The sequence below is a fragment of the Apus apus genome, chromosome 5 (genome assembly GCF_020740795.1).
Source record: "Apus apus isolate bApuApu2 chromosome 5, bApuApu2.pri.cur, whole genome shotgun sequence".
NCBI lineage: Eukaryota > Metazoa > Chordata > Aves > Apodiformes > Apodidae > Apus > Apus apus.
The window spans coordinates 9,300,293-9,444,471 of NC_067286.1; the positions used below are offsets into that span (position 1 = coordinate 9,300,293).

The following is a 144,179-nucleotide window of genomic DNA, read 5'->3' on the forward strand; positions in this document are numbered from 1 at the left end:
GGTAAACAGTGCAATTCTAATTTGACCTGTGTATTTTTTCACATGTCAGCTTTTTAAAGTATCATGTTTACCCATCTTTCTTTGACATTTTATGTACAACCTATTTAGTACCTTTGAATTAAAATGACAATGAATAAGAATCCCTATTTCAGAGCTGTCTTAAAGACTAGATTTGCAGCAAATAAGCCAGTTAAACTACGGCTTGTTGAAGGACATCTGTAAAAATTTAATATGTGTTGTCTGAAGTGAATTAAGTATTTTCAATTAGAACATCATATTCTGGTGTTTGTCTCAGATGTATTCAAAGCTCCAGCCTGGGGTCTCTTCTAGATTTATGTGTGTGTGATGCAAAAGTAATGTTGGCAATTCAAGTCTGCTAGCATTCGTTTTGCAATTGTTACTAATGACTTATTGCAAATTTTTGCTATCAGTTATTGTCACTTTATGTACAAGAAGGATTTTTTTATATACAGACACTAGATTTTCTAATGCTTGTCCTTTATGTAAGGCTTTGCTGCCATATGCTTGAAGTTCCATGTGAATTCCAGGCCTCTCTAAAAGTACTTCCTTCGTGTTAAATGTTTTGCATATGTTTATTATGGTAACATCTAAAAAACGGAACCTTTCATTATCAACTGTGTAGAGATTTTTTCATATCTTTTCCTGGCACGTCATGTCCATTGTACATTTTTAGCCAGTAGAGGGTTCAGGTTAGTACCCATAGTGGTCACATCAGATACAAATATCCTAAGAACATGTATCACCCCCATAAACCTCTGAAGCAGCATTTTGTGTAGGAAAAATATCTTGCAGCCAAAAATACTCTTTCTTCATATGTATGGGAAAGTATTGTATTTTAACAACTTTTCATTAAAAACATGATCCTGTCTCATCTTGGGGCTTCTGCTCCTCTCCAGTATATTCTTTCACAAAGAAACCTAATATCTGACCTGAAGTTACTACTCGCCTTTCCCACAAGTATTATAGATGTTAGCTTGACAATGTTTTCTTTTAATCTTGCATTTGTAGATCACTAACCTCACTGTCTAATATAAGTTTTACCTGGCTGCATTTAACAACACAAAGTTTTATTTGTAAATCCTTCCAACAGCTTCAGAGATCATGTTATCTTGGGCACAAATCTCTGAGTAACAGGGAATCTGAATTTAAAAGTCAAACTTCTTCACAACTACCCAGGACACTTTATTTTTGCTGAGACCTTTCTTTTCCCTGTAAATGCCAAATTAACAAAAGCATCTGAGGGTGGGCACGTGAGGGTCAAGAGGGTGTGTGTTGAGAGTGACATCAACTGAGACAATAAAAGGGCTTCTAAGTTACTTAGAAGCTCTTAAGGGGTCCACTAAACCAATTCAGTAGTCTTTAAATATACTTGACATCAAGAGACAGTCATCTGTGACATACCCACACCAGAAATCTGTTTAAGATACTATCTGGTAAGTATACTCTATTTTATTTCCAAGTTCTCTAGAAGACTTTCTTAGAAAGTTTTATTGTCGATTCTTTGTTAACTTTTATATTGCTCCTTTTCAGACTATCTTAAAAATAAACTGAATACTGGTAAGATCAAACTGTTTTATTATCTGAACCAAATTTGTGAAATGAAAAAATCTGAGACAGTGACTGAGAAATATCTTGTGAATCTAACTCCTGAATTTGTAATATTGGGTTAGATGGACTGCTGGGACCATATTCAGACTAATGTGTACGATATCATGTAATAAATGCTTTTTTGAACTAGAGTAAAGCTGCAGAAAATACTGCAAAAATGGCATTGTGGAATTTTTATATTTCTGAAGTTTCAGTTTCTCTATATCAAATTTCTTAAGCTATAACAAAAAGATGCCTTTTCTGGCTGTCAATACTGAAAATACATACTGGAAACTGATACTTAGACTGTCATTTCTGCCTGTTGCAGCATCATCAGTAATAAATATTTTTCAAATATATCCCCAGTGGCAGTTTTGCTGATGGCGTACAAAGCAGAGTGGGATTCATAGCGGAAATGCAGGATTATCACTGAAAATATAAAATAAAATAGGGGAGCAATTCTCATTTCTCCTTTATCATTAAATGGGGACTAACATAACTCAGTAGAGTTGTGCCTCTATGCAAAACTGTCAAGAAAAATGTCAGCCTCTTCATTCTACAGAATATACAAAACAAAATTGATAAAAGAACAACTCTTTTCACTTGCATAGCTACATACAAGTATTTCAACATACTTGGAGCATGCAAATAATAATGATAATGATAATGATAATGATAACGATGATAATAATAATAATAATAATAATAATAATAATAATAATAATAATAATAATAATAATGATGATGATGGAAGAAAATGGTGCTCTTCACCCAGTTATCTAAGAGACGTCTACCTAGATGATAATGATGCAGGGCAAGTTCTTAGATTTGCCTGTGAAGTAACAGAAAGTTGCTCACAAAATTAGTATTAGAACTAAATTCTCCATTTGCATCCCTTGATCTACACCATTTCACACAAAAACTATTTTTCAACATCACTTCTCTGATGTCTTTCTTCAACTTCTTTCTAATGTAAATTTCTTTGGAATTAACTTGAAATACAGATTTATACATGTATTCATTTCTATCTTTGTAGACAAAATGACTTCTATAAAAAATCTGGCCAGGATTGCCATCATTTTATATGCCATATGCTTTTTTACAAACTCTGATGGAAGACCAATGATGTAAGTACAATATTATATGCTTCCAAAGTTTGGAGGATGACTTTAGCTGTTCTTAAGAACACGACTGGGTTGTCTGTATGTAGGTTTATGTGTCTTTGTTAGTCTTTCTATCCCTGCTTTTGAACACTTCGACCAAACTGTCACAATTCTGTCCTCTAGATACAGCTGTAAAGATCTCAGATACTCTGAGTTCTTACACATTTTTTTTAAATAGGCAGCTGAGTAGAGGGAGAAAAATCATATAAGTGCTTTCTTAGCAGTATTATTGGGTAGGCTGCATCTCTTAGACATTTGCGGGGGGTCTACACAAGAGAGCATCTTTTTACTGTGCAAGGATCTAGCTGGAACTTGCTCTAGGACACTAACAACATTCAGCATTGAGACACAAATCCAGAGGAAATCATGTTTCCTTAGCTCTAATGTTCACAGAAAACTACTGCTGAATAGATGCCATAGTTGTATTAATCAGTTACCTGTTATGGTATAAGCCCTAAGATCATCTACAGCAACTAAAATCAATGATATAGTCAAACAATAGAGTCACAAAACTGGATGACTTCTTATTTTTTATGCCATCTAACTAATATTTCCATTATCAATAAAAAATCACCACCCACCCTTTTCTTCTCCAGATGTCATTCTGGAAAGCTAGGTTCTACAGCTCTGTATCGTGATACCTCATGAAAGTTCCCAGGCCTGGGTTTTTGAGTGAAGATCTAGAATTCAAGAAGGGCTACTGTGAGACTCTTTCTTTGCTTTTCATGCAGGAAAAGATCAGTGAGTGAGATGCAATTAATGCATAACCTTGGAGAGCATCGACACACTGTGGAGAGACAGGACTGGCTTCAGATGAAACTGCAGGATGTGCACAGTGCCCTGGAGGATGCCAGGACCCAGAGGCCTCGCAACAAGGATGACATTGTCCTGGGTGAGATAAGAAGTCGGAGGCTGCTCCCCGAGCATTTGCGGGCAGCAGTCCAGAAGAAATCCATGGATCTGGACAACACTTACATGGATGTACTCTTTAAGACAAAGCCATAATGAAAAAAGCCAGAGCATTATATATGTCTAAGTAAGCATGTGTCTGTATATCATTGATCAAGTAGGGCATTTTATTATTATTATTTATTCAAACTGCAATAAGGATTAAAGGCTCCATTCAAGACTGTAGCCCCATTGAGTTAGACATTTCACAACCAAATAATAAAATGTATTTACAGTTCACCCATGAACTGCCAATTTCTGGGTATCTTTGGAATAGCTAATGTATCTTAGAAATTTCCAGCAAAAAAAGGAAAAAAAAAAAAAAAGAAAAAAAGAAAAAAGAAAAAAAAAAGAAGAAGAAAAATAAACCCAAACCAGTGAGTAAGTTGAAAAATAATTTCAGACTAGTTCTCCTACTCTTACATGCACAGCATACGAGGCCTACTGGTACTGGTAACCAACAATGAATAAATGCAGTAGAAACTGTCTCCAGAGTAGAGCATCATTTTGCCTAGGATTACATTTTGCTTAACTATGCACTAATGAAAATATGTAAACTTAAATCCACATTTATTTTCAGAAGAAGGCCTAAAATCAGATGAACATTAATTACAGAGCAAATGCTGCATGATAATAATTTAGGATTAAAGAGTGCAAACATTTAAAATTTAAGTAGGAAGGCGAAGCTTAAGATGAAAGTACAATAGGATAAAATTAAAACAAATGCTGCATGAAATAGAAGAATGAAGTTTTGCAAAATACTGAAATGAAGGTAAGGTTTGATCACCTTCCCCTCCTCCAAAAGATGATAACCTATAATTAACTGCAGAAGCAGTGGGAACAGAGATGGTAGCACATATCTAAGTATGGCCCTAACTGTAGAACTGGGAAACGATCCTATACCAGACAATTACAATTGAAACAAAAATCTTGTCATCCATTTTTCTTGCCTTGCATTTTCTCTGCAAACTATCTAACTCTGAATTTCTGTATATTGTGTTAGGCCTCATGTGTAAGTATTTTTTGTTTGTGAGAACAGTGGCTCTCATAAACAAAATTGCTCATTTTCATATGCATTTTTTGGTAGAACTGAGATCACAGTTTGCCTAATCCCCAAAAATCAGGATCATTAGCATGCAGAAACCAACCCAGGAAAGATTAGCTGTAACATGTTCAAACTCTAAGCAGGACTCAAAAAAATTGGACATAAATATGGATGGGAAAAAATAAATTGTGAAAGCAATCATTTCAAAAAGCAGGAGATACAAAATTATTTTGAATGGTGCATGCACATATGTGCTTACGACTCTCAATCATTTCTGACTAATAAGAACATTTTCTCAGCAGGAATAATGGTGGTTGCCTCCACAGTTGTCATTGCCAGAGCTCAAATCTAGATTAATTGCTGCTCTAACCCAAAATGTCCATATGTATGTTCCCACATTTCTTCTTATTTGTTTGTTTGATGTCTAGCACACCTTGGGGCACCTGGTACAAAACTCCTAAATCCTTACAAATATAAATGCAATCTGCTGGAGGCTAGAAAGGTACTTGCAACTAGTGAACTGCAGCTCATCATCTTGGCTACACTTTCAGTCATGAAAAGGTCCTGAAGCTGCAAGCAGATGGCGTGCCTGTGCACCTCGGTGCCCCCCACACCAGCAAGGGCTCCATACCGCTTGCAGAATCGTGGCCTTAAAGTGCACTTTCTATTTATTCTTTTATCAGACATCTGTGCTAACTTGAAGGAATAAAATTGCATTTTTGTACCTATGTCTCACTTATGTATTGCCAAATAAAGTGGACCAAAAGCTCTTGGACATTATTTTAAAGTATAATAACTGACAGACCTGTAACTCTTCTGATACAATTTAGCATTTGGGGCAAGACTATTAAGCCATTTAATTTTATTACAGTCATATAAATATAAAAATGGTTATGAAAGCAATTTTTATTTTTCCTTTTGTCTTCCCTGCACACAAAATCATCTTGATGGTTCAACAAAAGGTATTTACCTAGCACAAACCTATTTATGTCCCCTTACAACAATGACACACATGCACAAACTATATAATCATAAAATGCCAAATTAATAAGCTGTTTCATTTTGATCTAAACAAAGGATCCCAATATCTAAGCAACTTCTTTCTAATCTGAAGCAATCTAGTAGATGAAAGATGCTTACATAAATATTTAAACTCTCTGCGCATTGCAAAAAATACTTGTTGCTTACCAGGGGCTTCAGGGTCAGAGACAGACAATGCACCACTGAACATCATTTGGCTAGAAATGTGGCCACAGACAAACTATGCTCGGCACTGTCCCATTTATGGCTAAAATCATGTTTGCTTTGCCCAGTGACAGTGTGACTCTTCAGAGGGACTAAAGGCAACACAGTAGCAGATGAATTACTGCTAGGTGATGCCTACTAGAAAAAAAGATGGAATTTGGATGAAATTACTTACTTATTTAGAAAAAACAGATTAGTTACATCTTCTCAGGTTACACCTCTGGTCAGTGCAGCAGCAGTCAAAACAGCAAAATGCTCAGAGTAGGGCAGAGGATACTATTAAAATATTTTAACACTATGATATATTGCAAAGATTCATCTTCACCTGGAATAACAGGTGCAATTTTGGTCATCTCTCTTTCACAGATTAAGGGGCCTAGAAAGGGGATGGTAAGAAATAACAGGGCCACTGAACCCCTTATATATGATAATAAATGGTAAAAACAGCAGCCAGAAAATAAATCAAAAGACTCATGATAATGCTATGATGAATGAACAGTGCACAGTGACAAATGGTATTGCCTGTCTAGCTTTTTAAGAGAACATGGAAAGAGAGGCCAAAAATTGAGCTTGCACACATCTGAATATGAAGGTTTTAACTAATATGAGCCAAAATCTCATATCCAGCCAATGTCACTGGAGGAGACAGTAACATGACTCTTGGGTATGCTTGAGTTCTTTTATCACACATGGACTGGAACATACCTTAAGTCTATGCCATGTTGCGTAGTTGCAGGTAAATAAGGTAAACATAAGTGAGCCTGCACTTCACAACAGACTCAGACATGCATGTGGTTGCCAGAGGAGACTTCCTATGTTCCCTGTTACAGTTGAGATAAAGTTAGCACAGTATTAAGTCTGCATTCCTTCTCATCCATAGCATTAGCCTTCCAAAGATGGGGTGTCTCTAGAAAGCCTCTTTCCTCCTTGAAGAATGTGGTTTCTATGCAGATACTTCCTTTCAAGGCAGAAAAACCTTGCTTTATGATTTGACAAGGGCTTTTTACTAAGACCTGTGTCCTTGAAGACCTATACTGTGCAGATGGATATTTATTGTATACACCTGTTTTTTTACAAAATTCTCAGTGAGAAGAAATATAATCAGGTCTCTCACTCATGACTCAACGAAACAAGAAGCCTAATATCAATATCAATCCTCAGGGGAAGTAAAAATGTAGCCTGTGAAAAAAACCAAACCCAACGAATAATTAACAAAGCCAAAATCACAAGAATTAATAAAAAGTAGATAAATTGTAAGACCTATAGATAAAGGCTACTGTTGGTGGTTTAACTGCTAGTGATCTGGCTTTCTTAGCTGCTTCTAACTTTGCCTGTTGTCAATAGTGCTGCTCAGAGTTGCTCCGCTCGCTGTTGAGCGGCAGGAACATCTGACTCCTTGCCTAGTTAGCACATTCTGACAGCTTTTGTGCAGGCTGCTTGGCCATCGTTGTTCTACTGCTGCATTTCTAGAACTGTGTAGTTTATCTCTCTAGCTATTGTTAAAGGATTAAAAAAAAATTCATTTAACAGATCCGTGTTTTGCTGTATATTGTAGCAAAGCTTCTGTCTTTTATGGGGCATTTTGGTGCAGCAAAGACACAAACCCTTGCTCTCTTGCCCCCTCTTTCCCTCTTCTCCCCAGCGTGCATAATAACTTGGACAACTTGCCTACCCAATACCCTCACCCCCAGATCAGTCAGATCTGCTAATGTATCAGGCAAGCCCAGAGGTGTACACTCAGTGAATCTTTACATTAGCACTTAGGTGTCCCTGGAAGAGAAGGATGCTCTGTAAGGTACGTAAGAAGCACACAAGAGGCACTGGCTGTACAGTTCCAGTCTCTGGAATCTGACAGCAAATTTATCAACTTCCTCCACCAGAGGTTAAATCAGAACCCCTCCTCAAAATGAATATATATTAAACAGTAGGATATAGATTCGTGTTCCCTCTTACCTGCATGTTTTCCCTGTGAGGTCTGGTCCAACAGGGGCTTAGAATAGCATTTTGTGAGACTCTGAGAAGTCCCCATACATGGTGGCTGACCGTCCCAATGGGACTGCCTCAAAATATCCACTGTGCAATGAGACTGGTTTCCCAGAGTGCATAAAGGAGGACAGATAAACATTCAAGAGTCTGGGCAGAGATTTGCTGCTTCTCTTCCTCCTCCCAAACTCTCCACTAATTCAAATTTGCTTCAAGGTACATATTGTCTGGAGTTCTACAGCCCTCTCATCTGAAACAGAAGTCAAGCTCTGCCTGTATTTAATAACGATGCTATAGAGAATATCTTAACAAAGAAACTGAGGGTGTCTTTAGATCTGAGTACAGCTGGGGCTTGGTATCAGTTTATTATCCCCTCATGAGGAGTGCAAAGGGCTTAGTGTCAACTTAACAGCTGGGACACTTCAGCACACCGAAGCTGCCTGCAGTGTGGGACACGACAGTTCTGCCGGGGTATTCGCCAACGAAAGCCACATCCACTAATTACGTTCCTAAGTAGACTCCAGATCACACAGACTCTATATAATAATCTACAGGGATGTGCAAACCTAAAAATCATAGCTGCAATTTAAGTCAGAACTCGATTTTAGGATGAAGGTTGAGACAGCAGAGGTGTCAGCTGGTCTAGTCACACTGTACTGTGTCCTTCTTCGGCTTCTTCTGGGACAGACAGGGACAGGCGGGCGCTGCTGCCACAGCACGGCGGGGCAGGACCCGAGGCCGGCTCCTCCAGCGGGAAGGCAGCGGCCCAGCTGCCCTCCCCCAGGGCAGCCCTACCCGGGAGCGCCCGGCCCACCCGCCTCACCTCTGCCCGCGCCCTCCAGGCCGCTCTTCCCGCCGGCGGGCGGCGCTCGCTCTCCAGCCCGCGCCTCAGGCCCTCACACCGGCAGCCTCCGCTCTCTCGGCTCTCCCTGGTAGCCCGCACGCCCTGCAGCGGCCACCTGGAGCGGTCGCCCCTCCCCCGGCCCCCGTCCCGCTGCCCCCGGCGCGGCGGGCCCCGCGGAGCGGCAGCGGCGGGAGGCGGCCCCGGGCCCTTAGCAACGGCGTCTCCGCGCGCCGCGCCGGCCCCGCCCCCGCCGCTCAGCTCTCGAGAGACCTCGGCCCCGCCGCCTCCGCTCCGGCTGCGCGCGGGCGGCTCTCGCGAGAGGCGGCGGTTGCCGGGCCTGGCGGCGGCGGCGGCGGCGGCGGGGGACGGGGGCTCGGCCGCGGTGAGTGGCGGCCGGGGGGCTGGGTGTTGGGGCTGGGTGCCGGGGCTACGTGCCGCCCCACGTGCCGCCCCACGGCGTCAGGGCCGTTGCCGCTGCGGCGGAGAGTGCGGGCGGCGGCGTGCCCCCCCACCCCCCGCCCCCGGCCCGGCTCCCGGGCGCGGCTCCGGGGCTGTGCCCCTCGGGGCTAGCGGGAGGCCAGCCCGTCGGTGTCTCTGCCGGGCTGGGGGAGGCGGGGCGGCCCCGGCCCTGCGAGGGGCCGGAGCGGTGCTGCTGCTGCCGCCGCCGCCCGCGGGCGTGCGGGGCGCGTGAGGCGGCCTCGCGCCGGGCCGCGCTTCGGGCTTCCCAGCGCCGGAGAGCGGCGGCGTGCTGGGGCTTGGGCTTCAGCTCCTCCGTCAGGTCGCCGTGTCTGGACGTGTAGTGCCGTGAGGAGGCTCGGCACGACTGAAATGGCTAGTTTGGATCGTGCGGTGTTCGCGGGCAGAGCCTGCAGTTGCTGTGAGGGGTGCAGGGAGGTGGTGTTGGCCGGGACTGGCCGGCAGCGATCGTCTGGTTCCTGAGCGTACTTGTTTTACTTAATCCTTGGGCACTGATTTGCCTACTTAAACGATTTCATGATGAGTTCAATACCTGTAAAGCTTTTTTCCACATAACCCTCTTTTATTTGCAGAAAATATGAATTCCTTGTGTGACGAATCTGTCATAGTACAATTAGGTATTGCAGTTGCCTGTCGCTGCCGTTTTTCTTTGCACTTACTGTTGTTTCTAGCTTTTGCTTCTGCACCTTTTTCCTTTTTTGTCTCTGATCCCATCAAACGTGTCATTTTAGATCTCTTTCAGAATTTGGATCCAGCTCCATCCTAGACCTTTTTGCAGATTTGTTTCTGTCACTTGTCTGGCTTCTTTGTCCAAAGTAGTGGCTGAGCATTTTATCTTTTTGTTCTTTACTGTTGGCTGCTTCTTACAAATTCGAGTATGTGCTTAAAACCTGGCTTCTAGGTAGCCTTTTGGTTGTCATGTCTGTTCTTATTTTTGTTTGCCTTTTTTCTTCAGTGACTAATTTGAAAATTACTTATCTTAGTTGTTGCTTCATCTTAGGTGATCCTTTCCCTGGAAGACCCTCCCTTTCTCTTCTCAATTTGCTGTTGAATTAGGTGATGCAGAAATACAATTCCAGTTATCAACTTCACACTATTCACAGATCGTCACCTGATAATTCACACTTGTTTTCTTTTATCTGAACCAAAAAATCTCTGCTGCATCTTGTGTAGGTTACCTTTAATGAATATAGCTTGAATACAAGTACAGGCAAAAGGAACTGGCTGATTTATTTTTTATTTTCTTTTAACCGTTTCTCTGTAGTTAATGAAAGATGTTCCACTGTATTTGTTTTGCAGGTCTGTCAGTGTGGTTTTGTCTTTGACTAGGTCTCTTTCTTGCTGAACTTCACAGAGAATTTATTTTCTGTTAAGACACACCAGTCTCTTACCAAAAGCCTTTGCATATTACCTCCAGATTTGTCCCATTTCTATCTCAAAAACTCATTATAGTCTGTTACATCCTGCCTGTGGTTGGTCATCATTGCCTTCTAGTGATGATGCTGTCTGAGTTTTTTCAGCACATGTTTGTATTAGTGTTTTTGCCCAGTGTGTTAATGGCAGGGAAACCGAGGGGTTAAGAAAGACAAGTTAAAACAGCTCTTGTAGCACACACTGAATTCCTTCTTGAAGCCCAGTTTTCATTTTAGGCCCAAATGCATTTGAAAATGGTAAATGGTTGATGTGTGGATGACACTGCTTATTAAATTAGTTACAAGTATCATCACTATTGGTTGTTCTGCCACTTTTTATATCCTGCATGATTCTGTAGGTTGTGTAGTTGAGGCTGGAGCTGTTTTGTCCTGTATGCATACACAAAAATTAAATTTCATTATATGCTAATTTCTTTCAGCACAGCTTTCCTTTGGCAGTGTTGTTTAAATCTTGGCCTGGTGCTGTTCCTTCTCAATAAAACTGTGTATCTCTTTAAAAAAAAAAACCCCACATACAAAATAAAAAATAAAAGTCTAATTTAGAATTTATTTTAAATGTGAAAAATCGGTATTTTCTTACTCACTGAAATGTATTGTTACTGCTGGGTACAACCATGGGTATAGGACCTTGCTTGTGTCTTCAATAAATCTGCCTGATGCTCTGTTCCATGCTATTCATCTTGTCACTGCTTCTGCCTGTTAGGAAGCCTGGTGTCTGTCTGCTTCCTGTTTTATGTTGGTGGGCCACATGCAATGGGGCTGGTAGTAGCAGCAAGTAGTTAGGTTCTGCTCCTTTTTCCTGCAATGATAAACATAATTCTATGTGGGAGAAGTTGCTCAATCCACTGAAGTTTCTACAGTCAGACCTTAGGCTGGTTTTACACAATAAATGCAAATACAGAGGGGGAGTTTGGAATCATCTGCCTCTTGCTTTTTAGGCTTCTGATATCAGATAGGTGTTTTAACATCATGTTCCTTTTAGGTATTACAAAATTAAAGCTGGATATCTGTTGCTCATGGTGCCACAGAAATAGGTGCCATAGAAATAGGAATATCATCCGCTTCATGTGACTTTTTTTTTTACTTCTTACTCATCCAGAGAAGCTTCAGTCCTGACATTACTATGTTAATGTTGAGTCTATTGCAAAGGGTGGTTATTAGCTATGCTTTAATCAGCATCAGTTTGATAACATTTCAATGATGATAATTTATAGAGCTACTTCATGTGGCTGAATTGTGGCTGATGTCTGCACTTGTTTGCAGGAAACTCACTTGGCAGGTATGGATTTCCATGATATATGGTGTTTTCATTATGAGCATGTGTACTTTGAACTGTATTTCTTAATTAGGATGTAATGTCACCATACTTGCATTCCCAGTAAATCCTACCTGTAAGTTAGTTTTTGTTGTTGCTGCTTTTGTGCTTTGATGACTAGAGGCAATGAACAGCAGACTGTCACCCCTTAGAGAGAGTCTAAATAAATCTGAATCTTGGAGTTTCTGTGTAACTACTAATGCCAGGTTTTGTCCTAGCTGGTTACTTGTCTGTTGGATCTTTCTGATTATCCTGGTTCACCTTTAGAGTGTATTTCACTGGTAAAGCAAATTAAAGCAGATGAGCTTCTGAAACCAGTCCTACTCTAGGAAGTGCTTCTGTCCAAGGCTTAAAGCTGAGTAGCTACCTGGAATATTACTTGTTATCTGAATGTTGTCTTCTGTACTGACAGCTGGAGGAATCAGTTCTTCATTCCATATGATGAGCTAGTACCCAGACATCTTGGGCCTCTACCTCAAAACTTCAGGCTATTTTAATAATCATTTTTAGGGAGACTCCAGAACTTTGCAGCCTGACAAGTATTCTCAATAAATAGTGTGGCTGGCTGGCTTGAAATGTACTGATATTGGTTGAGATTAGCTTTAGATCTTTCCTGAAAGCTTTCCAAATAACTTTTTTCCCCCCACCTGCAGTACCTTGAAAAGTGCACATTCTGCATCTCACAAAGCTATCTGTCTAGCATCTGATTTTTGTCTAAATCTTGTTTAATCAGCTGTGCATCTTTCATGTGTTGTACATTTTGTGCATCTTGTCATGGCACAGAACTGAAGATGCTTTATGTATTATTTAAAAGAATTGTTCTACAGCTATCACAAGTTAGTATATGATACATCCTTTCACGAGTAATGGTGTAAAACATTAATTACTATTTGCAGTGTCTGGGGTGGCTCTGCCACATTGACTATTAGCTTCCCGACTCACTGAGTGTATGTCTTTACAATTCCCTTGTATTCCAATAATCTACAGCTTGCAAAAGTAGTGATGATTCTGGCTTTAAGTCAGTGTTAGCAAGTTCAAAGTGTTCTAGCTGTCTGTCTTGAAAGCTCTGAAAATTAAAGTCTGCTTCCTGATTTCCTATTGTACACAATTATTACCTGTGAGAATTCTCCGGAGTATTAACTTTCTGCAGAGGGATAAGCAATAGTTCTTTACACCTTGAGAATGGCTTATTATCTAGATAGAATGGCAACAATTTTGGTAGTTTTTTGTGATCTACAAAGGATATTTGGATTTTATTTTATTTTTTTTTAATATCATGTGCTCCCAATGCCTTTTTGTGTTTACTGACATTTCAGATGCAGTTACTTTATTTCACAGGAGGTGATGAATTGTATCTGGGGCCGTGTTCTCTTGAAGTGTTGTTTTGTTGTGTTTTTTTTTCACACACAAGGCCAGAATGTTCTTCAAAAAATAGTTTCTCTATTGCCCACAATGTGAATCCGTGAAAAATAAAACAAACCCAAAATAACCCCAACAACAAAAAACCAAATGAAACCACGCTTGAAATGTTCTTTTCTATTTCAGAAAAAAGTGGATTTGTAGAATTGTTTAAAAATTAAGCAGGAGACTGGTTAGTTACTTTATAGCATTTGCTAATTGAAAATCTCTAGTTTCAGTAGAGAAAAGCAACAAAAAGTTTTCTTCATGATCTTCCAGGTTTCAGGTTAAAACCTGAAATACAAATTAGAAATATGTTTGTTTATAATTGCCCAAAAGCACAATCAACAATAGTCAAGAAGAAAAATATTAGCTGTGTTCCACTAGACCGTTTCTTAGTGCAGTGTTAATTTAAGATCATTCTTTCTTCTTCACAAGTTCATATTGTGACATTCTTGGAACTCTGTTCGAAGTTTCACAAGATATGGCGGCTTTGGACACTTAAAGATTTTTTTGTCTTTTCATAACTGAGCTCTAGTTCTGAGTTGTGTGCCAGTCAGGGACTTAATCAGGGACACTGCTGAGGTGCCTCTTAGGCTTTGAGCTGGGAAGAGACAATATTGTTCATGACGAGCAATCCCATTTGTTTCTGTCCTTCTGTGTCATCTGTTGTTTGTAATGGCTTAAGTGAATAGCTGAATAGCAAAGCAGATTGAGGAACTGGTCCTAGCAGATTGAGAAATTTATCATGCTTTAAAAAATCTTTGAAGTGTATGTGAACCTATACCCTTGTGTTGAATTTGTCACTTTCATTGAATGAAAGATGGGGAGAAGGCAAAAAAGTGTGGAAAAAAATTTAAGCAGGTGACTTTAAATTGTCCTTTCAGCTGTGGTTCTCATAAAAACAGCCTCTTCTACATGTCTTTTCAGTGAGAAAGCTAAATTCAAGTATTGATGTGTCATTTTAATGAAATGTGTAAGAACTGGCGGCTGGATCAGCCTTTTTCTGATAAAGTATCTGCTTTGGTCCATACCTGAGAGGGTGAGGTGTTTATAATCCTTTCAGATGGTTTTAAAGGGAAGAAATAATTTGTGGCAACAAAGAAGAGCCAGAAGAGAAATGCATGGTGCTGAAGGAGCCTGTCACTGCTGTGCAAATACAGGAGTCGAAGCAGGACCCTGCAGCAGTCAGTAGCTAGAAGTGCAGAATGGGAGCTGTGTTGTTACACTGGCAGATTGCTGGTCTTTGCTTTTTGTTCTACACTGTGTTGTTGCCACAGGTAGTAAGACCTGTTGTGTATCTTGCTTGAGTGACTCAATTTAATGAACACAGTTGGCTTCAATTCAGGATAAAAAGTGTCTTCATTTTTGTATTGCTTGTATATGCAAATGGTACATCATATTGCACCTAAGTAGTGAATGACTACTGCTGAAGTAACCCGTGACTGGATTTATAAACCAGCCCTCCTTCCCCTTCTCTACTTAATAATGCTTACTCTGTTGTGAAACAGGTTGTAGGTTTCTCCTTTTTAAGCATCTAAACACACCTGATAAACCTGTGTAAATCCTATAACCTTCTATGTTTGTGTAGTATTGTCATACCTTGATCATGCTTTGATAACCTGAATTTCCAGGTAATACATGATTAAATGTTTATTTGGGCTTTTTGCCTTTTTTCTTTTCTTTCTTCTTCCTTTTTTTTGCACGAGAAATTGAAGTATTTTCTATATTTTTTTAATAAAATTGTTTTTTCCTTTCCTGACTCTATATGAACACCTGACCAAACAAGTCTTCCAATCAAAGTGTGTTTAATTATAGAAACTCTAACAGGAAAAACCCAACCCCATGGTGGAGATTGTATACTTAGTATAAAATCTGTTTTCTTTGTTAGAACTGAACGTGAAGGAAAAACTCATATGCAGCTAACATTTTTAAGAAGCTTGTTCTCTACCACTCCCCTGTAATAAAAACTTTTGGGTCTAAATATAGCTAAGAGAATCTAAATTTGTCAGAAGAGCTTTTCCATTTACCATTACTGGAGGGATATTTTATTTGAGAAGCTATCTTGTTTTAAAGAAGTCTCAATTCTATTGGGACTCACTTCCAAAAAGGGTAAGTTTTATTGAATGTAATAGAATATAATAAAGGGGAGGTGGAGATACAAAGTTTCTAAAACACTTAAAGAGAAACACAGTAGGCTTATCTTCCCATTATTTAATAGGCTTATCTATCTGTAATTCCATTTTTTTTCCAGATGCTGTACAATCATCAGCTGTTCACTTGTGGCTACCTTTTTGTTTTTCTAACCAGGTCATTCTGAACTGTGCAACTCACTTGTCCCAGGTGTCACTTATAGGTATGACTTGAACACCAATCATTTAAGATTGGCTATCTTTATTGACAGACAAGGTTATTTTACCTATGAGTGCATTTTAAGAGAGTTGAACATAATATGGGATCCCAGTCAAGGAAGGGTAGGCTTATGATGTCTATTTTTCTGTTAAATTTTTGTTACTTTTCTGCAAAAGTCAATGAAGCTGGACTACATAGATTGTTTTTAAGGATTTCTGTTAATTCCACTGTGGAGTAAGGACTCAGATATGACTATTAATCTTAATTCTGTTTTCTTCTTGGGCAGCCATTGAAATTGTGAAACTGTTGGTCTCTTTTACAGTTGAGATCTTTCTTTGAATTAGATTTAGACATGTGAAAGAAAATTATGATGTGTTTGCCTTGTGTTTTATATCCAGAGACTTTTCTGTTTGGACAGAGTGAAATTAATGGTGGCGAAATTGAAGTTTTCTTCTGGCATTTATAGTACTAATATTTCTTATAACGAAATAATAGTGCAATATCAGCAAGATGTATAGAAGATTACACTCCTGCAACTTAGAAGTTGTGCTTCAGTGTATTCTATCTTCTTTAATCTTTATTTTAAAATACCAAAACCTAACAACACAAAATTCTGCATGTCTAATATTTTTTTCTGTGTGGCATTATTTAAGGGTAAACACTGCTCTCTTAATGTAGGTTGTGAGTGCTGCATGTGTGCTTTTCAGAGCAGTAGTGTGAGGAAGCTGTCAGTGGAATGGCAGGACGGCCTCATCCTTATGACAGTAACTCCAGTGATCCAGAGAATTGGGATCGGAAATTGCATAATAGACCTCGTAAACTTTGTAAACATTCAAGGTAGGTGCTATGTACCATCTATTGCATCTCAAAAACTAAGAGAAAAATCCATTCTAAAGACTGCTGTATCTAGTTGTGGCACGCCCTGTCATAAATATTGTAGCTGTATTTTATAAGGAATGCTTCTTAATTTTAAAAGATATTTTCTCGGCTAACTCATTTGTCAGCTTCCGTAATCTGTGCTTAGATTTGTGGGATTTTAGTCTTTTTAAAAAATGTAAATGCCTTGTGTGCATTATCAAGACACCAGCCAAGTGGCTCAATGTATCATTTTTTTTCCAGGGGGTACTTTAGAGTTCCTTCCTTTTCAGTTGTTGGTGCTCTCTATTACATAGCATACTTATTTTAAGTGCAACTAATGCACAGTGATAACTAATAATTGCTTGCATGCAAGTATGACACTATAGCACTTTCTTTGTGAAGCTGTGTGTCAGCTCTTGCTTTTGCCTGCATCCTTCGCCGTAAACATGTTTAAGTGCTTCTTGATTTGAAGACATTCTAAAGTTAATTAGTGTTTTTCCAGCGTATACAGTTCAAAAATGAACTAAGCAAAGCAGTTAGTCACCTAGCAAATGTATGTGAAGAAGCATGTTCCTAGAAATGTACATAAGCATCCAAATAAGTCTGTATCTTCCAAATACTTTGCCCTTTTGGAAATGCTAAATATAACTAAAACATTTCTGTTAGTTAGCTGAAATTCTAATGATTTAGGCTTTCCCACTTGCAATATGATGTGAAAAGAGCTAACGAGCGCATTCAGTAGCAGCAACTTAATTCACGTTTCTATTGCATAGGTTCAGATAAACCAGACTCAAGCGTTGCCCTAAGTATTCTATGGGCAATTACTAATGTGGGTTATTTTCCTGTCATTAACTCTTGGATAATTGTGAGACATCCAAGAGGGCAGGAAAAAAGAGTGCAGCAACAATTAAAAGGCTCGCATGGAGACCCATATAATTATAGGCCTGTCTGTGGTGTGAGTAATGGAAGGTTAACACAGAACTAAAGAAGGTGGCTGGAGCTGCTAGTCATTATAGGCTCATGGACTATTATAGCTTTGTACAGTTGATGTTTTTATTAAGATGATGGTGTTTGGTAAGTGGTTGGTCTGTGCTTCTTATTTAGGACCAAAATGTGGTGCAGTATCAGGCAATGAACAATGTGGCTATAATAAGGCATTGGATGTGAGTGGAGGACTGTTCATTGTCAGATCTTGGAGTGTGATTGTAAATAAGTGATTCATTGCTGAGCCCAGTTCATGTAGTTCATCTCTGATCCTGTGCTACCTCCCATGACGAGTGATCTGGAATAAAACCTAAAACTGATATTGATGCAGATGAGCCATTATGGGGACTGTTAAATAATGAAAAGGACTCATTATTAGCATGTGATCTGAGTGGTTTGATGAACTGGGTGCAAATAACCATTCTGTCTTCCTGTAGAATCATAGAATGTGCTGAGTTGGAAGGCACCCATCAGGATCATCGAGTCCAACTTCTGTCCCTGTGTAGGGCAGCCCAAATGACTAAATACAAAATTAAACATTTAGGAACAAAGAATGTAGGCCATTTTTGTAGACTACATCAACTCACAATCACTGGTAGTGCTGAAGCAGTAAAGCTTCTCCACAGTGAAGCACCATAAAGAGCACTGGCTCAATGGATAGTCAATTGAACATATATTTCCAGTAACATCGTGTGGTCAAAGGGGCTGATGCAGCTGTTGGGTGTGTAGTTGAGTTATTGGCACTCTCCTATCAACAGTTCAAGGAAGATTTTGATTAGAGGGGATTCTGAAGACCTAGAAGTTAGTAAACATCTTTTGAGACAGGAAAAACTCAAAGTTTTAATAATGACATTTTGATCAGTCTCTAAAGATCCTTGCAGAAACAGCATGATGATGATGATCTTTAGTCAGTATTTTGTAATAAAATGCAGTATCTGGAAGCTGAACCTGGGCAAATCCAATCCAGAGAAACAGAGCATGTCTTACCATGTGTGGTCTGGTTTGGATCATCTGTTCTGGGCAGATGTTTAAATAAAAAGCTGTGCAGCTTTCTGAAAAAGATGATTTGATGCAGAAAGGAGATAGCTCAAGGAAGTGTATGGCCTACACCTTTCGGAAGGGCTGCTGGTGATCACTTTATATGATCTGAGTTTAAGGAGGCATGAAATCTGTGCCTCTAAAATAGCCACAGCAAGGTTGGGTGTGTATCAGATAAAACACAAGTTGTTTCCAATAACATGCTGAACAGCCAGTGTTTTATGGAAGCTTCTAGTGTGTATGGTAGGGATATAGTATTCAAGCTAGCATCTTTTTTCTTTTCCCCCAAATAATGTAGACCATTTTGGAAATCTTTGAGAATGTAACTAATAGTTTGAGATTTTAATAGAGTAAGGAATAAAGGAGAAATATTTTGTTGCCTTGTTCCTTTGAGATACTTGATTACTTCAGATAATTCAATTATTGGAAAATAGTGTACTTTATTCAAAAGCCTAAACAAAATAATTGGATTTTGCAAGACTAAGTATAGACATTACTGTAATTTCTGACTTAATTGACTCTCTTTCTCCAGACAAGTGGAAGTCTGTTTGAAAAATGCAGTGAAAGGAAAATGCTTCTGAAGACTTAAGTTTTAATAATATAACTTAAACTCAACTACTGTGTTAAAAGATTTGAGTATTGCAGTTTTATTTGCCTTACACTTTCAAAATGTGCCTTGTTATCATAAAGAAAAAAACACTGCAGATTAGAGAAGTGCAACAGAGGAATAAGAACTTCATAATAAATCTCAACAAGGGAGTAATATTTAAGATAGACGCTTAGCTTGTCACTTGGTGCTTTGGAGTGTTTAATCCTCCAGCCTTAACATTCTTAAAATAGCTTAGATAATTTTCTAGACCCTTAGAAAACATAATCTAGGACTGTGAGCTGTCCTTCCATGTGCAAGGCTTATGTGGCAGCGTGGATAGCCACTGGATTTGGCTCCCTTCACTGAGCTGTCTCTGATGCAAAGGATGTCTGGCAAGACTGTCTAGAGGGTGTATGTACTAAACAATTACACAGTTTAGCATTATATCTTTTATTAGTTTGGTGACTGTCCAATTTTTGAAACCTCTGGGAAGAAGACCGTTGTCTTCTATCCTCCTTTTTATTACTGGTTCTGAGATGGGTGTTGTAATGGAAAACTCAGAGATTCAGGAAAAAACGACCAAAAATATAATGCATATGATCCTGGTGTAAATCTAAAGAGCCTGACAGGATGAAATTATATGGTGTTAAAGCTGGCTGTAACTAATTATCCAGTCAGTCTTGTTTGTCCAAGCTATTACAAAAATATTTTGAGAAATTTTTTATTTAATTACCCAAATAAGATGGAATAAAACTTTCAGGAACCATATGTTGACTAAGCAGTAGCTAAGATTCAAGGAAATGGTCTCTGGATTCATATTTTCATTATGTATTGCTGGTTTGTATTTCTCTTTAATTTTTTATTTATCGTTAGCTTACCACGTGTAATTTCTATATAGTGCTGTAGTTTCTGTTGTTGGAAGACTGTAATTCGAATTCCGTTGTACTAATTGCTTTCTCTGGAGTTGTGGTGAAGAACCTGTGGCTTAAACTTGCCTCTTGCTTAAGATTTGTCCTGGATTTCATTTTCTAAATCTGCTTCTTTTTTAGTCCCATTGGATAGTTCCTTGTTTGGTCATTCTATGTAGATAGTTTCAGCGTCCTGCTTGCCCTTCTACGTTAATGAACAAAATATGGCTGTGCTGTGATTCTCTTGTCATGACTCTTGAATCTTTGAAAATCTTCAACTTCTTCGAAGAATTTTCTATAGATGACAAGTTATTTTGCAGATGCTGCATGCAGATAATTTTTTCCGTAGTGTTATTTTTGCATGCTGCAAGGATGCATTCATGGGTTGTGAATGGAAGTACCGCTTGCCTCAGCATTTTGTGAGTACATGAAGCATCCCCAGAAGGGTTCTTTTCTCATCTCTGGGATGATATCAGAGTGCATAATATGTTTTCCACTGCAGGACATGTTTTATTTCTCTTTGTGTAAATTGGATTTCTGCAGTTGTACACTTTATAGCATGGACCAGGCCTACATGAAAATAATTAAGTCTACTTTTGCCATAGGCTCAAGTCATAGTCTGTGAATTACTGTGCATCATCTGCTGTAAGTTAACTACAAATAGGCCTGCTCTGAATTGCAAGGTGGTGTTGGCTAATCAAGATATCTTGATCTAAATTTTATTTAAGCCAGGGTGTAAAACCCTCAGAAGAAACTGGGATGGGGTGTTCCTGGGATCTAGAAAAATCGCTGCTCTCAGTGATGGCTTTCAGACACATCAGTCTACCAATCTTTTGTAAAGTGTCTAAGGTATTGCTGGGTTTAAACAGTTGGATTGCTTTTTTTTTTTCTTTCTTTTTGACATCCTTCATTTCTGAAATGGCAGCTTGTGAACACTGCTGAGAAGGAAAACTTAGTGACTTTCTATGTGAAAGCACACATTAAATCCTCCTCAACTTCTCCAGCACACAAATGACCTTTTCCAAATACCATCAGACACCATTTGTGGTGGACTTTGGCATTGTGCAAAACTTGATCAGACTTGGGCTTTTAATTAAGATGCAAAACACTTTAGAGATTAAGTGATTATCCTTAGAATTATTATGTCCTAGGGTTTGTATGGACAGCTCTTCTTCATTGCTGTCCTTTCTGCACTGAGAGTAGAAACTGTAATGGCTAGATAGAGATTCAGTAACTGCTTAGACCCAGTTCTTTGGAATTTGAACTTCTGAAGTTGATTTTTAATAAGTGGAATTACTTCCAGTTCCAAGGAGAATATGCTTCAGAGTTTTCTAAACTTCAGTTTATACCTAACATCCCATTTTGAAAATGGAGGAGGAATTGGTATATAAATCAAGGCAACTAGTATTCTTGTGGAGGTCATATATTTGGGTCTCTTGACAGAAGTCATAAGGTGTGAATGTGTACCTTCCTAAAGGTTAATTTCTTGCTGAAAAATCCCTTTAGTAGTAGAACACTTGTGGGATTTTTTTCATGGTTTCCTTTGTGAAATTGAACTGAAATACTAAGAAATAAATTACTCATGGTTGAAAGAGCCCACTGGAGACCAAAATTATGTATTTCAGAACTTTGGAGCAGGAAAGTGTTCACACAGTTGCCATGTGGGGCTGAGGGAAGATCCTGTAGCATTTCCCAAATAAAACAGAGAATTCTTTCCAAGGGCTTCCCAACTGGAGGTGGAGCCCAAGTTGCATGTGATTGCTGGTCTGTGCTTCTGCAAGATTTTGGTGGATGCATGTCCTTGCCTGAGGAGTAGTTTTGTGGGAATGAAAAGCTAATCCATCCATGGCATGTTGTCTCCATGTGAAATAGGAGTAAAGGAGAACAAAACATGTTAGTTCTGCTAGGAAGAAAAGACACTGTAGAGGGGCCAGTGCTGAAAGAACCTGGATGCACTTGCACTTTTTCTTGCTGTTGGAGGACAAAAAAGGCCTGAGGAAGAACATTTCTCCAATGTGCTTTCTACATAACTTGTTACAGCCATGTCTTCCATGGCTTATTTTGAAGGGAAGAAGGGGCTTAGGAAACTGTGATTAATATTCTACCCCTGGGGCATGGGGAGGGTGGTTGTGTTAACATTCACAAGACTCTAAACCCAGAGAAAATTCATGGACTCAAGTAATTGTAATTGTGTGAGCAGAAATTTTTCTTCCGTGTCTAAAGAGCTGAGTCCTCAGTCTAGAATGCTGATGCTCTCCTGCCTTTCTAATCACAAATCCCATTTTTCTTACCGACTTTTTATAACAGCAATCTTTTGCTGAACAGTCCCCTTTATTCCTTCAGTTTTCATCATATTTTAATTTCCACTCTACTGCTTATGACATCTTGATCTTTATTTATTGTAAGACTTGCTTTTAAACTATTCCTCTGGTAAATGGTGGCTCCTTAAAACAGCCTACAGACATTCTAAAAAGAGTAATTTAAAAAAGCTGTAGCATAACGCTTACTTATCCTCCCCCAAAGGAAAAAAAAACCTTTAGAAAGTTTTATTCTGACACATACACTAATTTCATTTTTGCTTTTTGTGTGTGGTGGGCTTGACTTGTTTTGATGTAAAGATGCACGACATCAGCTCTTGGTGAACTGATTTTGGATCAGTAAACTTGCTGATTAGTATGATCATTTACTAATATTTTAATTGTCACAAAGCATGGAACATTTTTTACTGGCTTAGACTTGCTGTAAAAGGGATGTTTGTAGTTAAAAAATTGAGGCTGTTTTGCCTTGTTCTCACAAGGCTATTGCTGTACCTGCTTTTGAACTCAGTGAAAGGGGAATTCATTTTAAGTATTGATGCAGGCAGACTTTACCGGAGCGGATTAACCATCCCTTGAAACTTGCATGGATTTGTCTATCTCGAGTGATCATGAACACAGATGAGAGCTGTGACAAGAGAAAGTTAGCAATAACCTTTTCAGATGTGGTGTGTGTGTGCTGAAGCCCGACAAGCTGGCAAGACTAGAAATAGCTTCGCAGATGGTACTTGGCACGGTCCCGAGCAGCTCTCCTCTCGCACGCTCCCCACCCTGCCTGTCAGTCGCAGTACCCAATGGCTGCCTGGAGCTGAGGAGCCAGCAAGTATGAATTCAGCTCACAGGAGGCTGCGAGGTCAGACGTCAGTGTTGCACTACGCATGGCTGAGTCAGTGACTGTGAGAAATTGAATTAATATCTGGAGGGGTTTGCGTCTTAGAACACTTAATGGACTGTATAGCTGCGATCTCCAATCCTTGAGGGGAAGATGATGGAGGAAAAAGTAAGGCTCGCTGATGGTGCAGTGAACTACTGAAGAAATGATGGAAATAGCAAATATGCTGAGCTTAACAAGTAATGCCAAAGGATGCTGATCTGGCTTTCAAAACTGCCTTTTTGGAAGGAGCAGAATTCCTTTGTGTTCTGATTTCAAAATTATTTCCATGCTTTTGTGTTTCCTCCCTGATAGATACAAGAGGAAGGTGCGTATGTGTTAACAGGAATAATCTGTGGGCATTATTTGGAGAAGAATGAGGAAAGGGAAAAGTACTGTCCTTTGTGTGCACTGGTCATTTGAAATGTCTGCTGACAAAGAGCAGACTTCAGGGGGAGGAAGGGGGGCATAAGCATTGTCATTGTTTAAGTCCTAGCAATATGAGCAGAACACATTTATTCTAAAGCCTTATAGCATTGTATCTGTAACTTTGTGTATAGATAAAGCTCTATATCCTTGTTCTACAAGTGTTGATTATGTAAATCATCCTAGGAAAGGATTGGATCTAAGTTTATATTTTAAGAGGAATTAATACAAATTTTAGAAGATGAAGGGAGGGGGAGAAAGGGCAAAAAGCTTGGTAAATGTTCCACTGCTGCATTCTTTTAATTTAGGTAAGGTTTTAGGTTGGCTTTGAAAGTAATAAGTATATTGGTTTAGCATCATAATTCTGTGTAGACAAGTGTTCAGCAGGATGCACATGAAGTTTTTTGTGTTGGAATACATGCTAATTGTTTTGGCAGTAGAAGTAATTCAGTTTAATGACTTCATTTAATAATTAGTAATATATTCAGAGCAATATGTTGTTACATATGAAGGCAAGCTGAAGCTGTCCTTTCACAGATGACTCCAGAGCATCATTAAATTGAAGAGCATTTACATTTACAAAAAAAACAGATCTTCCCTTACTGCAAAAATAGGAAGCATACCAGTATGACAAGTGTGCCATTTTGGTGGTACTCCTTTTCCTCCTTCACATCATATTAAATAGGCTTGCTTAAATAAAGCCTTCAGCATACTTGGTTTTCTTTGTGAGGCATCTGCTTTTAAAGAAAAATGCCGCTTCCCTTTACAGAAGCAGAACTGCCTTGATCCCTGATTGAGGGGAGTGCAGTGCTAGTGTCCCAACGTTGCTTTGGAGCAAGGAAAAATTATATATAGAATTTGTGAAGATTGTCTAACTACAGCAAGACTCATAGGATTGGGATTTGTTTGGGGTTTTTTTCCCCTGTAGGAAAGTAATTGATAAAGCAAGATTCTCTTCCCTGTCCTTTATAAACTTTTGGGCACTAGATAGTCTATATATAGGGCTTTTTCAGGCTTTAGTGAATGAAGAAATGAGGCTGTGGGTTTAAAACTTTTTTTTTTTCTCTTACAGTTTTAATTGAAAAGCAATATATCATTAAGCACACAGGAGAAAATTTTGCTGTTAGGCAGTGTTGTGCCTCAGTCATTGCCCATGGCTTCCACAGCACAGTGTGTAGCTGGTGGTTGTCGGCTGGGAGATGATCTGAAAGTTGACATTGCACATACTTATTTTCTGAGTGAAATAGAGATAGGAAACTATAATTACATTCTTGGAGGCTTGAAGTAATGCACCATGCAGAGCACCACTGACTGCTGCTGTAGGCTGAAATTACAGATTAATAGAGTAAGGTAGCCAGGTGCTGCATGAGACCAGTGGCTTCCTGGCACTTTAGTTGTCGGTGGTTCACTGCTATTTGAGAAGTACTAGTGTTTTATTTGGTCTGCATAATGCTTCTGTGAACTGTACTTTCTAACAGTTTTCTTGTTCTTGCAAATGGGGCAGCTCTGCTTTTAGCAGTCATTTTTCATTTGGTGTAGGTAGGTAGCTGCATTGACACAACTGTGGAACTAACTGGTGAGTGCCAGTTTGGCTCACCAGCATCGCTGGGGACAGGTTTGTAGTTAAAAGTTGCACACATTGCTGGTGTGGATCAAAGGGCTTTGGCATTTCCCTGCAGAAACATCCTCCTGCCCCCAATGGCTTTGTTAGAGGGGAAAAAATGCTATGATTAACAAGTTCTTCTGTTAAAAAAAAATACCAAAATTGTTTGGTAGTTTTGATGTTGTTTTTTTTTGGACACTTACAACTTCTTCTAAAGCCTCTATACAGGAAAATACAAGCCACAGATCTTCTTTCATGTGTACTGGCCAGAGATGTAGCTCCTTATCCAGACAAACTCATAGAACAGCTCAGTGACACAGTTTTCCTAGTCAAATATTGCAGGGTAAAGCCAGTGACTGTCTCTTATGACATGCTAGATTCCACCTCCTTTATTTTCTCTTTGTCCAGATTTAAGTAATTTTAGTTGTCTTGTTTATTGTAGAGCAAAGTTGTATTTCAGTGTTAATATTTACCTGAGTATGCATGCTGTCAAACAAGAGGAACTTCAGATTTTCTCACACATAGATCTAACAGAATAAAGAAATAAATCTTTGGTGTGTACTGTGACTCAACGGTGACGAAATTTAAGATTGGCATTTTAGATGGCTGCTGGTGACATGGGTGAAGATTCATGATTCAGATGGTGCTGTCCCAAGACAAATAGCTTGAATTTTCAGACATTTTGGTGTGCATCTGGCCAAAAGATACTGTGCTAGTCTCACAGTATTAATCTGTACTTTAAAGGAAGGGAAGTACAACACAGAAGCAAGCAAATTAATGGTGTGTCCACCTGCAAAGAGCTCTTGAAAACTCTTTACTAATCTATCTGTTTCAGAAACAATTTAATATTCAGGGATCCTGTCCTCCAGCTGGCAGCCTCTGCGTCTTTTGTAGTGCAGTGTGTGCCACTGAGGGCTTGTGTGTCCATGCTCTGAAGGGACAGACGTGGCTGGCAGCAGTGGGCATGTTCATCTATGCACACTGCTCTGATCTTCCCAGCTGTGCTGGGAGGAAAGCAGACGTAGCCCGTTCGGATGCTGGGAAGGTGAAGCTCAAGCCGTTGTGCCCAGTACTGGGAAGGTGAAGCTGAAGCAGTCATGTCTGGCGTGTTTAGTGCTTTATTCAGAGGTGACTAAAGAGGAAGTGTGTTGCCAGCTGAGTCAGTGTTACTTCCTGTAGCACCTGTTTTTCTCAACTTCTGTAAAGAGATTATTAACTAGGGTTTGCCCTACTTCATTGTGAACTCTGAATCACTGCTTAGAGGCTAATGTGGCTTTAGATGGTTTTCTGGATTAAGAATCACATTTTAATTGCCTTCTCTGTTAAAGGGTAATTCATGTCTGCTCTGCCAAAATGCGTGATAAGCCTGTGTATCCTTAGGGTGGGTCAGTTTAATTTTCTAGTATGTTTCCCCTATTTGAAGTTAACTGGAGTGCTTTTAGCTATTGAGAAATACTGAGTGATACATTTTGGTACTATGAAGTGTGGCACCTGCAAAATTATTATTTCTCACAGCATGGTTAGAAATGTTATCAGGGCTAGGATCAAAGCACTGCTTTAACAAAGGCCTGATCACATGGAGCTTGATTAGGATTTGCTGAGATTTTGTCACAGGACTGCTATGTATGTGTTTGAGCACTTCACATGCATTTGCCCATACACCTTTCCCCCCTCCCTTTGTGGGTTAGTTGGTTATACCATGATGAGCAGATGAGGTAGAGATTTGATTTCTTTTGAAGTTTGACCCATTTTGTGGGAAGTTTAGCTGTAGCAGTAATGAATATAATGTATAAACAGGAGTCAGACTTTGGTTTCAAGTTAGATTTTAATTATAGATTGCAATCCACATTTCTGATAATTTGTGGGCGTATTTTATACCTATTAAAATGATTATGTTTTATATGCATATGTATGGAAGAAAAGGTACGAAGTTTTTCCTAAATTGGTGATGTTCTTGAAAGGGGAGTTTGCAGATCTCACTCTTGCAAACTTTTGGACATTTCACTTTCATAATACAGAACTTACCTTTCTCTGATAGAGAAGTAAAACAAGTGCAGAGACACAGTAGCTCTGCTGAAATGCTAAACACCTTAATGTGTTCAGTATTGCATTGGAAGTCCTGAGGAAAATTGTTTCCTTGTAACGGAAGTGGTTGGATCGTCTTTATTCTTAGACTCTAAATGTGAGCATTTGCAGCCATAAGCAAGGCTTGCAGTTCTTCTGCCTTATTCAATAGACCTTTGGCTGACTTCACATCCTAAAGATGCCTGTCTTATTGCAGCATATCTTAAGCTTGGCAGGAAACAGTGTTGCAGTAGATTCTCTCTGCACCAAACTTCTGCTTTATGGGATACAAGATCCTTCCCTCATCCAAAAGCAATGGGAGAAGCTTGTGTTCCTTAGCTGAGAGGTGTATTTCTTCTTTGCATTGTGCTAGTACTCATTTTATGCCAGTGTAAACTGTATAAGATCAATCATAGCCTTTATGTTCTGATTTAAGCTTCTCTTCTTATTGGTCACTGAAACCTGAAGCTGAAACATGTCATGCTAGATGTTCACTGTTCTAAATAGTCTTGAGTATTTTTTTTTTCCCCATTACTTCTAAGCAACTTTAAAAAGAGGACATTCTGCTCCACTTGCTTGTACAGATCATGCTTTGAAAAATGGTTGTGCTTTTCTTAGCTATTATTCTTACCTCTTTGTGCTCTTGAATCCTACAGCATTCCTAGCTGTAATATTTAAGGTCTTTTAGTAGAATTTGTGGGATTTGCAGGCTGTGAGAAGTGGGGCATTGAGGCTCCTGTGGGAAATTATGCCCCTCCTTTGCCTGTCAGACTTCGTAGCTGTGCAGACGTCCATCTCACTTATCTGGTACCTGAGACTTTTGGAATGTTCTTTGGGAAAAATCATAAATAAGGAGTGTTGTCATGCTCACCCATGAAAGGCAAATAGCAAGTGAACTAATTTAGGAATTCCAGTAGGATGCAAGGCCACAGATAAGTCTGTGCTGTCCTGATACAAAAATGTCTGTTTTGAAGAGTTACAAATAAAAGTCATGAGTATTTTTGGTAAAATTCAATAATAGCTGTTGCAAGTTGATACTCAGTTTTCAGACTGTTTCTGAGAGCAGTGAATCTTGAAGCTGCCTGTGTTTTTTGCTAGGTTTAGTGGTTAACTGCAATATATAATCAATATCTTAATTTAAGGAATGTAATATAATTTAATCACAATCTAAAAAAAGTCTTAAACAGTTACATTTAAGAATTGCTAGTTTAGAGCTGATGTCCTACTTGCTACTGACAGGACTGTAGGTCTTACTGTAAGGATGAAAAGAGTGCGCAGTTGTGTTTGACTTACCTGTTCTGGAGGGGATTTCTGTGAATACAGGTTCACAGAGAGGCTCAACTGATTAGGCAGTGTCTCTGTACATCACACAGCAATAAACAAGTGATTCTTGCTGTCTACTTCATGTTCCAAATAATTGTTTATGTTTGTAAATATAAACATAAGTACAACAAAGAAAGTAGAGGGGGTAATCTTCAAAAATGTATGTGGAGTGAATGGCTTTACAAGCCAACATGTATAATGTTTCTGAAGTTTTGAAATGCTGAACGTTTTTCTTAATTGTGTTTTCAGCACCTCATCCCGTATTGCTAAAGGAATAGACTACACAAAAATGAGCCTCCATGGTGCAAGTGGTGGACATGAGAGATCAAGGGACAGACGCAGATCAAGTGACAGATCTCGTGACTCATCCCATGAAAGAGCAGAATCTCAGCTGACTCCATGCATCAGGAATGTTACTTCACCAACAAGACAGTATCATTATGGTGTGTTCAGATCTATAGCATTTCAGGATTAAAATTCTTATACTTAACTACTATTTCATTAAAAGAATACAACAGAAAGCATTATTTGTTGATGCCACAAATATACAGGTTTCTTACATGTGTCATGGGCTGGGAGTACCCTTTTTTTGGTATGTCATAACTTTTTCTTCTACAGTATGTATTCCTACATGATGCTCTTACTTCAGATCACAAGAACAATGTAATTTTTATTAGAAGATAATTGCTTGAACACTTCCCCTTTACATGGTGGGGTTTAGATATTTAGAAAGAGAGGAAACAGTTCTTTTTTTTGGTGACAAAACCTCCTTTGTTCCTTTTGAACTACAGCACTGAACAGCAGCTGTGATCCATAGCTTCTGTAGTATGCTGAGTTGCTTTCTCAGTACTAGAATGGTAAATTTTTCTTGTAAAAAGGACGTGAGGTGCCTTTGATTTTTAAGTGGTAGAAACTTCAGGATGTCATATAGGTATTTTTGGAAGTTACTTTAACTGTAATAGATTTAATTGAAATAATATTGTACTTAACCAAGTTGTCATGGTTTGTGCCTGGAAAGACAAACTGTATAGAACTCATGTAAATCTATAATTCCTTTTCCTGTTTTTTCTCCTTTCACCTTGTCCGCACTTAAGATCGAGAAAAGGATCACAGTTCGTCTCGACCAAGCAGCCCTCGTCCTCAGAAGTCTTCTCCTAACGGTTCTGTTGTTAGCATGGGAAACAGCAGCAGAAACAGTAGCCAGTCAAGTTCAGATGGGAGCTGCAAGGCTGGTGGGGAAATGGTATTTGTTTATGAAAATGGAAAAGAGGGAGCTCGGAATGTAAGAACTTCTGAACGAGTAACACTCATAGTGGATAATACGAGATTTGTTGTAGATCCTTCTATCTTCACTGCACAACCTAATACAATGTTGGGCAGGTTTGTATCTTTTTTTTCTTTGCCTCGGTCTGTAACTGTGAAGATAGCCAGAAATGCTTTGTAGATATTCAAACTGTTTAAATAGCTGCTGAATTCATATTGCTGCAGCCGATCTGCTGATGCTTAATATCGGTTTGCAAAGGTCTTTAAGTAAAAATCAGATGCAATTTCTCTGTATTGGCAGAGATGCAAATAGATGTTTATTTACCTAGGGATGAAAGAGGAGGAAAACCTTGAAGGAATTAATTTTGCTTAATGAGCAGATTTTATCTTCTGAAGTGCTTTTTGGCCAGGGGAATGTCAAATAAATAGTCAGTATAACAGATCAGAGCCTCTCAGCAGAGACCTGACATTCAAAATGGTCAATAGTTGTATGAAAGTCCACAACGTGTGTGAAATTTTCTGTAGAAAGTATAATAAGCAACATATTTAACATGTTTACTTGGTGGGAAAAGATTCTGTGCTTCACTTGTGTGAACACTGGCTGGTTTTGCATTGTCCAGAAGTATAGAGCACAGCTTACAAACTTGTGGCAAGAAGGAAATGAAGGTCTGTGTCTCATAAGACCCATAAAAATATAATTGTATTTAAAATACATACCTATAAAGATGTTTGCCAAGGTACAGGTAATAAATATGATTAAACAATTTCTGCTTTGTTTAAGTCACCACTGTGTGGGACAAATTGTACCTTGGTTCCCTACTTTGTGAAAAGTGGGGGAAGAGTTACAGAGAACGCAAAAAATCCTTCTCTATGAAAACTGTTAAGGGAAACAAATAGAAGTAATAGAATTAAATCATTGATATAAGGGATTTTATATGTATAATACATGTATGCATGTAAATATTGAGACTAAAGAACTGGGAGTGTATCAGTGTGAAGTTATGCTTTGAAATAGTTTCCTTTTCCATGCTCAGCCTCAGACTAAGTGGGGCTGGCTAATGCACTCGATTTTTTTTGTGTGTGTGTTGCTGAGTTATTCTCCCTTTGGGATTGGTTCAAGGAATGAGCTTATTTTATCTTCTGCTAATTCTAAAGTAGGTTAATAAAGATACGGAAATACTGCTCTAAAAAGTGAATTATTTATAAACCTACTTTCCCCCAATGTCAGCTCACAGGACACTAAACAGGAACAGCTTAGCTAGTGTGTTTTGGGAAGTTAAAGTAACTATAATAAGAATGTATTATTTGCCTTAAGCCTACATCCTGTTAGGCTGCCTTTTTCCAAATATTATTTCTTGCCTTGAAGAGTGGTCAGAAAACATGTGTGAAATCATGAAGTGAAAAAAGGTACTTTGTTCTCCATTATAAATGCACGCAGCAAGCCAGCTCTGTGTCTTTGTATTGTGTGTAAGAAAGCAAAGCTTTGCCATCTGGGTGTGTTTGTAAATAAAATAAAGAGTAGATGGCAATATTTTTTTGTATCATAGGATGTAATTCTGTAGTAGAGATGTGTTTTAAATTAAAAATCGGATACTGTTTAGGAAATGTAGTTTTCTCAGTGTAACTTTCCTTGCACCCTAAAGGGAGAAATATGCATTACATCCTACCCTTAAGTATGGGTATCTTCTATCAGAATGTTCCTTTGACTTTTGAATTAACTAACAGTTTTAAATGAAATTGAGGTGAGTTGCATGTACTTGAACACTGAATTCTGTTTCTTAAACTACTACAAATGTCTTTAATGAAAATTCCTCAACAAAACGTCTTCTGCTATGTTATATCACAAGTGCCTAAGAAGACTTGTTTTAGGTTCCCCTCCCCTTTGGCATGGGCAGGAAACGGCCTGGTCTAACTTTTGTTTTGATCAAAGGATATTGGCAGGTTAAGATTGAAGAATAAACCCAGACTTCTCTGAGTTATATTACCCTGCTTTCTATTTTCTAGCAGTCTTGCTAACCATAAACTGAACAGTGTACGTACAAATGAGACAATATGCCATTTGAATACAGTTTTTCGCATTTTAATTTTCAGATTAAAAAAAAATCATAGTAAGGAATTCTAACCAAATTACTTCCATTCTTGAGCAGGATGTTTGGATCAGGCAGAGAACATAACTTTACACGTCCTAATGAAAAAGGAGAGTATGAAGTTGCTGAAGGAATTGGTTCCACTGTTTTTCGTGCTATTCTGGTGAGTTTTCAGGGGCAAATACTGTTAGAACAGGCACTATGAGTATTAAGAGGCATAACTTCCTGATTTAGGCTTAGTTGCATACGTGGACTTTGTAAGTGGAATTAGTACTGTTCTTCTGTATTGTCCTCTAGAGGGGAAAAAATGCTTTATGTGAAAGCAGTGCTGGGTTGTCTAGACGTGCATGTGACAGCCAGGGAAAGAAAGAGCACTCCTGAAATGAAAATGAATGAAAAATCTACTGCCTGACACAAATTAGTTCACCACCTTCTGTGCACCGAGTCCTCCTAATTTAGATATATTCAGCCCATCTTGTGCTGAAATTAGATGAAACGAAGTGCTCAAAGATAACTTACTGCAGGTAACAGGAGAAAAGCAAACTTCAGTCTGAGAAGAAAATGGCCACTTATGTGTTTCATATCTACACAAAGCAGTACAGCTGCCATACTGCTTTGTCAGCAGATTCAGAGTAGGAAAAGCTGAGTGAAGTACAGGCAAATGACAGTATACACACACTAAAATGATCAGGGTTAATAGTTGTCACTTCAGTAACAATTTTAACCAGAGCTTACTGCTCTGAAAGCAGTTCAGAAAATTGATAATTTGAGGACAGTAAAATTTACAAAGTTTAACATACATTGCTCTTTAACAGTTGAGGGGGCTTGCTTGTGAAGAAAGTATCATAAATGAAAAGATGAAATGTTTCCATCAGTGAATGTAGAAGTGCCTTGTGATTTTTGTTTGCTGCCTTCCTGTAGGATTACTACAAGACGGGAGTGATACGCTGTCCTGATGGGATTTCTATTCCTGAATTGAGAGAAGCGTGTGACTATCTCTGTATCTCTTTTGAATATAGTACTATTAAATGCAGAGATCTCAGTAAGTACAGAATTCATGAAAATAATTTGGATTATACAGACTAACTTAAATAAATGGGGGGATTAATTCCAAATTGTATCCTTTATTGATGTAAGGAGCATGGCTGACACCACACGATCAAAATCCATCCTTTTTTCTCTCTTATGTAATGAAGTCCCAAAGACAATGGATGTGTGCCTTTTGAAAAATAATGTTTTTAATATTCAGATATTTTTCTGCTGTGGTCAGTTCTGTGGAATACTTAAACTCTATTGATGTGTTTGCAGTACAGATAATGTAACACTAAGTAGTATATTTTTATTTTGCAGAGGACAGGGAGTTATTAGCAAAGCTGTGTTGCTAGCAAAATTATCATGGCTTTGCTGGTGGTGAAGGTTGTATCGTGGTTCCCAGTGTGTAGTGTCTCTTCAGCTCCTTCCTCTCCTGAGCACAGCAAAAGTTTTGGCTAATGTTTAGATGACCTGCATTGTATCTGGCTCCTGTGTTTGGTGATCTCATGGTGTCTGTGCAGTGCAGAGCCTGGCACAGTGCCCAGCTGTGGCATTCCAGCTGTGAGATCCAAAGGGGCCCCTGTGCCTTCATGGGCAGTGCTGCAGCCTCATGGTGTGTCACCTGCTGAGTCACACTCTGGGTGCACTTTGTCCTTAGCAGAAGGATTTAGCAGCTCATGCTGTGAGGGTTCTGAGAGGCTTTGTTTTTAAGCTGCTGCTTATGAAAAGTGGGTTGCATGCTCTACGCTTTGAGCACCTGGCTTAAATAATGTTTCTTTTGGGAAGCCCAAGAGGAGTCTTACACACAATTATCAAATGTTTAGCAATAGTAAAACATGAAGGAGGTCTCCTCATAGTCATTCTGTCTGTCAAATATTGTGTTAATATCTGCAGGACAGTCCTGTTAGTTTGAACTTCTGGTGTGGTTCCAGTCGTATACAGACTAATAGACTAAGTGTCTTTACAGCTGTTTGCAATAAATACTACAAAATAGACAGAACTGCTGTGTTTCTTATCCATACCTTCATTTTTTTTTATCAAGCTTTCAAATGTACCTATGCTTAAAATTTTGTTCCAGGTGCTCTCATGCATGAACTGTCAAATGATGGTGCTCGCAAACAGTTTGAGTTTTATCTAGAAGAAATGATTCTCCCATTAATGGTGGCCAGTGCCCAAAGTGGTGAGAGGGAGTGCCACGTTGTTGTGCTGACAGATGATGACGTTGTTGACTGGGATGAGGAGTATCCTCCACAAATGGGAGAGGAGTATTCACAAAGTAAGTTTATTTTCAGTATTTCCACCAATATGTTTATTTAACTTCTTTGTACATAAGTGCTGTAAGCCACGTCTTTACAACATCCCTAATGCCTCACAAAAAACCTCTTAGTTTTGGAAGTTCTGCTTCATATTTTGCTTCACAGAAGCATATGTTGTTACATGTTACATTCAAATCTAATTATAACAAGCTAATTTTTTTAAGGTCTTGTCAGACAATGAGGGGGAAGGGAATAATTTTTTGAGAAAGAGCTCAATGAGGAAAATGGATAGGAGGCATGTTTACTGTGGGAGAACAATTAGAGGTTTTTTGGGGGAAGAAAAAGTCTGTTAGTATTTTGGAAGTAGAACAGCTTGGTGTATAGATGTGAATGGAGTTCCCTTCCTTGCATCAGTGCTGTCCTTGTAACTGGAAGTGTTCCTTGAAACACAGGGTTCTTGGGGGGCATGTAGGAGCTTGAGATACTCTTTGTACTCCAGAAGTATGAAATCTTCTAAGAAGTTTCTTAAAATTACTAGTTTTGTTTGATTTTTGTTGTTTCATTTTTAAATAAAAAAACAAAACATCAACATTAAAAAAAAGAACAAACCCTTATATTTTTGGAGGATGCAAACCTGCAGCTCTTTATAAAGAAGGGAGGCTTGATATGAATACAGATCAAATTTGGCTGTTCTAGTGTAGTAACACACTTGGCTCAGATTTCTAGGAGCTTTATGTATCAAAGTTGTAAATTAAAAATACCCCCTACCATAAGTAATTAGTTAAGCACACACTTGCCTTTTACATTTATCATTTTCATTACTATTAGGTTCAGATGTCTGCACCTGTATGGGATTGATTGTCCCATTCCCTTCTTTTAAAGTGCTATAATCTAAATTTCAAAGGTGTCCCTCTTGCTCTGCTTCACAAGTCTGGGTTTTCTGAAATTGATTTGCACATCTCTCTTATGGAGTGGTGAGCAGAATGGAAAAAATCTTTGGGTCTGCAGGAATTCTATCAAAAAGGGAAAAATATGTGTATGTGGTTTTTTTTTTTGTAGAGGTGGGGTTGAAAATATAATATGGTTTGGTCTGTGAATTGTCCTGTTGCATTCAAAATCCAACAAAAAAACACCCAACCTTAAATGTATAAAACAGACTAAATGGTAGGGAAAAAGACACACGCAAGCAACCCATTTCACAGTGCCCAAAGTAATATTTCTCAATGGTTCTTGAGTCTCTCCCCCTGTTCTGAAACAGAAATGCTAGAGTAAAGCAAAGCAGTGAAAAAGAAATCTTTAAGACTAGAAGTTTAGTCTTTGAATACAATTTTTCCTCATTAAAATGTATTTTTAGTTATTTACAGCACGAAGTTGTATAGATTCTTCAAATACATTGAAAATCGAGATGTGGCCAAATCAGTTCTGAAGGAAAGGGGGCTCAAGAAGATCCGACTGGGGATTGAAGGTAAGAGAAGCATTGCTTTTGCACATTAACTCTTTGGGGAAGAAGGTCTGCTGCACTACTCTGCTTGATGATTGTCTCTGCAGTTGAAAAAATAAGGGCTGGTACTGTCTTTCATAGTGAGGTTAGATGAAAAAAATGGCCTGAGGGAGAGTGGTACCAAACAAGTGGTCCAGCCAGAAAGCCCGATTACAGGCTCTTGACTGGTCTGCAAGTTGTATGTAGCTGCTAGAGAGTTTGCAGAGTAACTGAGGTGGTTTCTATTGACTTAGGACTGGCATCTCGTGCCGTTCACCCTTTAGTTTGCATGCAAAATCTTCTCTGTGCTTTATTTGAAGTCCTGATGCATTTTCACAGCTTTGTATATTCCATTCTTGGTCTGGTGCCCTTTTCAGGGCTTGAAATGAAAAATTTTCTGTTAAGTGGCAGGTAAATATTTTCTTTCAGGACATACAAAGCTATCCAATGGATCACTGAAGTGCAAAGAAATATTAATCTGAAATAAACACTGTGTGAGCTAGGAGGCTGCTCTGTAAAATCTCAGCTCTGGCTTTGAAAAAGACCACATTAAGTAGTCTTAGATTTTTATCGACAGTGTAACAACTGGGTTTCTTTGCACTTCATTTTCTTTCTCGTTCTTGACCCAAATATATGAAAATCCAGTCTTCATAATTTTCAGGTTTTTGGTAATTTACTCACAAAGTTGTCATAGTTGCTTCTGGTTAATGAATGACAAACAAATGCTTTTTAACTGCTTGTGATCTCCTAAAATAAGTAAATTCAGCTGAACAGGGTGTGAGCCTTCAGACTGACATGCTGTTTGACTAAACAGGAGCTGGTTTTGCATGTAGTGCTGGCTAATGTCAGATTATTGCTGCTGGTATTTCTTGTTTTAGACAGGAACAGCTGTTTGACTAACCTTGAATGCTAATGCCCCATAATACATTACTTTCTAGTAACAAACGTGATTGCTTGGGCAGGGCGGAGATGACTTGAACACAACAGAATTGATAATTGGTCTAAAATGATGGATTTTCATCATCTGGGGGAGCTGGAGAGGAATGTGCAAGGATTCCCTAGGGAACTTAAACCAGCAGTACTGTTCTCTACTTTTCCTGCTTTCCAGATCATAGTGTTGTAGGAACAGCCAGCTGCTTTTGGCTCAAGGAAGGGGCAACTAGCTTTGCCTTCCAAGTTTGGAAGAGCTGTCTGGTGCAATGTGTCCATCACCAATAGCACTGTAGCCTTTTCCCTTACAATCTGGTTGATGGTTCAAGTGCTGTTCCTTGCACAGATAACATTAAGAACAACATCTTTTTCAGTTCAGGATGTTGATGGTGACAAGGGCTGATCTCACTGTGGTTCCACAGCTGCCTTTTTGTAAAAGAAAACCCCGAACTGAAGAGTGCAGGAGATACTACCTTGTGCTGCTCTCTGTTTCTCAGGTTACCCTACATACAAAGAGAAGGTGAAAAAGCGACTGGGCGGAAGGCCGGAGGTGATTTACAACTATGTCCAAAGACCATTTATTCGAATGTCATGGGAGAAGGAGGAAGGAAAAAGTCGGCATGTTGACTTTCAGTGTGTGAAAAGCAAATCTATTACAAATTTAGCAGCAGCAGCAGCAGATATTCCCCAGGACCAGCTTGTGGTAATGCATCCTACCCCCCAAGTAGACGAGCTGGATATTCTGCCTATTCATCCTCCACCTAATAACAGTGAGATGGATATGGAGGGACAGAACCCACCACTCTGATCGAGACTCTTTACTAAAAACAAAAGCATGCTCCTATAAACTGACTCTGTACTCAACTCATACTACACTGCAAGTCCAGTTTTTCCATTGTGTAACAGTGTTTAGGATGTTGCAGTTTGGACCTCTGAAAAGACCACAGGGAGTACCGGGTTGTTTTTGAAAGAGTACAGGTCAAACATCCTGGGGTTACAGTTACATCCATCTATGTGTTTACCAGTAGGTTTGTGACATTGGTGATTTGTATGCTGGACTGTCCTTGCTCTTTAAGCCCATCAAAAACAATGGGATGCTGGTGGCTAGTGTACCTCAGTGTTGTTACACAGGGGTTAGAATGCAGATTTGGAATTGATAGCAGCACTTTATAAATGGTTGATAAATGGAACTTGAAGCCATTTTTTATAAATGTATTGCACAATACTAACAAAGTGCTTCTATCAAAAGTATTAACTGTAAATAGTTTTGCTCTGAATAGATTGACCCTTTTAAAGTTATTGTATATGTTTGAGCACAAAACTACTTACTACTGGGTTTTTGGATTGAGGACATGATTCAATTACCCATGTAACATCTTGTTAAAATCAAAGTTCTTTAGTGAATTTTTTCACTTGTTTGCAGCGTGAGCCATGTTTAAAATTGTGAACAATGGATAGGGGCTTTATCTTAAATTTTGCCTTACCTTAAGCTGTTCACAAATATTTATTTAATACATTTTTCATAAGTGTCAAGAAACAGGAAAATGCAAATGGTTCATTCTTCATTAATGATTGTAAACAAGTTTTTCATGCAAATAAAGTTTCCATTATTTTAATGGGTTTGAATTATCTGTGCATGAGACTAGACAGATGAATTTTGAAAGTAGTTGCCTTTCCTTAGGGAAGGATGTTAGTAAGTGAAAAACAAGTATATCTTAAAGAGAAATCTGGTAATGTCAGACTATCTTAACCTACCTTCCTGTTGTTGGTTTCCTAGTATTAAATTGAATCTAGGAGTGCACAGTAATAGCTTCTCTAGAAATTTACCATACTGACAAAATCTTAGGTGTATGTAAGGCATTGTTTTTCCTCCAAGGCTGAAGAAATGATAAATAGGCAACTACTTCGAGCATGCACATTCAGCAGGGTTTTATCAAATTTATTTATCAAAGTAAATGCTCCATCTTAGAACAAGGGAAACATTTATTTTAAAAATATTTAACTGTCTAATACATTACACTTTAACAATATTTATAGTAAAGGATTCTTACAAGAAAGAATAAACAGCTTTATGGTACAATTAGTATAAGAAATATCCACATGGGGACTGTTTTGCAGTGTAAAAACACACCATACATCTGAAATGGTCGTTTGCATATAAAAGCTACCACTGATGCCAGTGAGTTGCACAGTGATTTAAAAAAAAAAATTTCAAACAACAGAATCCAAAATATACAAGTATTGCAAGCTATACACAGCTAACCAAATCAACACAGAACACTGTAGCAGGTTATTCCACTTTGTCTGAAGTTACACATGGTAGGATGAGTTGCATTCTGATACAGCTTTTATGAAATTCATACATAAAAGCTTCAGTCCAACAAATTTCACAGACTGTAGAACTCCACCAGTAAATGCACTTTGATATTTGGATGTTGAAGTCAGGTGCATCATTTACAAGGGCCATGGTAAATCACTGAAGTCTACAGGGCCACCAAGACCTGCATCTGCTTCAAGAAGGCTCATTATTACTGCCATTGCTGCTTCATCGTTGCTGGGGCTGCTTGATCCTTGATCGTTGTCAATCATGTCAATGCCTATATGAGAGTTCTCCCCTGTAAGCATAAAACCAGGAAGTTGTGAGAAGTTGAGTTCTCTTTTGTTCACTTTACTTGCTGTGGGCATTTGCCATAGGATTTGGTAGAATATCTGAAGAGGCTGAATTATTTTCGGACTATTAGCCTGTTTGATAACCAGTTTGCCAGTTTCAGGGATACCACTGATACCTGAGTGTTAGAGGATAAAGGTTGGGTCACTCCTCAGAAATTACCAGTATGCCTAACCTAAGAAGGATGACCTAGTGTGCTATATTTCAAAAACAAGTCTTGATCAAGATCTAGGAGTCCAGCCAAGCCCGTTTCTTCCTAGCTTCAGTTGTTTAAAAGCATTCCCAAAAAGCAGGTGAGGAGTTCAGCTATTTCACACTGATTCAGCATGAGAAGGGAGGCTTCCAAGTAGTATCTGAAAAAACCTTACAATATAAAGTAAGATAGCAAAATAGACCACCAGGCTACTCTGTAGGCAAACAGAGAAGTAGGTTGTGGGTTTCATGCCTCAGCAAGAGCCTACAGATGGTGAAAGCAAGTTATTGCTAAAAAACAGGCATCTTGTTAGAGTTGATCATGTGTGTTTAGCTAGTATTGAGGCATGTTAGTGTGTGACTTGACTTACCAAGAATAGAGGAGTTGTCAGAATATGGGTAACCAGAGTTATCTTGGATTTGCCCAGTTAGTAATCCAGCTGAAGAAATGTCTGGAGTGCCACCATTCAAGATCTTGGGGAAAAAAAAAAAATAAAAGCCATATAGCAGCACAAAATTTTGCATTAAGTCTTAAATTGTTGTGTATTGGGATTTTTTTATATAGGGAAGATAGGCTTCCTGAGAAAACCAAACAGCTGTAAACTTTTGCTGTATTATGCCCATCAAGCAGACATCAGATGGACAGTGTATCACCACCAAAAGAGAGACCAAGTGAGTACTATCTGCTCAACTTCTGAAAAGCTACAAGAAAAAGCCCTCAGGGAATTTCTGAGGGTAATCTTTGTAAATGTTCCATCTGCAAGTGATAGTAATTACAGTATGTTTTTGAATTTACAAATGCAGTATATGTAAAATACTGTCAACTGAGATCCTTAATTTTAGGAGTGTAATTCTCCCAGGTAGAGACAGACAGCTGGAGGTGAGCATTGCTCCTGGATCATAGGTCTAACCATTTCTCAGTACAGAGCAGCACAGCAATACGATGTGCACCAGAGCTCATCAGACGTGGAAGAACCTTTCCATGGATTCTTAAATCACAAGGGAATAGCTGAACTGGAACCATAGTTTGGAACTGCTCAGATGTGTGTAGGCTGCAAGGTAAGTACTTGTGAGCTCACTTCTGAGGGCACCATCAGCTGGAACGTGTGTTATTTCTAGCAGATGTAGTCTTAATCACTAAGGAGAAGTACTGAGTGGGTACCCTATAAGAAATGGCCAATTCTCCATGTGTGTTTTCTTTTATTCTGCTATAGTAGCCCCTACTATATCTAGGTGTTGAATTATTGCAGGGCAGAAGGAGGAAGAATAAACCATTCCTGGAATTAAAACTCAGTTTGTTCCAACTTCAGGTTTTCAAGAATGAAGGGAGCCAGGAATAGGCAGAAATATTTACTGTCAGCTACATGCTCCAGTACAAGCAATTTTTATGATAGTCATCATTATTTCTGGGGAAAACAGTAAGTCCAAGGCAGTGTTTGAATGTACAGAGGAAGGATTTGGGTAAGTGCTCTTCTTGCCTTGAATATAACTACCATAAACAGCAATTTACTAGATTACTTTAATGCAGCCAGTCTCAGTGTTGAGTTAGTTAAGTGTTGGTAATGGTATGTTAGTGCTACTCAAGCAATCTTAGAACAAGACATGGTACATGGTATTGATTTAAAAATAAACTGTCAGTGCACAGTAAAAGATCTAATTGTATTTTCTGCTACAGCAGTACAGTTAAACTTGTGATTCACTGGAGCACAGTCAGTGCTCAAACGATAACACTTCCAGCGCTCACCAGTGTGTGGTGTTAAAGAGTTTTTGGAGTATGAAGAGCTGTTTCTTGCAGCTCTTAAAAAAAAAAAAAAGAAAGTTAAAATCTAAAGAGCAGATGGATTTCAAAAGCTGCCAGTGATTAAGAACTACAGGTCTCTGCATTTTAGGGACTACTGTAAAGGGATTTTGGCCAGCAGAATACCTGACTTGCTGTCAGGCTTTTTCAGCCAAGCAGCCAGGAGGAGGTTCAACATCACATGTAATTTCATAAACATGATCTCATGTTGTTTGCCACTTTTTGATACAAGACTGGTTGTAAAGTTTGTTCTTACCTTCTTGCCTCCTGGGGAGGATGTGTCAGGTGGTGGTGTGCTGGTAATATTCAGTGGACTTGAACCACAGCTAGAAGGTGATGATCCTCTTATCCTAAAATATGGATAAGACAGGGAATGAATCTATCAGCAACAGACTCAGGTGCCAGAGACTTGGAGTTTCAAATATTGACTGATGCTTTCAAATGCATCAGGTGGTGTAAGTTGTTATAGACATTACATTTTTGTAATTTCCTCACTCTTAGGGTTACTCAATTCAGCAGGAGCAATGTTTTTATTTGCAGCTAGGGAAATGGTTGTGTGTAAATTGTCCATGTCCTCAGTCTGCAAGCTTTGCCTCCTCCCCTGCTTGCTTTGTTCCTGTACAGCCTTCAGAGTCAGAAGAAAAAGGTCCTGGGTACTGAGGAAACCCTCACTTTTTGTATTTACTTCAATTTAGATGAGCTAAGAATTCAAGCTGCCTCAGTCACAGTAACCTAGACTCTTAGGTGAGCTACTGTACAGAAGCACACTGGACATTTGATATAGGTTTTTAAAAACTGTCCAAAGCAGCATTTCTCACTTCAATTTTCCATAGTGATCAAATATACATATATATATTTTTTAATATTGTATGAACTGTAGAACCAACAAATCTCTGGACTAAAGTGAGGAGGGGTAGTTACAGAGAAAAGCAAACAAAATGGGAATCTTATCCTTGGCAGAGTTCCCCTGGGAAAACTGAACAGAAGGCAGCTTTGGAAAATAGTAACAGCTGTTGAAAAAGGACTGGAACTAATCCAGGGTCTTGAAATTAGATGAAAACACAGGTGGTAAGCTACACTACTACAGTCACTGAGGCTAATTAAGTGTTTTACAGCTATTAAAAGGGATGGTTAAGTTTCAAAGTATTGGTTCAGCCTTGGTATGGCTGCTTCTTTTCTTTTTTCCCCCCACCTTCTTCCTATTCTTACAGACAGGAAAGAAGCTTTGTATGATAGCTCTGCTGTTCCCTTTAACAATGATGTAAGCAGTCTCTGGCCTGCAGCAGAAACACAACTGGGAAACTGACAACTTTTTTCCTGAATTGCAGGTCAGTATGGTTCAATTACTGCCACTAACAATCTGCTGAATTAGACCACTTTTGTAGGAAAGGGAACAATTCTCAAGAGGAAATTCATTAAGAACAGGGATTGTTAGCCAGCAGAAATTAAGCAATACCCACTGAATGTAGCAGCTCACACGTGAGAGAGATGAGATGGCTGTTCTGAGAACCAGCTCTGTATTACCACGGTCCCTTACAGAAGTGCTCCACAAGACTTCTCGTTTAAACGAGAGACCTACCTCTTGACTTTTAGACAAATGGGAAGGCAGAACTAGCTGAATCATTGTGTACTTGCTCAAAGAGCTGTGAACTGCACAGGCTGAACTTGCTTAGAGCTGAACAAAGAGGATCACGTGAAAACAATCATTGCTTTTTTGGCATGTAGTCAGTAGCTTTGGCATTTGGAGGTTGTGCCACTAACACCCTTAAGTCAATGGAAAAAGGGCTGGAAAGGAATTTGCTTCTAGTTAGCTGTTCTTTTTAACTACTGTTTCCAGTAAACAGGTAATTACCACCATTACAAAAAGAGTTCCAGTATTGGTCTTTCACAGGAGAAACCTGAGAGGCTGGAACTTTTCCATTCTTTCACTATGGGCTTTGACTGCTTATAAGATACAATTGTATCATTCTATATTCAGCTTGAGGAAGGGCTTCCTTAATTTCCTCCTAGAAGAAAATCAGCATTGTTCTCTAACTTCATACCATTTTCTCTCACCTGTGAATCTCCATGATTTCTTCAGCAATCATTCTCCCTATTTTACCTGCCCCAGCTCTGGTTCCACCTGGAATTCCAGGCACAGTAGGATGGGCCCTTTTTGGGCCACCTGAAATGAGTAGATATCTTAAGGTCAGATAAAAGCTTGCATATCTTTTCCAAAAAGCAATACAATGTTGAGGCATGTTTTGACAAGCTGCAGGGCCTTCTGAACTGTATTTATTTACAATACAACCAACTGGTGAGTGCCTTCTAATATATGGAGAGCTCTGACATGCACTCAGCTATGCTCTATATCTCTTAGACATCCCACTGTGCCTATCTAACTCATCAATAAATCTGGCTGTGTCAAGCATCTGGTAGTACTGCTCACCCAGACTTGGTGAACAACTTGTCAGACCTGCTTTATTCTGTGTCTGAATAGGCTCACCTCCAAAGATGTTTGTTCTTTGCTTTGTGAAGAACTGCCAGTGCATATTCCATTCAACAGGGATAAGCCCAAGCTATCTGATGTAAATAAACACCCTGTAGGTAACTGCAAGTATCTAAAATCAGAGGGAAAAGTGAGGTCTGAACAGTGAGCAGCTCACTGTTATTTTAATGTGACTTGACACTTGCACAATACATGAGGTAGTTGGGAAGAGGAGTCTGATACACTCCAAGGCATCATGAAAAGATCACACACTGAAAGGGCAAGAAAGCCTTTAGCATTGCTTATGCATAATAGATAATTGCCTTCTTTTACAAGTTCATACTTAGCAGTAGCAATCCTCAGTTTCTATGGCTCAGACCTATCAGGAGGTGAGAAGGTTCACCTAAAAGGTCATCAAATCCTTAACAGAGCCAGAACCATTTGAAATTAATAGAATGAAGTTTAACTTTCTTTTCTGGGGACAAGAACTGTCAGTATGACAGTATCTGGTTTCTTTTCAAAGGCTATGTTGTGGTAAGACTAAACTTATGCTCCTATGGGCAGTTTCTTCTATTATTCTTTTCCATTTTCAGAAGGCTCAATTCTCAGTTACAGCTGTTACTCCACCTTCATTTACTGATCATTATGCCTATGTGGCAGCTTCTCTTCTTACCACTGTCAGTTGTCCCATGCTTTGCCACCCTTCCTCCTCCATAGTTTCACTTGCTGAACCTCATGCTTCAGAACAGAGATTACTGAAAAGCACAGCTTTGCTGGAGTCTTGCATTGTTCTCCTAAGTGTATTGTGTAAACCTGACAAAATCTTTCCAAGCACATCAAATATCTTTGCTCTACAGCTATAAAGGCATGGCTTATCAAATAGTATCTAGTAAACAGGGTCTCTAAAAGGAACAGTTTCCACCTCTTTGGAAACAATGTCAGTACTATCACTGCCTTTCATCCACAGGCTGTGATTACATCCTTCAATTCTGCCTCACTTCCACCCTGTTCCAGTAAAGCTTTGTTAGTAAATCAAGCTCTGCTCCACATTATGCTGCATGTCACCTGACATAAAAGATGGTTCAGAGATCTGCAGCACTCATAACGAGCCCATGATGAGTACCAGAGGTCAATCTCTTCATGTTTTAACAAAAAAGGCAAATTAAGGGTAGGTGAGGGTCAGTAAGCCAAATGGCAAAACTGTGTTTGTGATCCCCTGACCCCCTGAGCAGTCATTCTGCACTGACCACAGAACTTGGAAGTCACTCTGGGATGATCTACAAATAGCACCATCCATGAAGGCAAACATTTCTCCTCTATGTTACTCCTCCAACACAATTGATACTTGTTTCTTTTAACTGGCTCATTCACTTCTCTTTGACCAGCTTATATCCAATGTTGGTATTTTAAGTTCAACAGGGCAAGAACTACATGAGCACTTTTTTGCACTAGAACTTATTTTTTTAGGATATTAGCAAATTCTCAATGCAAAAGTGCAGCAAATTTGTGCATGTAGGATTAGACTGCCAGTAATTTCCTCACAGTACAGTAGTTACCTTCTCCAGCCTGAAGCACACTGTCCATGCTGTGTGGAGAAGCTGCAAGCTGTGGAAAGGCTGCATCTCCACTATCAAGTACGTTGGTGCTGTGGAATTCAAGAATTGGAAAAATCAGTGATGGAAAACTCTGCACAACAGTCCCTGTCCCTGGGTCAGAATGGAATGCTCCCATTTGTGAGTCACTGTCACCTCTGTGAAAGGAGCACTGTGACTGACACAAAGACTTAAAACAACAGAAACAAACCACTGTGTTACCACTGCAAGTGTGCAGTGCAGAGCAGAACCCAAGCAGCTTCTCTCATAAGAGAATTCTCCAGCATTAATGCTACTTGTGAAGTCACTGCACCTGTACAGAACCCTCAAGGAAGAAGAAAAAGGAAGGGAAGTGCCTACAAAAGGAAAGAAATGCATCTCCCAAAAGTGCCTACAAAAGCTGGAGACCCACCCCCCCCTTTTTTTTTTTTTCCAAAGAAAGAAATTCTTTCTGCAGCCTTTAATAAACATTTATTAAACTACTGCAATCACTGCACCAATTGCCCTCTCCCCAGGTATGCAGCTCTGGGTGTTATCTGGAGAAGACCCCTGTTGTCATATAGATGATGTCCATGTATTTAGGTCAAATCTCATCTGAAAACTGGCCAAAACAATTAGCATTTACATGCATCTGCTAAGGGAAAATACTTACGAAACGACTGTGTTTGTTGAGACAATGTATTCTACTTCTTTGGTCCAAGGGTTCATGAAACTGAACCAGCGACTCCGCAATGTAATAAAAGAGCCATCTTTTATTTTAAACTTGTAGCAGTTAGTTGTAATTTTTTCTCTTGTCTGCAAAACTAATGACAGGCAGAAAGTAAGTAACAGTGTGTCCAACAGGCACCACCACTAAATTCCTTTTCAGGAAAAAAACCCAGCTAATTCCTCCCTTCACCCCTGAAGAAAATGCTATTTCTGCAGTCATTTCCCCTCACTCAACCCAAACCTCAAATATTTACTAAAAATCTATGGAAGTCTGAGATAATTGTATTGTTCCTCACATGCAGCACAATGTTCTTGACTAAACATTTGCAAACTGAGAGCCAAATCTTTACAAGTTTGTTTTTTTTCAATACACAGTTGTTCCCAGTATTTTTTAAAATCTACTGAATTATTAATAATCATACCTTGTCTATGACATTCTGCAAGATGTCCTATATCATCTTGATGAAAATATTCATAACATGAAGTACCTAGAAGTTCCTGGGGCAAGTATGCCAGAATGGCTGTTGCTCTTGGGGAAAGGAAGTAGAGGGGAAAAAAAAGAAAAATTAATTTCAAGTTTAAGCATTAGTGACAGATTATTAAAACTCACACTGAAGCTGGGTAAGGCTCAAGTAATGCAGAAAGGGATTTTCAGCTTAGCAGGTACAAAAAATGCATTAGGAATACTCTTTTTAATTCTCAGGTAATTTTAAAAAGCACATAACACCAAGAGCCTTCAGGTGTTCTATTTGACCTGTTGCCACTGCAGGGGATGGAAGACTTTCTAAATAGCTTTGGTGGTACATTATAGTTTTGAGAATTTAAACCTGAATAAAACTGCCCTGTAGCAGCCACAAGATAATACAAAGCTTTCTGCATAAGGTGCCATTGAAAAATAAGACATCAAAGGTTCAAAGAACTGCCGTGTTCCTTCGTGTACCCATGGTGCTGCTGCAGCACAGAGGCCAAACTGTACTGTAACAACTTGCAGAATTTTCTCTCCTTAAGTAACAAGCCTTAAGAGTGGGACAAAAAAACCCCAACAACCTACTAAACCCTGCACCCGCATCCATGAAAAAGGATGGTTATCAAATAGAAGTTTCCTGAATAAACACTAAGAGACCTACGGTGTGTGTGTCTACTTTAAACTGGACAGTAGCACGAGGCAAATAAAACAACTTTGTTTAATCAGAACCAGCCATGAAGTCAACTAATTTTCTTCCTCCTAACACTAGGACAAAATATACCTGTGATCTGCACCACAGGAAAGACATGAATTCTTGATCTGATCTCAGGTGTAGTGTTCAAGGAGTTGTTGGCAAGGATAGAGGACATCTCAAGAAATCAGGAAAAAAAAAAAAAAAAGACTGTGCATCAACTTGGTAACCCAAGCTTTAAACTAAGTTCAAGAGGAAGAAGGCAAAGCAACACTGCAGGTAAGTGGCAATGAGCTACAACAGCCTAACACAAGGTGACAGGGTCGTTCTTGACAAGGAAGAAGCTAGAGTGGGCCAGCATGCTGACCACCCTAGAGATCTCAGTGTTAAAACAAGCCAAGAATTTTTTCTGGAGTTGTTAATGATTTAGAAGCTGTAACAACTTCATTAGGGTAAGTCATCTAACTCAAAATACCAATATGAAAAATAACAGATGGGGGGAGGAGGGTGCAGAAGAGAACTGATCTTTATTAGGGATGAGTACATGCTCCTCCAGCTCCTAGAAGGTAGCATAAGAGACTTTTGAGGGTATATGGGGAGGGACCATGCACCATGGTAGCAGTGGTACCCAGCCACCACTTGGGGGAATCATTCTAAGACTTCCTTGTTAATGAAGAAACAGTTGAGAAGGGAACAAAACAAGCCATCCAGGAAGACCGTGAAATGTAAACTATTTAATTTAGAAGACAGAGAACATGGTCAGAATCAAATCTGCAGGAGCCCGAGGGAAACTGCTCAAGAATATAAAAAAAAATAATAATTACTCCAGGGTAAGAGTTTGAGTTCCACCCTAGAAGAATGGAGAGCAAAAAAAAATGTACTTAACTACAGGAAAATTCAGTTTTGCACATTTCTTGGAAGAAAATTTACTGAAGGAAAAATTATAGTTCTTTGAAGAAATGAGTGTAAGAGTAACAATTCCAAACTATTCCAATACAAATTAAAGAGAAAGGTTAATAAGGAACAAACCTAGGTAGATCATCAGCTCTTCTGCTGCTTCAAAAAAGCCCAAATTAAATCTTACAAAAGGTAGAAAATAACACATATTAATAACTATGAATAAGAACAGCAAGAAAAGCATTGAAGCACAAACCCCATAATACTTAAATGCAGGGCATTTTTGTATTTTCCCCAGACACACTAAAAGCACTCAGCACCAATCAAGTGGCTCACATCTGAAGTCCTCATTGACAGCTCTAAGACCTCAGCTTTGGAGAAGGAAATGTACAAGTATTCACACAAGAGACATTTTCAGACTGGCTTTTGTCTGGTGAACTTTATCCCAGGACATTTAAACTGCTGACAGCTCAAAGACTGCTTTGATGAATTATATCTGAGAGCCTGGGTGAAACCATGAAGCAGCAAAATGTAGAGCCTCTTTAAACAGGAAGAGTTAGGAACCAGGTTAACCTTATTCCAATATTTTTCCAAGAACTTTAGTAACCAAGGCCACTGCAGTGATGGAAAACCTAACATAGATGGCTAAGAACCAATAAGGGTATCAGTAAGCAACTTGTCAATCCTTTTACATTTACTTTCATAGCAGGATAAACAGGCTTATTGGAAAGGAGAAGATAGACCAAATTACAGATGTCAAAAGGCTTTGCGAATTCAATATCTGACCATGTTCTATTAAGCTAGGAAGGAAATTGTTCTTGTCCTTCTTGAATTTCATCCTTGATTTACTTTTTTTCATAGATTGCTTCTCCAAGTTAACAAGGCAGCTTTGAATTCTGAGTTGCATACGATGTCATCTGCATATATAAAAAATTTAATTTTACTCTCAAGTTCACTGTCCAGACTCATTAAAAGTACTGAAGAAGTAAGAGGTGGGAAGGTTCTCTTTATAACTGCTCAGAGTAGCCTGCCATTTTGATGATGAAGTGTTAAGGAGCTTTCTGACTGTGATAACTCAGCTAGTTAGTACCTAATCTATGGCTGTTCTTCTCCAGGGACCATGCAATCCACGAGGACAAAAAGAGTCACAGAGTTTAAGAAGATCCCCTTGGACTAATGACAAAGGAACAGTGCAAGTGTATATGAACAAAAAAACCCCAACACCAAAATAATTTTATAGTTTTCAGCTTTTACAAGTGCCTAAATATTCTCCAGTGGAAGCAGAGATCATAGGATGCCAAGTTGAAGCCTACAGATCAGTCTTTCTTCTAAAAAAATTCCTTTTCAAAGAGCCCTTTGAAGCATTCCAAGGACTGTAAACAACAGCTGGAAAACAAATAAGAGCATATGTGTTTAAATCTAACGGGTCAACATTTTCTGTGCCTCATTATTTTAGGAAGATTTCAAAATTATACACCAGGGGAATATGTCTGATCTTTTGAGAATAAAGCTCCTTTATAAGCTCCCACATTTGGCATGACAGAGTGGCACGCTTCCTGAGCAACAGAAAAGCCACCAATGCTCTCATAGCTCCCAGAGTGATCACCAGCTCTAAGTACTGCTGCTGAAAAGCTGCTATTTCAGAAAGCTTTCTATCAAATGAAAAAAAACCAACCCCAACCAACACAACAAAAAAAACCAAACCAACAAAACACAAACCCAAACCCAAACCAAAAAACCCAACCACTCCAACCAGATAGACAACACACACCAAAGGAAGTTTTTCATTACTGCACTTCCTCTCAAGACCACCAGCTCTATTTCCTCTCAAAGTCCACTAAAAATCAGCTGACACCAGACACACTCCTGAAACAAATTCGAGCAGGCAAATTCTGGCAGAATTTGAAGTCTGGGCTTTTTTATATTGTAAGCAACTGAGCCTGAGCCACAGGCAACCTAAAACAGCCTCATCTGGGCAGTCTTAATCCATCTTAACAAGGAAAGGAACCAAACACCAAACATCCAACCAACCCAACATAAACCCTCAATCAACATCCTTCATCCACCTTTCTTCCCTTGACAATGCCAGTTACTTTAAAGGAACACCCAGGTCATTTCTCTCTGCTGCTTAAGAAAATTAAAACAATTTCTTTTGAAAAGAATTAAGTCTTTTAGACAATAAATAAAATTGATGTTTGAAAGAAGATACTAAGCTAGTACAAGTTCTCAAACCTTTTCCAAGAAGTAAAGCTTATGAAAAGCTTGCTTTCTTATAAATAGATCACATCCAGAAGTATTAATTCAGCAGAATGTGTCCAAGTATATAATTAAATAAATGTATATGCTACCAAAGCTTAGTGCAGCCTGTGCAATATTACTATGTAGTGTTTGCAACAGTGTTCAAACAGAGAGGTAGGAATTACAAAGTCTAGTTTCAAAACTGGACAGCATATTCTTCTAAGATTATATATATATTCCCTTAACAAATGGGCAGAAATGATCCCTGGATCATTCTGTCTAGTCAAGCCATATTTTTGGAGGTTTGTGGTTGATTTTTTTTGTTGTTTGGGGTTTGTTTTTTGTTGGTTGGTTGGTTGGGTTTCTTTTTTGTTAATTTAATCAGCAATACTGAATAAATACACAGTAATAGCTTTGAGTTGGGTCTTAAAAACCAAAATAATTTGCAGTCCGGATTTAGTAAAAAGCTGAAGAGTCTTTTCTTTTTCAATAGAATTTAGGCCCCTTTAAGTCAAGCTGTCAATAAAGCAGTGACTTATTGTGGTAGTTCTTACAAGGATTCTTACCTCTGATCTACAAAAACAAATTTCCCATCGATTGCATGTCGAGAGACGTATTCTGTAGGTTTCACCCTGATCTCCCCGTTGACTGGCTGTGGTACTACATGAGGATGCAGCCGTCCAATGGCAACCAGACAGCTTAAATTACACCCCTCGTTATCTGGTTCATTATCTTCATCTAGTCCCATTTTTGTTGGTGGCCAGCTTTTTAAATATCCTGTACTATGAATAGTGCAAAAGCTTTTGCGGTCTGCTGTAAAAAGAAAACCAAACAGAACAAAACAACAAACACAACAACAACAACAAAACAAACAAAAAAAAGCAGTTAGGTCACGGATATTGCTTTGGGAACTTCATCTCAGTTTTGCTAATAATACATCTCTCTTATCCAGGAAATTTGGGATACCGTTCATTAAGGGATTTTTCCAACACTCCTGCTTCAATGCAGTTAATCCAAGACAATTTAATAAACAATTTCTCTCTGCAAAACTGTTGTTTATACTGAAACAGCATGTTGTTCAGACCAAGGTTGCTTTTGATAAATCTTTAAGAAGAAATTACAACACATTATTTCAGCAAAGGATGCATATAATCTAAAGGATTGCTCAAAGAAATTAGTATATTAAATAAAATTCCTTTTTCAACTCAACATGAGGCTCCTACAACAGCCAGGGAGGACTTGTTTGGCAGAATGTACATTGTTTGGGATGTATAGGGGATGGCTGTACATGGGGGTAAGGATGAATATTCACAATGACAAGTATCACAGCCAGTATCAAAAGGAGAACTCCCATGCCTCCACACCTAGCAGGCCTTAAAAGTGCAAGGAAGATAACTTTCATAGAAGGGTAGAGTAAAAGGCTTATGCCCAACTGCACAAACTGGTTTCCTCAGGGATGAGCACTAAAGCATGATCCAGGATTGAAGCTGCATCTGAACCTAGCACGAAGTACTTGGGACAGCATCACACCCACAAACAGAACACTGTAATTGCCTTCTGTTCTCTAGTTGACACTTCATACTTTAACTAATACCAAATGTATTACTCAAAGTACTCAAAGAAGAAACTTCTAAATTTGGGCTAAATATATATTCCAACATGTCTAGAACAATACCCTGCAGAGCAAAAAGTATTACTCACTTCCAACAGTGTTATGATCAAATACTTCTGGTACAGAAATGCTATGTTTCCAGTACCAGAATGTACCAAAACCAGAATAAAATCTTTTTTTTCAGGTTGGATATCCATGCAGATATTATTTGTCAAATATGGAGCAGAGAAACAGAATGGGTAACAGCTTCCCTTTGTCAGAGGCAATGGCTAGAAGGTCATTACTGAATGTGATACTATCAATGTCTGAAGAAGATGGAATAACCACATCAGAACTGTCAGCACAACTTCCTGCAAAAAGTTAAAGAAAGCAGAGAGGAGAATTTGGCTTTATATGCTAATACAATATGTAAGAGCTAATGGGACCAGGGGAAAGAAATATGAAAAACTAACAGACCTAGACATAGCTCGGTATCTTATTAAGAAACATTGACAGTGTTCAAGAAAAGTAAAAAATTTAACCACTGCAAATAAGCAACTGTATAAAAAAAGGTGACAGCCATTACATTTGGTAATAAAATATAGAATTGCTACCTTTCTTCTTTGAACAGGTTGAAGGAAAATCCTTGTCTTCTACTTTCACTGACGGTCTATTGCACTTCATCCTACAAAAGAAGGACCGTCTTGCTCCAGAACAGAGTCGTGATGGCCCAGGTGTTATATCAGTTTTAACTGGGAGTCCAGCTGCAGCAAACAGAGGAAGTGAGGAAGCCACCTTTTTCAGGTAAAAAGTTAACCACACACATGATTACATCACACAGCCCAACTGTACCATGTTTCAGTTTTGCTGGGACTTGCACATAAGACCTTTTATATCCTTCTTCAGAAGCAGAAGTCCTATTTTGGAGTTCTTCATGTAAGTGAATATGTGCAGGACTCAACTGAGCACACCAATATTGGAATTTCTGCTTAGACTTTCTAGCATGAAAATATTGATGGAAGCTTGAGAACACAGGGTTCTAAATGCAAAGATGAACAAAAGACTGTACAAATCCACACAAATTTTGCAATAAATGTTGTAGTTTCTTTGAACACTAATTAACTGATTAAAAATAGATTATTTACCCACAACCAGAGTAGTACTACTCATATATAGTCACTCAGTTGGCCCACCACCCTTAAAACTGGAACACTTCCCTATCACAACACCTACCCAGAGAGCACACCTACATGTACAGAGAAGAGGCCCATCTCTACTGGTGTGTTTCTAGACATCAGATTTTTTCATTTTTCTGATGGAAGGAGGTAAAAAGGTAGCAGTGACCTACACAGGGACTGCAAATCCCCCAGACCTCCAGTTAGTATAAAAAGTCTCTCTAGTCTTACAGAGATAGCTGCATATGAACATGCCCAAATAAATCCTGACTTCAATCATGCTCCTTCAGGAAATTCTTAGATTCTTTTTTGTGGGAAGTAACTGGAGAAACACAGTACCAAAACACACATCAGCTCTGGGAGGCACCAGCAGAGTGCTGGTGCAAAGAGAGCTCCAGGAAGATGCCTGGCATGCATCAGGAGCACAAGTATCCACCTGTGATGCAGCTGGAGCTCCAGGGGACAGTGCTCCAAGAGCTGTTTGGAGGATTTCTATCATACAGCAACTTTTCCACAGCTTGCCATCCACTTCAACCATGGCCAAATGGGGATATGAATAAACAAACAACATAAAAACTTCTAGGGCTCTAGGCTTTTAAGATAAGGAGGAAAACAATGATGCCAATGTTTTAGTGTGAAGTGTGCTCCCTTAGAATTAGAACTGAGTGAGGTCACCTGAAGGAGGTCAGACTGTCCTGCACCACATGCACTCGGAACTGCTGTTCAGTGGTGAGCATACCAGTTGTGCTTGAGTCACTCATGCAAACATAAAAATACAAATATCCATACTAGTACTCTTAAGAACATGAGTTCTTGAAATTCTACCAATCAGTCTATCATAGCAGATGGGAAGACTGTAATTCATAGTATTTATTTTTGCCCTAACTTTGTCAGAGGCATATAGAAATTGAGCTAGCACTGGATATACGTGCTTGACAACCAGACAAAATCAGGAGCCAGAAAAACTTCAGCTGATGCAGCTGGAGCCTCTAGGCTCACTGCCCTGGAATGATCTCTCTCAGCTTCAGTTTCTGAAGCTGGTGGCTTCTTTGAGATGAGATGCTAGAGATTTCTGCTCCTGACAAGCATGAGACTTAGTGACCTGGAAATCTGCAGTTGTAAGATACCACCTTCTACTTAAGCAATGCAGACTCCTGTTACAAGATTGAATTAAACACCCCCTCACCTCAAAAGCAGCAGAGATACAGAGCTACTTTAAAATACCAGAGTAGAATAGATCTAAGAGACATAGTAGGAAATTATTTCAAGGACCAGGTTAAAAACATTTAAGAGAAAGGTTAGGTCATTGATGCAAGTGGCGAAGAGTAACAATTAATTAATTAGAATCCTCTATCTTGACTGACAGCTACCTGACTGACAGGTTTATCAAAATAATACTGCCTGTATTCTGACCATTGAGAATGACAACTTAGAACAAATACTTCATATGTTTTCATAGGAAAAATTAAAACCTTGATGCCTCACAGGTGAAGCTATTTAAATCTAATGCTCCTATATTGCAGTGCATGCCAAACCTACAAGCTTCTATACTCAAGTATCTGTTTTATACTTTTTTTTCCTGCCTCCTATATTCAAGCTAAAACTTCCTTGGCACAATCCAAACAGCACCTCATACACACACTTTTGACATTAGAAAAATATTCAAATATTCAAATATTCAGAAGTACTGACTGTCAAAAGGTGGCAATACTTACTTTTTGCATCTATAAGCCTTTCTCGTGGTGCAGTGTCAGACGAAGAGAGCTGCTCCTTCACTTTGGCAATATCTTTAGGATGAAGGTAATCAAATAAACTTTGTCCAATTAAATCATTCTGTAGAGATGGAATATCCAGTCAGAAATGAAAATAATTGTTCAGTATATTTTCCCAATTTTAGTATCTATTATAAACAATCCTTTTAGGTATATATCTAACCAACCTAAGTCAAACATCTGAGATCCAGGATTTAAAGAAAAGGTATGTTTTATATATATATTTATGACTACATTAAATAGTAATTTACTTCATTATTTTTAGTTTGAATTTTAGAGACATAGAATGCTCAATACACCATGAACAATATTCTGGTTTCTCTTCAGTCTTGCTTCACATGCTACACATTTGAAGGAAAAAAACCAATCAGAACTGCAAATGTTCACTTTCAGTATTTCCATGATGAGCAGACACTTAGCATATACCTAAATAAAGGCTGCCTGAGGAAAACTTCTGAAGCTCATACATTTTTTGTATTTGGTAAGGAGGGCAGATGACAGCAAAAATGAAGATATTATTAACACAATATATGATGCAAATTAAATTTCACATTAAGTACATAATAAAAACCTGGCTTTGGTATAATTGCTTCCCAGTTTCCATCAGTAAGTGTGCTAGGAAAACCAGGACAGAAAGAAAACCAAGTTTAACAATCCATACAAAGCTACTGGAAGAACCTCAGACCGATCTTCCAGTATTTGCTTATGCTCCCAAACAGACAGTGTTTTTAAAAGCCTGAGGGTAAATCCCTGATCAAAATTCATCAGTCAGTGAGGTAAGTTTAGCTCCTTTTCATGTCCTTAATTTGAATCGAAACTAGGATCTAATTATATAGCAGAGAAAAACTTCCTTTGCAATAGATTCTGGCTTTCAAGACAGACTTTTCACAGAAATACCCCTCCATGTAGTCTCATAATAAAAAAAAAGCTTTCAAATCTTTTAAGGCCTAAAATTACTTAAAATGGAAAAAGCATACCTGACTGTAGTTGAGGATCTTGAAGACAGATTCTGAAACAAATAGTATCTTCCCTCTGTCACAGCCCACAACAAAAAGAAATCCATCTGCTGCCTAATTAGGAAAAAGAAAAAAAAATGCATTACTAAGTTATACATCCTCACTGCATCACTATAACCTTTAAAACCACTTTGTATACAGTAGAATTTCTACACTAGGAGAGCTGTCTTAGCATTTAGAGATAACTGAGTCAATAGGCAAGATATGAAGCTACAATAAAATAATTCTTTTGCATCTTTAAACATTTTCAGCATCATTCTGGGCATCATGCCCAGAATGTGAAAATCACTTTTAGTGGAAGGAAGAAGCCACATCTTGTCGAATAATATGATTATGTTTAATAATGCCTTCAAATGGAAATACTACTTTAACTGTATTTATTCCATAGCTCCTCTTTTAGAAACTAAACATAACCTGGGTATTCATATGCCTGTAGGCAAGTAATTCCCACTTCAGTAGCCCTCTTTGTCAGTCACATACAAACATGCAGGATTAGGCTCTAATTTTATAGCTTTAGAGTCACAATGCTGCAGAAATTAAATTCTGCATATGCTGCATCTGGACACTGCAGTGCTTCACAAATTACACAAGCTACTAGAAGAGCTTGAGTATTGAGAGATGATATATACTCTGCAGACTATAAAAGAAGTATATAGCAAGCAGCCAAACATACTAATGTTAGATCAGTGACCTCAAAAAGAGGTGTTCATTTTAACATTGTACATTGAAAATCACGTCAGGGTAGCCCATGGCAGAAAGTCAGCAAGGCAACAATGTCTGTAATTTTAGTTCATTCCATGGAATAACTGAAGATTCTGATGATTACCATCAAAATACCAGGTTCCCCTCAGATCTCCTTCTTAAATCTTTCTCCTTAAATTGAGATGCTAGTCATCATTAAAACTCATTGATTTTATGGAGTAGTCTTGCAGATTTCTTCAATATCCTCCATAATCAGAACACTCTAAAGCTGAGATACAAGGCAGAAAAAACCTGGTGTTTTGCTTTGGGAGAGTTATATTCACAGTCACTGGTATATCTTAATTAAAAGTTGAAACATACCCTGAGAATAAGATGTTTTAATTCATCATCTGATAGAAAAGCAGGCTTATAGTTTGCTTCTGTATATGGATTTGTAGCACCTAAAGAAAAGAAAGAAACAATCCCCATGTCACAAACTTAACAATAAACACTTAAATGAGCAATTTTGCTTTGGGTCCTTCTTATACTGCTATTCATTGCAGGTGTTCTTTAAAATGAAGGCTGCTTTTTGGTTTTACTTTACTATCAACATGAGATCTGTTGGTATTAACTTTAAGAACGATGAAGCTTTTTTGCTAAAACACAAACACAGCATAATGTAGCAATGGAAATGAAATGCCTTCTTAGATACAAAAGTGTTCCTTGACATATTTTTGTAACCCAAAGGCTGTCCTTGGATTCACAATCTAGTCTCAGAAATTGAAAACAAGAGATTAAAGAATAAACCCTTCAAACTATTTCTTCTCTTTAGAACTTAGTAAAACATGACAAGGTCATGTAAACAGATTGTCACTTAGGAACTTACAAACCAGTTCTCTCATTCCATGCCAATGACAAAAAACAGCATTACCATGACATCATCTCACAATGTCAAAAGCCCAAAATTAGTAACAAATGAGGCAGCTATTTATTAAAGAGCAATTCTTCTCATTCTATTCCCTTCATAAAGATAAAAGAGTCAAATTAGTACCAACTGAAGTGCTGGGAAGCACTAACCTAGTCAAATGACAGTGGCAGAAAAAGTTAAACCTTTCAAAAACACTACGACAAATGAGATTGGAAGACACCAGGTCTCCTAGAAACTAGAATGGTGACTCTTTCTTTAAATAAGCTGCATCCCTATCTTTTTGCAGGGCTGTACTTCTTGAAGGCTTAAGATTTCAACATCGATTTACCCCTCTCAGGGAACACATACAGAAATTTGGACAAACCCAAACTCTTAAAAATCTGCATGTTTCCCTTCAGGTGCGTGTAACAGAATCTGGCTAAAAAGACTAAACCAGATTTTTCAAAGTACTCTCCATTATTTCATGCAGAGCTAAAGGTATGAACAAAAAACCTCAGAAGTCCTGTAGGAACATGACTTACACCTAAAATCTAACCTCTCTATCCAACAAGTTTTGCACACTGCTTGAAAGCTTAGTGCTACACAAGATTCAACTGTGCACTCCCACTTTGTTCCCTCACCTGCCTCAGCTGCATCACTTTTGTTCACTCTAGTGATCAATCAGGTCATATGATAGAAAATTCCTCTTTTCTCATCCACACATTGCTCATGGATCAGGATATTGGGCTATGAATCAGTAAGTTATAAATGAACGAGCAGCACCGCATACTAAGAGGAGAAGTCCTCCCAAAGTGTATTAACCTACTCTCCCTTGGCAATAGGACAAGAAAGGGAGAGACAAAGCGTGGCTTTGGGGAAACCCCATTTTGCCATCTTCCTCCAGCCCTGTCCCATCCCCACCCCTCCACCCTCAATCAACTTACCACGTAATGTTTTCATGTGCTGGACAGCCATCCTCAGCACGGTGAGTTTATCCAGCTTTCGAGACATAGCGTTGCACGTTGGCACCAAAGATGCCAGTTCATCTATAAAACTGTTCATTTTATCTCTACGCCTTTTTTCAATTTGGCTATGAGCCTCCCTAAACAAGCACAGTGGTGAGAAAAAAAACAGAAAAGCGTGAAAAAATAAATAAAATTAACCCAAATCCAATATAACAAAAACACAAGAATAACCCCGTCCTGATAACTAAGATACCCTCTCATTCTCGAGAAGAGGACATCCAGATACAGAATTCTTCAGACATTTTATGTTCATTATTTGGGTGAGTAACAGTTATAAGCAACAGGCAAGGCTGCAGCACATGGCTCTAGTTTATCAGAAAAGGCACGCCATGCTGGCTGTATGGGACACTGAATCCTCAGTTCTGAAACAATTCACTAAGCAGAACAAACTTATCTAGAGATTTCTACTGCTGTACAACACTGTGTGATTTGCATGTACACTGAAACATAACTGGAATCACAGAGGTCACAGATAAGCAAATTCCAGTGTAGATAAATACTGAATAAAGCATTAAATGAAGAATTTGCAATCAGTGTACTATAAGAATGTACTAAATATTCAAAACTGCATTTTGCTGTGGCAAGATAAGTCTTCTACTTATCCTATAGCTTTCTGCTTGAAGTCTTCGAGATACATTCAAACTAAATCTTCCTAATCAGGACAAATAATTATAAACACTTCATTATTTAAATTTTTGTTTTATATTTTCCCATATTAAAGTCACTGTTAACACTTTTACAACCAAATACTGAGTTTCAAAGAACTAAAATAAAGCACGTAACATTATCAGAAACATATAGAATTAAATTTCATTGTTCAAAAAGTAACTAAAACCAAGTTATCTACCAAATTAGTGTTTTCACACAAAACTACATGCAGTTTATACATGAAAAATGTCAACAGTGCAAAGATACAGAAAAATAAGAGGTCAAAGCTAGGAAAAAAAAAGTTTTCAGGGTAAGAAACACTTGTAAATATTTCATATCATAGAATAGTTTGGGGTGGAAGGGACCTTAAAGATCATCTAGCTCCAACCCCCCTGCATGGGCAGGGACACCTCCCACTAGACCAGGTTGCTCAAAGCCCCATCCAACCTGGCCTAGAAGACTTCTAGTGATGGGGCATGAACAGCTTCTCTGGGCAACCTGTTCCAGTGTCTCACCCCCCTCATTGTGAAGAATTTCTTCCTAATGTCTAACCTAAATTTCCCCTCTTCCAATTCATTACCCCTTGTCCTATCACTACATGCCCTTGTAAAACGTCCCTCCCAAGCTTTCTGGTAGGCCCCTTCAGGCACTGGAAGGCTGCTATGGCAAAAAGCAAGAGAGAATTCTTTTCAATATACTTGTTTAGAGTATTACCTTGCATTTTTTATTCTACCTTGTTGGTCTGTATACTCCAATCTGTTGAGAAATTATATCACAAAGTTAGTGTCGAAAACACTAAAACAAATTCTTTTAATGCATCTTACCTACAGATCCTCATTAAAATAAGTTTTTTTAAAGATTCAAGTATTTCTTTAACCTTTCTTCAGAAAATATTGTTATTTATAACACTGTGGCTCAAAGTGTTGGGGTTTTTTTATTTGTCTTAATTTTTTCAACAATTTTCAGTCCCAACAAAGAAACCATTTGGGACTTGACCACAGTGACACTGTAAAAAGGTATCTACACACAGGACCCTATGTCAGTACTGTGAAAATAACATTTTAGTGACTGTATCAACAGTACCTTCCATGTTGGTCATCTTTATCTGTATCCATACCTTCCCTGCAGAAACAGAATAAAGCAATATATCACAAACTAAGCAAAAATGTTATCAAGCTATCATAAAATTAGAATGAAGTATTCCAGTCATCTTTAAATCCTCAATGCAAAAAAATAAGAATATAGAAGTGAGAACCTGGAAGGACTTTAAGTTGTGTGGGTTTTGTAATATTAAAACATTTTCTTAAATTAGTTGTGTCTCCTTCAGAGCTAACAAAATGGCACAGTTTGATGTGTTTGACAGAAAGACATGCTGCAGTTCAAAGATATCATCTGTTATAAAAATGTTTTTCAGTTAACTAGAGGGGAAAAAAGGACATCTCAAAGCAGATATTTTTCATGCCTTCACCAGAAATAAGGCTAACTTGCATTTACTATCATTAAAAAAAAATTACCACGAAATAAATTCACAAATTGCCACGAATTACTGTGTGCAGACACACCTGTGTGTTCTGCACTTCAGTCTGCCTTATGGTAGCTGATGTTGGGGTAGAATATGGTAATAATCTTGACCCACAAACCACTGAAAATGGCCAAATACCTGGACAGGATGAGAGACTATGAAACTAACCCAGCACATTTTAAATTAATACAACTTTCAGTGTAGGTACATGGCTTAATTTTGCCTCAACATTAAAAAAAATGTAAGGAAGGAGGCATGAAGACTAAAAAGGAACCCCCTTGTTACATTTTACTATTGTAACCGTATGTACAGAAGTAAGGAGAGTGTAAGTTTTCATAGCTGTATCTGGTAAAAAAAGTTGAATGCCTAAGACTACAGCAAAGTTAGACAAAAGAATTAAGAAGAGACCGTTCTGCTACATATAAATCTATTCAACTGTGCTTAAATGGACAGTTTAAGCCTGGCTTGTTCTGGTTTAATTTTTACCTGCACATTTTAGGTAAGGGGAAGGGATAGGCAAGGACAAACACCAAGCATATTTTTCAAGTGAAATACGTTATTAAAATATTTATACTTACTCAAAAGGAAAGCCATCAAGTCTGAAAAGAAAGAAAAATAAAGTACACCATATGAAGGGAATAAGAATAATGTCTTACATTTTCTGTTGCAATTCTAAAGCTAATTTATATTCTATTTGAAACAAAAAGCACAATGAAAATAGGATAATAGCAGTGAATGTATTCTAAGGTGACAAGCTTCTTCAAATTAATCTACTTTCTGCAAGAATAATTCTGCTTTTTAAGAAAAGAAAGCATAGTTCATTACACTTAATGTCAAAAACTAGTAAAACAACTAACCTAAATTATGTTATGCAAATAATGTAGATATTGTTTCATCTTCAGAAATGAAAGATCTGAAATATCTGTGCTTTCTGCCCTTGTGGTTAGATAAATGGGATTTCAGAAAACACCAAAGTTGGGGCAAGAGGGAAGGATTCCATGTTTCTCTTTTTTTTTATTCTGCTCAGCAGGACAGATGAACATGTTCTTTCACTCAGTACTAAAGTTGTAATTCTGATCTTTACACAAACTTGTCATAAGGAAATGAAACAGAATTTCTACATGCAAGCCAACAGCTGGCATCACTTTTAGACTGTAAAGTGATCTGAAATACCACTGAGCTTTAAAATGTTTAAAGAGGCTACGTTTTATAAGACTATTCTGAAAAGTCTTCTCATATTAGCCATTAAGCTATCAGTTATTCCTGTTCAACACTGGACAACAGCCTTCTTAAATAAATATGATAGTCTTTAATATATTACTCACTGCACTTTAGAACCCATTATCTTTGCAATCAGTTTTTAAAAGAAGTTTGAATAATGCTAAAGGTTTTCTTCATCTCAGTTTGCACATTTGAGTTACTGTCTTAGTCAATGGTTCAGAGCACTTCTGATGCTCACAAGGAAACAGCATGCAGGCCTAGAACAGTACTTGGAAACAGAAACAAGGCAGCAGTTTTCCACTTGTGATGCCACCCTTAGCTACTGGATGCTCCTTGTGGCAAAATTCATTTTAGCCTTAGAAATACCCAAAAAGCAAAATCTAAAAGAGGTACAAGGTAGTTAAAAATGCTTCAGAGTAGTTTGTTTTCTTATTGTGTATTATTTCAACTGACAACACTACTCCCAAGAAAAGAAATTAAGCATTCATAGACCTGTGCATGAAGTCTTGGATCCCAGTATCTGACTAAAACAGACTGTAGCAGAGAACAGACAACCTTTGCTGAAGTGACAGGAATTTTCCTGGAGGAGTGGCAGGAGAAAGAATTGAAAAGAAGCTGGTGTGGAAATCTGGAAAGCGCAGCTGATCAATATGCTTGCTTGTACTTCAGAGGTGAATGAAGAAGCACACTAAAACAGTCAGGTTCTGTCTTCCTTAATCCCTGACATTGGTAAGGGAAGCATGAAACTGGACACTTATTGATATAAAAAAATAAATTGTTAAGAGGCAGCATGTCTGAACAACATTTACCAATACATACATATAGAAGGAGAGATCAAGGAAGTCTACACCTTCGGTTCTATTTTAAAATAGGAATATTTACTAGCCACAATTTCCTCTGCAACACAACATGACCAGTGACACAATGACAGCTGTTGTGAACTTATTTTACTTAGGATTCATGGAAACAGTGTTTTCATAAATTTAATAAAATGCACACACAACCTACAGGGCAGAATTATAACTTACAAGAGCAAGCTGTCTTTTGGAAAAGAGGACTTGAGCAATGCTTCCTACCCAGAAGAATAAAGATGGAGAAATCCTTTATAGAGAAGAGGAAGTTGGTAAGATTAAGGCTTTTCACTAAATTTTGTGGTAGTCAATTCAACTAGGAATCATCCACTTTTCAGGAAGACTAAATGCCTATTAGAGAAGGTATGTATGCCCTATGTTTGTGATCTTTAAACAGTACATTCTGTAAGTTGTTCTAAAAAGAAGTCCTATGCACAGGGAACCTAATTCTTAATTGTCATACTTGGCATGGGCTAAAAATTCTACCCCTCCCTGGGAAGATAACTGTCAACAATCCAAAGGACCACAATGATAAAATTTGTGCTAAGTTACATAAAAATTTACTATGTAACCCTATTAATAGTGGATGGGACCCATTTACAAGTTACCCTGCAGCTAGACTTTGTAAAGTTAAAATACATGAGGTCTGCCCAATGACTTGGAGGAAGTAGGTTGATGTTGGATTACCTGGTGAAGAAGATATTACACATTTGGAAATTCGACAAACTTTAGCACAACCTATTCTAAAGCAGAGTTGGTGTGATTTCTATTTCAAACACTTGCCCCAGTAAAGAAGCTATGGTTTTCACAGTGCTGCTGAGCACTGTTATTAGCAAGCTTCCCTTAAAGAGAAGAAGCTTTCTTGAAAAAAGCACCTTCAAACACTGATTCAGAAGAGACCAAGCTTTCATTTTGTCAGGAATAACAGCCTACAGTCAAGGACCAACACAAGATTAGATCGGTTGATTAGAGGAAAGGCAGATCTACTGTCACACACCAGAGACCACTCAGCTTCACATTCAACTGGGAGACCGAAACAGCTGCATCAGGCAGAGACTGGTCACACACTGATAGGAAGTGACTAAATAGGCAAAAATAGATGAAGAAAAGGAACTATTCTGAGTTTTGCTTCTGCTTTTTAATAAATTTATTATCTTCTCTCCCACTAGTAAGTTATTCTGCTTCCTACGTAAATGGCCAATATTGTCAACCTTCACACTGTATATTCATCAGTATTAATTTTTCCACCCCCTCTCATCAGCCAAAGACTTCTTCCCTCAACCTTACTCCAGTTGATAGCTCTCAATTCTAGCTGCACTGAGATTAAGGCTTCATTTTTATTATTAATAATGAACTTTTCTCTTAGTGCATAGTAGCTTTTTTCTTTACTGAAACCCTTATGCCAGATTGTCAAGAAAAGGTTATTTTAGAATTACTATAAATACATCTTTTGTCTCCCCCACTGTATTGTTATGTTACAACTTCTTTTTAACAGTGTTAAATCAAGAGAAATTGAACTTACTGATAATCAGTAGAACTTCCCTTTCTTTTCCTATTAGAATCCATTCCTGAAGTGCTAAGGGAACTGGAGATCAAGTCAGCAGGGTCTGGTGACATAAAGTCACTAATTGTAGAAGATATGTCCATCCTTTGGTCTGCCATTGGATTAGCTAATATTGACCCAAAAAAACAAAAGGAAACAAAACAAACACCAAAAACCCACTGCATTAATAGAAGCAGAAACTTACATATTTTTAACAAAAAATACCCTCAAATCTCAAACTTAGTATTCTTTGAAGCTGCAAGAATAGACTTTTATTACTTCCTTTTGCTGTAAAGCAGGTAATAATCAATTTCTCCTTTTCCAGCTACTGGTGTATTTAATATTGCATACAAACCACAGCTGTCCTCAATACTTAACACAATTGTTGTGAAGAATTGTCAGCCTCATCTTAAACGATGCCAGGTTTACTCTTATGTTAACTGGCCAGCTAACGGCTTCTACCTAAGTAAAGCTTTGTCTGCCTTTCACTGACTGGTAACACTAGTTTTAGTGTGTTTCTCCATTTGAAGATTGTATTACCAAAGCTGACAAGCTTTGAGATTCTAACTCTACTGAATTTCATGGAACAGAATTTAGAAGATTTCCAAGAAAATCAGATTGAATAAACACCTCCACCACAGCAGACCCCACCAAAAAAAAAAAAACCCACACCAAAACCTTAATAGCCCAGTGATGGTCTAAGACTTTAAAGGTACAAATAAATCTAAATAGCTTTTCCATCAGAGACATACATGTTTTAATCCTCTAGACTGCAAATATTTATATTATTGGAAGAAACCCTGTGAAAAGATTATTTAATACTAAATGGCATCAACAGTGAAATAGTACAGTTTTTACCTGAAAGCCTGTCTGGGAAGCCTAGATCAACCTGGTGAAAGATGACAATGCTCAGCTTGAAGCAGTTGATCACCTTAAAACTCTTCCATGCCTCATATTCTTAGTCAAGTAGTTTCAAAAACCTGAATATGAAGAAAACCAGCAAGCTTAAAAACCACTTTCAAAACAAGTTTGTTCAGAACAATAATTTTAGACAGTTCATAACAGCAAGTACATTTTTTTCTACTCAAGGATTGAATTTTCATTTCCTTATAAAGTGTAGAAGCTTTATCCACCATCAAAAGGGATGTGCCTCTCCAGTGGATCAAGCTTTGGCACAGAAGGAATCTCTTCAGCATCAATTCCTTTTGGGCCTTGCCTACCATTCTTTGCTCTGCATAAAACCCATCCTCTTGCAAACAATGATCAGGTCTGAACACATTTGTTGTCAGATGCTAGCAGAATGACTCAAACTGCTGTCACAGTGCAAAAGACAGACCTGCCTTTCACTCCTGGCTACCTCCTGTTTAAAGTGGCCATAGCAGTAAGACACTTTGGGCTTGGCTTACTATTTTACTTCCCCTTTTAACAGCAGTTGGCATTTTCAAAGGGAAGGGGTTAAAATATTGATCTGTTCTGTATGCTTCAAGTTTTAAATAAAATCCACACCCCATACCATAACTCAAGTCCTCAACACTGTAAACTTAGTGTCTGCTCTGCAGATGAAGGTCTGAAGGGAAGTCCTTCCCTTCCAGATTTCTGTCACAGAACAAGTTTTTTTCAGCAAAATTTACTACACAAGACGTAAAAACTGTGCTAAGTCTGCCTCCTGCAAAATCTTTGAAAGTCTTTTGGATACATTGTTTTCTGTTTAATGCATCTGTGAACATCATGACTGCCTTTCCAACCTGTGAAGACAGCAGAACTTCCCAATTCTGTGGATCATCAAGCCCCTATGGCACTCAGAAAGTCGGGTGTCAAACAACCAGTATTCTATCAACATTGACCACATTACAACCAATTCTCCTAAATTACTTATAGACATATTGAGAGTTACAAGCCAACAGAAACCTCACAAAATCCAAAGTAAATGGTATCAATGCCGTCAGCTCTGCCAGAATAGCAAACTCAGATTTTATTTCAGAAGTTTAAATTATCTAAATTGCTGGTCATGTTACAGTAATAATAGTCAGGATCACAGCTCTTAAATCTAAGGTCAGGCAAGTCATTGCCTTAATACCACCAACTTTTGAGCAAAGGATCATTGTCATTCTAAAAGCTGCTGAGGGCTCATTGTCCATCTAACCCGACAATTTCTCTCTGGTCCTTTCTCAAAAATGAAAAAGGAGTCATGTATTTCCAAATGTGTGCACATACTGCTAACAGGCAAGTCAAGAGGCCGGCTGACACCAAAAGGTCCCTGACAAAAGCTGAATCAGTATAAATTTAATTATAACCTGCTACTGAATCCATAATGACAGTTTATTTTACATGGCTTTCATTCACTCTAATACAGTTACTTGTAGATCAGGCCTTACTTTCTTCCCATATAATATTTTTCCTAGTTGTCTGCTCTGTCTCTCTTACTCAAAGTAGCCCAACAACTATAAACTAGATTATGTTATTGTGGTTTATGAGATTACTGCAGCTTAATTTATAAGCCACCAGTTAAAACCAGTTACTGACCATTTCTTTCTGCTTGGGTCAGATGTAAAAACATTACCTTCAACCTCAGATGATGTGTAGAAGTCAATTATAGCTGAACTTAATGTGGTCTGTGACTAAGCCCTGTGAATCCAGTGATAAAAGCACTGTCACACCAAATGTCACTTTTTTACGCTGCCCAATTACTGTACATCCATGATCCAGTCTTGGAACCTAATATATAACCCAAGCTCTGTATAAAGCACATACTAGAAGTAAATAGCTTCCAAAATTTCTGGCCCAACCACCCACAATTAACTGTCAGAAGTTCCTGAACACCTCTATATGTGAGTGCACTTGAACTCACATTTTACTGCTCAATATAATTTTATGGACCACTTATGATGACCTCATACAGAAGCCTAGGATGAGCTGGAATGAAAAAAACAAAAAGGGAAAAAAAAGGGGTTGGAAGTTGAACACAATCCTTTCCCTTTAAGAATGCTTGCAACAGCCAGTATTTTAGCTTAATATTCAGAACACTGCACAAGTCACTGGTATGCTTTAATGAAAAAAAAAAAAAGGCTTTGTTGTTCATCTCGAAACAAAAACTTCAAAGCAGTTTTATAGAAAAAAATCTTGAAATCAAGTATCTATTCAACTGTGCTGCTATTTTAAATTATAACCAAGTGCCTATATTTGAGTTTCAAAGCAGCTATTTTAAGTGTCTTGACCATTTAAGCAGAACACAATTACATAAAACCCAGAATTCTCAATTTCCTTTCAAGTCAGCCATTTCTCTACCATGTCCCAAATGCTCATTCTAGTTCTAACAATCACAGTCCTACATTTTCGCATTATAGGAGTTAAGAATCATGCACGTCTCCTGAAATGAGGTTTAAAGTTAAGAAAATGTCAACTCAATGATCAGAGCAAAAATCAGCATGCCCCACTATCAGAAATAGTGAACAGTTCAGAAAAGTGTTTTGTTGCAAGGCTTTCTTAAAATTCTGAAAAATTGAGTCTTTTACTATCTCTTCACCCTCCAGCTGCTAGTTGTTCAATGGCTCAAAACATTCCTCTATGAGGAGGAACACAAAAGTTACCCATACAGATAAGCAAAGTTCAGATCTTCCATTTATGATGCCCAGCCTGTTGCCAACATACTTCAAGGACCTACTTGACAAAATGCCATGCAGTCCACTTCCTGATTAAATTCTCCTGTAGATGAGAATAAAATTATATTTTGTCACTGTATCACATGACAGTGTCTCTCCACAGCCTGTTTGGTACTGCTTCCCTCAGGATTGCCCTCCCTTGCATTGGATCTTTCTCCAACCCTCTGTAACAGGGTAATAAGACAGTAAAAACAGATCTTAGTGTTCATCTCTTAAAAAAAAAAAAAAGTTAGATGACACGTGACTAGCTTAATCATGCAGCAAAGCTGATCATGAGTACATAAACACCTCTGAGCAAATCAAGGTCAGAGCTAAAGTAGGTCAACTACATCTGCCAAGCACCCATCTGGGAGTCAAGACCTCTTTACACAAGCACCACCAGTTTCTGTTACCCCTAGGCAACAGTCAACTGTCTCCAACATGCATACATATTTGTTCTAACAGAAGCACAATTCATAGCTTTATGAATCAGGAGTGTCTCATATCTTCAAAGTACTATTTTGCAATGACAGAGGAAAACTGTGGTGTGGTTTCCTTAAGAAGTAATTGAAAAGATACTCATTGTCCCTCTGCGTAATGACTGAACCAAAAACAGCTACAAAAAGGAAATCATCAACTTCCCTTCACAGCAGTATTCTGTCTCCAAAGTTAACTGTCACAGTACAAACTAGTAAGAAACAGTAGAGTAAGATTATTTATCTTCACTTTTTGTGTTTCTTCAAGAGGTGTTGTAGATGTATGTGTACTCCAGGTGTGCACACACTCAGGAGTGGTGAGAGATTTCTGCTCAGCAGCACAAGGACTGCAAATGTCCCTGTGATGATTTCAAGATATATACTGGCACACCCAGGAATAGCTGCTCCATGTAACAAGCAATTTCAATGTCAGAATTTTTATTATTAAATACTCCGTGTGAATCAAAGGAAGGTATTTGAAGTAAAGCAGTGGTACTTTCCCTTTCCTTCAGTACCTAAGGACCAGCCTTCAGAATACTTCATATTTGGCTGATACATTGATACTGTTTTGCTTTAATGGCACATTTGTGTTTCTTGAACTCCCTAATACTATTTGCAAGAACACTCTGTTCTCCCATAAGATAAAAAACCCTGTGGCTTCCTCTCACATGCAGATGCATCTCACCGCACCCTCTGGAGAAAATAAGTAATTTTACCCTGGTTTGCTTGTTGAGATCATCTTTTTACTACTCACTCATCAGCATATGTGCCAACCCCTGGCAGCTTACCATCCACATTTGAGTTCTAGACATCTGTAGCTCACATTTCAACTCCATCCTTAACCACACACACAGAGCTGCAGTGATCCAGCAGCCTCCTGCACGTCCTGTGTTCACAGCTGCTGCTACCCAGCCTTCAACCGAGGCTGCTCAAGTACCCTCTGCTCCATGGAAGGCAGAGGCACAGACTTCAGCTGCTCAAGCAACTTACTGCTCCAACAGATGCTCCCCATCTTTCTGAAGGAAGAAGTAGCAGGCTGAAGGGAAGCAGCCCAGGTGTTTAAACCAGCCACAAAGTTACAAGATTAATACTACTATTGACATAGTAGTAGAAAAAAATAGAAAAATATTCCAATAAGCAGAAGAAAAACTCCACCTACACAAAGAACATCTAAGTAAGTTAATGTAAAGGCAGTTCAATACACTGTCCACATGTACTCCCTTACCAAACCAAGCCTGTTCATCACCAGTGTCTCTGAGAAAAGACAGAGTAAGTGATATCCTGGCATCACCTCACAGGAGTTTTCCAGACTGTCATAGCAGTAAAGGAGTCACAGGCAACATTCTGAATTTTGTCTTCTTCTTAGAGAACGTAAGACTTCCAGCTCAAGAGGGAGCTCAGATCTCATTTCTCCTTTAAAAGGGCAAAGGCAGGTACTCAAAACTTTTACTTCAAACTATTTTGACATAGGACTTCTCTGTTGCTCCAAAACCAAAAGTAATGGTAAATAAAATAACTTTTCCTTGCATTGGGAAGCTCAGAACTAGACCCAGGTACACAGAAGTGTCTCACCAGTGCTCAATAAATGGGAAGGATCACTTCCCTCAGCCTGCTGGCAACACTATTCCTAACAATCAAGGAGGCTGTTGTCCATCTTTGCAAGGGCATCACTGGTGGCTCATTTTTTCCAGATGGTCAGTCCCTAGGCTGTACTTGGGCATGGGAATTTTCCTCTCCAGATACAGGACTTGGCATTTCCCTTTGTTGAACTTTGTGAGGTTCTTGTTGACCCTTTTCTCTGCTTGTCAAGATCCCTCTGATTGGTAGCACACCCATGTGGTGTAACAGTCACTTCTCCCTGTATCATCTATAAGTATGAAGCTTCAGACAGCATTGGAAGAAAGGAAAAGGGGCTGGTTCTTGAAAGAGAACCAAATAGATTTAACAACCCAAAAAAATCCTAGCTCTAGTTCTTCTTTCAGTGAAGAACATGTTTGCTTCAAGGCTGGTGCAGTCCCATGGGAGGGCCTCAAAGGTGGAGATACAGACCATTCTCACAGCAGAAAATGAGAACTGGAGTAAAACCAAAGCAAATACATGTCAATTCCAGGAATCAAATCTGTTCAGACTGAAAGGGGTCTGCCTGGGCTATGGATTAAGTGTTTCCCTCCTAGTAGGGTACTGGTACATACCTCTAGTGATATAGCTAAAAATTCAGCATACAGTTCTACAGAACTGCTACTGAGTCTGGAGACTATCATAATCATCAGAGGCTAACCATATGACCCTTGGACACAGGAGATTTCATTTCTCATTGCATCTCAAGATCATTTGCCTCTCTACCTAATTCAGTGCATCCCAGCTACAAGGGTGTTTCTGCAAAGCTTGCTAGTTTGCAATCATTACTGAAAGCTTGATCTAGTATAAGCTTCTCACCAGCCAAGATTAGACTATTTAAGCTGTTATTTGAAGCTAGCTTGTGTTGGCTCATTCATTTTGGGCAGCCATCGAAAGGAAGTATCAGAAAGGAAGTAACCAAAACCTTGTGAAAAGGTGGTGATGCATACTCTTGGAAATCTCTCAGATGCTGCTGTTACCAAAAGAACTTGGCCTGCTTCAATAATCAATCCACCAAACTCCTTAGGTTTCCAGAAACTGCATCCCCAGGGGAAACAAGATGATATGCCTTTCTTGGAAGATTAGGTTTTAAGGGATTTCTGCAGTACACCTACCAAACATGGCTGTTATCCACACACGAAGAAACCATAGCCTCTCTACAGGCTTCTTGGAAGCAGCAAGTAGTGGTCCTCACATTGCTAGATAACGAGTATAACTACATCAGTGCTGAAGTAATTACTAAGCTCAGCCACAGCGACCAGAATGAGAGCAATCCGTTCAGGTATCTCTTCTTAGAAAAGTAACTAGTGAATTCTGCCTCAGAGCTGTGCAAACAATTTACTGGGTGCCTCATAACATTTTACAGACACACCCAGATCCCCACAGGTATTCTAGGAACATATTTTCAGATATCATCTCTAATGTCAAGAAGATGGATCTGTTAAGGAAGCCTTCTCAAAAAAGTATCACTGTCATACAAAATCTGTAAGATAACAGCCAATCTCCTAAAAAGAGTTAGAAAAATTACACTAAGAATTACACACAGGTATAATTATCAAGGTATAATTATCAATTAGCACATTCCTCCATGCCTGTGGATGCCTTATTTCAACAGGTCTTGTTGATCGAAAATAGTTTGATTTCACTGGAAATAGATATGGCTGAAATGGAATAAAAATCAGTTATTCTGAGAACATCTGCCTCTAAGAAAAGGACTGAGCTAATATCATACACGTTTTATTTAAAAAAATTTAAAAATCAAGACAAACAACCCAACTTACTTTAAGACAATGCTATGTATATTTTGTTCAGCAAAGCACCCCAGAATTTCTGTAGTGTAAGTTATAGTATAATTATATTTTACACTTAAAAATAGGGTCCACTGGTGTTAAATGCTGGTAAGGCAAGTTCACAAAATCCATGTTCAGCTGTAGTATTTAATATTCATTTATTCAAATCCTTCAAAAGACTTTGGGCATGTGTGGGAAGGAACAAAGTATCATACTTTCAACACTGGGAGTGGAGGACTTAAAATTAATAGACAAGTCCTTTGGGCCAGATACCTAATTATATTCATTTAACACCAAAGTTCATTATTCTGTCAGTAATGACAGACCCAAAAGCAGTAAAAAAATAAAATCTACTCCCTCAATTGCTAAAATACACATTTAGTTTGAGTTCTCAAACTGAGTTTCCAAGGCAGGTCCAGCCTGCAAAGTGTGAAGAATTGTTCCACAATCTCGTTCATCAGCCCTAAGCCATCCAAGGGATTTGGGGAGGGAGGGAGGCTGAAAGACACTGGGAAATCTATTCTATCATGTGGGTAAATTGCAGTATATTGATGCTGGATAATTAAGTAAAAATTTAATCAAAGTTATTGTTGACTTCTTTAGTAGCTTATGTACTTCCAGTGTGGTTTGATCAGAAACCTTAAAAAAACCCAACACCACAACAAAAAACCCAAAATGCCCCTCCCATTTGAGGAGGCAGTAGTTCTGTGAAGTCTCCCAAGTTGCTCACATTGCTTCTGATGTGTCAACAAAATGTCTCACACTGTGCTGCACTGCAGAGTTGACTTGAAAGCAAAAGTTTTTAGAAAAATAGAAATTTCTCCTTAAGTGGACTATACATAACCCAGACTGACATTTCCAGAGCAGAAGCATACAAGATGACAAGCAGGTAAGCTGCTTAACCACTCCTCATGTTTACATGGACAGTGAGAATTTACAAATCAATGCATCCTTAACTCACAACTGGGATGCCTACCTTTTGCACCTGCAGCCCAAAAAAATGCATCGTTTCAAGATTTCATCTAACTCCTAAGTAAAAGCTCTGGTCTATTGCAGGTGGGTGATTTAGATACAAGTTTGAAGGATGTCCTCACCCTTCGATTACCCAAACTGGGCAAGATAAATATCATGCAGTTAAATTTCCATCTTTAATGTATTGCTTACGAGTGCCTCAAAGTCTAACCATTAATTGTAAGTATTATTATGATCACAATAAGTTCTGGGCAGGCTTAAGTTCTCCTTACTGTGGTTAAATGAAGCTCCAGTATTGAGTTGGTTTGGTGAGGTGCCAGTTTAGTAGCAGGGGACAGGCCCCTGGGATGGCTCCTGTAAGAAGCTGCTGAAAGCTCCCTTGGTTCCAAAAATATGGCCACACCTCTGGCCAAGGCTGAGCCATGAGATAGAATGGCTGCACCTCTGTGATTAATGTATGAAAGGGGAAACCAAGGTCATAAGACCTGAGAGCAGAGCAGAGGGAGAGGTGGAGAGCAAAGAGTTGAGAGCAGTGCTGGAGCAGAGATACCAAGGTCGGTGAGGAAGGAGTGGAGGAGGTGCCCAAGCAGAGGTTCACCTGCAGGCTGTGGTGAGACAGCAGGCTGACCCCCTGCAGCCCATGGAGGAGCACAGTGGAGCAGCCCATGAAGGACCATGATGGAATAGATGTGGACCTGCTGCTTCGAAGGATCCTGTGCATGGGGAGGTGACTGTTCCCAAAGCAGCCTGTAACTGTGTGGGAAGCCCGTGCTGGAGCAGCCAGTTCCTGATTGACTGCACCTAGCAAGAGGGACTCATGAATGAGAGGTTCATGGAGGACTCTCCCATGGGAGGGACCCCATGGGGAAGCAGAGGAGGTTTCTGAGGAATCCTCTCCCTGAGGAGGAAGGAGGAGCAGCAAACAACACGTGATGCACTGATTCTAGACCCCGTTTGCTGTTCCCCTGTACTGCTGAGAAGGAGGCAAAGAAATCGGGAACAAAGTAATGAAGGGGTAGGGTGAGGTATTTAAGTTCTGTTCTTTGTTTTCTTTGTCCTGTTCGCATCCAATTAGTGACAAGTTAAAACTGATATTTTTCCCCAGATTGAGTCTGCTTTGCCTGTGACCACAATCAGTGAGTGAACCCTCCTTGTCCTTGTCTTGACCCACCAGCTGTTTAGTTGGATTTTCTCCTTGCCATTGCACAGTGGGGAGGGGTGAGTGCACAGTCGTGTGGCTCTTGTCACTACACCGAAACTACGACATTTAATGGTGCCCAATGTGGGGCTGAGACAAGCATAAAAATGAGGCAAAGTAACAGGCAAAACACGGACTGAAGTACGATTGTGGGGAATTTTGGTTGTTATAATTGTGGTGAAGGGGTGAGGAGTGGATTGTGTGTAAATTATCCATTCCTGTTTGGTATTGTGAGGCTGTTTTTATTGTGGTGTGGGCTTTTTTGCTGTGTGAGTGAAGTTTGTGAAAATTTTGTTATGGATGTGGATTTTAATGATGATTGTTTAATATGTGATTTGCAGAGGCGAGAGGTGGAATGTGTCGGTTAGCTAACACTCTTCCTGTGGCTCATGATCATAGAACCATACAATGGTTTGAGTTGGAAGGGACCTTAAAGATCATCTTTATCCAACTCCCTGTATTGGCAGGGACACCTCCCAGAAGCAACCTTCTGACACTAGATCAGGTTGCTCAGAGCCCCATCCAGCACAGGCTTGAACACTTTCAGGGAGGAGGCTTCCACAGCCTACCTGGTTCTAGTGTCTCACCACACTCACACTGAAGAATTTCCTCCTAATGTCTAACCTAAATCTCTCCTCTTCCCATTTTAATCCATTAGCCTTTGTCTTCTTGCTACAAGCCTTTGTAAAAAGTCCCTCCCCAGCTTTCCTGTAGCCCCTTCAGATGCTGAAAGGCCTCTATGAGGTCTTCCCAAAGCCTTCTCTTCTCCAGGTCGAACAACTCCAAATCTCTCAGCCTGTAATCTCCAAAATTGTCTTTTAATGGCAGAAAGGACCCACAAGAAGTTCTAAGAAATGTGTCTTCTAAAAGGTATCTATATGAAATACCAGCCCAGCAAAACACTTTCCCATTTACTTCCAAGGTAGAAGCTCTGTGTCAGATTTCACTCCAGTCCAACTGGTGATTCAACACACTGTGGAACCCATTCTAGGATTTCTTTCTCAAGCTCATAACTACTGCTTGTGTTTTAATATAAATTGCAATAGGATGTCTTGATTTAAAGATTTCAAGTGAGAACAAGCTTTAAATCAATCCACTCTTCTCATTGGCAAAGCACTATTTTAGTACTCCATTAGTGACTCCAGCTTCCACTCACCAAATCTTTCTGTACTATTGTTAGGTTTTCTTTTTCTTCTCCCCTCCTCATACTGGAGAATTATAGGCATCAAAACTAGACGACAGATGCATTCCAGCTCTAATATGACTAATGCTATCCAAGTAATATTTCCTCACTTGACTTATACATTCAGGGATGTTAGCCATTTTTCAGTTTAATAGGTTGAACCACTACAAGCTTCTTTAGTCTCTGAAGTGCATCTAAGGTGACAAATCCAGTTTCCTGCATTTTCCTTTGGGTAATATGCCCTGGGCCAAATATTGTGAAACAAACTGCATGCAGTTGGTTCTGTTTTCCATTCACACTATTACTACAACAAACCCAAATACATTTGGCATGTGTGAGACCTTTCATTCAGAGCTCTATTGCCAAGCAAACTACAACTGATGAGTTTATATCTTCAGGGAACAAAGCACAGAAACAAAGGGGTAAAAATGTCATAAAAAGCAGTGTAGAAACAGGTGGTTATATTTATACCTCATACTTTTGTTTCCAGTTTTTGCACACTCCCTCTGGTCCTGCTAAATTCCGTCTCTGGCTGGAAGAAGCCGTCCGTTCTCTCAGCACTCTGCCAGCCTGACAAAGAAAAGTTGACAGGCTGTCAGTTCCCCTTTGATCCTAAAGAAAGCCTTGGGAAAAAGAAGATATTCTCAGCCTGCCTTGAATCAAGCAGGGGTATTCCCCACACAACTGCCTCTCTACTGTTTCCTGTAGCACACATGTCCTTGACAGGTTCATTTTTTTCCCACTGGTTTCTTAAAAGCTTTTTTTAACCTAACTATACATATGCATCACATCCATATGAACATCAATATTCCTTCATACTATCTTGGCAATATATCAGAGGCTCAGCTTCATTTTTGTTCTTCCACTGTACCACTGGGTTTTGGATAGGAAAGCACCATAGCTTTTTGTCAGATATATGAGTAGGTAGTCTGCTAAAAAAAAGAAAAATAGCTGCAGAAGAACATGCAATGATGACATAGCTACTTTATGTGTTCCGTGAACAAAGTTTATGTGTGGAAATGAAGAAATTTACAACTTAGACGTATTTACAGACTTCCAACTTTAAAAAACTGGCACACACACACACTCATGCAAATACCCTTAGTTCCTTATCTCTGCACCTGGAGTTCCTTTGAAATATGCAGAGCAGCAATAAACACTAACATACATAAGCTCAGGAGTTTGGTTTCATGAAGTCACACTATTTGCCAGTTAAATCCAAATCAAACTAGTGAAAACTGAGACACTGTGACAATTTAGCACTTCACACAAATGTCAAAAAAAATACACATGCCATTTTCAGTCTTGTTCAATGCTTCAGAAATAATAACTTCCTCCGTTCCTGAAATCATGCTTTTTAAATGCGCGATCTGCTGCTAACACTGAGAAAGGCAGCATTTCAGAGTTGTGACAGCTCATACTGTGGCATTATTCAGTTCTCTGCTCTTCAGAGAGACTCACATCAAGCAGCTAGGAACTGGAGCATCAGTGAACACGGAGAAGTAGGGCAAGTTCCCAACATCTCCCTACGGCCAGCACTAATGTTGGTACAGTACATTATGAGCAGAATTGCTCTAGCTGAAAGCTGCTCGTGCAGCTGCCCAACCAACAGTCATACTTCGTACTGCCTCAGGATAGGGCAAGCACAACTGCAGGACAGCTCCTTCCAGTCTCACATCATACTTTCACCAGTTTGAAGCAACTGTGAAACCAAAATGACAATTAAAATAAGCCCTTTAACAGGACATTAAAAGTAAAGTTAGATGTGTCATCATACCATATACCCATCGTGCAAGTGACATACTCTTGGCTTCAGCTGCCGCAGCACTAGCTACTTTTTATGCTACCTTGGATAAACTGGAATTTCTGTGTAATGTGATCCATCTCCAAGGTAAGCCCCGAACATCCTATAATATGCACTTCACTGAAGCCAGCATCTAGGAAATTTTTGCTTCTGAGGCTTTGTAAATCATAGCATTCAAAGTAAGACTTGATGGAGAAAATCCAGCGATAATTTAGAGAAACCATGCAGAATATGTACTGTCTTTTACATTCATGTCCAGAGTGATAAGTACCTCAATCACAGCTACATGGCTTGGAAAAAGTCCCATTTGTCTAGCTCAGAATAAGCATGAGATACTGTGGAAAACCTCACAGCAAAGCTCCACAGAACAGTTGATACAACATCTTAGAGCCATCAAAGGGCTGGCTTCACTCCCTTTTTTCTTCTCTTCCTTGTCACTCTTCCCCCAGATTTCCCATTCCATACTCCAGCACAGACTTAATACAGTCCCCAGAGCCTGTCCATACAGTGGGTTGAATCAATCTGCTCATTAGGATGAATAACAACCTGACAGATAGCACAGTCTTTTTCGGGTGTCAGCAAACTCAACTATGTTACTGACGGTTCAGATGATAGCCAGAACGAGTGCAAAGCAAGGGGTTAAGACATGCCAGAAGAGGGCAAGGGGGAGAACTGTCCCTTTCAACAGCAGGGAGTGATTGAAATATCCCCATTATATCCCTTAACTGCACTTTCAGCTTATTTACAGCACTCCAGCGGGATTTGTTTTCCACATGCAAATCCCTGCATGGTTTGAGCAAGGCAAGGTGTGCTGAATTCCTTCTACTGATCCACACCTGCACTGTGACATTTTCTCTGTTCAGGAGTTTGTTCTTTCATGAATGACAAATTATGAATATATAGGCACAGAAGAGAGTGTTCCTATTCACTCTGTACTCATTGCTTCAGTGGGAGTATAAACTTTATTTTCTTAAGAAAGGCCTACAGCAATAGGAAAACCCACTACACAAAGTGCTGATGAAACATACTTCTTTTTTTGTGCATCTATACATTAATGCTTACATTGAGTGACCAAGTTTCCAAACCTGTGACATTCAGCTGCCAGAGATACAGCTTGATGCAAGCCTCAGGCTTGTCTTTTTCCAGGCAGGTTTTAAATCTACAACTTCTCATTTAAATCAGCAATCAAGTTTGCATGCATATTTTTACATTACAACTGAAACTGAAGAAGTGCTTTAAAATTGATGTTGTGTTTAAAACAAAGACTCACATTACCAAATCAAGACAGCCCTTAATAAAGGCAGAATAATGATCAGGGAACAGCAGTAATTCACTTAATAGGGTCCTCATGCTACACAGACATCTTGACAGTTAAAAAGAAAGTAAAATAAAATACAGCAAATGGGGAAGAATAGTACGTCATACACACACTCAAAAATACCACAAAACCAAGATAAAAAATCCTGCCAACACCAAACATGGACAAAAGAGAAAGAAAACTTGCTCAGTAAAAAAAACCAAAACAGAACAGCAACACACACCACAAAAGGACTCTCGGTAAAACTGAAGACTGCATTTTTTATCTTTATTTATGACTGTTCTGCTTGGATCAAAGATCCACCCATGCAACTACACAGCCCCCCTCCTTCTTTGAAAGAGAGGATAAAATACGGACCAAAGGGACATTTGACTAACAGTTCCAAGTAGAAGATTTTCCAACCCATTGTTTTATTCTAAAGGAGAACATTCCACAACCTACGCAGTCCAATCCCAAAGGACCTAGGAAGGATCACTAGACAGTTCACATTCCTCCCCAGAAAGTTTATGTAGGTTTAGATGATCTTATTTCTGTAAGTAGCAGGCTTGTGTCAAATATTAATTAATGCAGTCCCTTAGTTACCACTTAAAAATACTCATAATTATTTACAGCTCCTGAGCAGTACGGAGGATGACTTGGATATAATCCAACAAATCCACAGCAATTAAATGTATTAGAAAATGGAAAACTTCGTAGCTTCACTCTATGGAACAAGACAGGCAATGAGTTCTGTATAGGGAACAATGAAGTAAGCTAGTACTCTTCAGCTTAGAAAATTGACAGGACCAAGGTCTACAAAATCATCAAGTGTCACATGGACATAAACCAAACCTTGGTTGAAAACAATACAGCTTTTCACTCATGAGATGGTAGGCCATGGAAACTCTCTGCCAAATAACAGGAAGACTACAGTTTAATGTAGTTTCCAAAGAGAGGTGGGAACCATTAACAGAAATTCTGCTGAGGGCTATCACCACATCTGGCTCGTGAAGTTCGTGAGCTGGAAACAACTGTGGGCTAGTGTGAGAGGACAGATGCTTGCCCTAATCTTACTCTTTGCCAGGCAGCTGCTCCCAGACAGGACTCCACAGGAACTGGGTCTTTGTTATGGCATGCAACAGTCATTCTTACCTTCTCTCAGTATTAGAAAGCGAGATAATGTCATTTTGCTAAGTATTCAGAGAAAACTTGTACTACAAGAATAACATGCATGGAATAACCACAGTGAAAGTGTAAAGTATACAACATCCTAAAAACACCTTTCTAAGTTACCTCTAGTCTAAGTCAACTAACCTGCAGTTATCACCATAACATTACCTAACACCAAGTAGAAGATTTAAATTCAGTCAGTACACATTACACTGAGTTTAGCAAGGCAAATGTAAAAGCTTAACTTATCAGAAAGAATTGTCTAGTATAGGAAACAAGATTTATATGTTAGGTATCTGTTTCGTAAGTGAAATTTCAAACCCAGCTTAAACAACTAAATTCCTCTGCAGTGCCTAGAAACAACAGCACTGAGCACAGAGCCATCTGAAAGTCAGTAGGCACAAACCATCCAAAACAAACACTTGGGATGGCTGTCCCACACTCCACCTTGCTAAGCACACTATTCTCTACACACCTGTAATCTTGCCAACAGTATGAAATTAAATTTCAGGTCATCAAGCAGAGCTCACAATTCTCATTTAAGGAGGCCAAAGGAGCCAGCAAAGTAGGGGAACTGTTAATGATAACACATGGGGAAAATCCCGACCAGAAAAACATGATTAGAAGAGAAAACAATCACATATTTCAGGGGATCACACATTAATCACTAGATATCAATATTTCCGGCTTTTTTCAGAAACCTGTTTTTCTGCAATGTTCACTTCAAAACATGACCTAGAGTCTCATACATGATTTTGCCCTTACTTTACCAGAGAAATACGTATCCTTCTCGTATGTTTTTTTTCCTCAGTCACTTATCTAGTGTTCAGCTGAAATATTTTTAATGACATCTACTAAAACCCCTTTGAGGGCTCTCTCCTCCTCTGTGTGTTGAACTTTTTCTTTGTCCCTAGATGTACAAGCTCCAGTTTATATTCAATACATTTCAAGATAACTGACTAAACACAAAGTATTCACCTTGAGTAACATAACCAACAAATATATATATCCTTTCATTATCTTCATGCTAAATCACTACATCTTTTTTTCCTGAAAATGGACATCAACCCCTCAAGTTTCTCTCCCCTCTTTGCCTCCATTAAGCATCAGTGCTTGAAATGTTTTTCTTACACAAATCATTAGTATTAACATTTGAAATGTTCTTATTTCAAAATAGAGAAGTTGTGATTTGCTCCCCTGAATTACTATAAATACAGATCAAAGGTGATGTTTGCTTTGGTTTTTAGTATTGGTGAACAAAACTCTTCAATACTACAGTTTTTATCTATGCCTTACAGAATAACAACGTGAGAATCCCCGGTAGTATTTTTAAGTTATTTTGAAGAAATGTTTCAAGAGTCTTTATAGACTCTCTCTTCCAGTTTTTCTGACTCTCCCTCTACTTCACAGTCCAATTAAAGATGCACGTACTCAGCTTCCTTCTGCTCAAGCACATTACAGGGTAGAGAAAAGTACGTAAATTGTACCTTAATACTGATACCAGCTAAATTCAGTTTTGTTCTCTTGCACGATCATGTATTCTGATCCCCTCTCCAATAGGAGGCAACCTCATCTACTGTTTTATACAAGAAACTGATATGCTGTAATTCAGGCCAAAGTTTATTTTGGAGAGATACTCTGCATTAACTGGTATGTGGCAAGAACTATTACACTCCTATCTTTTGTGTTCCAAAGCTTAGTTCTTCTTGTTCAAAACCTCCAACTTCCCTAATCTGAATTTGAGTAGGTCACTTACCAGCTACTAAATCTAATTTCATTTTCTTCTGCCAGATAACCTTATCAGGTCATTTACTGAAGGATTAATTCAGTGAATTGCTTTTTCTTCCTTTAACTAAGTTCAGCTGCATTTGTTTGATCTCCCACTGCAAGGTTGTCTTTGCAAAATGCAGTTCATCCCTTGAACTCTTTTCAGTTTTCTAGAAATACTTTATGAAGTACAAGAAAGTATTACAATTATTACATAATTAGCATTGTACATGGATCACACTACTTTTGTATCCAGCTTGATAACCTTGTTTACCAAGCAAAAAAAACCATTATTTGTCCAATTCTCTGTAACACTGCACTGGGAACTGCCAATCACCCACCCTCAGCCACTCCAAATGTTCATCTTGTAAGCCTGATATACAGACATATGACTGTTTGGCAGCTAGTTACAAATGGCGTATATATGTATTTCTTAAGCAAGATCTTATCAAGCCACAGACTGTTGGAGTGATAACTAAGCAGACCAGCCTGAACCACTTGGCTCTCTTCCACCATCATAGAGTTGATATAAATCCTGACTAGTGTAACATCAGGGACGAAGCCAAGTGAAAATTGCCAGAAACAATACTACTGACTAATCCTTGCTTAAATCACAAATAATAACTGTATAAATCAGTTAGCTAGTGTATTTAATATGAGGCTACATAGACTTCTACAGTGCAGCACAGGTGTCTCTTTGGGAGATTCATGTGATAGAATTCTTATTTTTTTTTATTAGATAAGAAGTTGCATATTTAAACATTTAAGCCTTTCTAACTGAAGTGTGACTGCAAGAGGACTTAAACTCCTAGCTTCACCTTTGAGGTGGGTACTCCCATAGAGCACTGGCACTTACCTAACACCCACAGTGAACTGTTCAGAGATCTAAAATAGATTAAAACTTAATCCTGACCAAAAAAAAAAAAAAAATTTAAAAAGCTACAAATCTCAGCAGATCACAGTAAGGTGATTCAGGGAGTCAAACAAATACCAGCATTGTACAAAGGAGGGGAGAGACAATGAGCTCAACAGTAAGTCTACATATAACTTTGTTTCCCAAAAACTTACATAGCAAACACACACCTGAACATGAGAATCACAGAATTGAAGCTGGAAAAGAACTCTGAGATCATCCAAGTCCAGCCTATGACCTAACATCACCACATCACCTAGACCATGGCACTAAGCACCACATCCAGCCTTTCCTTAAACAACTCCAGGGGTGGTGACTCCACCGCTTCCCTGGGCAGTCCATTCCAATGTCTGATCACCCTTTCTGTGAGGAAGTTCTTCATAATATCCAACCTAAACCCCTGGGCACAGCTTCAGGCCATGGCCTCTCAACCTGTCACTAGCTGCCTGGGAAAGAAGCCTGACCCCCACTTGACTACAACATCACTCTCTACAACTGCCTGAAGGGAGAAGGTCCCCTCTGAGTCTCCTCTTCTCCAGGCTAAACAACCCCAGCTCCCTCAGCCTCTCCTCATAAGACTTCCCCTCTAGTCTCTTCACCAGCCTCGTTGCTCTCCTCTGGACCTGCTCCAGCACACACAGGTTGACTTCTGTAGAGATATTATAGCAAGAATAAGCCTATGAAACCTCCAGTGTAACAGAAGTATTCAAGAAATAGTCTAAAAAGCTATCCTTTTGGGTTTTTTTGTGAGCTGCTGTTTACAGAATTTACTCCTTTGATAGAAGGCTCTTTTATCAACATCCAAGTTAAAACAAACCTAATGCAAATACGCAGCAGTCCAGTCAATAAACAACCTGCATGAATGCTAAGCAACATCCAGGTAAGTTAAGTTTAAGAATCATTGCTCTGTATTAGAATGGTACCTAAAAAACATAAAAATGTAATTGAACTGAGATGACTGATGTTTACAGACCAAAAAGCAGGAATGTGAGAACTATGAAGATCAGCAGAACACAACAATACAGGAAGCCAGCAGGAACTAACTGACCATCCCTTTTAAGAAAGGAAGACAATTATTAGCTCACATGTGGAAATTATTCTGATGAGTACACTTTTGGAAGGATGCATGGAAAATACAGAACTTCACCATAAAGAATGATTAAAGAGAAACTTACATGCTGTTGCCAAACAAAACTCAGCCAAATTACATCATAGGGAGGAGTTAAAAGGACTGTGTTATGTTGTATTGTATTTGAAGGTGGAAAACTATTGTACTTCAGTATAACATGCAATTAGGTTTGCTAGAAAGGGAAGTTAAAATGCACTGTGTTTATCCCTAGTGCTTCTTCTTTATATTGTAACCTGCTAGTCCTTCAAGGTTCTTCCAGGCTTTGGAAAGCCAGGAAAGTTACTTTTTCTGCTTCCTGAAATTCTACAAAATCCACTTACCAGCAGCTCCTTCTACAGGCAACTTTCACAAACACTGTTCTCTGACCTGGTTGCCAACAGTATCATTCCAAAACATCACCATTGCTATAAAACACAAACTAAAGCAAACAAAGCATTCAATCAAACTGAAACAAAAGGACAACAAAAAGCCACACAAGGAAATTTGTTTTTGTTTTTGTTTTTCTAGTATTTTTTTTTGTAAATTAAGTCAGAGACCAGTGAAGAGAAAAATGGAAAATTAAGTTTCACTGACAAATAATAGAAATCAATACTCTCCCTGGTTTGCCAGGGGACACCATCATTCCAGTATGTTTAGGACTACAGGGAACTAGCAAGCCATAGAAATATCCTACAAGAGAAGACAACTCAGATCACTGACAAAATATTTGTTTTTTTAAAATAAGAAATATGCATCTGAATGCCATGCCAAAGGAAGTAGATTACACAAGTTTTACAGCACACCATGAATGAATCCATGGAGGCTTAACTACTTGCCTGAGCAAATCCCGTTCTAAAAGGCACAGTAATTTTGCCTAAAAAGCACAAGATGAGATCTACGCCAAGTTAGATTATCATTCCTAGACAGCAATTCAAGATTCTTTTAAATATTTTCTTTTAAACAGACAGCTTGCCCCCCCGAAAGAGAGCAGAGGTGTGCCCAAGTCAAGGACTGAAGTCCAAACCATGTATTGTCTTGGCGGAAAATAAAATTTTCTTCCTTTTAGTCTCCTCCCTATTTTTTCTTTTTCTCCATTTCCTCCAGATTTCCTGGCAAGCCTAACAAGACGTTACTGGGTCTCTGCCATTTTTAGATAAATTATCAGTTTGACAACAACTTGGACATGTGAGTGTTCAGCTCCAGTAAAGTCAAGTGATTGTGGTGAATGAGCTCCTGAGAGATTTGCGTATCTGAAACACTTCTCTGTTTGTTCATCTGAAAACTCAGAAGCACATGGGTCAGTAAGGGGAAAGGGAAAAGAGTCAGAGGTCTAGCTGGGTTACTTTTTCTTGTTAGGAAAAGTAATTTTAAAATGGCACAAAAAATAGTGAAAAGCTCCATCGTGTAGCTCCAGATATTAAAGTAAAAATGGTTTATTTTTCTGGCTTCTAAGTATCAGTATCAAAATTAGATTTTTTTTTTAAAATTATTTTTATGTAGATTTATTAAAGAAATTAACCAACACAGCTTAATCCAAGAATATTTTGTCATAAATCTTCTTCTTCGACGTCAGTGTTGCAAAGTAACATATTTAAGACAGCACTTTTCACAGTTACTGCCTCTCCCACTGCTCTTTCAGGACCACTCATACAGTGAACTGAGCTGGTTCCTAACCTACAAAAGTTCAAATGTTTATGAAGCCACAAGGTGTGTGGTATCAGTGAACTGAGTTATTTCATATCTATGTCCAGGGGAAGAATGTTATCCTGCAGTCACAGCAGATTCCCCAGTCCAGTACCTTTGCCCAAACACATATGCCACCACAGAGCTGAGGGACAGGATACACGGATGGAAATGGTTAGCCAGGAAGGAGTTGTAGTGTTGATGGGAGCTACTTTGTCCATAGCAATCCAGTTCAAATGATCAATAAAACTACTGTCCAAGTACATCCAACTGTCAGTGGATGTTGCAAAGGATTAATGTGTCACTATAGGACAAATTGCTCAGCACCAAAAGCAGAAATTTCTTTTTGGCCATAGCTTTTTGCTTTTTGACCTGCCCAAGTACTGAAGCACAGTCGTGGTGATGCTGTCTGAACAGTGGCAATTCCCACACAGGTCCTTGAAAGTCTCCAAAAATTCATCAGTCAGACTAGAATTTGTGGGAAAGAACATATATATAAAGGACACAGTCAGAAAACTTGCATGGTGGGATCAACCATATATCATTGTTAAAATTTGCTCTGTGCTGGTAAACTGGTGATCACTTCCAGGAACAAGAATGCAGAAACAGTTTCTACAACAGTTGTTAATTGCTGTAATGGTCTCCTCTCTTCCCCTACCCCCCCCCCCCCCCCCCCGCCATCATCTTATTCTTGATGATGACAACAGCTTTAGAGTAAGATGAATACAAAACTACTCCAGCTAAGAAAATAAAGCAGGCATTTGTTATTGAAGAGTCTTATGGTCAAGCCAGATAAATTAGGACAGGAATTACTTCATTTTGCAAATAATGCCAAATACAGTAATTGAGAACTCTTCATTGCCAGCTGGGATATCTTAAACAGACTGAACTAGATTTTTAAATGCTGTAATAGGGAAACACTCATCTTTCTTCAGGCTGTCCCCAGGCCAGAGAAGCTGACCAAATTGCATATGTCTCAGATGTGGAGAAAAAAAATTATTTATATAAAAGCCCTAGAATTTCAAGCAGAGGTAAAATGGAAAATTCTAGCATAAACTCAAACTAGCATAAACTCATTGCCCTTATTTCTCTTTTCCTATTAAGAATAAGAATACCCAGTTACTGGCCTTCTGTTTCTAAAATACAAATAACTTCTGGGAACTTTGAGAGTTTGGACCCAAGCTTTTCACAATGTTTTGAACAGATTACTCCAACAACTGGAGAGCACTTCCAGCAACTCTCATATTTTTATGTGACAAGTTCCTCTAAGAAATCACTGAAATTACTTGGCAGATTTCCTAAATAAACTGTAATATTCAGTGACTAGTTTGGTCATTGCAGCAAAAGGATATTTTCAAATAAGAGAAGTAGGATAAATTCTTAAAAAACAGGGAGAAACTACACTATTTGTAACAAAAAACTTCCAAGCTAATGTGTAACATGTATTCACACATTATTTTTCACTAAAAATGGCACCGTAAGAATGAAGGGCTGTAACAGACGTCATATAAGATTTCCTCATTTCACATAAGATTCCTAGAAATTAAATACTATAGGAAAACTGTTAACTGAAAGAAAAGTTCTGTAAAGTCATTTTTTTACAGCATCTAACATGATGAAACTTGACTTACATGTGAAAAATGAAGCTGATGGACACTTTTGAAAACCCATAAAGCCATGGTAAACTGGGTATGGATCAAAACTACAGTATAATGTTACTCTAGGATAGCATGTTATCTAATAAAGCCTCAGAACGTTAGGCCAACACAAAAATATTCTTATGTTGACAGCACAGTGTTAAGGCTGACTTTTTTCCTCAACTGGGTGAATTAATTTACTCTATAACAAACCAATTTGTAAATGCAAATGCAAAGATTACCTGAAATGACCTGGCAACAAAACATACTGGGAAAGGGAAGGGAGGAATAAATGGGCATCCTGTTTCGCAGTTAGCAATTCTAGAACTGCAAACTGGAAAGACCAACATGGTCAGAAAACATATTCTAACATAAACCTCTATGACTAACATCTGATTATTTTGGTTTTTGCACTGTATTCTGGACCCCAGAATTTCTCTCTGAAAAAAATGTCTACATCATTCAAATATATGGGCAAAATAAATACTATTTTAAAAGGTTATACTAAAACTAACACACTGGTAGCCAAACTGCAGCATAAAGCCCAAATCTCGAAGTTATTTAAAATAGAATTATCAGAGGTCCTTGAGTGAAGGGTAGGGAAAAAAAACAGAACTCAAATCAAAGCCATTTTGCTGTACCTTTCAACACAACTACCGTGCATACATGCAATGTGAAGGACGTAAGTTTTATTACTTCCTACTTTCCAGTTTTGATTCAATTTGGAACAGAAGTCCTGAATTTCATAATGTTCCAAGAAAAAAACATACATAACAAAGATAAATTCATCCATAACAAGTCAAGAATAAAACCAACTAAACCAGTTAAAGGAAACTATAAATGTTTTAAAGACAGAAAAAACATTTAAAAAAAAACCAATTAAAGTAAAAGTATATTTGCTTTATTTACTTCTGGTTTGTTTGTTTGTTTTGGTTGTTGTTTTTTTTCTAGGAAGTAACTTTAAATTGTAACCTCACTATATTAATATTCTGCAGTACAACATGATTTAGCAATTTCTACCAAAGTCTTTCTGATCTTCTCCACTTTTGTGGAAGTTTCCAATAGAAAAAGAATACGATCAAGAATAATACTAATCTCCGAGTTCCCTGATAGTCCTATTTCATTCTCCCTCCAAAACCTACATCAATTCCAAGCAGGTAAGAGTAACTTTAGAGTTTTCTGAGTAGCCTTGTATCAAGATAGCATCCAGCCTGTAAAATACATGGATTCCATTAATTCCTCTGTCAGCTATAAATAAGACAAATGGCTCCAATTGAATAAACATATATGACTTAGTAGGAAATACCTTCCTATTACAGTGATTTGAGAGACACAATGCCAATACACACTGCTTAGGAATTGCCAAATATATCTTTCCTCCCAGCATTACAGATTGGAAGATGTATTTCCATCACAGCCACATCAAGTAAGGACTGTTCAGGATTTAGCAGTATGTTTGCTGTTTCCTTTACACAAGGTACCACTAAATTGCCTTGTACTATGGAAAACAGAGCTTACTAACTGTCAGAAAACAAACATGGAAACTACAAGCACCTTCCTCAACTGCTTTTATTCATATGAATGGATTTCTTTAAAGTTAGTAGAGAACATAAACATCTTAGACCACAAGAAATGTGGCTTGTTATTTCACCATTCTAAAATCCTGCCAACAATATTTCTTGCTCTATAAGTAGCCTACTGGCACCATTCCGACAGAAGACCAACCTACTAAACTACAGCATGGCTTCAGCTCAGGGTCACAAGTTGTTCTGACACCAGCAGCTGACCTAGAAGTGTGTCTGACATCAGAGACATTGAATAACAGCTTCTCAAATGGCAGGAGACTGAAAAGGTTACAAATTCTGTATGGCTTGGCTAAGAAATACCTTTTTGCAGCTGCAAGGGAGAAAAAATGACCTGAACATAGAGAAGAAAGATGAATCCTTACAGGCAGAGAAGTGACAGGAAACACAGACAGTCCAGCACTGAACATATGAAGAAGATTGTATCAGCCAGTTCTTGAACTGAATTAAACTATACAACCACTACAGAAATTTTAGCAACAGCTAAAATAAATTTGTAATAATATCAAATGCAAGAGAAACTACCAATCTGCTTTGGGACAAAGGCTGAAATGTCACACTATTTTTTTAGTTAATGAATATTCCAGACCTCCAAAGCCTGAAGATGCTGTTTTGATCTGCGTTCTTCTGCAGAATGTATTAAAAAAGAAATTACATTTCTCAACATCTGGTGAAAGATCAGGTTTCCAAGGAGATGAAGTCTGGGCCTTGGATAAGTAGCCTTACTGCTTTTTTCCAACAAATAAAGGTAAAAAAGACAGGTGCAATATACAGTTCATGCCAGCGAGCTACTTGCCTTGGTATCCACCTCATTCAATGTTTATAAAGGTCAAATAAATACACACCACAGGTTATTTGGCAACATTCAAATTAATTAAACCCTGATAAAAACAATCTGATAATTACAACTGGGATCTCTTCCTCCTAGAAAAAAAAATAAAATATTGCAAACAAAACTTAAATAGGCTTTCTCAATAACTCATTCTAAGTATGCTCACTCTTAAAAAGAAAAGCATTCTCATTTCAGAAGTGCATCATTCTGTGTTCTGTTTCAATGTCTTGGCTTTCACCTACACAATGCCTCAGGAGTATGCAAGTCACTACTTTGCATTTGATCTAACTAAATCACACTTACTACTGCAGGGCAAGACTACCACATACCTATATACATGCATACATATACATGCACACACACACAACAGCAAGAGGACGCTTCTGCTTTATGTTTTAATCCATTATTAGTCCATTATTTAAAACCTACAGCAAATCTTAAAGACTCCGATTGAAAGCTCTTTCACCACTTTTGAAAATGCCACAAAACATCTTATTTGCATCTTCAAGCACCTCTAAAATACAGACCCGAATTTTTCAGGCTGATGAAGCACATATTTTAACAACTAAGTGCAAAAGTTGGTGCAGAGTTCCATTCAGTATCAGCTCAGCTACTGTAGTTATCAAAACCAATTATCCTTCAACTAAAGTTTTTCAAGTATGATGACAGCTAAAAATCAAAGTTTCAAACCATGTTTAATATATTAAAATAAACAGAGAAACTTTAATTATTCTTTAAATCCTGCAAACTTATTGACAACAAGGAAGTGTGCAAGCTTAAAAACGTGTATTTATTTTGGGCTTCTCTTTGCAACCATTTGTATATTAAATGGCTTTACACATTTTTTCTTGAAGACAACAAACTTCAGTGAACTTTAAGCTTTCTAATACTTTGTGATATAGGTAATTTTTAATATTTTTCTGTTCTCTTTCAAAAGCAGATCTATGGACAAAACTGATGATAAAGTTTAAAAACAAAAGGCATACAAGCTACAGACATAAACCAGAAAGCACCTGTAGATGCAGCAAATTCAGTTTGTTTTACTTAACAATGAGGTTTTACTTAACATTGAGGTTTTCATATACCTCCTGTCAAAGTGTAACCACACAGACAATTGGCTCTGTACTGAAACCAGCATAAAATACTGAATTTGAGCATGGAAACAGCACTTCTGTATTCATCTAAATGAATTAACCTACACGTTTCTTGGTATTCCCAGCACGCTTGATATCAACTCACTTTGAAAAACGGTCTTACTCATCTGCAGCATGCAGGCTGCTGCTATCACGTTAGGTCTCAGCTTTGTCATCATAGTCTTGCATAGTGTTAAAGAACTGTCTGTAACTTTATGCTCTGCCAAGTAAATCCAATGAACGTTCACTTGTTCCTATTCCTGGTTTCTCAAAAGAATCTTTGAGAGGTATCTGAAGGAAAAAAAGAATCTCCAATAAACTCCCCCGACAAACATCCCAATACATCCTTAGCAATAGTCCCCAAATGCAGTGACTTGCTTGCAGGCCCTAACTTCAGCTCTGGCTTTGTGGAATCCCAGCTACAGCTAAGTGGGTTTACTGACACTCCTATGTCCTCCCAAAGGGCCTTGTAGGGAAGAACAAACCAGCTGTCCTTAGGTTCTCGGTGGTTCTTTCTTGCCTAGGCAAGCCTCCCAATGTACTTCTATAGAGACCCAGAGCCTACACAGCACCATAAGTCACAGCTGTCACACAGACGGACAGCAGAACAGTGCAGTGTGGAAGAGAAGACAGGATAAAACAGCATATTAAATCTATAACCGCAATATTTTATCAGGTTATTTCAGACATTCCATTTCTACAAGTAGACATAAAAAACAATGAATGGTGATGAGAAATAAAAGCCCACAAAACTCAGAAATAGTAAAGACCTTCCTCTCAATAGGCAACTGTGGTTTAGAATATTCAGATGGGAGGTCTATAGTTTCTGACACTTTAAATAGCTATTTATATTTGCACACTCCCAGGGCATATAAAACACACATTCTTTCGAGGACAGAGTTTAACCTAAGTCTTCTGAAAGACCATGTAGAGAGGCAGTTAGCCAGTATTAATAGTTAATGATAACAATCTTTCTTTTTTTCCCCCCTACAAACTTAGCTACAGCCTGTGTATTATCAGTCACTTCCATTTAAAAAGTATTTTTGATAAAAGATATACTAAACTGGCAGGATAGGTACTTTACCGTTAACCTATACAAAATGAAACTCCATTTTCATTTTTGTAATGGTCCAGGATTAGCAGTTTGAAACAAAACAAAAAAATGGCATCAACACTGAATGGATTCTGTAAAGAAATTATATTCAAAATTGTGTAAAAAGACCATTGCCCTCTGCAGGTGACCCTTTCTACCTCAGATATGAATACTTAACAATTGTTAAAAGCATACTTGCTTCAAAAGCATGAAAACACACCCACTTGTTTCTTCACCGTTACTAGTACTCAAATCTTTCCAGAGCTGCTGTAATTGAGGCACCAGAGTAACAGAAACCTCAGCAATTAAAAACGCAAACCGATTCCCCTGCCTCCCCAAGCGCAAAAGTCCTGATCTTGGGAAGCCACCTTAACGTCCCCAGTGTTCCACACTCACTGTCCACGAAAGACGTTCGTTCTCCTGTGGACAGCAGAGATACACACACACAGAGCTGTCAGAAACAGCCCGAGAAGGAACCGCAACAGGGAGAGCTGCCGCAGGACCCCCGCCTTCTCCACCCCAACACGCGGGAGCTGAGCGGGCTGCCCCGCTAGGAAGCGAAGAGCCCCGCGGCTGCGGGACCGGCTCTCGCTGTCCGCAGGCAGGACTGGCCTCCCCGCAGCAGAGCCACAACCCATAGGAATTTCCAACTCCTGCCACCGCTTTGAGGTTGAATGCACACGCTCTTCGGGCCTCACCTAAAGCAGACCATAAGCACAAGGCACCTCGTTTACCGAAAAAAAAGATCCAAGGGATCAGCCACGGGACGGACGTGGAAGGGACCCATTCCTGTTGCAGAGGAAGGGGCAGCAACATCTCTCTGCTCAGCCTCCGTGTCCCCGCGGGGGCTAACTCAAACCCGGGAGGAGGAACAAGCCTGGCGCTGCGCTCCCGCGCCCCCTGCTTTGCCCCTTTCCTTCCCCTTCCGAGGATGCACCGGCAGCAGCACCCCGGCCGCAGCTCTACCCCGGAGCTCCGGACGAGCCGCCGCGCCGGCAGCGGGCCCCGCCAACCCCCTGCTCCTGTCACACCGCCGAGGCAGCCCGGCCCCGGCTGCAAGGGACACAGCCCGGCACCGCCGCCCAGGGGTCCCGCCGCCACCCTCCGGCCCCCTCCCACCTGGAAAGCCGCAGCCCCCCACCCCTACCGGGGCAGCCAGCTCCTCACGGCCTGCCGGCGAAGACAGCTCCGGCGAGCTGGCTGCCCGGGGCGGCTCCTCCCGGCCTCCCCCCCACCCTCCAGGGGGGAGCCATCTCCCCCAGCCGGGGACGCGGACCGCTCCCCCCCCCCTCCCCCCGCAGCCCCCCGCCCGCTGGCGCCCCCCCCCCCCCCCCCCCCTCCCCGCAGCCGCCCACCGCCCGTTACCGGCTCCCCGCGCGCCCCCTCGCCGCGCCGCGCCCGGGCTGTGCCGGGGGAGGGGGTCGCGGTCCCTGGGCAAGGCGCTGCACGCCCGGAGCGGCGCCCGGCGCAGGCAGCCCCCGTCCCTGACCTACTTTCCGCCTGGCTTGCCACCCAACGGCGCACCACTAACCTACTTTCCAGCCAATGGCACCCTCCTCCGGACCCGGGCCGGACGCGCCCGCCCGCCAACGGGCGAGCGGCTCCCCGCCGGCTCTGCCCAATGGCCGCCCGGGAGGAGGGCAACGCCCGCCCTCCCGAGCGGCAGCCAATCCCCGGGCGCCGCGGCGCTGGGAACCAATCGGAAAGGCGGGTGGGAGTTTTGATCCCGCCTCCCGACCGGGGCGGGGAAGGTGGGCGGGCGCGTGCACGGTGGCCGTGAGGCGCCGGCGCGGGACCCGGATGTGGCGGGGCCGGTGTCGGGCCACCCGCGGCTTCCCCCGGCGGGGCGGCGGCAGGAGCTGCCTCCCGCTCCCTGCCCTGCCTCAGGGCCGCCGCTGGGGCTCGCCCCCGCTCCCGTGGCGTTCGTGTGACATCGGCCCGGGCCGTGACGTCACCGCCGCAGCCGTGGCGCCGCTGCCCCGGGCGGCCGCCGGTGCCAGGCCTGGCCTGGCCTGGCCTGGCCTCCCTTCCTGCCGTGGCCAAGGCACGACGCCGGCGTTTGACCCGGTTCCGGGCCGCAGCCCCCCTGCTTGCTCTGGGGAGCTGCGCTGGGCCGGCGGGCGGGGCAGCTGCTGCCCGGCTGTGCCTGCTGGCCTGGGCTCCCTGCCCTCGGCGCCTCCGCCGGGCGCGCAGGCCGCGGCGTCACGCTCGGCGTTGGCAGCTCGCCTTGGCGGCCCTCGGGCTGGTGGCTGCCTCGCGCTGCGTGTGCGGGCCCCTGCACAATTAATGCTGCATCGTGCGCTGTATCTTGTGAGCCCTCACGCAATAACAGCCGTGAAGCACCGTTCAGAATGTCTCAAGCTCGGGTGCGATGCTGCCATCGGTTTCACTACCACGAAGGGCTCTTACTGGCTCCCAGTGGGACCATGCAACGCTGATGCTCTTAAGTAGCAATAACTTTATGCAGCAAGTGAAAAAGGCCAATGATGGGACATAGTAAAGCCCTCTCCTGCACCACATTACAGTCTATATTTAGATAATCCATGCAACAGTGCTGGCATGCAAACGGGATGTGTTGCAAGAACATAATCACAGTGTGGCTGCTTTCAAGTGCAAACGTTTTCTAAATGCGATTGTACTGTTGCTCCATCAGATTATCGTTGCCACATAGTAATTGTCTTAACATTTCCTGTCCTGTGATGCCACATCAGAAATGTTTGGTTCACATTTACTAGTATGACATCACCAGAGAGGCTTGGATTGCAGCACAATGACATCACAGCATGGTTGTGGCTGTTGAATCCTCTTATCACAGGACATCAAGTCGTCCTGTGACAGCAGTAAGATTTGGTTTCCACCTCATGGAATTGGAACTAAATACAGGCAACAGGTGGCCCCTGCTGGAGACAAGCTTCCTGTTCACATCAGGATATTCCTACTCCAGAAAAAAGCCCTCCTGCAGTACAAGTGACATGAAATTCCATACATGAGCAAGATGGAAATGTATACCATGAAGAAAAAGGAGAAAATGCATCCTTTTTTTCAGCAAGTGCTTTAGTGGCACCGTGTTGATTTGTTTTAGCGCACAGAAGTTATGGAGGTGGAGAAATCTCCTTGACTACTTCCTTCATGCAAGTATTTGTAGTTTCATCATTGTTTCTACCCACCTGTAGAAACAATCTTCCTTATGGACTCCAATCACATACTGTCTGTTTTAATGAGCCCAGTGACTGTTGTAGGGAATAATGCCAAGAGTAAGTGATCTTTAGCTCTTTCTGTAGGGAAGCAGCTTAGCGGGCCATATGTTATATTTCCAAGTAAATGATTGTTTTGAATAGTTTTTATACTGTAGTTTCTATTCATGAGATATTAAATAAAATAACAGCAGCTGGTTAATTAAATTCTGATCTTCAGCATATGATGATACATATCAATCCTGTTCTTCAACTTTCTTCAAAATAGATTTTTTCTTTAAGTGCAGTGCAGGGAATTTCTCTCTGTAGGTTAGTAAGGCATCTTATAGGTGACTGTTAGACCTTAAAATGTTAAAGGGTGCAAAGTTTGCCACCGAAGAGCTAAGAAATCACATTTTGAAGTTTAATGAGACCAAATTTCAGCTACTGTTGCTGGAAAAGCATTTGCATTACCCTTCTACCACACATTTCTAAACAAAAAAGCAAAGAGGTAAGGCTTAAGCAAAGGTAGAATGCTTTCTCCTTGAAGGGGAGTACTTGAAGGAGCACTTGAACATGAGATCAGGCCACAAACTGTGGGACTTGCTAGGACAGCTCGGATCTGTGTTCTGCTCAGAGCACTGTGCACAGGTGTGTCTGATACAATAGTGAAAGCATATCCTCCTCTTATCAACTCTGACCTAATTTATTTTCAGATTTTATGTTTTTTTGTTTTTTTTTTTAAATAAGGTGGTGAATTAGGCGTTAAGCAGAAATTTAGCTGCCTCCTTAACCATCTTCATATGTTAATGGTTATGCCATGTTTAAACACCAGAATGTAGCCTAATTTCTGCCTTAAAATTGTGATTTAAAATGAGGAAGATTGTGCTATGCAGTGATTGTACTGAAAGTTCTGCTTTATGAATAGAATATTGGAACAACTAGCCTATGTTCCAGCCAGTTGATTTGCATTGGAATGCTACAGTCACTATTTTCCTGGTTTTATGGTTTTGACTGTGAGGAGCAGCAGGTATCATCATTAAATGCAGCCTACCTCAGGTATAATATCAGTGGTTTTACTTTGAGATCTGAAAGATTTATTTTTTTATTTTTATTTTTAAATCTAGATATCTGGTTACATTCATAAAAAGGAGTCTAGTGTCTCAAATTATAACCTAAGACCTGATTTATTTATTTATTTATTTACTGGGGGGGAGGTTGCCTTCAGACAGTCCCTATAAAAATCTGCAACAACAACAGATGCTCTGAAGTAACCTGCCAAGCTAGTCCTTTGATGTTTTGGTTGTGTTTTCTCTGAAACATGACTCATGACCCCAGTTAGAGGTATGGAGGGACAGAAATCTGTGAGTCTTTGTAGCTTGAGTTTTTGTAAAATAATTTGGAGATAATTTTTTACATGTTTATTTTTAATGCTTTCCAAAGTATGTCCAAGATGTGCTGTATATTTGGGAACCTAACTGTGGATCTAGCTATTTTGCAGCATTTTAAACAGCTGCTTTTTATTTCTAGGTTTTCAGACATGCAATATTAACTTGCTGGACTTATCCTCCACCACTTGACTCTTGACATACAAGCTACGATCTTACCTGCAGCAGAAGTTCTAGCTCATAGGAGATCAGCAAGACTTAACAGCTCAATCAAAATACTTTGATTTCTTGTTCTGTTTATACTTTCAAAACCCCAGATCCACACCGAGCCATATTTCTCAACCTGTTACACAAACCTGGTGCCATGCTTCAGCCCAGTTGTGAGGACAGAAGAAACTGGAAACTTGGGCTTGGTACTGTTTGCAGACTGATGCAAAAAGGTGACCACAAGGGTGGTCTGTTTACTATATAGCCTGTCACAGGTCATGTGTGGCTGGCTCAAACTGCTTCAAAACAAAAGTTTTGTCTTAATGAGCTATTGCTTACTCATTCTTTTCTAGGTTCTTCAAATTCTTGAGATATTACAACACCAAGGGCAGGGAATATTTGGTTTTCCTGCTTTTGTTTGTATAGACACTCGTGTAAAGACACCACAATATTTCCAAATTTGAGCATTAAACATCATCAATATAAAGCAACACACGTTGACTTTTTCACATGCCTGCTTCTTTCTGAGCTTTGTAAAATTCATTCCTCATCCTCACAACCTTTGTCGTAGTTTCAAGGGCTAAAAGCTTGTTGGAGAAAAGGAGAGAAGATTTTTATACAATCAATTGATTTCAGCCCTGTGGTCTCTAAGAACACCAATTAATATTCTGAGACTCAATAGGAACTCATAAGAGTTGGCAATCCAATATCTGGCAGCATAACAAGAACAGGAAGAAGAATCTAATGAGGAAAATGAGGCTAAAGCCAGGGAGTTAAGAAATTCTAAGTACCCTGCAATGTTTTTTCAATCTTTATGGAAGGCTCAGGAGGAAAGATTGCTATCTTTATCTGGATTCACACTTAATGGAGGTTGAAGCACTTTCAGAGTTCCTACTTCATTAAAAATGTATGAAATTTAATTAGGTTTTCAGAGACTGGAAGTCTGAACTTGAAGGAGAGGTGGTAAGTTTTAAATACATTAATACAATTTTAGTGAATATAATATCTGAAATGAAAAATCTTGGAAGGCTACAACCTTTTGAAATAACAAGATCTTTCCATTGGCTTGTCTTCCTACTTTTTAAATTTTTTTCTAAAATTTTATACAAATATTTCCTGAAGCTTTATTTACCATTTTTATTTATTAAAAAAATCTGTATCCATTCTTGGGGTGTTTTTAATTTGAAACTGTATTACTTTCTTTTACTAAGACGAATCTGTTTCTTAGTAGCATGGAAAGCTATAGGTTTTATAGCTCTTTTTTTTTTTTCCTTATCTGTCTTGCATCCTTGTAAGAGGGGTGGCAGCTTCTCTTTAACAGTGGCATGAGAAAGATAATCCTTGTCTTAGAACACTGAAAAAAAAAATCTGTTGCTGCATTTCAGGAGAGAAACAACACTCCTATGGGAGGTTAAAGCTTAATTTGCTATTGGATTAAAGCTTCATTTAAGAGTAGCAAAATTATCCAATTTGTGAGCTAAATTTCACAAAATAGCCAGAGCAAGGCAGTATCTATGCAGCTTTGGCTTGAAATGAGGGTAAGAATCAGTGAGGAGAAGAAGCAACAAGACTTTCCTTTTGGTAGTGAACAGAGAAGGCTTTCAACCAGCCTTGATTTGTGTGTTTTAAGTGGTAAATAAGAAGCTAAACCAGTTGAACAGAAAGGGATAGCTGGGGTTGTAAATGTAATTTCAATATTTGAAGAGTAATTATTTTAACTAATTAACAGCCACAGACTGTATTCATTAAATAACTATAATGTCACCCCTTTTACAGATTGGAAAAACAGGCCTGGAGATTAAATGAGTTGGCCAGGGTTACACCCACATACCAAGTCAGACACAAAGCCACAATTGGAGCCACAGTACCTTGCTGGTAGCCTTCCTAAGAGTTTGGTAAGCCATCTCTGGTTATTTTTTCATGTCAGTTACACAAAGCATTTTAGCTGTTTTCCAAATACAGGGAAAACATGATGCTTAGGACTCATATTCTGAAAAGGATCTATGAAATATTAAAGAACTTGATTCTATTTGCAGTTAGTGCTGATAGCTCTAGGAAAAGCAGATCACTTAACAATCCATGATTTTATTAGAGGATGTGTCATTTGAATCCATTCATTTAGGATTTCCAGATTAACAGGCTGTAAGATGACACTGGGACAGTGATTTTGTTTATTTATTTATTTATTTTTCCATTTTTAATTTTCATATTGACTCCATTAGGTGTGTAGAGTAAGGCCTGCAAGGCTAAGAACACAACACAGATTGTACATTATTGTTTGTATACTCAACATTCCACGTTTGTATATTCCTGACAGATTTTTAAGGTAACTTGCTTTCAACATTGTAATGAGCTGTAGACATGAACCATCTTTTAAAGAGAAAAAAGCAATGCATCTTTTATGTTCAGAGTGAGCTATGATTTCTCTGTTGCCTGCAGACGATTATCTAAGTACTCTATTAATATTGCTTTGATATATATTAATGTTAGAGAGACAATGTTTTTGTTGCAGAGAAAATGCATACTATTTTAAAAACAGAGGAAAGGCAGACTGTTTCTGAGGCTTATGGGTATATCAAACCAGTAGGTGTGCCTGGTGTGTTGTAAATGGCAAAGGTGGGAGGACTCCCTCTTATTAGTGCATGTAGAAAGACAGGAAGTACTTAGGGAAGGTTTCCCTCTTGTTCTGAGTTCCAGGAAAGTTATTCAGCCAAACACATGAATCACAAAGCAGACTAGAAGGGAGTTTCTGTGTGGCATGAAAATAACAACTGCATTTTAAAGGCTGAAAAGTCAAACAATTTTGAGCTTTTATTCTGCTGCAGATTTTTCATGGAATATAGCAACCCCAGGAGGATTTGACAATGAAGTCTTAGTGCATTAAATGTGAAGTTTATATAAGAGATACCCTCTTACTCATCAGCTGCTCTATTTTAAGTCCCTGCTCAGCGTGGGGACTTTCATTTTGTGATCTGTTTGGACAGCAGCTGGTACATTAGAGTTTTACATTAGCTGACATCTTTACAATCTAAAGGATACTTAACATAATCCTGTAAAATCTATTCTCATAGTTGTGCTCACTCATATTCTGTCTTAGTGTTGTCTTTCCCCATCTACATTGGGGACATTCTGTCCATTCATGTTAAAAAAAAAAAAAAGGTCAGTGTACTCATAGAATTAAAGTTAGTCCACAGGAATGTTTTGCTGTGATTTGATCAAAAATATATATACAGCATATGCCATAAGATGGATGTGCCATTTCAGTGACTGAAAAAGGCAACAAAAAGGAATCCATAGTAACGTATGTTGGGGCTAAATTCCAGTGACTAGCACAAATAGCAGAAAAGACAGTATGTGTTAATTAATTATATACAAAGACAAGCTACATGCATGAGATAGATTCAGTTTGCAATATTTACATTGTGTAAGTATGAAATGGATGCCAATTTGCAACCTATTTCCAAAATCTAGCAACTATCAAGTAGTTTGCCTATTGCCATATAGTTCTAGGACTTTATCTATCTGTTCATTCAGAGGAAAGTCTTTTCTATCTTTGTGAATTTTAAATCCCAGTCAGCTCTAAACAAATGACAAAATAGTCATGACAGAAGATAAACACGTGTTCCTGAAGGTGCTTGGGAAAAAGACTGATGAGAAGAAAGGGCAAAATATTGGGATTGTTGAGGTATGGCAGGCATTGAACCCTTGTACGCAATACGAAGAGGAACTATGAGTCCAGCCAGCTTGCTGTGCATTTCCCTGTCTTCCTTCATCTTCATAGACCACCCTTGGGCCCCACCAGCCCTTGAGCCCTGGTGTAGCCACCTGATTTGCATGCTCAGAAGCCATTCACTAGCATACATGAAGAATGGGAACTGAAGCTGAGAGGTACCAGAAATTCACACTGAGTGCATGTGTTGTAAGGGTAATTTGAGTCTTTTTTCAGGAAAAAAACTTGGCTAGGAGAGGCAGAAGGCTACTTGTCTTTGCCCGTTTTATTTCATACGAGTGAACTGGCATCCATTGTGTTTGGTATGTTTAGCTGACCTTGGTTGTTGAAATCTTAAGCGCCAATGTCATACTAAATGGATTCTCACCTGTACTGTTACTACAGTCTCATGAGTTTTAAAGAAAGGGATTTAATGAAGGAAAACAAGGCAACTTTACTCTCCACTTCTTCACCATTAGTGGTAGCCAGGAGGTTCTGCATCATTTGACTCAGTGCATTCACACAGTTGTCCTGCTCTGCTGTAACACTGGACTTTACTGGCCACTCATTTCTCCTGCACTTGTCCATACAACTGCAGCTTGAGAACAATCTGGACTTACTGGTCTTGAAGAGGGAGGCCAGGCTGCTTTCTGCTGTGTGTAGTATGTGCTTCTGAATCTGCGAGTCCCTTGAAGTTTGCTGTCAGTCTTGACCTTACTGTGTTGCAGTAAATTTGTACTTGAAGCACAGCTACCCCATCTGATACAGGTCCCACCCTCTCCACACCCACTTCAGTGACTTCAGAAATCTGAATATTAATTATGTGCATGTCACTGGGAGTGGCATAAATTTTAACTCTTATTGCATATTGAACTTCTTTGATATCCACCTGATGTTTATATTTCCGTATGTAGCCACAAAGATGAAAATTAGGACCTTTATAGTATGATTTCAACTGTGTAAAATATTTTTCTATTATTCGAGAACAATTCTTTTTTCTTTTCACTTCTGAAGAAGCACCAGTGAAAAAATATTCTTCAAAAGTGTGGGATCAGAAGGAGCATGAAAGTGATTTGCTACACTATTCATCTTAGACATAGCATAGACCTCTTCACGCATCCATGAGCATGTGTTGTGAGACAAGCAAAGAAGGAAATAGGAGGACTAGTCTGGGTAATATTCACACTGTTCTTAAGTCAATCTTGTTGAAGTTTCTTGAAACTATGACAATGCAGCTTGAACATGGAGTCAGTCAGAATGAGTGGCGGGAGCATGACTAGAATTTTCATTGTTGTCAGATAAATAAGAGACCAGGAGGCTGCCTCATGGGCCCAGGGCAATGCAGGTGGTACAGCCTAAGTAGAGGGTTATGGCTTGCTCTCAGTGCTACAGCTTTCTGAAGGATATGTTAATCAATGCATTTTAATAAACAAAACACTGCCATTTTTTCAAATAAATGCCAATGGTCAATTGCACTTGTTCAGTATTACTTAAATGATTTTCACATAAAAATGACACTTGAGATACTCCGTGTATTCATTTAGTATGTTTATTTTCCCTGCTATTTCCTTGCTTTTATGGATGTGTTTTTTTAACAGGTTTATGTCATCTTCAGGTGTCTTATGGATCAACATATGGACCAGAAACTGAGCAGTAATGCACAAGATTACAGGGGAGTCTTAACAACTTAATAACCAACAAACTGGCAACACCCAGCAAAATAAAGTCTGGTTCAGTGGTTCTTCTCATGCTCCTCCTTCAGGATGTCTCAGTCAAAGAGCTGAACCAAGCTGAGCCTGCCTCTGTGTCAAAGTTGGTATGCTACTTTGAACTCTTTCCTTCTGTGAGAAGGAATTCTATGCTAAAAGACTCCTCTGGCTTTTTATGAGAGTAATCATCCTTTTAGGTATGTGGTTTTCTACTGTTATTTTAGACCTGATCTTTTAATTAATTCAAACTCCAAGTTGGAAGTAGCAGCTTGGGGTAGCCAATTATTTTGAATTTCTGTGGGTTTGTTCCCATAATCCTTATGTTGTGTCATTCTTAATTATGTTGATGGCATAAAGTAGTGTATAGTTTTTCCTCCGTAATTCTTTTAATTTTGTCTTGGAAAATGCTAACATGGCATAAATAAGACCTGTATCATCCTTGGTATGATTTTACTTAAATATAACATGACCACTAAAAGTACAGTTTCATCAGGCTGCTTTTACTCTGATCTTAATGACTGTTCGTTAATGTATTGTTTATTATTTGATACAAGCTATTGGTTACATGACTACAAAATCTATGAAAAAAAAGATACACTGCATGTAAAAAAGTCAAGCATTCAAGGATTAGTAAAGGTAGATAAATACATTAATTACAGCATACACTTTCCTGAAATAATGAATTGAATGTCTGCTTTTTAGAAATCTGATTTACATCTCAGTAAGTCAAGTGAGTGACTCCCCTAAGTGATTTCTGGATCAGATCTTTGGTGAATGATCTGATCTTTGTTGTGTTTCTTTCAGGTTTTTGTGTGTTGTATTGTGACCTGGATGTAAAGCTGTCCTTGGAACTAAAGACATTATCAGTAAGTATGGAGATCAAGTTAGTAGTGAGTAACAAAATGCAGTCCAATAAAAGAGCTGAAAGATTGACCAGTGCTCCCAGCTTGTCAATGCACAATTAGGCTCCTTTTTTATTTCAGTGGTACATACCTATTTAGTAAACAAATATTCAGGGTGACCTCATGCCTAGGACACAGAAGAAGAGATCCATAGACTCACAAAGCTACTTCAGACCAAATCCTTTCTTTTCAAAGTAAAGTATTTCTGAATCTGTGTCTCTGAACTTTTAGGGGTTTTTGTAGTTAAATGAGGATAGGATTACTTCAAGTATTGCTTTAGAGCATCCTTAATATTTTTTAAGTCTCTCAGTATTCTCCACTGAAATACAAGATAAATCATGGTCCTGCACTTTTTGCCAGTGTTCTGTTGTGGTACACCTAATTATTTTTTTGTGTTGTCTTTTGGTTTGTGATATTAGGTACTAGCTTGAAGTTCAGAGGATCAAAGGCTAAACATCCACAAAAATAATTTAAGATAATCAGCAATTTTGTTAATTAGCCAATATATAGATTTTTCCACTAATGAAGTGAACAGACTCCTATTATTTGGCCTTTGTTCAAATGTTTTTACGTATTGCATTTGGTATTTCTCATGAACAATGAGTGAGTTCCCAAATATTACTCAAAAAAAAAATTACAAAAAAAGGACAAAAATATTAAGTGTAGCCAAGATAAGATTCTCTTGAAATACTAGAAGTGCATTCTCTTATAAGTTACATTTCTGTTAGCCCTATTGAATCCATCTGGGTTTTGTAATATACTGGATTTTTATGTAATATTTCTAAAATATTAGTAGCATTTCAGTAATTAATATAGAGCAGTAGTAACTTTCATTAGGAGTGGATTCTAGGATGCCAGCTACTGTGCCAGCAAAACAGATAGAGAGGTAATATTTTTTAAAGTGTTTAAGCAGCAAAGGAACCCATTCCAATTTTTTAAAAAAGGCTCTTGGAAGCTGCTATTTTATTGAAAGCCCATAATGCATAGTATTTTATTTGCATAATTAATTTCAAGAACGGAACACTGGGGTCTCTTCAATTTTTATCCTTGTTAAAATATTACAGTTAACCTATAGGACCTGGAGATTTCCATAGACATAATAATGAAATTTAACATAATTAATGTAATTAATTTACCCTTAACTAAGCATATCTGCAAAGTTGTGCAAGGTATCTCTGAAACTGAAAAATCCAATAAAATGACAAAGAAATTACAAGAAAATGTCCAGAGCGTATCTTCCATTTTTCATGGCATTAACCTGATTGTCAATTTTAAATTTTATGAAGACTTGAAAAACATTTGTGGTAAATGAGGCAAACAAATGGCAGTGTGGGGAAACAGAAGATCATACATGTGAGAAGCAGTGGATGTTTATTTCATTCAGTTAACATAGGCCCAGAAGATCTCTTTATTTTTGGCATTCAATTAGTCCTGATAATATGTTGAGTTATAACTCAGTGTCTGGGATTCCCAGCATCTTGTCTAAGGCATTTTACTATTTTTTTTATATATATATATATATATATATATATGTTTTTTTGCAAGTACAACTACCAATACTATTGTATTTAAATGGTATCTTAACTACTTACAACCCTTGTCAGCACAGTCATGCTGGCAGAAATCTGCAATACATTTGTGACCTAAGGATCTGTGCTTTGCTTCCATAGAAAACAAATAGACAAATGGACAAAGAAGATGAGAAAATGATGTTTATCATAAAAGTCTGCAGAATTAATCTATCTTTCTTTTCTTGTACCTGGGAAAGTAAAGCTGACATATCTTACATGCTGTATAGAATCCTGTGGACCTACAGAAAAGAAGGGCAAACCAGGCTTTCCTTTAAGATGTTAAACCTTGTGGGTTCATATACCTTCATAGCACAATTTTAAAGCTTAAATACAAATCTGTGCTGAGCTCATTTTAGGAAGCCTGGTATTGTCATTTGGGTCAGCTGGACATATAAATTACTGTGGCTGAGAAATACTGCTGTTGTGCAGGTGAACTTGCAGGCTTCCTGAAGCCAGGAGGGGAACTGCAAGGGAGTTCTGTTTGTGTAGTTATCACTGGGCTAAAGGCAGAAGAAGGACAGAGAGGGAGGCCTGATCCATTTGTGTAATTATTCTAATGCTGTAAGAGTAAGAGAGTATCTGTTTCATCATGCCAACACATTTTGGCTCTTTTGAGTCATCACACACCTGAGTAATATCAGCAGTGTGCACATATGTTGCATTTTTTTGCTCTGCATATGTGTAATTTTAGTTTCCAATACGATGTAATTCATTGAGAGGTACTGCTGAAAAGATTTTCCTTCTGCTGTTGGTCATAGCTTGCTTATTACAGCAAGGAATATGTGTTTTCCTTTTCTCCAAAGGTGTCTTATTTTGATGACACTATGTTTAAGGATTGTAATTGTGATTGGTTAAAATTATGTTTTGTGGGTTTGGCCTGTCACAGAGAAGGCAGTTAAATACACATACACATTACAATTATAAGGCAGATTTTTTGATAAATAAATCATCTGAGTGATTGCTCGTCTTGAGTATTTCAGTGTCAGTTAAATTTGAAGCATTCTCCAGATGATGAGGGAACATTCTTAATGTTGCTTGGTACATACTAACTCAGATGTCACTGTCCACTGGTTGCATAATTTCCATAACTACAATCTTTCCTCTTGAACAGGGCCTTCTTTTCATGCATATTGTTTCTGTTCCTATTCACATAGTAGCCATTTTACCTCATTTTGTTTCTGCTTTTAAATGTGTTCAGATGCACTCAGTGCTTTAAAGCCAGACTTTGAAAGGCATTTCCCTTCTTTTCAGTGAGAAGCCACAGTAAATGCTGTGTGCTTTTAAGCATTCAAAAGGTTTTGTGGACTTTGCCTTCTGTGTTGTTAATGCAGTTGGTACAGGTCCAGCTAGCTTTCATGTGTAGCAAATTCGTCTTATATCTATTTTCTGTCTCTCAGCACCTCTGTTAGTTTGATGTTGGGCTCTGACTAGCTCTTTATTTCCATGGTTACAAGTAGTCACAAGGGTTCTGTTAACCCCCAAAGGCAGAGTGATTATGTCTATTTTTTTGCTCTTGGAAGCATAAGATTAACAAATTAGACCATATGTATATGAAAATTTTGTTTTTTAAATTACAGTAAAAACTTCTAAAGTTAATTTTTATTCACCCAAAAAGAGTTTGAGTCTTTTTCCACCATTATGACTATGTCACATGTATTGTAAAGATTAGTTTCTATTAAAAAACCTGGAGGGTCTTTTTTTCTTTCCCTTTTAATTTTGATTGAAAGTTACAATAGATTTTGAAGGCAATAGAATTAAAGCAGAAAGTGAGGGTTCAGACTAATCCTATAATTAAATAACCACTGATAAGCATTAATTATTAGTATGTGTACTATTGTTTGAAGGCAGAAAAAATGGAAGTAAGCAGCCCACTACCTAGCTGAAGAATACAGATGTAGACACATCCAAATTAGTCTAAGAATCTCAAAACACTGTCTTTCTTTCTAACAAGACTGACAGGAAGCCCTTTCTGACTTCCAGATCTCATCTCTGGTCAAAGCTTAGATTCTTCCCAACAAATTAAGTGCAGAGAGTTGCACCTTCTGTGAGTGGGTAAGAGATGTTATAGACCCTTAATAGGAGAAGGCAGCTAGAAGGAGCAGTGTTTTTCTGAGAGGCTTTCTTTGGATAAGATTAAAGCAGTAGCAGGTCTGAGAATTTTTCTAAAGAATAGACTTAGGTAGCTGTGATTTGTTATAGTCTCTTGCAATGAAGAGCTCTGAATGAAAAAGAGGTTTCTGGATCTTCCCTGGACAGAACAGGTAGTGAGATGCTGAGGGCAGAGAGGTGAGAGGGAGTGATTAAAGAAAGCTAGAGAAAAGTATGTAATAGGAATATAAAATCTTGCGAACTGAAAAGGTTTTGTACAGTGATAGAAGCATTGACTGGAACTTCAGAAAGCGATGCTACTACATAGTGGAACAGAAGATTTCTCTTTCCTGCCAGGAAAAGAGAATGAGTCTCTCTGTCATCACCTATATAGAGTTATTACATCAATGCATACAGCAAAAGCACTAGCATCTTCCTAACTGAAGAGGAGAAAACTCCCCATTTTCCTTTCTTTTTTAGTGGTTTTCTTTTTAGCTGAAAATACTGAAATTGCTGAATCACCAAATCAGTAGAGGCATAAGCTGCTTCTGTGGAAAAAAACTAGTAGCACTGTAAAATAACTAGTTGTCTAAATAGTACAGCCATAGGAGAAAGAAGTATATAAATGGGGGAAATGGACCTGAAGTAATGTATTCTGTGCTATCTATTCATTTAAAAGTAGTACTGACACAACGTTCTTTTTCCTCAAAGTGTATGATGATTGTTAATGAATGTTAAGAATCTTAGTGGAGTGCATGGGCAGACTGGTTATATTCAGATATAATGTATGAGAGATTATGAATGTATTATTATACAGTGTATCTGAACACTTCTGAGCAGAAACATAGTCCAGGTACAGAAATGAACACTGGAAAATGGAACATTAAAACTCTTGGCTGCTTATTGTAGCTGGCTACTTCCCACTGGTCAAAAGTGTAACTGTTATATGTTTGCAGATGTTAGATTGTCAGATAATCTCTGCAAGTCTTTCATGTTTTCGGTGGCAATGGTGATTTTTTACGTGTGTGGAAGAATAATAATTATGTACAGCAAATATCAAGGTGATGTTTCCAATCAGACAGTCAGCTCTGGTGTGAGCCTAGGGAGCGGGAGTTTTTGGATCTGAACCTGACTGATGAGTTTGTGGCAGGATGCCACAAATGCCACCAAGTGAAAGACGGATGATCTAGAAAAGAAGTTTGCTGGTGTGAGTTTTAACAGCATGTTTCAGATCCACCTGTGATTCTAACAATTCTGCCAAGAAATGACATCTCTCTGGTTTTTCTTCCAGATTCAAAGTTCTTACAATTGTGGATGCATGAGCTTGCTCTGAGAAAACGTTTAGGTGTTTTTTAACTAAGGGTTACTTTTCTTAAAGTTGATGGCTCCTGCTCCCTTCATGATAGTGTCTTCTCCTAGTATTGCACTTACAGAGAGATGAAAATGTTCCTCTGCTTTTCCATGACTATATTTTTATTGAAATCTGAGCAACCTTGCTTAAACATCTGTAAGAACACCAGTGTAGGATATTCAGAATGTTACAGTCCGTAATTGACAAGATAAAACAGCTAGAAAAGGAAAGTAGTTGGTAGGTATGTAATTAGCATGGAATCATTCCAGACTTCCGTAAAGCAGCATAATAAACTCAAATTATAACAGAGTATGATCAAACCAATTCTTCTATCTCCAAAGTAGGCAATTATATCTCTTTGGAACTTAAATGGAACTTAATTAATTGTAAACTTACTATGCAGGAAATCAGAATACACTAATGTTTGATTAAAATACTATAATATTTTCTAATATTTTAATACATCAGTGTGAAGGGGTTCTAAAATCATGAGTACTCTTCATTCCTACATCTGACTGCAGTAAAACTTGTGAGTAGCTTGTGAATCTACATGTATAAACATAAATTTTCCCCCTTAAGCAGTTGCCTTGGTATTTATCTGGAAAGGCTTCTACATATAACAAAAAACATTTCTAAACACACAATTCTCCAGGAAATAAAAGAGACAATATTGCACCTTATTTCCATCATAGCCTGTGCTAGTGGAAGTCCTGACAAAGTCCTGTTTATTTTAAAAGTAAAGTCAGATACTGTTCTTGGGAATGGGAAGTTAGAGCTGACCCTTTTGTGAGTGCTTCAGGTGATAGTGAGACTTGGAATTTCTGACTCTACTCACAATTTGGGGTTAAGTCCCTCTTCAGCATAATTCCTGACCATACGGTAAACAAGACTGTATGAAGAGTTCTTTGGTTGTTTATAAGCCTTTTACTAGAATATTTACATATCAATTTGGAATAATTTTCTGGTGTCCATAAGAACATTTGTTTGTTCTAAACTGCTTTGATACATGCTCCCACTTGTCCCCCTATTCTCAGTGTTCAGAACGCTAACTTTGGGATTTAGCTATTGATTTTATAATTAAATCATATTCAGGTACTAAACTCAGCTGCAACCCTCTGATGGCCATGACAGGCCAAAGCCCAAATATGATCCCTTTTCCAGGTTTTTTTCAGAGGAGATGGGACAAAAATTAAGGAATCTTTTTTTTATTAAAAAATTTAAAAAGTAAGAGCTTGTTATTCTGCAAGATTTTTACAAGTTTCCATTATAATTTTTCACGCTGGACAAGCATCTTAAAAACACTTAAAGCAGATGACTTCCCATGTTACTTGTTTACCTTACCAGTATTTGTCCTAGAGTTTTGCTGTGGCTTTCTGGTTTGCTGGAGCAGTTTCTGAGCTTGCTAGGACCCAGTTGTGCAAAGCAGTTTGCAATCTCTTGTTCGGGTGGTAAAGGTAAAAAGACTACCATGGAAACCAGGAGGGAGGGTTTTAAAAAAATTTACTTACATTTCTGATTAGTGAGGGACATGTTTCTATTTGTATGCTGGCATTTTTGTTTTGGGTAACAAGCCTAGAGTGTATGTATTACATGCAAGAATCATCTTAAAGGAGGAGACTTTAGAAGGCAATATCATAATGCTGGGGTAAAACAAAATATCAAATAAAGTAAAACTTCATAGTTTTAACTTAAGTAAGCAGGAGATACTACTCAGATATCTAAGCATGGGGTTGTCTCTCAACACTCTCATTAGCTAAGTGCTTATTGAGGTTATACAGAGAAAATTAGATCAGATTAAGAGAAAAAAAAGCACTTATAAACTAAAGCATTATTGAAGATCTTTCTGCAAATAAAGCAACATTAACATCAGAACTGCAGTTTACTTCTGTTGCATAAATATATGGTGCTTCTCTTGTGTTTCAGAAGATCCTTTCTACCCATGAACACTTAATGAGTGATATATCAGAATCCAGAGAAGTGATTGTGGGACAGTTCCGTGTCCTATAACCTCCACCAGATTAGCCTGTGGTCAGTCATTAATTTGTTGCTGCTGTGCTCAAAGTTCCTTCCTTGGTGCGTTTGTCATGGCTCTTGCATCTGTCGGGCAGACCAGGAGGGGGCAGAGCTGCATCAGTGTAGTCGCTTGCATGGGCCTGTTTCTGCTCGGTTCCATGAAAGCAAGTGGGAAACTATCTATGAAGAAGATTCGGTAACAATTGTAGTTTAGTGTTCACCTAAAATCACTTACTCATGTATTCAGAAATTACTTATAGGTATTTTCTAGGTAGGTCTTTCATTGCTATCAACGAACATCTCTGAAGAAAATACTTTCTGGGGTTTAATAGCACTGCTGGGAGAACTCAAGCATTTAACTAGATTCTTCAGTGTACACTTTAAACAGAGTTGTTATTTTCACTATTGAAGGCTACTGTGAATAATTTATTTTTGTTGATGTTTACTGTGAATCTAGTTTATTCCCCCCTCTTTTTTTTCTTCCTTCTAACTGCAGTCATTTCTCTCCTGTAGCTTCTAAGGCAATTAGTTTGGTAGTTATTTTTTTGCCTTTTCAGATTTGGAAGACAAGGTTTTAAGCCAAAGTGCCTATTTTTAATGTATAGTAAAATATTAGCCACATTAGCTATGAAAGAGATTAAAATCTTTATTTCTCTTGAAAACTTGAATGGAATGGAATAAAGTGGTTATTTTTATTTTCTGTAGAGAACCTGATTTAAAGGCCATTCATTCATGTAGATCAATCAGTGTACTTTGGGTAAACTGGGCTGTTGATACAGTGTTGTTGCTTTTTTATCAGAACAAAGATTGAGCTTCTTCGCAAACAGCGTGCAGCTTGAGTAGAGAGAAAAGACACCAGTTGCAGTGCAGATCTTGGCACGGAGAGGAACCAGTGGGTGAAAGACAACCAGGGAGACAGTGAGATTCACTGTTTGCTTTGGTACCATTTTTTTCTTTATTATTCTAGGCTAGAAATAGGATCTACTACTTTTCTTCCTGGAAATTAGAATGAAACATATAATAAAAGAATGCTAATATTTATGCTCCACTAAAAATTATTTCTCCTAATGGAAAGTAGATTCTGCTGTAGTAAACCTCATTTTACAAGAAAGCTGCAAGTATTGGTTTTGAGTCCTTTGGTGACTGCTTTTTTTTAAATGGCAGGAGTGTGGTTAAACAAGTTCTTGAAATCTAGAGTAACATAGTTGGCTTCATATATTTTTTTAAAATGAAATGGCTAAAATGGTGTAATAATCATAGTATAGAGGTGGAGTACGCAGAAGGACTCTGGAGATCTTTAAATCACTCACGGTAAAGTCATACCAATGTTTTGGAGGCAAATAATACCAATATTATGCCATGTTGGAAGCACTGTTTTAGGAATTATAACTATTCAATATTGAGTTCTGTCTAAACTAAGAGAGAATGATATTTTTTTTTGTTTAAAATTGTGGATAAGGAAAGCAATCTTTGATATGAATCACGCTTTGGAGATCATATGGGGTATGTCTAAATCTAACAGCTGTCTCTTCAGCAAGCTGGAAGACAGTTTGGTCTACCAGAATTTCGGTTCCAAAAGTGTTGTCAGTTCAGATCCTTGCATCTGGGCTTATTGGACCAATATTGTGTCACCTGTATGAGCAATTTTGATTGCATTGCTGTTTTGCTAGATGCTGTCTACTAATTTGGATTTCTTTGACTGCCATAACTCCTTAAAGTTACTCTTTTAATGAGCAATAAAAATATAGCTTGCATTGTGACTTTTATCCTTCTAAGAGCAAATGAGTTTTTATGGGTTGTGTGACATCTGTTCTTAAAATTCATTTTATAAACTCATATAGTTGTGTAGTATTTTGATACCAACCCTATTACAGTACATCTGTGTCAGTGAGACACAAAACCAGTCCCTCTCTGATGTGAAACTACAGGATCCACATTTTCCTGTAGAACCATGTGTCAGGATCCAACTGGTTGTTGCAACAGTTTTACTATGTGGGAAGAGAAACCATGAAAATCTGAACTGAATTTAAACTGATGCAATTTGTATTCCTGCATTTACAAGCCAAATGTTTTGAAAGAGCATCCTTCTTTGGTTCTGAGTGTGTGAACTTGGCAAACCCAATCTGGCTATTCCTATGTCCACATTTATTTTCACTTCAAATCACTTTAGCAAGTGCATTCAGCTAAAGTTTAAAAATGCTTCTAATATTAACTCTGTTCTTTGGCAGATTCACTTGTTGAAACTCCAACTTCCTGTTAAACATTTTCAACAGGGGCATGTATTCTGAAGGCCAAAATAGCGCTGTACTAAAATCTGTACGGATCCAAATAAATATAGCATATTGAGCTAATTTTTAGTTGTTTGAAATGCAAATAAACACAAGCTTTACTAGTCAGTGTAAACTTGCTGGATGATTCAGATGAACAGATGAAGCCAAGGCTGCAATTCTCAAAAACACTATTTTGAGAATTGAATCTGATCAATTTTTTTAAAGCCTTTTTTTCTACAGACCTAGGACAGTACTTGCTAATTTTTGTATATTCATTGCTAGAATCTTAACAGGATTAGATACAAAGTGTATTATTAAACTTTTTGATAAATTGCTAAAACTAGTATTATCAAATCCTGAAAGTGAATGCTTATATTTCAGTCAAATTCACTGGATGCTTTTAGTATTAGAATAATATGTTTCCTCTTTTTGTGTGTATAATGGCATGAAAGAAAGTAAAACATACCATAACTGGCAATTAGGAAGTCTTGCGTTTTCCCCCTCAATTAAAATCATGGCTTATTTTGCATGTTATCTATATAGTAAAACAGTTGACAGCTATACATAAGTGGTGAGTTTGTATCAGGTATTGTATAGAGAAAAATTATTGAGTAATGATTTCTGCTCAGATTTATCTGCTTTCAGAATCTGTAACTCCTTACATATGAGGTGCCACAAACTTCTTAAGTGCCTATATAGTTATTACTCAGTCTTATCTCATGGAAGATGTGGTCAGTATCATCAGAATGATGGTTAAGGTAAGCAGAGTTGACCAAAACTTTAGTAACCCTGGAGAAATCGGTGACTTCCTAGGAGCTTTGACTTCTTCAGAGAAGCAGTTCTTTCTGGAACGCATGTAGCCTCAGAATGGTGAGAGTACTTTTTCCATAACTAGCTTTTTTTTACCTTATTTCTGAGTCTCAAAAATTCAGTGACAATTTCAAGTTCTCATTTATTCAGACTAGATGGTCATGATTCGTATCCTGCTTCAGCTGCAGGTTTTCTTTCCTTAGTGAGAAAATCACAAGATAGGAGTTTCTGCTTGGTTTTTAGTTTGCCTCCTCCAGTCTGAGTATAATTTTAGTAATGTAATAATTATGTAAAGACATCCCTATGTAAATTTTTTTTTTGGTTCATGACTTCTAATTCAAAATATTCTTCTAATGTAAATTGTTAATGAATTAATAATGTTTGAAGCCATGAATAATTATGGTTGATTATTCAACTTACTTTCACCTGCAATCTGGCATATTTTAGAATACCTGTTTGGAATTTTAAAACCTTATGAACTGCCTCAAGCATTTCCTCTCATGTTCTCCTTCTCTGTCAGATAAATTGCCATATGAACTAATGAACTTTAAAGAAATGAGCTTGTTGAGACCCTGTTTCTTTAACAATTTCCTAGTTTTGTACTACAATGAATGACACACTTCAGTGGTCTCTCCACCAGAGTAAAAACTTCCTGACTATCCACTCTCACTGCCCTAGCCAGTTTTCAGTCACTTCTTCAGATTAAGTTAACCTTGAAATACTTCTTGAATGAGTGAAACTTGCAGAGTCTATTATCAGATACAGTGATTTGGTTGTATACCACATCAAACCTAATACAAGTTATACTTAGAGTGGGCTTTTCTTCTTTACTTGCCATCAGTGACTTCCCAGGAGTTGACTTAAATGAATGATAGGCAGTAGCTGGGCTAGTCCTTTGTCATATGAAAATGTTAATTGTTTTCCTGTTTTGGAACACGAGTGTTTCTGAAATAGGACTATTCATTCTTGTGTCTTTCAAGCAAATAGATGTCCTACTGGTACGGATCAGTATGACTGCATCTCCCTGTTTTAGAACTTCTAGCATGTTTAAGAAAGATCAGAATTCTACCTACATATTTCTGCTATTTCTAAAAACAATACTTGTTCCCTCAGGATTACAGGACATATTTATTTTATTCTGTATCTAAATAAAGAATGTGTATTTGCTGTATCTAGAGGAGTTTCCTCTAGGAGCATTTTTTTTGGGTTTTTTTGCCTGACTAGCTTTTACTTGATTTGAATTTCCAAAGCTGCGGAATCTATGTAACTGAACTTTGCTTCTTCAGGTCTTATGGTTTTGACATGAAGTGAGAAATTATTTTAATCTTAATTTTGTGGACACTACTTAGTCTTGCCTTTTAAAAGGGAAGGTTCCAATATTCAGCTTCCAACTCATTAAAAGACACTTCCTCTCATCCTTTGTTCATAACTATTTATACTTCTGCCTGCTGAAGTATCATCTCACACAATTTCTATTTAGCCACACCTTCTCTCCATTTGAGATCACATATTCTACTTACCAAATTGGCATTGTTTTCAGCTTGTTTTCATGGGGACCATTTTTGAGTGCTGAGTTGGTTAAAGGTTTGCTGGTTTAGGGCAGCTCTGATTTCTTTTATGTCCAGGAACATATATACATGCATCTGCAGGGAAATGATACTGTGATGTTTGCTGTGAAACACAAGGAAGGATCATGCCCAACCAGCAATGCTTTATCTGCTGAAAAAAAAAAAAGCAAAGAGGTTTTTGGAATTTCCAGGATAATTTGCATTAAGGAAGTGAAGTCCACGATGGAGAATCCTGTTGGTCTGCAGAGGTAGAGGAAGGCAGTTCACTCCATTTCTTTCCTTGTTTAGCCTGTGCTTCAGCTTTCTCCATTCTTGCTCATTCCCCTGCTTTCATTGTTTGCCTGTACCCTCTCCTCTGTTTTGCAGTATTTGTCTATTTCTGGGCAAGTGCATCAGTTTCTGCCAGCTTATTGATAGAATGAGATATCAACCTAAAATAGACCAGTTTTTTAAAATGCACTTTCTATTGTTTGTTGGAAAACAAGGTGAAACTTATGTTGGTCAATTCTACTTTGACATTCTTCCTTCTGCTTTTGCTTCAGTGTGTTGGGGGCACTGCTTGAAGCCAGATAACAAGATGGGTAATGACAAAATTAACCTTGCATGAGATAAACAAAAGCTTTATAGTGAGAATGTTGCCTTAGATGAGATAATCCTTCTTTAGGGAAAAGAACTGGCAGCTTGACTAACCCTGTTTTTTATTCACCAAAGAAGTAACTTCAGACTTTGCAATCTGGATAATGTGCACGATTTGGAACAGTATCTAAATACTTGTAAATGAAATGTTGATTTCAATTTTTAAAAAACATGACCTGTTGTTCTTTTTGTTAGCAACAGACACATGCTAAGTCCTTTTTGTTTGAATCTAGTTGTTTCTGTGATTAATATGTATGCTAGCCCTTTTCTAGCCGTGTGTCTTATTTTGGCCTCTGAATACTGGCTAGTTGTGTAGCAATGATGAAATCTATCTCTAATTGACATTATAGCATCGTGTCATAATTTCTTCAGCACTGAATATTTTTTTCTCTCTTAATTTCCTTTTGATCTTCTTTTTTGTACTGTTGTGCTACAGTGATTAACTTTTTGTTTCCTTTCTTTTTGATGCAAACTACCCCTTGTCTTGTGTGTGTGTGTGTGTGTGTGTGTATGTAGAATCACGAAGGTTGGAAAAGACCTTCAAGTCCAACCATCAGCCCTACAACCCCTAACCACTAAACCATCTCCTGAAACACCATGTCCACCCATTTCTTGAACACCTCCAGGGACGGTGCCTCCGCCGCCTCCCTTGGCAGCCTGCTCCACTGCCTCTGCTGGCAAAAAATGGTATTACTTAGAAACTTGCCCTGCTTCACTGTCTTGATAGTAGAGTTTGTTTTCAGACATAAACTGAAATAAAATGTTATCTTTATATTTTACACTGAGACAAAAGTTTAGAATTTAGTTTCACATTGAAGTTGTTTGAAACAGTATTGTAGAATTGTATGAAATTGCTTTTAATAGTTTCTGAATATAAGCATTTTAAATGAAACTTTGTTATGCTGAAGAGCCTGTGTTTGCATGTACAATTTTTTAATATTTGATTTTATCTCAAGAAATGTGACTAGCAGTTTCTTCATTGGATTTGTGGAGTCAGGAGTTTCACACTGGGCCTTTACATCTGACTTTATTGCCAGATGCAGTCCTTCCAAAGGCAGCAAATTTGCTAAGTCTAGAACTTAGCAGTATCATTACTATGAAATACAGTCCTTCAGTGCCAGGAAAAGAGAATTAGTCAGATCTTGAATATTGGCACACATATTCCTGATTATTAATATTTACTGCAAAAACATTTACTTGTAATTATCTCACAACATTTCACTAGCAAGGTATTATTCCAGATATACTTTAAGAGAAAGTTAAAAATATTAATAGTAATAAAATAATTTAGGTTTTGCCATACCAATTATTTATACATCTTATGCTTGAAATCTGTTAGTGTCTTATTTTAGATGATGTAGCAGGCTAACAGTCATAAAAGTGAGAGCAGCCCAGATCTGCCACTCCACCCCTGTGAATGGCACAGTGCCCACTGCAGCATCAGGTGTGGCAAAACTCCCCTCTGCCCTGCCCTGTGCTGCCCAAAACTTTGATCACTGGTGTCCTTGAAATGTTTGCAATATATTTTGACACATTCTCAGGTTATATGTGCACACAAACCTGAAACTAAAAACGCTGCTTGACTTGTGCTTCAGTTCCAATCATATTTGTTGCATTCTCTATGCATCCCTGGAATGGACTGCCCATGGAAGTGATGGAGTCACCATCCCTAGCGTGTTTAAAGAAAGGCTGGATGTGGCACCTAGTGCCATGGTCTAGCTGATGTGGTGGTGTTGGTCATAGGCTGGACTTGATGATCTCAGAGGTCTTTTCCAGCCTTAATAATTCTGATTCTGTGATTCAAGGGGCCTTTTTCTATTTCTGTAAGATAAGGAAAATCACTAGGGTTTTCCAGGTATTAGGTATGGCTCAGTGCCAGCAAACCATTATGCAAATTTAGGGTTTAGAGCAATCTTGATAAATGGTATGTTATGTACTTGTAATTAGTTAACAGTTCTATTTCCTCATTTTGTTTTTTAGAAGTAACTCACCTGTGAGTATCCCAGAAATGGCAGGTATCCAGTGGGTTCCTGACACCTTCAAGCAATACCTTCTCTTCCATCAAATATATCCCTATTTTAATGACTTCTGACAATGGACTCTTTCAGAACCGCTTTCCCAGTGGGTAGAAATACGTTTGTTTTTTTTAAAGTGTTAGGTTATCAGCTGAGCCAAGATGTTCTCTGGCCACGTCTAACTATATCCACAGATAGACCCTGACCAAAAATTTGCTTCAAGCCACAAGTCAGAGGCTTAACCGTTGTTTGTGTCAAGTTACTTTACAGCTTGTGATTTCGGTTAGTTGAGTGGGAATGTGGCTGTGAAGCAGGGTTCTTTGTTCCAGGCACAGCCCCTGCTTTAGCCAGCTTATAGAGTCATACGTAAAGTGGCCTCTTTGCTTTCACTTCACAGGATGTCATTCAGGTTTCTGCTCTGCTGAGCACCATTTCATGACTTCACAGCCCAGGAATTAAACCCAATACACAAAGCAGTTTTACCAGTAATTGTCTGTAGATTAAATTAAATGCTTGTTCTCATACAGTGTATCTGAATTGTATCAGACCCACTTCTCAGTTTACACACTTGTTCCTGTCAGTAAAAGGCAGCTACTGAAAAATGTTGCAGTCTTTGGGAGTCTGTCAGTGATTCAATGGAAGTACTGGGGATTTTGTGTGTTCAGCACAATGTTAATTCTATTGTGTTTCAGAATGAAAAAAAATAGCTTACTATTTCACTAGTATAACACCAAAGTAGTTTATTGAGGGTAGTTACTGCCACCAGCTTTGTTTTATGTTACAACTTCTAAATCCCCACTGTGACAGTGTTTGGTGGTTTGAAATTTTGCTTTTATTTTTATTCAACATTTTAAGGCACGAGTAACATTCACTTTTTCTTTTTTTTTTTAATTGGATAAATTGGTGTAAAATTATCTTGACTAATGTAATAAAGTTGTGCCTTTTTTGCTTTCACTTTTGTGTGTTATGTTTTCATATGTGGAGAGTATAATGCTATAAATTTCAGCAAAAAAACATTCAAGCACAACAAAATTAAAGAGACAGTCAGCTTCTGCTAGAGTGGATTTATGCATGTATTTTTTCTATTTTTATATTCTCATGTTTGTTTACTGTATAACTGAATTGTGCAACTGTTCCAGAAATTCTTGACTCAGAATGTGCTGCAGCCTGCTTTTACTTCAAAAATGGATCTCACTGCTGACTGTCCAGCTGGTGCAGCTGATGAATAAGAGTTTGGGGCTCATCATCTTTTTAAAAATTTCACAACCTCTGATTTCTCATTGACAGTGTGCTTTGTGGTTGCCAAACTTATCCCACCAGTCTTTCAAAGTCCAGCACATTATCACATTACTCAATATAATCTTTGCATTGTTGCTGTAATGATATTATATGTGAAAGTCATCTCCAAACTTAAGTTCTGGACCATATTTGGTAAAGATGCAAAGAGAAGTTGGGCTTACCTTCACAGGGGAGTGTTGTGAAAAGTTTACCCTAATTCATTCAGACTCAGTCAGATTTTACAAATGCCTCTGGACTGTGATGGTTTTATTTGTGAAAAATGCCAAAGATCACTCCTCACAGAAGAATAGTGAGGTCTTTATTGACCAGTAAGTCTTTGGAGTGAGTTGTTTTATAACATTAAGGTTCTAATTCCTCCAAGTTTTAACATGTTCTTGTGAAACAGTTAATCGATGGGACAACACTGAGTCATTTTAAGAGTGGGTCAAGAATTAATGCACTTTTTTTTAATTACACACAGCTTTCTAGTCAGAAAAGGAGCTAGAATAGATGTTTGAAAATTTTATCAGGTTAATTGTTTTCTACTTTTTGTATATATATAAAAGGTTTAAGCTTTTTTAGTTGCGTAGAATATTAAACTCTACTTGCTGAAGGATAAAAACTTACAATTTTTTTTTCTCTTAAGATTGATTGAAAAGATTTTATGCATATCATGCCAGGAATCTCATGTGCTAGCACTGGAAAGAAGACATGATGTGTTTTATTTACTGCTATACAGTCATCTTCAGATCACCTTTCTTGCCTTTGTTTTAGCTGATACTTCTGGAAATTACTGGTAAGTAGGTGAGAACATGAGATCCCCTCTGAGGGCTGCTGCACGTAAATATTTTGGCAGAAGGACTTTCATTCAAAAATCATAGCAAGTTTTTACAAATTTGTTCTAAAGTGAAAGAATATTGATGTATCTCTTCCTGAACAAAATACCAAGGTGTATCAGATGAGTATGAACACACTTTAAAAGTAATGGCTTTGTCAGAATTTGGAGAGGACAATTGTGATCTAGCACTAGAAGTCTCAATCAGCATAATGGTGAATGTGTTTTTGTCAGCAATGCAAGAAGGACTTCAAGAAAGTAAAGGAAAATATGAAGACTCTCTTTCCACCAGGACTACGACATCAAAGCACTTTCTTAGGAAACACCTTAAGAGGTATGTCTTGCATCTGCAGCTGCATAGCCTCCTTCTAGAACATCATTTGTATTCTCAGCCTGGCTTTGCCCAACGTATCTAGTTAGGAAGCTGAAAGTACGAGCAAAATGAGAACCCAGTCTAAAATGTTGTTACCTGAAATGCCATGCTATCAGGGCAGTATGTACATGATCATATCTGCTATTCCAAGCTAGACTTCATTGCTTTATACTTTTTTTTTTGGTTGTTGTTGCTATTGCTAGCATGGTAGATTTACTTCCTACTCCTACTTCTCAGTCTGATTCAGCCTTTATTCTCCATTCATATAACCAGAATTCTCACTCAGGCCCTTATCATTTCATGTCTTGACAACTCCAGTCACTTTGGTTCTGGTTGCAACAAATACTGGCTTGCAACATGTGTATCTTTTTAAACATTTTTCTTCTTGTTACTTTGATGTTCTATTGTTCCCTCTCTTGTACTGTGGGATTATTTGCTTTAACTTTTTAGGACCACACCTTACCATCTCTTATGCTCTTGAACTGCTGACTCTGTGGCATCTGCAGTGCCAACCTGTATTGCTCTTTTAAGTGTTTCCAGCAAGTACCTTTAAATTTCCCCCATGGTATTTAATGCATGGTGTTCACTAAAAATCTTCAGTGCTATTTCATTGTCCTTTCATTCCTTCCTAATTGGGACCTCCAAATTCTACTGCAATTTGACTGTATAATAATAGTACTAACCTATCATAATGCTTTAAAAAGCATGTGGGAATTCTTGGCTACCACCAAATGAAGTTCTTGGACTAAATTCAACCAATATTAAAGTCAACATGACTGTTATTAAATAGACAGTAGTCCTATGCCTTAAATACAACTTATTCATTACAATATTACTTGTATTAAAGCTCACCAGGAGAATGCTGTGACTGAATGTCTCATCCATATCAGTCCATCTAATGTACTTTTCTTAACAGTGAGATAATAGTGGGAATATATTGGGTATTAAGAGTAACAAGTAAGGTTTTTCAGCTACAGCCATGATTTTTTTCCCTTATGCATTCCAGTGTAGTATAAACATCTAATTGCTATTTAGATACCTCAGACTAACATTAGATTCCTCTGACATCCTCAAAACTGCTGCTTATCAACAGCTTAAAAGCAACAGACACCTATATTATATTATAGATAATATTCCCTGAATGTTATCTATTCTTTTGGATACTAAGTTAGCTAAAAAGTTTGCCATGCCAAATCATCTCCTGTGCACCATTGAATCATAGAATGCCAGGCTGGGAGGGACCTCAAGGATCACCTGGTCCAACCTTTCCAGGTAATACTATAGTTTATATGAGATGGCTGAGCACACTGTTAGACTGAAACTTAAAACTGTCCAAAGTGAGGGAATCTACAGTTTCCCTTGGGAGACTATTCCAATGTGTGACTGTCCTCATGGTGAAAAATGTACCTCTTGTGTCCAATTGGAATCTTCCCAGGAGCAACTTATGCCCATTACCCCTTGTCTTTTCCATGTGACTCCTTGTAAATAGGGAGTCTCCGTCTTCTTGGTAGCCACCCTTTAAGTACTGGAACACTGTAATAATGTTCTCCAAAGCCTTCTTTTCTCAAGGCTGAACAAACCCAGTTTCCTCAGCCTCTCCTCATATGGCAGGTCCTCCAGTCCTCTGATCATCCTTGTGGCCCTTCTCTGGACCCTCTCCAGCCTGTCTGCCTCCTTTTTGCAGAGCAGGGACCAAAACTGAACACAATACTCCAGGTGTGGTCTGACAAGCACTGAGGAGAGCAGGATGATGATGTCTTTGTCTCTGCTGGTGATGCCCATGTTGATGCAGCCGTGTCCTGTCAGCTTTCTTTGCTGCTGCAGCACACTGCTTACTCAAGTTGAGCCTGTTGTCCACCAAGACCCCCAGGCTCCTTTCCACAGGCATTCTATCTTGGCAGGTGGATCCCAGTCTGAACTGCACTCCTGAGTTATGTGTTCCCAGGTGCAAGAGCTTACACTTCTCCCCATTGAACTTCAAAAAGCTTCTGCTAGCCCACTCCTCCAGTCTGTCTAGGTCAGCCTGGAGGGTGGCCCTGCCTTCCGGAGTGTCAACCTCTCTGCTCTTCCTGGTGATGAGTGCCACACTGCCATGTAGCTTGGCACCTAAGCCTCTTATGGGTTTTAATACAGTGTTCAGCTGTCTCCCAAACTCCTTCTAGAGTTCTATCTGCTGGCACAATGAACAGAGACTTTTGAAGCTAATGAGCTGCATGCTCTCCTTGCTCTGGTTGGGTTTTGCTTTGAATGTTGTAATTGTGAGGAAAAGGATGACTTGGCTCAGGTTCCTGGTGCTAAGAGAGGATTTTGATTTCAGACACAGGTAAACTAGTCATGGAGCTGGAGGTTTACTGTCCAGTTATCTTCTCTTATATTTTTCCTAATGACTGGCAGAGGTGGCTTCTTCACTTTACTTTCTGTCCTTGATGATCTCTTTGAAAGGTGCATTGCTTTGCCAAGGCATTTGTGTAGGTCCTGGGTGCCTGTCTCAGAGTGCTGATTTCTGTTACGTTGCAGGACACTCACAATTAGGAATTGCAGTGTTGAATGGAACAATACCAAAGCCCTTTTGTGGATCCCGGCCTAAATCTCTTCTGAGAATGAGAATTAGGGTCATATTTGCAAGGATCTAGAGGTGGATAATGATGAAGATAGTCAGTTAATAGTATTTCCAAAGAGGTATAAGCAGCTTAGATTGTTTTTACCTAATTTGCTAATTTCATGATTTTCTAGGTACCTCTCCCCAGTTTCTGTCTGCCTGTGAAATCCCACAGCTTTGTAAGTGGGAAAATATTTGAATGATGAGCAAGTGGAAGGGAAATGTATCTACTGTTATCTACTTATGTGTCACAGTGGCTTTGAACTCCTTCATTACCTGTTCATTAGTTCACATTACAGCTGATATCAAGTTAATCCCATTAGTCTTTAGTATGTTACACAGCTTTGGAAATGATCATATGGGAGGCTTCTGGAAGGAAGATTGCTATAAAGGATTTGTTATTATCTTCACTTGAAGCTGGGAGAAGGAAACCATGGGTGAAGGCTCTTAGGAACCATGAAGGAGATTTTATTATTACAGAAACAGCAGTATTTTTGTTAGAAGCAAATGTACTATAAGCTACTAGAATATAGTACTGTATTGAACTACTGTGTGTACATTTCCCAAATAGGGCCATAGCAACTTCATAAATACTTCTTTCTCTTTCTTATAAATTACAGCATGATCCAAGAAATGATTTCCCAGATGCAGTAAATCTTAGCTTTCCCTTCTGATTTCATTTTTAAAGACTGAATTGTATTGAACTTCTCTTAAACAATTTGGTTTAGCCTGGACAAGTTAGTCATAGAAGCTAAGTTTACAGTTTTATGGTAAATCACTACAGTGGCAGGGGAGAAAAAAAAAGTAGAATTTGCAAGTCAGCAAACTTTAATGGGTTTAATTTACACATGTATAACAGCACACTATATCAGTGATTTCTGATAACTTCTAATTGTGAAAAGGTCTATAAGAAAGTCACCTGAAATTTAAATATGCAGATAAGTCTTGGACCACTTGTATTGGATTGTATGAAAAGTAGGAAGTAACAAAAACGTGGCAATAAAAATGGTGGGATAAAAGCTGTCTCTAAACATTCCCATGTCTCTAATCACTAGCAAACACAGTCTGTGAATACTCTGCAAAGTTTTTCCTGTGTTCTGAGGCTATGGAAAGCTGTATTAGGAAGTGCTTAGGTATAAATTTAGTGTATTTAGAAAAACATTCCTTAAATAATATTTGGGATTGAAAACTACATTTGTAGACAATGTAACAAATGCAAGAGGGATGTCTTGTGAAATTGACCTTTATTAAGCTCTATTACTGCAGAATAATAATCTGATTAAGGCACTGAAAAGATAAAGAAAGGCCATCTGTGAGGGAATTTGCCACAGATCTAATGGTAAGCTAATTTTTCACATAAAGTGGGTACTGTACTTCCCAGGAGATGATGCAGAGAAGTTAGAAACCATTTTAGATTGAATTTTTGCCAGGAATACAAACAAAATGGATAAAAGCCATGGAAAAGAATGCTTGCAGGTCAGTTGCACACTTTTCTGAACACATTTCTTCTTTCTAGATGGTGATGTTGCATTCCACCCTGTTTCTGAAAATGCTTCAAGCAATGTTGTGGGAAATTAACTCACCTGATTTCTAAAAGTCAACAGTGATCATATGCACTAAACTTCATTTTGTCCTAGAGATTGTATTGGTGTGACAGGCTAAGAAGTTTCATGTGATGGAGCAGAGGTAGGTTTTGTACTGCTTAACTGAAGGCTGTTTTCCACTAAGAAACTGGTTCTTGGTTGATTCTGTAGTAATGGAGGAAGATAAAGCCTCTTTTATTACTTTTTTTACAGGTACGTTTTCAGGTTCTTGTGAACAAATTCCTTATCAAGAAACAAAGATTGTATGAATTCAGAGGGAACTAATTAGGAAGCAAGGCTGAGGGGTGACTAAAGTGCTTCACGTGGCCTGGTCAAGGTCAGTATAACTATGTATCATCATGACCTGCTTTGTTGCTCTGGCTACACAAATGAGGTTGCTGAGAAAAATGGAGACATTTGCTTAGAGTTTAGCCTAGATTAGATGAAGGTAATACTGTGGTCTTGTAGGTGCTTTCTCAACCACTGAACTTTGCCTGTGCAGATTGGCAAGTCAGATAAATGAGGGTTTGATTTGTAGATTAAATACTTCAAAAATTGTCCTATTAGTAAAAGCAGGAGATTTTTTCATTACGGCACCTATCAAAGAATCACTGATCTTCTGCAGTGTAGACCTAGTTTATTCAACAGCCAGCTATCTAATGCCTAGCAAGTATGCTTCAAAGTCAAAACATTATTTAAATACTACTGAAACCCCTAAATAGTGGAGAACAGTTGATACTGACATCTTTGATTCTGTGCATTTTGTATGAGCAGCTGAGATCAGCATGATCATAACCAGTAACTGTCCTGAAATGTTATTTAGATCTTGTCTGTCTGGAAGTGATCAGGAAAATTAAAGGTATTAGGACTATGTGTGTGATTGAAGAGTTTTAAATCCCACCTCTTACTTGCCTTATATCCCCTGGTCTTCAGTAAGCTTTACTAAAGATCTTTAACTGCTTATCTTACATTAATATTGTGTATTTCTGTAGCAAAGAGCTTGCTGTGTAGTTATATATTCTCAAATTAAGATAAAAGGACTTTAAAAGAACAAGTAGAAGGACCTTGTCATGTGATGTAGGAAGATAAAATATATTCCACAGGAACTTAAGTATGGTAATAAACATTGAGATATATGTTTAATCTCTGTGCATAAAATAAGCATCCTTTTGATGACATAATTCTATGTTTTAGTGATAAGTTTACATATATCACATTTTGGTTCTTCTGTAGTGGTAATATTATTTCAAGGGTGACTCTAAGTATGTCCCAAACTTTGTCTTTTTTATTTATCTAAGCTTTCTAGGTATAGCTAAATATATTTCCTGTGATAGTCAAAACTACAGGTGCCACCTGCCATGGCAGGACTCATAACTAATCCTCTATTTGCTGGTCAAGTGAAAAAAATTTAGTATTACTGTAAAGTAAGCTGCTTAAGTACTTTGTTGCATCCATCTGCTCTTTTTTTTTTTTTTCCTTTCAAAATACAGGCACATCCAGACTATGTCTACTTTTGGTCCTGTCAGCTATTGTTCCTGTTTAACAGAGAGGTATGTTGCATGAACAATGCTTGAAGCTTAATGTCATTGTCCGAAGTGTATCTCTTTAGTTTAGTATGGTTTTTTTGGTTTAATTTTCTTTTACCTTCTTGATATCATGGGAATAACTTTAGGGCAACCTATTGCAGTGTCTCGAATCATAGAATGATAGAATGGTTTGAGTTGGAAGGGACCTTGAAGATCATCTAGATCCAAAATCAAGAGGCAGTACAGGAGACTCATTCATTCAGATAAAGCTTGCAGAACTAGTCTCTGAATCTTCTCCCCAGTCCCCCTTATGTTTTGCTTGAATCTGCTTTGAGGTGTAAAACCTCAGTTCTGACCTTTGTGAGGAGATAATGAGTGCTAGACAGCTAAAGGCCAAATGCCAACCATATTTGTTACCTTTTGCAATCCTGCTTAAGGGAATTAAGTTTGTGAGAGCCCTAAACCAGCTCTTAATCCAGAGGTGGGTGTGTACAGAACTTGCATCATCTTTCATGGCAATTCTGGTCTGTGGTTGGGCAATCTGTGGTTAGACACAGTAGTCAAATTGAGTCCAAAAGGGTTATTGTGGATTAGATTGATGTCACTAAGGTCAGAGGCTGGACCTGAAGTCCACATATGCATATATCTCTGTTCTTTGTCTTGTACATTTTTTCTATATAAAAGCCTGCCCTAATATATTTACCCATTTTCTGCCTTTTTCCAGTCCTCAGTGAGGAGCAGAACCGTGCAGGGCTTAATACACACTGTGTAATATACTCAGTAGTTGTTCTATTCTTAACATGCCTGATTTATTTTATATCAACCTATTGGCCTCTATCTACCAAAGTTCTTCTGTAATTCCATAATGGTAAAAACACTGGAAACCTTGTTGGCATCTAATTAGTGTTGGTACTAGATCTGTGTAACACCAAAACTGAAAAAAAAATATTTTGTGCTGTACATAAATAGTTTTGACAGCCCAGTGAATCCTTCTCTTTAGTGACAATTATCTTAAGATGCAACAAATGAGATATATTTTCAGTTTGGACACAAGTTCTTAATCATTGAAGAGAAAATGGAAGGGATTGTTTGGTCATATCAAAAGAGAACTCAAAACATAGAAAATACATTTCTGCACTAATAGCAACTGATGTAAAATGTGCTCTGTCTTATTATAGAAACCTCTCAGATTTTTTGTCTCAAAGATACCTAGCACAAAATTTGGTATCAGTAAGCCTACTGGCATTTTACAAGCAAAGATGAGCCCTACCAATTTCAGATAATGCACTTAAATCTAGAGTCCCAAAGAAAGGCTCGTTTTTTAATAGTATTAATCCTTTAATTGACTGGGTGTGGAAGCACCACAGGGTGAGAGGCTTTCTGTGTATAATCTGTTGCAGATCTTTAAAAAAAAGCAACAAAACCCTGTTATAAAACTCAGTAAGCTTTTAATATTTTCTCTTAATATTTTTAAAGCTATTATGATCGATACATTTAATGATACAAATGCACTTTATGCAATGGATATCAAGATGTAGAATAAGTATTGGATGAAATAAGAGTTATACAGAAGCTAGCAAAAAGCTTTGTCCTTTGGGAGAAACAGTGCTGTATGTAAAGAAAATATAAATTATTTCAGAAAAATTAATAGTAGATAGGAATACAGGCTTCAGGTTCATTCACATTAGTCACCTAAGAAGTTTGGAGAAAGTGTGAAGCTGCAGTGTTTTTGTGTCTTTTAGACCCTGATGGCTTGTCCTTTCATTTGGCTCCAAACTAGTTTTGGGTGTCCTCCAAACAAGTGTGATGTACTTGTAATATTAAAATATTTACTAATACTATTGTTTGCTGTGCAGCCTTTTTGAGCACCTTAGAATTAAATTACTCCAGGAACAACCAGCAACAATTTTTGGCACACAGATGTTGATATCTTTGCAATGTAAGATACCTACAGGTAGTGAGAGTATTCTTTCTTCATACTCTTAGAGTTTTATAGCCCATTTTACCTGGCAATAGTTTATTTCAGCTGGAACTTCCATAGCAAGTTTGTAGTAGAACTGGCTAGAGCTAATTATAATAATGAAAATAAGTACTTCAAACACAGAAAAAGATGATTGGTAAAATAGGGCAAACATTTAAGAAGAAAAACTGCCATCAAAAGTTTAATTCTAGTTACTAAATTTCTGCATTTGTAACTAACTTAAGCATTGTAGAAAAATTAAGTAGAAATATTGGTATCTCCTTTCTGTTGATCTTTTCAAATGTACTTTAAACAAATAAAATATGGCAATAGATTCCAATGTAAATTGAAAGAGAGTCTATATATTCAATAGCATCAAACTTTTGATGCTCCAGACCTCTTCATGCCTTTTCACTTAGGTCTTTTTATTCCTAAGCCTCACAGTTCTGCATTTTTTAATTTTCTTTCTTTAAAAATTTGTCCCATTATGGATACTATTTTTCCCTTGCAAAGCAGAAATAATAAAGAATAGCTTGAAGTCCAATGTACAGTGGATGGCTGGCTGAATCACTGAATCCCTAAAATATCTGTTTAAACCTGAAATTGAAGACAAAGAATAATTTTAAGCATCTTTGCAGCTTTTTGTTGTGATATTTGATGATCTTTTGGTGAAATAGTTTATATAATTTTGCTGTAACACTCTTTTTATGGAATTGGAGATTAATTCACTAACATTCTCTATCTGTTCAAGATGCTTTTGCCAAGATTAGATACTTGAATAGAGAAGATGGTGTAAGTTAATCCTCAGTTTTATATATTGTACCATTTCAAGTAGACAAGATTTTTATACTATTATAAATATGTGAGAGATGCACCTATTTGATAAGCTATTGATTCCATAGGAATACACTGGGTTTATAAGTCTGATTTGGAGAAAAGCTACAATCATGTCAAAGAACAAGCAGGAAAATCTTTAGATTAATTTTATGTGCATCTTAATTCCATTTCAGACAACATTATTTCCTAGCTATCACTGAAGTTTGTGTTAGCAAAGACTAACAGTTTGTCATGATAGAAGAAAAGATAAAATTCAATTATTGCACTGTGCCAACATTCAGTACTCTAGTAAGCATCTGAAAGACACTGAAGGCTGTCCAGGGCAGCTTTCTGCTTGCAAAATGACTGAAAAATTTGACATGCATTAATTTGAATCCTGCTTGGGGCTATATTGATGACTTCCTAATTCCTCTAAAGTTATTAAAGATAACACTAACCATTTTTTTAATGAAACGAAATTCCTAATTACAGTTTTGTTAAAACTAGTACTGGGTGTGGAAGTTCCCTGATCACATTCCTCGCCATAACTGACAATGATTAGGAATTTCATGCTATTTTCTTTCCTTTTACATTTTTGAGAAGTTTTATCTAAACAAATTTAGAATTTATTTTGAATGTAAGCAAAGGACCAGGAGCAAGTTTTTTCCTGCTGCTTAGTGAACATAAAATCTGTGGACTTCCTTCTTCAGCTTCCTGATTGATGGAATGGGAATAAAATCATGGTGAAAATTATTTTACAGTTGAAGATTTTGCGAAGCTTTGTAGATTAACTACAAAGTATTCATTGGTTTGGAAAGGTAATCTATGAGTGAAAAGGAGGAGGGAGAAAATGGTTCCATCAGGGGACACATGGCACAAACTGCGCTTCTATACAGAAATGGGGCATTACTCTTGATTCTGTTACAGAGGAGAGTGCAGGATTTCAGAGTTACAAGTGCAGTGGTTTGTTAATTGAGACCAGGGCAAATGAAATCCAGGGTAAACTAAATCCAGACTGTATTTTGGTTTTTATTTTTACTGGGTTAGTGAGACCACTCCCCTTCCTGCTGTGTTGTTGCCCATTATGCCTAGTTTGCCTTCCCTTATGGAGCAAGGACAATTGGAACATTATTTTGGAGCTGAGAAAATACTAGAAACATTTCTGACTGCTTAAATCATTAAACCACCTTGTTTATTTAGGTAGCTTGCTAGTTTGCCTATTGTTCTATATGCTGCTTAGATAGGGTAAAGATACTCTGCTTCTTTCTAATCATGGAGGAAGAGTCAGTCCTGGTCTTCTGCATTTTTGTAAACAAAACTAACAAATACACAAATAGATGGGTCTGAATGGTTTTGTTATTGAAGTGGAAGCCCATCTGAGGTGCAGGTAGACATAGAAAAGCAAATGGTAAATTTGATCTAGGGAGTAGCCATTCCCCTTCTGTGCTGCTTTGTGCAACGTACTCAGGAGTCTAAGAGAACAGGAACTACTGCTTTGGATGTTTTTCATTCCTATTGACTGATTTTGGGGGAAATTCCATATAAATCATAATTTTAATTAAATTGTTAAGGTAAATATTTCTAATATAAGCATAAGTGATTTAATATAGATGTATATCTTGTGCATGTATTTGCAGATTAATCATAAGTTTATTTTCTGAAAGTTGGAATTCTACATGTTGAAACATGAACTTTTTTGTGTGTGCCAGAAAAGTGAATTTTTGAACTATGCTGCTGTTTTTAGGTGTTAGAGCAGCAAAGTAACAATGTAGACACATGCATGTTTATGAACGTGCATAATGCTTGGAGGAAATGCCTGTGCTAATTTAAACAACTTGGTTATGAAATATTTATGTGATTTCTGTGAAATATATTATGTGATATTACTGTGGTTTCTTCCCTTAACTACTTAGTTCTTCTGGTCATGTCTTATTATTTAACACTGGAACCTGCAATTATTAGACCAATAGTAAAGGTAATTTTATTTTACTAGATGTTTCTTTTTGCTCCGTGGTAGCAGAGATTCACTTCACAAGACACACCAGATGTACAGCAGGGTCTAGTTTAGTTATTGCATTGGCATTTGTCAGTCTCAGGAAACAGAGAATTCCCATTCTCAATAGAAAAAGGCTGTATCTCATCTGACGTGTCTCTGAACAAAGCATTATTTGTCCTCTTTCATTTTTTTCCTTTGTTTTGCTTTGTCTTGTTAATAACTCCAGGCGTAGTTTTGCATTTGATCAGTCAACACAGAGGATCTCCTTTATGCAGAGAAGTTCCTCTTCACCCCTAGTTGAGTGAAGCTTTGCTTCTCTAGAGTCAGCACTGCATATTCACTACCTAAATCCTTTATCCTCTCCACATTATCAGTATCTGCTGGGTTTTCTGTTGCTCAGCCTTTTCTGCTGACTAGTCTCATACTTTCAGTCTTAACCCTACTGACTGTGAATCTGACTAACTCCCCTGCTAGGCCTTCAGCTCTTGGTTTCTTCCCAGTTTCAGTTCCCTCTGCAGCTCCTGCTTCACATTAATGAACTGCTTCTCTGCCCACTTCTGTGTTCCCTTATCATCTATTTGCCACATTTCACTCCCAGTCTTGGCTTTAGTCACAATGCTCCATTGATTTTCTCACACTTTTTCACTTGCTTTTCTGCTTCCACGCCTCAATGATCCCTCTCCTGTCTCAGTGATCCTCCTCCTACTTCCTTCTTTCTGTCTGAACTTTTCATCTGTCTCTATGTCTACCTGTCTTCCTGTCATCAGAAAACATGTTCTTGCTACTAGCTCCTTGTCCGTTCACAACCAATCTCCCTTATTTCTTTCCCCTTTAAATATTTTCTAGCCAATATAACATATCCAGCAACCCTTTTTCTTTCCCTCTTTTGTTGATCATCATGACTTGTGCCTCATCTTAAATTATTGAGTTGAAAGGTGAGAAATTTGAAACCAATATGAAACATTCTTTTGGGGCAGCACATTGTGCATAGAACATCAATGTGACCTGGATTATGTTTCCTTTCAGTCAACAATAAACCATCTGCTGATGCGGAGAGGAGCAGTTGTATGCTTTCTATTACTCTAAAGCATGTATTTATATCATGCACTGTTCAGCTGTGGGACCCTTTGTGTTAGACACACAAAAGCCTGGAGACCTGGTCTGCAGTCCTACGTCTTGAGGAGGACACATCTGCTGTGATATTTAATAACTTCTGTCATATACTTTATAGTCTGTAAATATTTTCCAAGTAATGAATCAGTTACCTTTTAAAGAAGATATGAATAGGTTACAGAATAGGTATTGCTATGCATTCTTGACATTCTGAAAAAGCACATGTAACCAGTAAAACTGGTATGTGTTCCTCTAAATGTTAGGGCAGAATTTATAATTTTGGTCATAAGTTTACATAAAGTTTGAAATAGTTCAGAAGATAAAGCAAGTAAATTAGTTCTACAAACATGTAGAAAAAAGCCTCAAATTGTGCTCTTGGGTATAATTATTGTTACACAGGCCATACAATATAAACAGCAGATAGCTGGTATATTGTGGCTGACTTGTATGCATGTACCTTATCCAGTACTTTTGTGACTCATGGCCTTGTTCTAAGACCAGTTCCCAATTAACCATTCCTTTTCATTTTGTAAATGTGTGGTAGCCCAGATTGTATTTTTAAAAAGTGATTTTTTTTAAAGGCCCTGTGTCAATGTTGACTTCAGATTACAATTTTCTTGTAAAAGTTCTTTAACTATCAGCTCTGCAAACTTGTTCTGGTTACTTGAAGTCAAGGTCATGCAACCTTCAATAGTAAAGATACATCAGACAGCATGTATGTACCAGCTGAAGAAATAGCTTGCAGACTTGGGACTAATTAACAGTTCTGTTAATGATACATGAAGCGAAGGAGTCATATAATCTGAAAAGACTTAATGCATGGAGAGCAGAAGTTTAGGTAGAAATGTACTATTTGTATGGAAACACTTCTTTAACTGCATTTTCATTTTAGTCTTATTAGTTTAATTAAGAATGACATATTTTAAAATATGCCTGAGAGAAAATGACTGGGGTTAGGAATAACTGTACAAAATCAGAGGGCAGGAGAAAGGCAGAGCAGTGGTACAGGTATTCAGTACCAGATGATTTTTTTGTACACACAGCATGAGTCAATACCAATAGAGGCCTTAAACCTCCCTCCACTCCTAGTAATTCCACTCCTTAAGTGTGTGGACAGCAACAAGTAAGAAGATATTTTCCTGTTGAAAAAGAGAAGAGAAAAATATGCTGGGCTTTACTCAGAGCCACATATAAAGGAGAGCTTGCTTCCTTGTGACACTACTTGTCACTGTCTAAGCATGTTATCCTTAGTGTGTGCTAAATCATTTGCTTTTCATGCGTCATGGCTCTGAAGTATTAAAGTCTAAATGTATGAGGAGAGTCTCTGACTATTAGCTGAATTGACATGGATTTCTTTTTCTAGCAGAGAGCATCACTCCATGGTCTAAAAGCAGTTAGGAAAAAATAGGATCAGTTAGGAAAAAATGGGATCAGTTAGGGAAAAATAAAAAAGAGGATCAAGTTTATTTTTCTCACACATTTGTGATGTAGCTTAGCTGCTGGCATTTCATTAGATCACTGTATTTTGGCAGAAGCTTTTGTGTCTCATATAGAATGTGCCATATGGGATCCCACGTATTCTGTCTTACAGATCAACAGACTATTGACACATCTCATTTTATACCTGTCAGTGTCCTTAGAAATCAAGTATAATATTTCCCCAAATGTTTCTGGGCTGTTGAAGAAGTGTAATGCCCATTTGAAAGAACATTGATGTTGTTTCAAATAGACCTACCTTGTACCTTGCAGCTGGTTAGAGAAGGGTCCCTGTACATCTGCCATCTGCCAAAGAGGATAATGTGTTTTGTAACTGGCATTCTTATTAATATTGTAGGCAACATGCCTTGCAGATAGAGAACAAGAATAGAAATCATGGTCTGATCCTCACTCAGATGGTGTTTTGTCCAAGCCTAGGAAAATGGCTTAAGCTGTCTGGCCTCCTGGCTTCTTACATTGTGTATTCAGAACCATTTTATACTGTTTTGTCATTTTCTGGTAGAAAAAAAACCCCAAACATGTCTTTATTTAAAACATGCTGTGATGAAAAGCTACCTATGAATGAAAATAATTAAAGCTCTTGTAGAAAAATGCAACTGCATCTTGGAAACTTCAAAGTGAGCCTCACTTATGCTAAGGGAAAAAGCGGATCTTGATGATATTTGTGTTTATCCTTTAGTTCCTGTCATAATTAACAACAAAGCTGACTGTGATCTTCAGCCTGCTTTTGGGGTCAGTCACCATGCCTGAGCTCTGTAAGCTAGCAGAGAGTGAAACAAAACTTTAGTCACTGCTTTCTAAGCAGACTTCAATAACCATTTTAACAGTCCCTCTTCCCTCAAACAGCAATGCTTTCCCACAGAAATCCACAGAGAGCAGGCAACTGCTTTATACTAGTTAGTATTTAGACTGCAGTTCAAGGCTTTGAGATTTTTCATCTAGCACTGATGATATCTCTTTGTAGCTTATTAAGCTCTGTGTCCCAAATGAAAGACACTAAAAGGAACTGTCTGTAAAGCAAATGCACACTTGCTTCTTGCTATGGTGTTATGATGCACTTAATGCTGTCAGGTTATCTTGAATGATAACGTATTTGGCAGTGAGAAAAAAATATCTCTGTGGAGATAGTGGAGAGAGGGTTTTTTTAGTATGAACTCATGTCACCCTTCTTTTTGTAGCTTATTGTCTGTTGATGAATTTTAAAGAAGCCCTTAAGGATTTGGCACAGAATGAAAGCACTATATGAGCTTCTCAAGTCAGACTATCCCTTCACCTTACTGCACACCCAAACCTGGTTTGTGTTGCTTGTTTTTCTCTCAGCGGGACTGAAGAAGGAACCTGCATAAAGAAGGGTGAACTGAAAGTTGCTGTTACCATTGAGAGTCACTTTTTTTTCCTGACATTCTGCTTTAAGATATTTCTGTACCTTAACAGGTAAGTAGGGTTTTGCAATTGGTGCCACATGCAGCTTAAGTGGTTATCCAGCATCATGGTACCTCATGCAGACTGGTCTTCAGCAGCTGTATGTTCTGACAGAACTAATCATACCTCAGATGAGTAGGATGCAGGCTGCATGTAGCTACCAGTTTCAGTCTCAGCATTGCTGAAGTTTTCTTGTCAAGCTGTGAGTGCTCTGCCTCTTTTCCAGGTATCGTGTTTAGTAAGTGCATCATCTATGTAAGGTGATACAGTTATTTGAAAAAAGGAATGTTATTTGAAAAACAGAATTTTATTAGTGTTATTAGTAAGAGTACCCCACCTGGAGTACCGTGTCCAGTTCTGCAGCCCTCAACACAGGAAGGACATAGAGCTCTTGGAGTGAATCCAGAGAAGGGCCACTTTCTTTGCTCACCAGAACAGAGCAGAGGGGCAGAATCACCTTCCTGGCCCTGCTGGCCACACTTCTTTTGATGCAGCCCAGGATGTGTTTGGCCCTCTGGGCTCCAGCACTCACTGGCAGCTCATGTCCAGCTTCTCATCTACTACCACCCCCAGGTCCTTCTCCTCAGGGCTGCTCTCCAGCCATTCACCCCCGAGCCTGTATTTGTGCCTGGCGTTGTGCTGACCCAGGTGCAAGACCTTGCACTTGACCTTGTTGAACTTCATGAGGTTGGCACTGGCCTGTCAAGGTCCCTCTGTGTTGGAACTAGATGATCTTTAAGGTCCCTTCCAACCCTAGCCATTCTATGATTCTAAGAGAAAATTTTGCATCTATTTCTCACCTGTGTTTTAAGTTCTGATATAGCAATGGCTGTTTCCCTTCAGTATACAATCCTGCAGGTGTTTAAGACCTGCCTTATTGGCTTTTCCACAGTCAATAATTTTACTGTCACTAATTATGCTCCATTTTTATCAGAAAACCTAGTGTAAGAGCTATTCACCAGCCATTTAACAGCCATAGCAAATTTATAGTATCTGTAGTTTTGGCATTGCTATCAATACATTTCATCGTTTTAATCATACATTAAATTCTTGATAGCTGCCTTCGATAGTTCTGGCATAGAATATTATGTGGTAGAGAAGAGTAAGAACACCTGGAGCAAAGAGGATGAACAAGAAGTGGAATTGCTATTTAGAATTGGCTCATCACCCTGTACAGGCTTTAATACTGCTATAACCAAAGACTTCTCATCTTTAGACAATCCAGTAACCAGACAACTCAGTAGCCCCATTTCTACTGTTCTTTCCAATCTTCCTTCCTAGCTCTGGGCCCTTATGACTCCCTGGCAGAGGTCAGGGTAAGCCCCTCTCTTGCTCTCCCAGCTGAGGCTCATAATTAAAACTGATACTCAATGCAAAGCAGGTGGGCAGCCAGGGGAAGTTTCTCCTCCTTCAGGCCAGGTGGAAATTTGGGTTGGTGCCTTTCTGTGTAGTGGCTGACCTTAGTGTTAGCTGTACTGAAAATGTGGGCCTTTATTTGACTTTACAGAGATAATCAGAGCAGAGCTCTTTAGGTAAGGACAGATTGACTGTGCTCTTGTCCTTTAGCTAGCAGGAAGAGAATGCTGCTGGAAACATCTAAAAGTGGTAAGATTTTATCTTTTTTAAGGATGAGTTGATAAGCAGATGCTCTTGGTATCTTAAGCACGTGTGTTTAATTTTTCAAGGTTGTTTAATATTCTCAGTTCAGTTGGCCCTTGAGAAGACCTGAAAGTATTCAATATCTCTGTGAAGGGCTGGGGCATTTTAGAGCTTGTTCTTAATATCTGTGTTGTTATATCTTGCTTTGTTCTTGTAAGATGGCCTTCTTATTGCTGAGGTAGCTGAAGTACATCCACTGACATGTTACTGTATTGACTATTAATGGATAGATTGATCTCTTCAGGTTTATCTGTACTAGATGTTCTTTGGAATAATGACTTGCACTGTGTTAAAGAATGGGCCAGAAAATGAAACAGTTTGTGAGAGACCAGTAGCTGATCTGCAGCAGAGTTGTGATTGCTCAGGTAAATTTTAGAACAACCTCTAGGCTGTAATGAATTCAGAACAAGCTCTAAAAGCTGATGTGCAGGAAATAGAAAGTGCTAAGAAATTTATATGGGATAATGAGTCCTACTTTGTTTCAGAGATTTCTGCAGGGTTTTTTCCCTGTCATTGAAATGTACATCTTTGGATACTTTACCTGCTTAGATTGTTATACTCCTTCAGTCTTTTGAGCTTTCCGTATGTGTCATAACTTAGTCTTAGCATTTTTGGTGTTTCTTTTTGCTTGTGTAACTAGAATCTGGGTACCTCTTTGTGCTGGTGTTACGGCTTTGCCTGACAACCAATAGCTTCACTGGTAGGCTTTGAAAACAGCACTGTTCCCTGGAGGGCTGACCTCCCCTTCTACCACTTGCACATTAAGCTCTCTACTAGTTGTTTTTGCATCCTTTAGACTTAGAGACTGACTTACAACTGGGAAGGCCTGAAAACTGCCAGTTTAGTAGATCTAGTTCTAATGTAGTGCAGGAGTTATGCCAGTGGAAAAACTGCAGGGATACACCTGTGGTTCAAATCTAGATGGTGTGAACTGTAACTGGTCTCTAGTTTTGTGGATGGGGAAAGAAAGGGGAAGGGTTGAAACTCTGAGGGCTGCCTGGGTTTTGTCTTCATCTGACTGAGACAATTAATGTGTTTTGATTCATTATTACTCCTTGAGCAATTTTACGTCTCCAGACTTCCTTCAAGCACAGAAAGATTCTCCAGTATGAATGAGCTCTGGGAGAATTTTTTCAGTGATGCTTGGTACGAGACTTGATCAGTGGTGAAGTTTACCAAATTACCAATATTCTACTGATCCTCTTGGAACATGATGATTATCACTTTGAACATCACATACATGTTGATTATGTTCACAAGGGTCTATCATCTCTCCCTTTTCCTCCTCCCAGTTTCAATAGGAGAGGAGCAAAGAAAATTGCCATTGGCTATTGAGGAGGAGGAATAAAGTGGAATTCTTGCTCTTGATCTTGCAGCAGCTGCTGGTTGCAGGGAGCGAAGGAAAAAAAAAAAGGTGGTGGTTCTGGGCCCGAGCTGCCTTCACTCTCCTAGGAGAGCAAAGCTTTGTGTATCCCAATGGGATGCACAAAAATACTACATTTACCCAGTCCTCCCATGTCACTTGAAACTCAAGAAGTCTACAGAGTGTCTGAGATCCCTGACATTTAAAAAATGGGAGCAAAGCCCCAAGCCCATCTTCCTTGAAACCCTGTCCATAATGAATTACATTATGTTTTGTTGTACGTGACTTTGTTGGTACTTTTTTTAAAAGGGGTCATAAAGCTACAAAATTTTTCTCCTACTTCACATTTTTCCTGTGATAGGATTTAACATGAAATTCTGGTTTGTTTTACCCTTTGATAGCCCATCTGAGTGATTTATGAAAACTTTTACAGAGGCACCACCATCTCTGATGCTTTGTGAGAGAGCCAAATCCCTCCAGGTGGCTTAGACAGATGCTAGCACCTTGACTACGCCCTGGTTTGTATACTGTTTTAATAGTTACTAATTACCTATTCAATGTCATTACCATGTTTCTGGTTTTGGCACAAAATTACAGAGCAAGTTATAACAGTCAGGCAGAAAGATCACTATGAATTCTGCCAACAGCAGAAAATAAGAATTGTTAGAGTCCTTGCAAGGTACGTTGAGAAGTTAGTGTGTGTACTTAGCTCTTAAATGTATGTTTATTTTGGACTTTCTGCATTCTCTATGATTTGTTCCTTGGCTGGAACTGAAGAACCTGCAAAATTTATTTTTTTTTTAAGAGAGCAGATCTACTTTGGAGAAACAGGTTATTTTTCATTGTTTGTGATCCGTCCATGGAGAAAATGAAGTCTCCTTGGATGCTTTTCAGAAATCTGGGAGTTTTCCAAAGGTGTAGTGCTGAATATTATTCCAAGATAAAAGTTATTAAGGACAAAAAAAACCCCAAAACCTCAGTCACTTACATCATTAGAAAATAATGTGGTGTTAATTAAATCTTATCTTATTGTGGAAGGAAATAATCCTTAACAAGATATAAAAAAGAACAAGATTAATTTTTTTCCTTGCTATTTATCCCACTCGATCCTACCATGTATGTGAGACACATTTCATAACGGGGGTTTTAAATCCTGTTAATTCTCTTGTTCATAGCCCTTTCTGAGAATTGTTTCCTAGTGAACATCCTGTCGAGGAAGATGTTTTCAGCAGGGCTAATTAGCTGGGACAGAGCACCATGTTAAGGCAGATGCTTCTAGTTTTAGTACTGCCTGGTTTGACACTGCCCCATGGGGATGTACTAGTGCTGTGCTGCACAGGGTAACCACGCGTGGAATATCTTTCATTGCATACTAGGGAGATCTTCTGATCTGATTAATTGTATGTCTACAGCAGGAAGTTTTCCTGGCACAACTAAGATGATTAGTGGTGTGATTTATTTTGGGAGCATTGCCATGCTGATAACAGGCTGTTTTGTAAAATGCAACAGTGAAAACACTAAGAGTTTTGGCTGGCTCAGTTCAACAGACAAAAAATTATCTTGAGATCAACTAACCCACCACTAGTAAGATCTTATCTAGAGTGGAATACTTAATTTTTACATTTAAATTGCTGTTTAGTTTTCAGAGTTCACTTCCCCATGGAAGATGCAAAGCTATTGTCTGGACTGTCTTCAAGGCAAAAATTCTTGAGTTTGTCAACTCGTAGAGAATTCACAATGTGAAACGTAACTTTTGAGTCTGATCTATTGGCTCTTTAATTCCTTTGTACTTCTTGGTTTGTGAATAATCCCTGGAAGAATAAGAGTAGTGCTCAGTGTAAGTAAGAGTAAAGGAATTGAAACCAGCATCTATAGAAAAAAAGTATGGGTTCTATACTTTCAGCCCTTTTTTTCCCTTTACTGCTGGCAGGGGGGAGCAATATGCCTCAGTCAGCTCTCAAGGCTGGACAAAGCTTTCCCATATAAAGCTTTCTCTAGCATCCATCATGCTATTCATTTATATAAACCTTTTTGCTTCTTATTTCTCATTGGTGCTTTGCCTGAATTTTCAACTGAAAAATAATTAAACACTTGCAAAAAGAGGAGAGAGATTCTGAGTTAACTGCCAGTGTCAGCATCTGACAGTATGTTTGCTCTGCGGATTTGATGTGAGGTACAGCATAAGTTTGGGGTTGGGTTTTTGTGGTGCTGAGTGCAGATTAAAAGTTTGTTGCTTATTCCAACAAAGTAATTGCTTTTTCCTTCTCTGTCAGTTCTCCACCTGTTTTCTGGAGCTGCTTGGTAAGCTGAACTAGTGTGATAATCATCCTCTGACAAGCACAAGCTGTGCTGCCCTGTGGGGGAGGGAGCAGAGAACTTCAGCTGGAGGTTGTGGTGCAAGGTGTGGGACAGGGTGCTCTAAGCTGGCTCCTCCATCTGCAGGGATGTGTGTGGAGCTGTACCTGGCAGAATTAATTGCCAGAATAGCCCTGTCCTGTGTCTTAATCATCACATTGCAAAGATTCACTTGAGTTATTGTGTCCTCAGTGATGATCCTGTGTGTATCATTGCTTCTTCTGGAAATGTAGCTACCTTACTCTTTTTTCACAATGAATTGTGGGGAAAATTTGTCTCCTTGTAAGTTTATTGGGAAAGTTATGTGGGAGGTCAAGTAACAACAATGTTTAGCCTTAGGCTTACAGTCCTTTTAAATATGAAAGGAAGAAATTTTTTATTTGTGGGTGAGAAAGGGCAGCAGTCAAATGGGAGCCTAGGGTAACGGCAGTGAAAGTGTATCCTCTGGGGGTCAACATGGCCAAGAGCATAGGATACACTGCTCTCTATTGTGCTTATTTTTGGACAGTATCTTCTGTTTTATGGACTAGCAGTTACTACAGGGCTAAATCAGAATGGAAACTTAATATATTCCAGTCCCAGAATACTTTAAGCTCAACTTGCAAGCTATATAACAAAGTGTACTGACTTTGTTTACAAAAAAATAATCCTTTCTCCTTTTTGGCCTCTCTTAGAATGAAGTTGTCTGCTTAAAATTTCATGTTAAAGGTTTATATTTTTGTAATGATTGTTGAAGCAGTGTCCACTTCTTGACTAAATTAAGGTCATACACTCATACTTAGAACGCTCCCTGATGTTAAAAGAAATAGGATTTGAAAGTACTTGGAGCCGATGTGTTTGTTGTTTTCCAATTAAGGAAGCTGGCAAATGATGATACAAATTTTTGGAAGAATTGCAGTTTTACAGACAAGGAAAGCAGTAGTTAGAGCAACATGATGTCTAGGTGGTATTGCTGAGAACATAATGAGGATTGGTTTTCTGTTGTATAACTGATAATATGAAAACCTCAAATTATAAGTGTAGGATGATACAACAGACAGTCCTGAAGTCTGACATTTGCAAGATCAAAAAGACTATGTGAGATCTTGGATAATTTTTGTCTAATGAAACAGTTCCATGACGTGGTAGCTGTAGGCAGTTACCATCCAGGCAAACAAATCTGCAAAAGAAAATGTCTGCTTTAAAAGTAACAGTTCACAACAGAAGCTCTGAACATTCAACAGAGATAAGAACTTGTTTAAAATTGTGGTATTTTGAGATTATTTATTTCTATGATTACTAAACCTTTTTATTTTAAAGTGTGCTTTATTTTTTTTTATAATTACATTTACATCACCAGAAAGCCCTCTGAGTGCCTTGCAATTATTCTTATATACTAAGGTGTCTGGGATGTTTTTAATAAAATCGACTGGCTTGCCTTTGCAATTATATTGCTGCAAAATGGTTTTGGGTTAAAATGCTCCTTTCTAGTATATTTCTTCATGCAGGATTATTTGCAATTTTTCTTGTACAAGATTGGCTTTTTTTTTTTTGATAACTAGAAGTCAGAAGTGCTCTGAGAATTGAAATAAAGTTTTCATTTAAAGATTATGTACCTACTGAGTACTTTGTGTTGCTTTTATTATAGAAGGGGGAAGTTCATATTTGCCGTAGATAAGAACAGGTTTTAGGATTTTTTTTTCCTGAAGTCACATGTTAAACTAAGAGAAAGGGCTGCTCTCTTCTAAGATATAATGCTAGCAATGACTAAGAAGTGTTTATCCTATCCATGGATAAAAATTAATTTCAGTTTCACTTGTAAAAGTTAAAAAACAGACCTGGCTTGAACATGGTGGGAGAGTTGTTATGTGCATGTAGAAACCCCAGAAAATATGGAATCCCTGCCAAGCATTTGAGTTTCTGAGGTTATAAGCTGAGGGAAGTGTTTGGCTTATGTTAGTGTCTCTTGAAAAAAATGAAGGGCCTAAGGCAGCACAGAGTAGCATAATCTCAACATTGCAAATGTAGTCTTTAGCTCATTTGCTAAATGTGAGCAAATGTGAGCAACAGACAAATTAACTAGGTATGTTATCATCAAAACAGAAAAGTGCAAACACTTAGGCTGAATCTTGGTATAGAAAGAAGGTAATTTTAATCTTTTTAAAACATGGATTTCTAAAAAAAAAAATCTTAATTTCTCAAGTCTGAAAAAGTTTCTGTTGGGAAAACACAGATAAATATTTAAGATTACAATCTCCCCTTTATTAGTTACAGCTAAGGTATTAATTCTTGAGAATTTGGAGTGTAGTGGGGCATGACCCTAATAGATGGTAGATGTAATTTTAAAAATAAAAATACCAAAGCCTTCCCCTATTGTTAACATGTTTTATTCAGGCAAACTTTCCATCTGCTAGCATGTTAAAGTGTCTGCAGGAAGTGTTTTTGTAAAAAAATCAGTCTTAGATCTGTAATTGCTTACCCTGATGTTGATCACTCTATGTTGTAAAATAGGCATTTACCTAAGAAATGAAAATCTGGGAACAATGGTCATAAGATCACTTGTATGTCTTCATCCTAAATATCTTGGAAACTGCAGACTGCCTTGTGGTTGGCACCTGGTACAAATGGATTGCTTCTGAGAGCAGGGGGATGCCCCCAATGCCTCCAGAAAATGCACATTATAGCAGGGCTATCTGGTTTTCATTAGTAGTTATTGCTTTTGTGCAAATAAGCTGTTTGTAGCTACAGACTTCTCTTTGATTAGCGTGGGACAGACAAGTTCAGCTCTTTGAAATTTTGATGGTAGCTGTTCTCAGTTTGCTTTGTTAAAGTTTGCATCACTGTGCTCTTCAAATTAAATTGCTGTAATATCAAACAGCAATTAGTTTAATACGTATGTATGTTGGCAAGGAGCAAGGACACTGTGTTTACTTAGGTAGGCAGATGAAATACTCTTCTCCAACAAACCAAAGGGAAGATGAAGGTTGTGGAGTCTCCTTCTCTGGAGACATTCAAAACCCACCTCAACCTGTTCCTGTGTAACCTACTCCATGGGATCCTGCTCTGGCAGCGGGGTTGGACTAGATAATCTTTCAAGGTCCCTTCCAACCCCTAACATCCTGTGATGAACTGTCAGTGAAACTTCTTAAATATTCTTGGCAAACTAGAGAAAAATACAAAATACCACAGCAGAAGAACAGGCTATAAAATAATGATTTCTGAGACTTCAGTCATTTTAAGAGAGCAAATTCTCAATTGAATGGTGATGGGAGTGCTAATTATTTGTGGAAATCTCTCCTAATACTCTTGAGGTAGTTTGTCATCCTTTGTCTTTAAGTGGGATAATTTTTGACAAAGAGAAAACTTGATCCTTCATGTAAAATTAGGCTCCTGTGTAAGTAAGATAACTGCTTGAGACCCACAGAGAGAAATTTACTCAAGTTTTTTGTTTTTTTAAACAAACAAACCCAAAATCATAATCTCAGTTTTACTGCAGCATGAAGGTGATATGTCACCTCTTGGAATAGATAGGAGGTTAATACACATAAGATGTGAGCAGTTTTTCTTCCTGAAAGTCTTTCACAAAACAAGTCGTTTCATGCAGCCTGTAGACATGTATAAATGTATGTGTTTATTTGTTCTCTTGTAATATTACAAACAATGGTAGAGGAAACTAGAGGGACAACCTAACAGCAAAGATCTGTTCAGCATCAGGGTTGACCTGGAGCCAAGAGATGTTGTGTACTTGCATCCTGAAACTATAGGTAATGTACATGTTTAGCTTTTCTGAACTAGGCAAATGAGGCCTCTTGAGATAGTAAGTTTAAGTAGTCCAAAATAATAACAAAAAATACTTCAGAAAGTGAAGTTCTGAGTTGTTCTGTGACACGATGTTGATTCAGAGGAATTAGAGATCCTGACTTCAGTGTTTCAACCAGTTTCAATGTGATAATTTCTTAAATTGGACAATTATGTTACTAAGGTGTCTTTCCATCTCAGATTCCCATTTTGCATACACATAAACCTCAGTTTACAGTTAACTTGATAGTGTGTCCCCAATCAGGACTGTGTGATCATCTACTTGTCTCCAGGGCAATATCTATATGAAGCATACAACCAGAAGGTAGCCTGTAACATACTAGTGCAAGCTCACCGCAAATGTTTTAGTAGGGAAAGGGTTAATTCGTGTCAGGAATTCATCTTTAATTTTAAGGAATAAATAAAGGAAACTGAGTCTTAACAGCTGGCCAAGAGTACTCGGGAAGACTTGCAAGCTCCTGCAGCACTTAATCCAGATCAAGAGAGGATTAACTTTGAAGTTTAAAATATCCTCCATGCCTGAGGAGGGACCAGTTTAAAGTGCTCATGAATGGGGTAGATAGCTGATTTGTAAGAGTGGGAGTTAATTTATGGATATGAAATCTGCTTTTTGACTTTGCAGCATGGACTTTTAGATCTTAATCATCTGTAGTAGATGAGTAGCCTGGGTGAATATGGAGTGAAAAATACCATAGATCATCTTATATTAGTACAGACAGTAAGAAATATAAATTACTTGCTATATTTACTGCCAGTCAGAAATTAGAGTTTTCTAACTTTTAATAATCAAGATTCAAAGTAGACCAACAGTAAATTTGAAAAATCTTAGCAATACAGTGGTATTATTTTTCAAGCTATTATAGAATAACATTGTAAAAAAAGTTGATTTTTTTTTTTTTAGTTAATTTTTGGGAGGAGGGAAAATATCTATAATAAAAGGAATATCCTGCTTATAGAGTAAATCTTGGAAACTAACCTGTGAGTGTGTTCACAAGCTTCATACCAACTTCTAAAGATTTTATTTTTTCTGGAAATAAAATTATAAATTTCTCTTGTTTTAATAAAAAAGCTCATTGATATAATCATGTATATTTTCACATCAACCAGACAGAGTGACCAGTCTCATAGAAAACATTTTTATTTGACTGGCCTGAGCTTTGAAAATTATAGTGAGGTTTTCACATTTTGAGCAGGA

The 144,179-nt window shown here is 38.5% G+C and overlaps 3 protein-coding genes and 1 long non-coding RNA gene across 13 annotated transcripts; 3 read left to right on the forward strand and 1 right to left on the reverse strand.

The window, feature by feature from the left end:
* Positions 1-2,649: 2,649 nt before the first annotated feature.
* Positions 2,650-3,776, forward strand: PTH (parathyroid hormone). Its single transcript, XM_051622207.1, has 2 exons — positions 2,650-2,735; positions 3,503-3,776. The coding sequence occupies exons 1-2, from the start codon at positions 2,650-2,652 to the stop codon at positions 3,774-3,776; spliced, it is 360 nt and encodes a 119-aa protein (XP_051478167.1).
* Positions 3,777-9,138: 5,362 nt separating this feature from the next.
* Positions 9,139-38,454, forward strand: BTBD10 (BTB domain containing 10). 5 transcript variants are annotated; one of them, XM_051622202.1, is made up of 9 exons: positions 15,442-15,815; positions 16,490-16,648; positions 29,040-29,233; positions 29,885-30,170; positions 32,201-32,303; positions 33,062-33,182; positions 34,251-34,448; positions 35,783-35,893; positions 37,336-38,454. In XM_051622202.1, the coding sequence occupies exons 2-9, from the start codon at positions 16,548-16,550 to the stop codon at positions 37,644-37,646; spliced, it is 1,425 nt and encodes a 474-aa protein (XP_051478162.1). In that variant the 5' UTR covers positions 15,442-15,815; positions 16,490-16,547; the 3' UTR covers positions 37,647-38,454. The 5 variants fall into 5 exon arrangements, with proteins under 5 accessions (XP_051478165.1, XP_051478162.1, XP_051478161.1 ...); XM_051622205.1 differs by lacking the exons at positions 15,442-15,815; positions 16,490-16,648 and adding an exon at positions 9,139-9,218; XM_051622201.1 differs by lacking the exons at positions 15,442-15,815; positions 16,490-16,648 and adding an exon at positions 23,316-23,702.
* Positions 38,455-38,746: 292 nt separating this feature from the next.
* BMAL1 (basic helix-loop-helix ARNT like 1) lies at positions 38,747-92,919 on the reverse strand. 6 transcript variants are annotated; one of them, XM_051622195.1, is made up of 20 exons: positions 92,895-92,909; positions 75,853-75,951; positions 65,366-65,487; positions 64,487-64,634; positions 61,471-61,491; positions 60,454-60,492; positions 60,085-60,126; positions 58,642-58,799; positions 57,172-57,251; positions 56,071-56,163; positions 55,037-55,154; positions 52,761-52,910; positions 51,122-51,368; positions 46,686-46,792; positions 46,208-46,358; positions 45,520-45,608; positions 43,552-43,660; positions 41,753-41,846; positions 40,070-40,172; positions 38,747-39,453 (listed from the first exon to the last, which is right to left on the reverse strand). In XM_051622195.1, the coding sequence occupies exons 4-20, from the start codon at positions 64,624-64,626 to the stop codon at positions 39,293-39,295; spliced, it is 1,902 nt and encodes a 633-aa protein (XP_051478155.1). In that variant the 5' UTR covers positions 64,627-64,634; positions 65,366-65,487; positions 75,853-75,951; positions 92,895-92,909; the 3' UTR covers positions 38,747-39,292. The 6 variants fall into 6 exon arrangements, with proteins under 6 accessions (XP_051478155.1, XP_051478158.1, XP_051478153.1 ...); XM_051622198.1 differs by lacking the exon at positions 92,895-92,909 and adding an exon at positions 92,767-92,851 and having other exon boundaries at positions 51,122-51,365; XM_051622193.1 differs by lacking the exon at positions 92,895-92,909 and adding an exon at positions 92,767-92,850.
* Positions 92,920-101,485: 8,566 nt separating this feature from the next.
* On the forward strand, positions 101,486-117,624 carry LOC127385621 (uncharacterized). The gene is made up of 3 exons (XR_007889713.1): positions 101,486-101,784; positions 102,392-102,453; positions 116,777-117,624. It is a non-coding gene; the product is annotated as an uncharacterized LOC127385621 (long non-coding RNA).
* The last annotated feature ends 26,555 nt before the right edge of the window (positions 117,625-144,179 follow it).

Bases quoted from the DNA above. Each gene is read 5' to 3' on its own strand.
- PTH (XM_051622207.1), top strand. From the start codon at position 2,650: ATGACTTCTATAAAAAATCTGGCCAGGATTGCCATCATTTTATATGCC. The intron at 2,736-3,502 runs GTAAGTACAATA...CTTTTCATGCAG, and splicing joins TCTGATGGAAGACCAATGAT to GAAAAGATCAGTGAGTGAGA.
- BTBD10 (XM_051622201.1), top strand. From the start codon at position 23,578: ATGCCAAAGGATGCTGATCTGGCTTTCAAAACTGCCTTTTTGGAAGGA. The intron at 29,234-29,884 runs GTGTGTTCAGAT...TCCGCACTTAAG, and splicing joins AACAAGACAGTATCATTATG to ATCGAGAAAAGGATCACAGT. The intron at 33,183-34,250 runs GTAAGTACAGAA...ATTTTGTTCCAG, and splicing joins TATTAAATGCAGAGATCTCA to GTGCTCTCATGCATGAACTG.
- BMAL1 (XM_051622197.1), bottom strand. From the start codon at position 64,626: ATGGCAGACCAAAGGATGGACATATCTTCTACAATTAGTGACTTTATG. The intron at 61,492-64,486 runs GTAAGTTCAATT...CTTTCTTTTCAG, and splicing joins GGAAGTTCTACTGATTATCA to ACTTGATGGCTTTCCTTTTG. The intron at 57,252-58,641 runs GTAAGTTGATTG...TCTTTTCTTTAG, and splicing joins GCACATGAAAACATTACGTG to GTGCTACAAATCCATATACA.